Source organism: Ursus arctos, unplaced genomic scaffold (genome assembly GCF_023065955.2).
Source record: "Ursus arctos isolate Adak ecotype North America unplaced genomic scaffold, UrsArc2.0 scaffold_21, whole genome shotgun sequence".
Classification (NCBI taxonomy): domain Eukaryota; kingdom Metazoa; phylum Chordata; class Mammalia; order Carnivora; family Ursidae; genus Ursus; species Ursus arctos.
Genome location: NW_026622886.1, coordinates 3,033,834 through 3,146,243, shown reverse-complemented (window position 1 = coordinate 3,146,243; position 112,410 = coordinate 3,033,834). Strand labels below are relative to the sequence as shown.

Sequence of the window (112,410 nt, the reverse complement as noted above, 5' to 3'; positions counted from 1 at the left end):
CGCGCTCGCGGCGTGCCCGCTGCGCGCAGTGCCGGGCGCGGCAGACAGGTGGACGCGGCGCGAGTCCGTCGGTCCGTCTGTCCGCGCGCTCGCCGCTCTGGGCGTCCTCTGCGGGCTGTGAGCTGCGGCTGCTTCGGCTTCTCTTTGCAACGAGGCTGGAGGGTGGGCCTTTTTTTTCCCCCTGTTTGCGCGTGTGTGTATGTGTGTGTGCGCAAAATATCTCTATCTCGGGAATGAAAGATGGGCGCTGGCGGCCAGAGGGGAGTCCTCAGGGAGGTAGCGGGGGAGGCTGCGGGCGCGCGGGGAGACAGGCGGGCTGCTCCCGGCGGCAGGAGGAGAAGTTGCCACCCTTTCAGCTGTTCCGGCCTTTATAAAGGAGAAGGGAGAGCGCTAGAGGTGGGTGGAGACTGCCTTTCCTCTTCTGGCCGAGAGTCAGCACCGGGAAGGGGGGGGGGAGCTCCGGGAGGGCCTGAGGCGGGGGCGGGGCGCTCAGGGGTCTCTGAGAGCCTGGCAGCCCCTCTGCCCAGGATCTGGCCCTTGGGAAGGGAGAACTAGGGGCGACTGAGCGCCCCGCCCCTTAGCACAGTGACCGTGGCCTGATTTCTAGCCCACGTGGTTGGGGAGTTGTCTCCACGGCCACCGCCAGGAGTCCAAACCCGCAGCCCCGAGGGCGGCACTCGCACCCTGACACGGGCGTAGCGGTGAAGGACTCACGCTTTGCAGCTTCTTCGCATCCTGCCTGGCTGCTGAGGAGCTGGGTCACCTTGGGCAAGTCACTTCCTTTCTGTGCACTTGCATCTAGCCTCCGAGTGGGATAGAGTTCTTGGGAGGACCTAGGGCCAGAAAGGGCACCCAGCCCCGAACCGGCCACAAGGTGATCGCACAGACCCCACAGCCAGTACCATTCAGCAGAAAGCTGGGTCCGTGTCTCCGCCTTCTCGCTGGTTGCCTGGCACATGACAGGCGCTGCCAATTTGTTGAACTGCAAAGTCGCACAAACCCCCACAGCCCTGCAGCATCCTCACAGGGACGCCATCACAATCCCACAGTCACCCTGATGTTTACTACCTCCCTCAGCCCCCAGGTTTGGAGGCCCGCCCCCCCCCCCCACGCCAGCATTCACACAGTTAACGCCTTCCGCCCCCAGCGCGGAGAGCTGCGGTGGCCCTGCCTTCAGCTGTCACACGGTCCCAGTCACAGAGTCACACGCACGCCCGCTGAGCCCAGCACCCACCACGGGACCCGCAGGCTCACTGCATCGCCGGGCTCCTGGCTGTAGGACACCTTTATCTGGTCCCCTCGCACTGTCTCCACCGTCTGCCCTTGGTACCCAGACATCCCTTTGGGGTGCCAACCTGCTCCTCACGCCTCTGTCGCCGAAACAGGCACACCCGCTGTCTCTTCCTAAGCCATCTTCTTGGACGTGAGCGAGGGGGGCACAGAGGAGGGAGGACTCTGCCAGGCGGGCCTCTTTACACAAGAACCCACCCTCTTCTCATGACTACCTAGGCAGCACGGCGCAGTGGCCGAGAGGCAGGCTGGGGACAGGTCACCTTGGTTCAAATCCTGGTGTGGCCACCTGAGCTGGTCACAGTGTCTCTGGGAAGCTTTACCTCTCCGTGCCTCGGTTTCCTCCCCTATAAGCTAGAAATAAATCTAGAATTGGCGGGAGAGAAGGATTCAGAGAGGCCTGGGGAAATTGCAGGGGTGGGGGGGCTGTGTGTCGGCTTTGCTGGGAATGATGAGTTCCCGGGTTCATGCCTATATCAAAACCGATCTGTGCATTTTATGGTACCTCAATGCGGTTGTAGAATTCGGAGCTACCTCCTAACGTGGTCTGGAGGCTCAGATGAGATCGTCCATCTGGAAGGACTGAGCATGATGCTGGCCCCCGGAGTGCATCATTCGTTCAACGCAGGATTTGAGTGTTCCCCGGTGGCCGGGCACTATTCCAGGCGCTGGGGAGACAGCACAGGGCTCATACAGGCTCCTGCCCTGGAGGGTCCCCATCCAGAAGGACAGACAGATGCATAAACAGATAAATTAGGAGACAGGGTGACAAGGGAGATTGGGGGTGGGAGGGGTGGGAAGATAATCCCCAAACACAAGCTTTGAAGTCTAAAGACTTAGAGATAAAACCATAGGACACTAGGTGATGTTGACCTTGACCTTCTGGATCCTTATCCATTAAAGAGATGAGAACAGCTACCATTATTATCACGGGGACTGTGTAAGAGGTAGTGTTCTTCTTACTTGGCATGTAGCCTCTCTGTGCTCCTGTGAGGTATGTGGCTCCTATCTTACAAATGGGGCAATTGAAGCACAGAGAGGTTAAGCAACTTGTTCAAGGTCACACAGCCAGTAAGTGGTAGAGACTAGACTCGAACCCAAGCATTCCAGCTGTGGAGCCCACACCCTTAAGCCACCATGCTATGCTGCCTCTTGGCAGGTGATGATTGATGGTGATAATTGACACATTTTACACTTCTGTGAACATCAAACACACGAATATATGTGCAAGTGCTTTGCCAGCTGAAAGTGCTGACTTACAAAGCTGTAGGAGCGCAAAGGAGGGAGCACACGGTTCAGCCTCAGGGGAGGGATGCAAAGGGGGGAGGCTACTGGGAGCAGCATCATTGAGCACCTGCTGTCTGCAGGCCCCATGAGGAAATGTAATAAAGGAGACCCAGAGCCGGGACTCTGGGACCTACCAGGCTCTTGAGTGAGATAGACACAGATGATTACAGTCCAGATGTCTTTTCGCACAGGTTAGAAGGGGCAGGACAGAGACAGCAGAGGCAGCTGGAACCACAGGGCACCGGGCCTGAATGCCGTACTAAGGAGAACCCCTTTCCTGTACCGTCTTATTGCAGACACCATGCCAATGTGGGGGTCTTTCCACACAAGCAATCCTCTAAAGAACACCTCCTCCTCTTCCTCCTGTGAGACTTGACTTAGCACCTCCTCCAGGAAGCCCCCTGGGCTTGGTACTTGCTCTGGGTTCCCACAGCATGTGCCCCATGATATTGTCATTGGCCATTTATCAATCTAGCACTAGGCTGAGATCCAGGTGAGCAAGGGCCTCATTCCAGCTCCCACGATACAGCAGTTGCTCAATAAATGTCTACTAAAAGAATGAATAAATGAGTAAATATCTTGCCTATTTCTTCCTCTGAGTCCTGGCCTTTTGGTGCAAAGATGCCAGGCCCTACCTGAGGGGTGCAAGGGGTCGGGGAGGGGGCTTATAACGTGAGCCTCTACACCATAATGCACAAGGGCACCTCACAGACCTGGAAAGACCCTGGCCCATCTTTGGCACTGGGGCCCTGAGGAATCAGGCTTTCCAATAGTCTGTGAGCTGGTTCTGTGGGCTGGGGGCCACACCCCCTAACTCTCACCCTCCACCCCCTTGATAAGTCTGAGTCCAGCAGAAAACCAAGTGGTCACAGCCCTCAGCTAATTGCCAAGGGGCCCGTCCAAGGCCAGGGCTTTTTAGACTGTGTCCAGAGCAGTCTAAGCTTTCCTCCATCAAAAACGTCTCATACCCTGGGAGTGGGGGCTCAGGGCCAAAGAAGGAGCTGGCTTCCATCCCGGGGGCAGACTTGGGCCCTCAAGTCCAGAATGGGTATCCCCGCTCTCCTGAGAGAACCCTAACAACGCCCGTGCCAGGCACGTTTGCTTTTCCCAGCTTGATGGCTGGAGGAAGTCCGGCTCCAAATTGGGGACAGTCCAAGGCCAAGCCACAAATGGCCTGAGGCCCCAGCCCCAGGCTGTATGATGGCAAAGGACGCATCTACCCCCATGTAGCTGCAGTCAGCTGGCCCAGAGCCCCTCGTGGCCCTGCCCGCCCCCCCGGCTGCAAGGCCTGGGCCCACTTCACCCTCACCCAGGAAGAGAGCTATCGCAGCGTTGGTGCTCCTTTCGCAGCTGAGGAACCGGAGGCTTGCGTGGAACCGGGGACGAGGCTTCCCAGCAAAGACTGCCTGGGTTCAAAGCCTGCTCTGCCATTTACTAGCTCGTGACCTTGACCTTCACCTTTCTGAGCCTCGGGTTTTCTCATCTATAAAACATGGATAACAATAGTGATCGCCTCATGGAGCTAACACATCCTCGGTGTTGAAAGCCTGGCGGGAGCGCTCCATGCATGTCGGTGGCTGGGCTGATCGTTGTTACCACTCCAGCCCCAGGCATATGCGCACGCGCGCACACACCCACCTGTGAGCTCTGGAGACAGGGCCAGGGGAGGAGCCCAAGGCTGGGCAGGCTACAGGCACATCACCTGGAAGGGGGGTGGTCCTCACACAGAGCCCCCCACCACTTCTGTGGGAGACACCCCCACGCTGGTGAGGCTCTGACACTGTGGCTGTGAGTCACGGGGAGGCAGGAGAGACCCCAGGAAGGCAGACAGACAGACAGACAGACCGGCAGACCCCCAGGCCTAGGGCAGCCTGGGGGAGCCCACCGGCATTGCCTCTGCAGCCTCGGGCCTTGTGTCCTGTATACAAAGGCAAGGGAAGCTCAGTGTTTGTTTTCCTGGGGCTGAGCAATGCATTTTTAGCTCCTCTAGTCTCCAGACAAGGAAGAGGATGTTTGGACGGGAAGGCTCAGATCTACCTGTCCTGGAAGCTGGCTGGAAATGGAGCAGAGCCCCCCCCAAACTGGCTGAGAGATGACCCCACCCCGGAGCTGGTGCTGGTCGGCTTTGCCCAGAGAAAGTTGTTCCTCATGGCCCCGCTGGCTGCTCCCGGGCTGGGCCTCGGGAACACTGACACCTCCCGCACAGAGCACGCGCCCTGGGCCAAGCGCTCTGCCTGAGGAAAGTACAGCAATTGTCACCATTCTACCAGCAAAGGAGCCGGGCTCTTATCTTGTTCATACCTGGGGGAGGGGGCACTGAGGCTCTGAGACGGATCCTCGCTTGCCTGGCATCACCCAGCAAGGAAGCAGCAGTGGCGAGATTTGAATCCAGAGCGGTGACACCAAAGCCCACACTTTTGCCATCTCCTTGTGACATGATGCCTCCCTGTGTGGCCTGTGTCGGAGCTGCTCAGCGTTTCATGTCACTTTCTGTGCAGAAAATTAAACAAGTGAGCCAAGTGGAGGAGGCTGGGCAGGGCTGGAGGCAGCGGGCCCCCAGGACCTGCCCTCCACCTCGGGGCGGGGAGCCATGTGTGGCCCCGCAGAGGGGCTGGCTGGCTCTTTCCAAATCAGGATGTCCTTGCCGCCCAGGCTCTGAAATTGGACTGGGATAGGGTAGGCAGGAGAGAGGGGCGGGCAGGTATCAGGCAGCCCCTCTTGGTGGGGGTACAGCTGCACACAGACCCTCCCCAGCTCTCTGAAGGAAGATATTCGTAACTGCAGGACACATGATGGGCCTGTCAAAAGGATGGGAAGTTAATCCCAGTAATAAGGTCACAGATTCATCCTCAATATTCCTGAGAGCAAATGAGCCCAGGTATATTCACCCAGTTAAGCCTCACAACCTGCCGATGAGAGAGGAGCTATGTCACCCCCATTTTACAGATGGGGAAGCCGAGATCTGGAGCAGCTTCGGCAGGGTCAAGGATGAGCGAGGGCAGAGCTGGAACTTGAACCTGGGCAGCCTGGTGCCGGCATCACCCTCCGGACGTCTGCCCCTGCCCGCCAGGCCGGTCAAAGATGAAACATAGCTGCCCAGACCACCTGGGCTCCGCCCTCCCTCACCCACTGGTTCTGGCTTCGCTCCACCCCTACCTGCGGAGGGCCCTCTGGTGGGCACTGGGCTGGACTCCCGGCTGAAGGAGCCTCCTCTCTGCCATGAGTGGTGCCCCACCATGGCCGGCTGACACTGGACAGGGGAGGTTGCTAGAATTAGACCGAGATGGCGGGTAACGGATGGTCATTGCCCCCCTCACTCCCTTTCCTCGGCTTGCCACCGGAGTCCCCATCTCCTCTCACCACCATTAGGAAGCCCTCGTTTGGGAGAAAGTCTGACACAGCATCGGTGTTCAAGCTCCTGTCCCTGCCGTATAGGCCAAGTCTGTTCGGAGGGGACCACTGAGGTTCAGAGATGTCATGTGACTTCCCCACGATCACACAGTGAGTCAGAGACAGGAGTGAGCAACAGGTCTGCTAACGGCAGGGACCCCCAGCCCTCTCCTGCGGTGGGGGGGGGGGGGGGAGGGCAAGGACCCTAGGGCGGTGACTCTGGAATTATGGTCAGTAGGAAAGGGAGGGAAGCAGATGGGTATGAGAGAAGGTTCTGGGTGAAGCTGGAGTTCACAAGGAAGAGTGGGTGGCTAATTTTTACCCCAGACCACACTTTTACTTGTAACAACCCCCATCCCAGTGCAGCCTTCACTCTCCTTCATAACCGCATCTCTCCCACTTCCTCACCCGTCCTGCCTGCCCGCTGGGGAGCTTTCCCTGGAGTGAGTTTCCAGAAGTAGCAAGTTGTCCCTTCTCACCACTGCCTAGAGGCCACTTGAGGATGCTTCCATGTCCTGGATGTGTCTTAGATCCCCCCTGAGGCTTGCGAGCTTCTCAAGGGCAGGGATTGTGAGCCCGCGCAGGGGTTTGGATCCGCGGACAAGCACCCTGGAGGGTAAGCCCCGCAGGCCTGGCTTTGAGACCGTGCTGTGCGAGTTACTGGCTGTGTGTCCTTGGGCAGGACACTGACCTCTCTGAGCCTGTTTCTTCTGCTGCGAACCGGGATCATGACATTCACCTTGTGTGGTTGTGTGAGGACCAGATGTGAGAACGGCTGCCGGTGCAGCACGGTTGCTCAGCACTGCTCAGCCACTGCCCTTTCATCGTCTAGATCCACACCATTGCTCCTCAATGTGTGGTCCGCCGACCAGCACCTGGGGGCTTGTCAGCAGTCCCGGTGCCAGGCCCACCCCAGACCTGCCTGGTCAGCATCTGCGTTTTAAGAAGACTCCCAGTGGCCCACGGGCACAGCAGTTTGAGAAGCGCTGACCTACAGGGTAGGTCACAAACGGTCAAGCTCCGTGATTTCACATGGACCGAACTAATGCATCAACTCCCTTGAGCCGCCCAACAATCCTGGGAGAACAAAGTATGTTATCCCCATTTTACAGACAAGAAAACTGAGTCCTGGGGAGATCACATGACCTCCCTGATTCACATGATCAGGGGGTCGCCAAACCAGATTTTTTTTTTAATGATTTTTTATTATATTATGTTAGTCACCATACAGTACATCCCCGGTTTCCGATGTAAAGCTCGATGATTCATTAGTTGCGTATAACACCCAGTGCACCATGCAATACGTGCCCTCCCTACTACCCATCACTGGTCCATCCATTCCCCCACCCCAAACCAGATTTGAACCAGTGCCATGGGCTTCGGAGCTACAACTCCTGGAGTGGCCGTCCTGGGCCTGTCTGGTGTTGAGCTGGGAGGAGCAAAATCCAGGACCCCAGTGTCCTCATCTGTAGAATGGGGTCCCAACACGATCTGATTGTGGGGGGTGTGTGCAGACATGCCCTGCCCGGTACCCCAGACTTGTCCTCACAAAGAATTGGGTGTTACATTGCCAGCTCACCTCTCTGGAGCCCCCTACCCTTGAGGGGCATACAGGCTGAGGCAGGCAAGTGGCAGACAGACAGAAAGACGGAGAACTATACAAACACCTCCCGGCGGTGCTTACATAAGTCAATAAGCAAACAGGACAGCCCAGTGGGAGTGACTAATCGTCTTAATGGGAACCACCAGCACAGTGGGCACGAGGCTCGTTGCGCACGGATGCACCCCCTGGCCACCAGGGCACATCCCTGCTGATGATGGGGCATTGTCATCGGTGGTCCCAGGCGGGAGCACGAGGCCAGAGAGGCGAGATCTCCCTCTTCCGCCTCCTGCTCCCCTTCCTCCTCCTCCTCCCCTTTCTTGGGGCTCTGACGGCACCTCCTTCATTCTTCCTTGGGTGCCAACAGTGCAGAGGAGCCCAGGGTTCAAAACCAACCTCCACCACACCCCAGCTGTGTAACCCTGGTGAGTCCCTGCCCTCTGGGCCGTAGAAGAGGCTCATTCTGTAACTAGCACATTGGGTGACGGGATTAATCCAGGGACTGATCGTAGATGCTTAGCAGAGAGAGCTCTCAGGAAAGGGGAGCTGTAGTTCCAATTCCCCTCGCTGGGACAAGGCCGTTCCCACCGTTGGCCCCGAGGGAAGCAGCACGGCAATGACCGTACCCGTATTACAGAAGAGAAACTGAGGCTCCAGAGAGGAAACGTGACTTTAAGGTCATCCTGCTGGTCATTGTTGGAGCAAAGTCAGAGGTGAACTGAAGTTTTAGGACTCCCAGAACAGTGCTCAAGGGGAGGGAGAAACAAATGAGTCAGAAAGGCAGACCTCCCAAGTGCCACCCACCCAGAGTGAGACCTTTTCTCTTGTGGGATCTGGTGGGGGCCCGTGGGGGTGAGCGAGTGTGTCTGTGTGATGTGCGTATGAGAGGGACGGGGGGGCGGGGAGCAGAAGGAGAGACACGGGTCTGTGTGCACGTGGGCATCTGTGTGTGTCCACGAACGTACACAGGCCCGGGAGGGAGGGGATGAAAACGTCCCTGGGCGGCCAGGGAGGCCCACGGCGGGGACACACAGGGCCAGCTGAGGGCCGGTGGGCCCTGCGTGCAGGTGCCCCGGGCCTCCCCTCCCTGAAGACCACCACAGGGTGGAGGGTGCGTCTCAGCCCCCACCCTTTATCTTCCCATCCCCCCCCCACCTCCCCCAGCTCCTTCCTGTTTTGATGGAAGGAAAAAATTTCAGCTTTTTCCTTCTTTATTTTTCCAGACGGGTGACTCGCTCGGGAAAGGAACTCCCCCCTCCCCAAACCATCATAAAACCTATATATCAAAGCCGTAGATACAGGCCCACCCTGTTGTGCTGGGGTAGTCACAGTTATTTTTGGGTGCTTTACGGGGGTGGTACCCCAGGGGAGGTGATCTGGGGGGTGCTCAGCTGCCTTCTCCCAGTCCACATCCCCCCCTCCCAGATTCCTCCCCACCCCCTCCCAGTCCTCCCTGCCTGAGTGCTGGGAGGAGGGAAGGAAGCCTGCTAAGCCAGGGTATAAATAACTCAGGTGGTTACTCAGCTCCTGAGAACATGATAACATGAGTCATGATGTGAAATCAAGAGGAGCAGTGAACAGCCTTGGGCCACCGCCCGGGGCAGGGCAGTGGGGCTCCAGGGAGAAGGGGCTCTGGAGCCCGGGGACTGGCAGCGGGCAGGGCCCAGGAGGACAGGGCTGCCCCGTGTATGGTGTGAGACGAGCCTCATCCAGGCTCAGGCGCTCAGGTTGCTCACCTGGAACTGTGGGCGGCTGGGGGGGCGGCTAGGCTGGGCTTCATTCCCAAGGCCCTCCCTGAGCGGGGAAGAGGAAGAGGGTAGGGCCCACGGTGAGCATCCTTGGTCCTGTCCCTGTGCCTGTCACAGGTCAGTGGGAAGATCAGGTCCCTAGGAACTTCTCGTCCCCTCCCCCATTTCCAAGGCAGGTGGCCTGAGAAGTTCCCTGGGCCTCAGTGGGACTTACAGGAAGGACTCGCAGCCTGCAAGGTGGGGGAAAACGTTCCTTCTCCGTCCAGGGAGAAGGCCTCGAATCGAGGACAATCCCCACCCTCTTTTGGCTGCCTGGCCGCAGCGTGGGCATGAGGGGTGTGGGTGCAGAAACAGGACACCGTCAGGGAGCACTGGCCTAGCACGGGTCGTGTGAGGAGCCCAGGCAGCTAGGCAGGGCCTCTGGCCCAGTCCTGGGCTCCCGCAGGCAAGGGTCAGAAGCCAGCTCCAGCCCCTGCCCGCTCACCCAGGGAAATCCTCCGCATCAGGCTTGCTTCCAGAGCAGGGCAGGCTTGGACCCTGGGTTGCCATGGCAACGGGGTCTGGAGCCTGCGCAGGCCGAGCCACCCTCCTCCCGTGTCAGCACCCCCCCCCCCCCCCGCAGCTGCCTGGCCTTGCAGGGAGAGGGCTACACCAGGGTGCGGGCCCTTAGCACCTGTCTTGGTCGGGAGGGCAGCGGGCTCAGGCGCGACTGACGGGCGCAGACCCAGGCCGGGAATCAGGACACAGGGCAGCGGTGCGCCCCGCGGCAGCTCGTTTCCTGGGTCTGAGCCTCAGGCTCCTGGCCTGTAAAATGGTAGAATAGGGAGGGGGCCTAACAGCTGACCTGGCCATCGTGAGGGTCACACAGCTGAGTTCTCACCCAGAGCCCCATTCCTGTCTCTGAGGCATCCTCCTTCCCACCTTGGGCCTTAATCCCAAGGGCAGCAGCCCCAGAGCCTGCACCCACCCCAACTGGCCTTGCCCCTAGGACCCTTGGCCTGGCTTCTCCCCCACCCCCCACCCCCCACCTCTGCTTGCGCAGACAGCTTGGCATGGCTCAGACCCAGCCATTCAACGGACAGCCTGCCCTCTGGCCCCTCACAAACAATGGGGACTCCAGGAATATTGTCCCGCCTGAGCTGAATCAAACGCTCTAAATTTAGCCCATCTGATGCGTCCTCTGCTTCCTGCCCCTGCTGCCCTCCTTTCAAGGCGATGAGGTCACCCCGGAACTGCCTGCCCCAGCAGCCAGACCCAGGGGGTTTCCAGGTCCAGGGCTGCTCTCCTGCTCTTGGGGAGTGGGCGGCCAGGGGATCGGGGTCATGGGTCTTCCCACCCTGCCTGCCCTGCCCCTCGGGCTGCTCGGCCCGAAGCTGAGTCCCCAGGAACCTAAGCCCAAGCCTGGGTGGGGGAGAAGCCGCAGAGGCAGGGGCAGGGGGAGCTTCCAGGGATAGAAACACATGGTGAGGAACCAGGGGCCTGGGGCATGTAGAGAGACGCACGAGGTCTCTGGCCAAGCGGTCTGCGTGCCGGGCCCAGCGCTGCGGAAAGAGCGGACCTGCCCTCCTGGGGCGGACAGCACAGAGGAAGAGAGACAATCAGCAAGTGAACAGTCAATGACCAAGATCGTTTTCGTTTTGACACATGTTATGAAGGAAATAAATCAGAGAGATACGATCACGAAACGGGGGTGGGGTGGCTGGCCCTGATGTGGAGAGAGGGTCAGGGGAGGCCTCTCAGAGAGGTGACATTTGAGCTGAGACTTGGATGGCCAGAAAGAACTATTGGAAGAGCTGGGTGGGGCTGAGCCCTCCAGGCCTGAGGAGGGGCAAGGGCAGACCCAAGGAGAGAAGAAACGGGTCTGGTTTGGGGCAGTCTGGAGGCCAGGAGCCCACTCCCAGGAGAGAGAGGGGCAGGAATGCGGTCAGGAGGCAGCAGGGGCCAGATGGGGAAGAAGCCAGGGTAGCACATTGAGCAAGAGGAGATGCCCTCGCCGGGGTGAGGAGCGGGGGAGCCACAGCCTCCCGCAGATTTAAGAGGGTCTGTTGGCTGTGGACAGAGGGGATCAGCAGGGAGCCCGGGGAGGAGACTAAAGTCACAGCACCTAGGGATAATAAACGCTGCTTGCTGGAGGGCACCTTCAAGATTTTCCGGCTTCGGCCCTCTCATGAGTCTCTGAGGCCCAGAGAGAGCATGTGTCTGCCCAAGGTCACACAGCAAGTGGGAACTCGGCCTGGAAAACCTTTTAGAGAAGGTGGGAAGAGGAACTTTGCCACCTGAAAAGGACGTGTCTTTTCAAGAAAGCCGTGTCTGAGACGCTGCCCCCTGCCCAGGCTCCTGTTGGGGGGTGGGTGAGCAAGCCAGAGGCACACAGTCCCTGGGGGGGCACGGGGTCTGCCCCGGCTCTGGCCTGTTTCCTCTCACATCCTGTGGACAGGTGTTCTGACTCCGGCTCCTCCCACAATCCTCCCCAACTGCGGCCGTCCCCCGCCCCCCCCCCAGCCCTGCCAAGAATCCGAGGTTGGCAGGGAGTTGTGGGGGGCCTCTGGAATGTCGCTTTCCGGAGCCAGCACCAGTGTGCCAACCTCGGCAGAGGCCTCGGGGGCGGACGGGGGATCACCGGATCTCGTCTGGAATGGGGAGGCTGGCAGCCATGAGCCAGCGGGGAAGGGCAGCGCCCCGGCGGTCCCCTCTCAGGTGGGGGGCATCCTGCACTGGAGCGCATGGGGGCTGCCTGAACTGCTGGCCTGCGGTAGCAACTTCCCATCTCTGGGGGGGGCTGGTTCCCTGGCAACCATCCCCCCATCACACTCTTCCCTCCAGCTACCCACATGCTCAGTGCTTCTTGGTTTATACTTGAACCCTCTCTGGTTGGGGGGGCTAGTGCTCTGTGTTGGAGATTCCTATTTACCCTTCAGACACTGAATGTGAGGAAAAGTGCTTTGGGCTGAGGCTGATCGGGGTTCAAATCCCATCTCGACAGTGACTGCCTCTCTGGGCCTCAGTTTCCTAATCTACAAAATGATGATTCCCCCCTGCAAGGGCTTGGTGTAAGAACTGAGTAAGGTAACACCAAGCCCGGCCCCGCCCCAGGCCCTGGCACACTCCAGGGCTCCTCATCTGCGGTTGCCTCCCTCCCTGACCCCCTGGGCGAAGTAGACTGCATGTCGCCTCTGCGGGCCAGGAAGAGGGCCTGGGGGGAGGTGGAGCGCTGGAGTAGCAAGGGACACTGGGGCACCTGGCTAGGACCCTGACTCAGGAGTCAGACAGACCTGGGTTTGAGCCCTGACTCCTCCACTGCTCAGCTGTGTGGCCTTGGGCAAGTTAATAAACCTCTCTGAACCTCAATTTTCTTATTTGCTTAATGGTAATCACAGTGCCTTCCCCACCGGGGCTGCTGGGACACGGTTATTATTGTCGGTATTATCAGCTGGTGGAGGAGAGAGGGTGCTAGGGGGAGACTTGTGTCTCCCCAGTGGCCCCAGGTTGTTGGAAGCTTCTGGTGAGGGTGATGGGCAGCCCTGAGTGGCCGGAGTGAGGACAGGACAGCCAGTACCCAGGGACCCTCTGCCTGCATCTCGTCGTAGAAGCTGAGGTGCTGGCTATTCTCTGTGGACCCCCCACACTCCCAACTATGCTGGTGGTGGTGGAGCTGGGTGAGGCCTCCTTTTCCAGCCAGATGCCCTTCAGGCCTGGGGCAGGGCCACCCCCTCCTCCCCTCTGCCAGCAGGGCCCAGGCCAAGATGCCTTTATTTTTAAACCTGCGAACAATGCCTGGCCAGGCACAGCCTCCTACAGCGGACGGAGAGAGCGACGATGGGCTGCGAGCCACACTTCCTGGGCCGACACTCCTCATCCCCAGACAGGTACCCTGCCTGCTTAAGTTTCCCTCATCCCTGGCCTTGACCCTGCTCTCCCTGGGGTGGTGGGGGGCGGATCCGGATTCTAGGGTCCCTGTCGTCTGTCTGGGACAAGCCGCCCCCATCAAACAGGAGTGGATGAAGTACACCTGCTGTGCTCAGCCCCCTGCAGGGCCAGTCCCAGAACCCGGGACAGCAGGCCCCCCAGACTCCCCCTCTGTCCCCATAACCCCCCTACCAAACTAGGCTGGATATCCTGCCTCGGGAAGCTTCCCTATCCCGCCCAGTGATGCACTATTGCCTCCTCACACCTCCCCTTGCCCACGGCTCTCCAGAAAATTCCTGAGTCTATGCAGCAAGAGCACAGTGCCCAGCAGCTTAACATCCCGGAGGGCAGGGCAAGATCGAGAGACCAGGAGTCAGGGATACAGGGTCTAGTCCTGGTCCTGCCATAACCCCTGTGTGACCTTGAGCGAGACCCATGACTGTCGCGTCTCAGGACGGGGGAGGGCTTGGTGAACTCTGAACTGGTGTGCACGCATGGGGCACGGGGCCTCCCGAGGAGCCGGAGACCCTGAAAACAGGTGTCCTCAACACCTGGTGATCTCCATGGAGAGCCACAAACACCAGACCCCAGAGCCAGACGGCCTGGCCGCAGGTCCGGGCTCTCCACGGTCAGCTGCAGATCTGGGGCAAGGTAACGACCCCTTTAGCACCTCCGTGTCCCCATCTGTGAAACACGGTCATGGTCGTGCCTGCCTTGTGGGGCTGGTGGGAAGATAGAGACAGAACACGGGGAGAGTAAGCGCTCAGCGAGCACCGCACTTAACCACGTGCGCAGCAGAGCCAAGATGTCCGCGTGCGCGTGCGCACCCACCTGCATTTGCGCTGCGAGTGTGCCCCCAGAGAGTGTGGGAGCCATCGAACGGGACTGCAAGAGAACAGGCACCGAAGTCGCGGTGTGGATTTACACGCAGGCTAGAGCCCCGTGTTCAAGTGTGCGCACTGATGTCCAAGGAGAATGCATGTGCCCGAGCCTGGGGAGTGTGTATACCGAGGGCGTGCTCACAAGGACTGGAAATGGCTTTTGTCCCCTCGTCCTGCCACTGAGGTGGGAGCACAGGGGCACATGTCTCTTCCCGCTGTCCTCTCCTGGTGAGACAGGAAGCACTGGCCATCAAGCCCCCCTCTCCCAGAGCCTGGCCCCACCTGGGCTGCTGGGGAGCAGTCTCAAAGGGAGACCTCTGGGAGGGGGCAGTGGAGAGGGGACAGGTGGCCAAAGTCCTCGACATAAGCTGGGTCCCTCCTGGTTCCTCGGCTGCCTTGATTCTCCCCCGGCATCGCTGCTCGTTATATATCCTGTAGTTATAATTCGTCTGCCCCCGAACGCCCCCCCGCCGATGAAGACGGGGATCTGGTCTGCTCTGCCCACCGCTCTGTGCCCCAGTGCCGAGAACGGTGCCAGACACACCGCAGGTGCTCGACAAGCTCTCGAATAGATGAGGAACGCGGGAAGCTTTTGTGGTTGTCAGCTTAGTAAGGTGTAAAAGTCAGCAGGTGTCAAACCGCAAACATACCCAGTCGTGTAACCCCCACCTCAGTCAGGACATAGGATATGTTCTTCACCCTGAAAGTTCCTTCATGCCCCTTGCCCTGGCCCTGGCAGTCACTGACCTGACTTCTAGCCCTACAATGCCGCCTTTCTAGAATTCCATGCCTGCATCTGGAATGGTTCTGGGGCCACACGGGCCCTGGAGAGGAGACCCGAGGAGGATCGAGGGACCCAGCAGGGTGGAGGTGACCATGACAGGCCTGGCCCGAGGAGGGTCAAGGGGGGCCACCCTGATAACTGGCTTTGAGGGGAATTCTCAGGACCAGGTGAGCGTCCAGCTATGGCAGACCAGGCAAGGTTTCCCGCTGGAGCAGCTGGCTGGAGGCTGAGATGCCCCCACAGCAGGGCTGGGAGAGGGACGGGCTCACAAGCACTGAGGACGTGGGTGTGCACCACGAGCACGCCCATACACATGCACGTGCACGGGCACCACACCGGGAGGGCAGCCCAGGCCCGGGCAGATGGCTCAGGGTCGACAGACGCCACGAGGCCCAGCCGCTCGGTGTCTTGCATCCGGCTTCTCCGTGGCAGGGAACCTCCCCAGGCTGCACAGGAGCAAATGTGGTTGGCGAGACGTGGGCAGGGGAAGCTCACGTTCACGGAGCCCATCCGTGGGAGAGGCGTGGCCCGCGTGGAATTCCAACCTTGGAATGTCGCCGGTCCCTGCTCCCCCTTACAAATGAGGAAGCGGAGGCGTGAAGAGGCTGAGCAATTTGGTCACGTCACCCAGTGACAGCACCCGGATTCTGCTTTTTCAGTCTGTGACAGGTTGCATTTTCCAGAGAGAGCCACAGCAGTATCTCCCATCCCACACACTCTTAACGGCAGGCTGCCGATGCTCCCCCTGTGTTCCTCTTCTTAAAGCTGGATAGACTTGGATTTGCAAAAGCAATGCTCTGGGGCTTCCGAGGTAGGTCAGAAAATGCAATGTGGCTTCTGCTGGGTTTGCTTGGGCCTCTCCCCTCGGGCTCTGGGCCGCCATGCTGTGAGGAAGCCCAACGAGGCCACACAGCCCAAAGGGAGAGCCCGTGGCTGGACTGAAGGAGGGGAAAGACGCCCAGGCAGCCCCCGCAGCCCCCGCCCTGCCATCCCAGCTCCAGCCACTGCCTGCAGCCGCACGCGAGACCCCAAGCCAGCCCGCCGGGCAGGGCCCATCCCCAAATCCTGAGCTGCAGAAACCACGAGAAATAATGAAGTGATTCTGATTGTTTGAAGCTGCTTTGGGATTTGTTTGTTGGACAGCAGAAGCTCATTGGAACATAACCCATTGCAAATCCTGTTGGGTCCATGTTCAGAATAATCCAGGATTGCTTCTCACATCTGCATGCGCCATCCTGATCCAGGCGGCCATGATCTCTTACCTGGATGCCTGCAGCGGCCTCCTGACCCATCACCCTCCTTCTGCCCTCAAGCCCGTGGTTCTTCTCTGCACAACAGCCAGAGTGAGCCTGTGGAACAGAGACACCTCTGCTCCAAGCCCTCCAGTGGCTCCTGTCTCCCCCAAGTCTTGACAGTGACCCACAGGCCCTATGCGATCTGCCCCAGAGCTCTCTGCGCTCCGCTCCCCCCGCTCTGCCCTCACCCGCTCTGCCCTCACCCGCTGCCTCTAGCTGGTCCCCACTTACTTCCAGCACTTACCATTGCTGATGCTGTTCCTTCTGCCTCAGGTTTCTTTTCCCTGCACACCTGCCTAGCTCACTCTCACACCCCTCGGCTTCCAGCTCAAATGTCACTGATTCAGGGAGTCCCCCCTGACACTGTACCCCCCTGACTCCCCATTCTCTCCCTGCTTTATTTTTCTCCACTGTTTCTCTCGTCTCCTGATGATCTCCTTCCAATGATGACCCGTTGTATCTCAATGTTCCGTGGGCTGCCTTCTTCCATTGTCAGGCGAGCTTCCTGCCAACAGCGACTCTATTTTTGACTGCTCTGTCCTCAGGGCCTGACACAGGGCCCGGCATGTAGTAGAGCTTCAGGTGTCTCTTGAATGAATGAATGAATGAATGAACGAACGAGTGAGTGAATGAGTGAATGAATGAACGATTTCAGTATCCTTCCACTCAAATAAAACCCCTGATGGGTGAGACAAGGGGCCTCTCAAAATGGGCTGCCCTCCTGCCCATTCAGGGTACATCCTCATGCTCCAAATGGGGGGAAACTGAGGCCCAGAGAAGATAAGTCATTTGTCATTCATGTATTCAACAGATGTAAAAGCTTTATAGCAGTCTTTTAACTTGAAGCCCCAGCACCCCTCACGTGCATAGCCGTTCCAAGGTACATATAAAATCCTTATTTTTTATTTCTTTTTTTTTTTTTTTTTTTTTTTTTTAAAGATTTTATTTATTTATTTGACAGAGATAGAGACAGCCAGCGAGAGAGGGAACACAAGCAGGGGGAGTGGGAGAGGAAGAAACAGGCTCATAGCAGAAGAGCCTGACGTGGGGCTCGATCCCATAACGCCGGGACCACGCCCTGAGCCAAAGGCAGCCGCTTAACCGCTGTGCCACCCAGGCGCCCCCTTATTTTTTATTTCTAATCATGACCGATTTTCCTTAAAGGTCCCAAGATTCATTCAGCGTCAGGCCTCACCAACCCAGGATTAGCCCTTGCCCACAGGGCTTTCAGAATTAAATAAGTTACTGCCCATAGGGTGGTACCTAGTACATGGTGAGTACTCAGTGCCATGGTGTTGGGGGCCCACTGGGTGCCAGGCACTGTCCCCAAGAGCTGGGGATTCAGTGATGAACCAGATCGACCAAGCCCCTGTCCTCCTGAGCTTATGTCCTGAGACGGGGAACAGACAGTGAACAAGCGAGCAAGTGGCATGAAATGGCTCACAGAGATGGGCAGTAACAAACTACGAGTGGTGCTGGGGGAGGCAAGGTGGATGGGGAGGGGGCAGAGTGGTTTAGAAGCCTCATTTAGAAGCTTTCTCTGGGGGGTGTCATTTAAAGAGGTAAATGATTAAGAGAGCCATATCAGGCAGCAGGAACAGCAGGTGCAAAGGCCCTGTGGCAGGAACGAACTGGCTGCTTTGGAGAAAAGACAAGGCCAGTAGGGAAGCGAGTGAGGAAGAGAGCAGGGAGATGTGGTCAGAGAACCTCAGAGGCTAGGTCAGCTTCCCTCTCGCCCTTCCCGCCTCTGAGGGACTAGCACTTTGCAGAGCCGTGGCCTGGGGTGCTGCTCTGTCACCGCCCCTCCTGCCTCATGACCTCAGCCCCACCCAGCCCAGCCCCAACCCCCACTTCCTCTTCCAGTTGTGACCCAGGAAGTCAGGAGCCACATCCTTTCCTTAACTGGATCTCCCCTCCCAGTGGGTGGGCCTCAGACTCCCAGCCTGGCCTCTCTGTCAGTGGCTGACCCACTTTGGACTCCCTCACCACCGTCCCCCCTCACCCACCCACTGGCCCCGCAGTGTCAGACCCTAGCAGCCTTCTCTCCTTCCCCTTTGCCAACCTCCCAGAAGCCATGGGGTTTCCCCAAATGCATCAGCCGTTCCCCAGGCGCAGAACACCCTGTCTTCCCTCCTCCCTCTGACCAAATCTCAGCTGTCACCTCCTTCTGGAAGTCCCTGGGTTATGAGCAGCAGATGGGTCTTGCTCATCGCCATCCCCCAGGGCCAGGCATAGGGCTTGGCACCGGGAAGGATCTCAGCCGATGGACGAATGAATGGAGAGTTATTTGGGTCCAATCAGCCCATTACCCATTAGCCTGTGTGGCAAACACCACGCTGGGCCCATAAGCCGGGGATGACAGACCCACTCGCATTCCTGTGCAAAGACCTCTTACTCCAAGTCCAGGGGTCTGGAGCAGGTCTGGGCTCTGCACTAACTTGCTGTGTGACCTTGGGAAGCCACTGACCTGTGCTGAGCTTCTCATTTGGCAAAGCAGCAGCTGGAAGAGGCTGCGTGATCTCGAAGCATCACGGTCACAAGTGTGGACTCAGGCCAGACAGCCTGGGCTCAAATCCCGGCCCTGCCCCCTTGCCGACTGAGTGACCTTGGGCGAGATTTTTAACCTCTCTGAGCCTCCGACCCCCATCTTCAGTGGTGGAGAACGTCAGGGCCCATCTCACGGAATGGTTGCAAAGGTTCACTTCGATGACTCCATGGAAAGCGAGCCTGGGGGACGCGGCAGACACGCCGGATCGGAATGGCTAATGAGATCATAGTGAGGTCTGCGGTCCTATGACGGGTTCATGGGAACACAGCCACTCTGTGTCAGAGCGGAAGGCCGGGAATATCCAGGGCTGAGGTTCTGACGGTCCTTGTGGCACCAGGACAGGGTGGCTGTCACCCCCGGGCTGGGAGTGTGGTGCGGGCCGCATGTGCTCGGGTGCCCTGCCTGGTTACACACTGCCTGCCCGGAAGCAGCCCCACCCTGCCCTGCACTGCCGGACCCTCTAAAGGAGTCAAATGCGACAGAGAACGTTGAGGGAAACTGAGGACAATCCCATGACGGCAGACTGAGCTACCAGAGACCAGCTGGGAAATGTCCTTCCAACCCTCCCCCAACTCCCCTGGGAAATGAAGACAAGACATGAGGTCACAAGTCACCCATGGGAGCTTTTGGGGACCCTGGGCTATAAAGGGCTCCCTCTGGGACTCCAGGGTCCCTGCTTCTTCTTCTTTTTTTTTTTTTTTCAGGGTCCCTGCTTCTAAGGTCTGGGTTCAACAGAGAGAGGTTAGGAATTGTAGCACTCTCTGTGTCCAGAGCCCATGGCATAGGGGAAGCTGAGGCCAGGAAGGCTGAGTGACTCGCCCAAGGTCACACAGCTGTAGGGGAAGAGCTGGGACCAGATCTTAGGCCTCTAACCCCCAGTCATGCTTCTCCTCTACTTGGTAATACATTTCTGGAAATCACCCCAGTTCTACTTTCCAAAGTGAGTCAGGAACATCTGTACCTCTGGGGGCTGAAAACATTCCCAGGGGCTCCCTGGCAGGAATGCTGACATCTTTCGGAGGTGTCCTAAAGCAGAACTGGCCTTCCCAGGAACTGATAAGAATGGTACCATTTCTGTTCATTCAGTGAGAATTCCTGAAGGCCTTCCAGGGCCGCGTTCGTGTCCTGTTCTCGCTCCCCCCCTGTGAAAGAGGGGACCCGGCCCCATTTGACAAGGAACACCACTGAGGTGCTGAAGGGCAGAGACATTTGCCCAGGGTCACACCGGCGGTCCTGGTTCTGACGCTTGGGGTGCCAGCTCCAAGCCCAGAAACTTCCCTGATGCCCAGCAGGCCAGTTTGACCTTCCCTGTCAGAGACCTGGGCGGATCTTACACAGCGTCAGCTCCCACCCCCGAGCTCTAATTCTTTCTCGTTTTTAATGCCCTGACTATGAGCGCAACAATACACGCTCACTTACGAAAATCTGAAAAATGCAGAAAAGTCAAAATAAGGAAGAAAAATCACCACCCACGGCCCCGCCACCCAGAGACAATCATTGTTAAGGTTTGATGTATTTCCTTCCATAGTTTTTTGTTTGGGAACTTTTTTTAAACGTGGCTGAGATCATACCGTATATTAGAAGAAAAAAAACAAAACGGTAGTATCCTGCTTTTTGGACCTGCCATTAGAGCGTGGGCACTCCCCTGGCTAGTTTCTCTCTCACCTCCTTTCTGTTCCCTCCCGTAGGATCCTCATTTTTATTGGCCGCCTAATAGCTTGTCCAGTGGAAGTTCCATAGTTTATTTAACATGCCCTTATTGTTGGACATCTATGTGATTTCCAGTGTTTCAACAGCATCAATCATATATCTCGGTACATCTTTGCACAGGAAGCTTTTCTTTTTTCCGTATTTAGAGATATCTCCTTGGCCGGAATGGAATTACTGGGTCAGTGAGTCATACACGTTTCTGGCACAGTTGGTCGAATTGCTTTCCAAAGGACCCGAGCTGCGCCCACTCTCCAGAGGAACAAAGAGAGGCCCCAAGAAGTGGCGTTGCACTGTGCGTGGTCGCTGAGCCAGGCGGCGACGCCGCAGTCCTTCCTCCGTACCTCATCTGCCTCCATCATTACGGGCCCCTCTAATCATCCCCTCCTGCAGTCAACAGATAAGGGGCCCCTAGGTGCAGGCCGAGGCCCTGGAGATCCTTTAATGAACAAAACGGATAAAACCCACTCCCTCAAGACAACTCTGCACTGGGTTATATGCAAATCAAGGTGCTCATTTGCATACCCGGGTCTTGGGCCCGTGAGAAGGCAGAGAGGGGTGATGTCTGGCAGCCCCTCCAGTGTTTTCCTGGACCCCCAATCATTTTCTAGAATTTGGCCTTCCCTTAAAATTTGGGAGATTTCACAAACGTGGATTTCTGGCATCTCCTGAACACTCTGCAGACCCGGCCAATTCCCAGATGGCCCCGGGGGGGAGGGAGGGGCCCGCTGCTCAGGCTAGCCACCCCCCAACCACCACCCAGACCCCACCTGGCCAGCCCGCCCCCACACTATGCTCAGCCGCTTGGTTGCCCGTCCCATACACATTCAGTCCACCAGCCTTGTGTGATGTGAGCCTGGCTGGAAGGATTCAGCAGTTAAGACCAAAGACAGTAGTAACACTGAGACAAGTAACAGGAAGTCACTTGGGCCAGGTGACAGAGCCTCAAGGGACAGAGGCAGGATCTGAGCGGGGTGGTCAGGCTCCTGAGTCCAGGTCCTTAGCCGCACGTGGCTGACAGTCCAGTGGGGAAGACAGGTACCAGAAGGCCCCGGCAGCTGAATAGAGAGCCCAGCCAGAGGAAATTCAGAGGGGCCCCCAGGACAGCACAGGCCCAAGCAGCCCTGAGCAAATGCACCTGAAAGCTGGAAGTGAAAAGTCAGGCGCTAGAGATTTTCCAATTCTTCGTGGGGTTTTGTTTTGTTTTGTTTTTTTAAGTAGGCTCCGTGCCCAATGTGGAGCCCAATGCAGGGCTTGAGCTCACGACCCGAGATCAAGACCTGGGCTAAGATCAAGAGTCGGATGCTTAACTAACTGAACCACCCAGGAGCCCCTATGCTTCTTTGGACCTGGGGTTTCTCCTGACCAGGATGCCTCCTCCCCCTCCCTTTACCTGCCTAACACTTACTCCTGCTCCCCTGAGATGCCGCCTTTTTCCAAGAAGCCCTCCCTAACCCAGTGGAGGGTTTGCAGCTGGCTCTGGAGCCCTTGTCCAGACGGGGAGGCGGGGAGAGACTACAGCTCCAGCAACACCCATGTTCTCAATTCCCACAAGAAGACCCTCACTCCCCAACCTCCAATCCCTGATCCAGCCCCACCCTCTGCGGCTGGGCAGGGGGCAGAGAAAGGGAGAGGGAGCCCTGATCCAGGCCAGCGGGTGTGGCTGGTGGTCTCCACGGCCCAGCAGTCTGATTCCCAGGCATATACCCCAGCTTCAGCTCGCTGGCTGGTGACCTTGGGCATTTCTTAACCTCTCTGTGCCTCAGCGTCCTCACCTCCAAAACACACCGTAAGGGAGTGTCTCACGGCTGTCAGGAGCAGACCTGGCGTGGATGCGCCCCCCGCCCCCCCCCCCCACCGTGAGCTTTCACTGCGTCTTTGTGGATGAACAGGGGAGTGCGCGCACCGAATCCCGGGGGCTTAGAGAGCCCCTGCCCCACTCTCTCACTTCACAGCAAAGAAAACCGAGCCCAGAGAGGGAGGGGGCCAGACCTTAACCAAGAGCCCCTTATCCCCACCCCAGTTGCGGACACCAGCCACCCTTGGCCCTGGGTCCACTCCCATCCCCCAGAAAGGGTTTCTGATAAGAAAACCCTGGCGTGCAGTTCCACCCCAGCGCCTCCCTTAAAGGACCAGCTTGTGCCTTCTGGCCTGGGCCCAGCCAGGGCCTGCTCCCTGGGCATTCACCTCTCTGGGAAGGAACTTTCCCCCCAAAGACCGCCTCTCCTGGCCATCAAGGGAGGGGTTGGCTTCCTGGCCTGAACAATGGGGCCGGGATGTCCCTCGGTCTCTGACATGCAGGGGTGCGGGGACATCTGACGAGGATGCCATTCCCATTCTGGGAGCCCAGCGAATGTGGACATGAGGGCAGGAGAGGGGAGCTGGGGGCCGCTCCCCAGCAGGAGGCAGCCACATCGTGGGGGTACACTCTCCAGCCTTGTCCTTCTGACCTCAGGCAAGGACCTCCACCTCACTGGGCCTCAGTTTCCCCGCCTGTTAGATGGAGAATGACAAGAACAGCTAGTCCATAGGGTAGTTATGAAGTTTTCTGCGTAAAGGGCCTAACACTGACGACGTGGGGTGAGCATTTACACATAGGGTGAAGCCCGGCAGGGAGGGCAGGGGCTACACACGTGCGCAGTCACCACCTGCCCGACCCATCCAGCTGTGTGGCCTTGGGCAAGTTATTTAACCTCTCTGTGCCTTAGTTTCTTCATCTAAAATGGGAGCAGTAATAGTCCCTCTGCAGAGGGGTGTCTGAAGATTCGCTGAGTTGACATATGTAAAGCACTTAAAGAATGCTGCCATGCCCTTTCTGAGAGTTCCTCAGGGGTGGCAACCATCACTGCGACCCCCTTACCGGCTGCGCGAGTCTCCCGTGGCCGCTGGAACAAATGACGACAAGCGTGGACACTTAAAACAACACGATTCTTTTTTACTTTCCACTTTTGGAGACCCAGCTGGGGGCAGGGTTGTGTCCCTCTGGAGGCTCTAGGGGAGAGTCCCTGTCCTCGCCTCTTTCAGATTCTAGAGGCATCTGCATTCCTCGGCTTGCGGCCCCTTCCTCCGTCTTCAGAGACGGCAACGCAGCGTCTTCCGACCTCCTTCTGATCTCCGTTCCTATCATCACGTCTCTCTGACTTTGGCCCTCTCCCCTCCCACCATTTTTTAACCTTTTTATGCAGAACTCATTTTAGGCTTCTAGAAGTTACAAAGTTAATTCTGAGAGCTCCCACGTGCTCTCCACCCAGATTCCCCCAATGTTAACCTGCAACATCACTGGGCTGCATCCATCAGAATGAAGGAGTTAGGCGGGGCGCCTGGGTGGCACAGCGGTTAAGCGTCTGCCTTCGGCTCAGGGCGTGATCCCGGCGTTATGGGATCGAGCCCCACATCAGGCTCCTCTGCTGGGAGCCTGCTTCTTCCTCTCCCACTCCCCCTGCTTGTGTTCCCTTTCTCGCTGGCTGTCTCTATCTCTGTCAAATAAATAAATAAAAATCCTTAAAAAAAAAAAAGAAGAAGAAGAATGAAGGCCTTAGAAGGGATACAGCAGACTTTCTTCTTTTTTATTTTTTAAGATTTTATTTATTTATTTGAGAGAGAGAGAGAGGGAGAGCATGAGCAGGGGTGAAGAGGGAGAAGGAGAAGCAGACTCCCCTCGGAGCAGGGAGCCCGATGCAGGGCTCGATCCCAGGACCCTGAGATCATGACCTGAGCTGAAGGCAGACGCTTCACCGACTGAGCCACCCACGTGCCCCCAAACCACAGACTTTACTCAAATGTCACCAGTTTTGTCACCCATGTCCTTTCCCTGTTGCAGAACCCATCTAGGATCCCACGTGGCATTTGGCCTTCGGGTCACCTTCGTCTCTCCCGTACGCGATGGCCTTCAGTCTTTCCTGACGTTGACGCTTGAAAAACACCGCGTGTATGGTCTGGAGAATGACTCCCATTTGGTTTTGTTGAACAGCTTTATGGAGACTCGATTCACATGTCATTGAAAGTGTTTAAGTCACTGACATGGGGTTTATCACATTATGAATTTTCTCGAATTGTAATAAAGCACATCTAACGTAACTTGTCGTTTTCACTAGTTTTAAGTGTACAGATCAGTGCGTCTCCCTCTTCCAAAGCCCCTGTGACAACCTGGGCTTCACCTGGAAGATCCAGGCTAACCTCCCAGCTCCAGATCCTTCACTTAATCACACCTACAAAGGCCCTCTTGCCCTGTAGGTGACATGGTCACCAGATCCGGGGCCCAGGACACGGCCAGCCTGGGGGGGGGGGGGGGTGCTGTTTCTCCATGTGCCACGCCAGAGGCCGGCGGTCCCCTGTCTTCCACAGGACGTGGGCTCCGGAGTGCTGGCCTGGCCAGCCCTGCTCACTGCCGTGTCCCCAGTGCCTAGCAAGAGGCTTGGGAAACCCGAATTCCTCCATTCGTCTGCGCTCACTGCGGCCGAGAATGTGAAATGGCCATTTTTGCCAAAGACGGACAAATAGCAGCACTTTGGCCCTCATTGGCACTGGGAGGGTGAAGGACCTTGCTTCCACCTCACCTCTCTGGGCAGAAAGAGCCACTCCCAGACCATTTTCCGGACAAGAACTCCAGGTGCCTCTGCCCCCAGGGCCCCTCATCACCACCCAGCCGTCTGGGAGGCACCAGGACTTACAGGTTGCTAAAATCCAGAAATACACCCAAATCAACATTCTAGCCTCTGCTCCAGGCCTCCAAACGCCCCCCACCTGCCCGAACGCTCCCTGAAGACCCCCTGACCTCCGCCTGACTAATAACTAGTGTGCACCCCGTGTTCCAGAAGGGGATTCTTGGTCCTGCCTCCCCCAAGTCACCTGATTGGCCAGTGCCTGGGCCACACTGGGTGTGAACTACTTTAACTCCCCCCTCCCCGCCCCCCGCTCCGGCATATGGCAGGTGCTCAGTGAGTATGCGGTGAATGAGTGAAGAGGGAGGCTGAAAACCCTCCAGGCCCCCCTGGCTCCCTGCCTGGTGCTCAGTGCACTCAGCCTCACTTCTTCCCCCCCTCCCATGGCCTCAGGGCTGCATTGGTGCCTCCCCACTTTCCCGGGGGGGCCGGTGGGTGTGAGGGGGCAGAACAAGAGGGCTTTGAGGCAGCCCTATCTCCGGAGGGAAGTGAAGGAGATAACACAGCTTCTCACTTTCCCAGCCTGTCCCAGACCAGAGATAACCCAGGGCAGACGGGGTGCCGGAGCCCTCCTAGCAGCAGGGCCACCCACCTGCCCCCCGGGTCTCCCACGATCCCACTATCACAAACTCCAGGCTGAAATCTGAGGAGCCGCTCGGAAGAGCCGCCTGAGACAGGCCGATGATAAGCAGGCCAGAGCTGGGGTCGGGGGGGGGGCTGGTCTCCAGTGTTCCCTGGAAAATGACCCAAAGGCTGCAGCCACCCTTCCCCGAGCCCAGCTCTACCCACACCTCGCCAGGGAGCCCACCCTGACCCAGCCCAGGCTCTCCGGAGCTGCCCTAAGACAGAGCCCCTTCAAGAGCACCCAGCCCAGCCCTCTTGCTGACCAAGGAAGAACCTGGAATGGGAGAAGTTGGGGGCCTTGCCCAAGTCACAGTGAGGGCTTAAACCTGGATCTCCTGCAGCACACCGGACGGCCGTCTCAAACCCTGGTCAGAGACCGTGAGGTAGGGGGCAGGGGGGGCAAAGCACCAGGTCGGAGTACTAGAGGGTGGGGTGGGGAAAAGAGGAAGGGGCTGCAGGGTGAGAAGGGGACCCAGAGCTGGGAGCGGAACCCCAGGTTTCTGCTCCCAGCTCTGCAACTAACTCGCTGGGGCCCTTTGACCCAGTCCCCTCCTCGTCTCCTAGCCTCAGTTCCCCCATCTATAAGCAGAGGGGATGGTGGTTTTGCCGGAAGCGTGCTGCACGGTGAATTAAATGACTTTATGTGTTCGAGCGCCTTAGGGCAGCACCTGGCCCCTGGCAAACACCCTAGGGAACGGCTGTGATTCTGCATTGGCTTCTCTGTCTGTCCTGCTCCACCAGAGCTCCGTGGCGCAGGGCCTGGGGTGTGCCGCGCGCAGCACGGGTCCCAGGCTTGCGGGGTCCATCCCCTCAGCAAGTCTCCTGAGATGAGGACCGTACTGTGCTCAGCATTTCCATCTAGAAGGCACCGTGGAGGACGGGCACGCAGGGCTGGACAAGCCACTGGGGAGAGAGGGAGGGAGGGAGTCAATCCGCTCAGTTTCTTCCTCCCCAGCTTGACCCACCTCTTCTCGCCTTCCAGCTTCCGGCCTCACGCCCGCCCCCAGGTGGGAGCAGCAGGTGAACAGTGGGGAGGAGCACTCAGCCAAGAGACAAATGTGCCGCTTCCCACAGACTAGCAGCCCAGGCTCTGACCACCTGCTCTCCGCTCACCACCAGCCTGAGGTCTTCCCTGCAGACCCAGACCTCCCAGCATTCGGAGCCCAAGAGCAAGGGCTGGCCGAGACCTGGATCAGAGGCCCCTGAGGACAGCCAGCTCCGGCAGGCCGGGGATTGGAGGTGAGCCACCTGAGGGTTGGAACCACCAAGCCCCTCATCTTACTTTCACTGTATTCACCTGTAGCACCGAACCTGGTTCTCACAGCAGAATCAATGTTAGATAGGGAAACTGAGGCTCAGAGCAGGCGGTGTCTTGTCCAAAGTCACAGAATGAAACAGAGGCAGAGAGAAATAGAACTCAGGGCTCAGTTCTTTGTTCCTGCAGCCCCGGGTGGGGGGTTCCTAATACTGCCTTAACCCCCACCATCAGCTAGGGCCTCCACTCTGATGATTTTGTAATGCGTGAGGTCCCTCTTCCCCAGACTCAGTGCCCAGCATGGTGGCCAAGAGCTTGCCAGCCCTGTCCCCACCATCTCTCATGAGCTCTTCTTCTTCTTTTTTTTTTTTAAGATTTTATTTTATTTATTTGACACAGAGAGAGAGAGAGAGACAGCCAGCAAGAGAAGGAAAAAAAGCAGGGGGAGAGGGAGAGGAAGAAGCAGGCTCCCAGCGGAGCAGGGAGCCCAATGAGGGGCTCGATCCCAGGACCCTGGGATCATGACCTAAGCCAAAGGCAGACGCTTAACGACTGAGCCACCCAGGCGCCCCATCTCAGGAGCTCTTCTGAATCACAAACGTCGTCATGTCATTGTGAGGGTTAAATGAGATCCTGCCATTTGGATAGACATTTCGCCAAAAAATATGTATGGAAGACGATTACCATGATTCATGGTTGGGGAAATGAAAATCAAAACCCGGGGGCGCCTGGGTGGCCCAGTCCGTTGAGCATCCGATTCTTAATCTCGGCTCAGGTCTTGGTCTCAGTGCTGTGGGTTCGGGCCCCGTGCTGGGCTCTGCGCTGGACGTGGAGCCTACTTAAAAAAAAAAAAAATCAACACCACAATGAGGTACCACTTCACACCTACTAGGATGACTGTCATCAGGACAGACTCGAACAAGCGTGGCTGAGGGTGCAGAGAAACGGGAGTCGTCATGCACTGGCTGGTGGAAATGTAAAATGATTCAGCGGCTTTGGAACATGATTTGACAGTTCCTCAAAATGTTAAACACAGTTACCATCGGAGCCAGCAGCTCTCTGCCTAGGCATACACCCAAGAGAAATGAAAACATATGTCCACACAGAGACTCGTGCGGGAATGCTCATAGAAGCATTCGTCATAATAGCCAAAAGGAGGGGAACAGCCCGAGTGTCCACCACGGAGGAATGGATAAGTCAGATGTGGTGAATCCACGCAATGAAATATTGTTTAGCCAGAAAAAAAAGAAGGAAGTGTTGATCCTTACCCCGTGATGGTCAGTGACAGAAGCCAGTTGAGAAAGACCACGGATACTGTGTGGTGTCATTGATGCGAAAAGTCCAGAAGAGCCACATCCACAGAGTAGCAGGTGGCTCCCCGGGCTGGGGGAAGGGCAATGGGGCGTGGCTGCGGGGCGGGATTGGGTTTCTTTCAGGGATGATCTAAAATTAGATTATGATGCTGGTTGTATGATTCTGTAAAGGTCCTATAAACCATTGAATCACACACTTTAAATGAGGGACTTTTATGGGGTGCAAGTTAGGGCTTAATAAAGCTGTTTTCACCAATGAGCTGCAGCAGCGTCTCGTTGGAGCTGGGAGAGGGGTGCTGCTGGGATTAGTATCCCCGTTATTTATTTCTGCTAGCATCCCTTTTGCTGCTCGCAACAGCCCTGGGAGGTGGGCATTTGGCAGAACCCGCCCAGTGAGGCTTGGAGAAATGGGGTGTCCGACATAGGAAGCAGTGAAGCCCCATTATTTCCCTGGCCTTCTGGACAAACGAGAGCAAGGCGGAGGGGGACTGTCAGGGGATAAGGGCTGGGGCACCACACGCGGCATTTTTGAGTGCCAGGCTCTGGTGCAGACTGGGGATTAGGGGGAACTGTGAGGGTCCCCAGGGTCTGACCCTCCCACGGTCCCTCACCCCAGGTCCCTGCTTTCCATTTGTCAAAAGGCTCCATCAGTGGTTTTCAAACTGTGTTTCAAGGCACCCTGGGGCCAAGAAGAGATTTCAACTGCCCTGGACAAAGGATGCCACTGAGGTCCCCCTGGGAGCCCACCCACGTCCTGCCTCCCCTTTCCCCTCTCGGCCTGGCCCAACCTACAGGATGTGGCTGCCAAACGTAGGTGGGGAAGAGGAAGGCGTGGGGGGTGGCGTACAGGAATCCGCATCCTGGGGACCAGGAGATGGGAACTCCAGGTGTCTGCAGCCTAGCTTCCGGCTCCAGCCTCGGGAAGAAGACTTAGCCACTGCCTCTTGGGACACAGCTGCCTGGCTCGGAGCCCGGAGCCCTTCCCAGACACGGTGCCAGCACTTCCGCTTCCCTTCTGGAAGGGGAGACGCTCTGGAGCCTCCTGCTTGGGGCCTGGGTCCCTAGGTCTACACGAGCTGTGGCTCCAGCTACCGAGTCCCAGACACTCTAGAGGATGACGCTGGGCTTGTGCGGGGTGCTGGCGACCCTGACCTTGGGGAGCTCACAAAGGCGCCATTATGCTTGCTCCACTCTAACACCAACAGCCAAAGCCACACCTCCGCCGTGGAGGAGGCTGACAAGGTCAGGCAGGAGGGAATGGAAGGGGGCAATGGGGCGTGGTGGGGCCTGCGGCCAAGCAGAGCACCCCTGCCCCATCCAAAGCACTTGAGCCCCCTATTGCCAGGCTTGAATTTTCAAAAGCCAGGACTTTAGTGTAAAATCTCCAGATTTTGGAAAACTTGGGGGAGCAAAACACCTCCACGAGCAGGGTACAGCCAATGGGCCATCAGTTAGCAAATTATCTCAGTGCTGGATACAACCCCCATCTCACAGGTGAGAAAATGAGGCCAAAAGAGGAGAAGCAAGTCACCAGACGCCCCCACACCCCCGCCCATGTGGTGTGTGGCGGGGTCCACACTCAAACCCGGGGCCCCCATGGCAGACGTGTGAGGAAGGACGCTTCCCTTAAGGCTTTCCCTTACTTTCCTAAATAAATAAATAAATCACACTTCCGTCCACAGTCTCGTGGAAGAAGTGATGGGCCGCCTTCCACCTCAGCCGCGGAGAAGGACGAGGAAGCCCTGTGTGTATCGGTGTGGGCCGCTCTCCGAGGTGCAAGGAAGACTCTGCCCTTTAGGGATAATGGCTTAAGGTGGAGAACAAAAAGATCATCTATATTCGAGAGTCTCTGCATAGGTGTCTCTGGGAGAAGCCTCCAGCAGGGGACTGAGGGGGTGGACGGGAGGGGGCCGTTTCATTGCACACCCTTTGATGTATTTTGATTGTTGGACATGCGTGAGCCTGTTAGCAGGTCTGTAAGGTGTTTGTTTGTTTTAATTGTCCCCTCTTCCCCCCTTTGTGTCATTCTCTAAGCCTGGGACCCGGGAGGCATTTGCAGGTGTCCTGGAGTCTGGGAGGCAGAGAGGATGGGGGAGGAGAGGTGCCCCAGACGAGGCCCCCTGTGCGCCAGGCCCCTGTGCGCATGATCCACTCAGTCCCCACAACAAGTCTCCGAGGCGAGGTCGTTATAACCGCATTTTATAGATGAGGAAACCGAGTCGCGCACTAGAAGTTGGGGGGGCCGGCTCAGAGCTCAGGGGCCAGGCCGGAGAGTCCTTCCTCCTCCTCTAAGTCCTCCCCTTTCTCAGCTGAGGAGCCACAGCCTGGGGTGTGTCATGGTCCCACCCACGCCCCGGGCCAGAGGCTCCTTCTCCAGGTTCCTTCCTGAGTTAGTGGGCCAGCTCCCGGTCCCGCAGCCTTCCCCTCACGCTCCCGTCCATCCAGCTGGGCTCAGAGCAGCTGGATTCCTTCCGGGAATGGCTCAACCCCAGGTCCAGGGACCATCTGGGTTCCAGCCAGAAGCATTTTCATCCCTGAACCTCCGGTCCAGCTGGGGGCTGCACAGCCCCCAAGAGAGCCCATGTCTGGGGATCCCCCAGGACATCCTGCCCAAGGTGGGATTTGCAGGATACCTCAAGAATTCACCGTGTCCCCTGGCACCACACACAGCGTCACCGGGAGGAGGTTAGTGCCGCGTTGAGCCCTCTGGTGAGGAAACCAGAGAGGTCAGGCCATTAGCCTAAAGTCACACAGTTAAATGAGGACTTTGGGCCAGTCCCATTGCTTGGCTTCCTCCCCTGTAGAGGAGGATAAAACGACACCTCCCCCCAGGCTATGATGGAGAAGGATCGAGGGACCACAACGTGAACACGGAGATGAAGAAGACATGCTTCCCTCTTGAGAGTGAGGGGCTCCAACGGAGGGAGCCGGAAGCTCAGAAGACGCCCCGGAACAGCCTGGGGCTCATCGAGGACTTCCCGAGGAGGGGGGTGTATGGGGGTTCCCGGGGCAGTCCAGCTAAACCGGGAAGCACCCTGGTGCAGGGTGGGCATCCGCCCTGTGAATGCTAAGGGGTATGACCAGACCAGCGCAGGAAGCCCCCCGGGGGCCTCTGAGAGGGGCTTTCTGGGTGGAAGTGGAGGCGGTGTTCCTCAAGATGGAGAATGAGGTCAGGGCTTGGCAGACACCAGCAGGTGATTCCTCCTGGCCCGTTCCAGCCTTGCCCAGGGAGGAGAGCCCACCCCCGGGCCTGCCCTGCGGCCAGCCAGTGGTCAGGTCTGGGCTGCCCGATGCCCCCTGTGCTGACTCATGTCCGTCCGCTGGCCCTGGCCAGAGCGAGGGGGCGGACCCCACGCCACGCTTGACCTTATCAGGCCTTGCTTGAGTCCAGCCGCCTGGCCAGGGGCAGGGCCTCCACACCTCCCCACCCCCCCGCCTCCCTGCCCTGGCTGAGCAAGGCCTGCATGAGCTCATGGGAGCCCGGGGCAGGGACAGGCAAGGAGGACAGTGGCCCGAGAAGGGAGGGCAACCGCCTAAGGTGCCCGCTGGGGCTGCCCGTTGGCCCCCTGCCTGCTGGGACAGAGCTGGACACGGGCTATTTTTAGTTCTCAAATGAGGAATGGTGGGACCTGGATGTAGCAGCTGCTACGACGAGAGGCTTTTCACGGCAGCAGCCCGGCCCTGGAAGCATGCTCGCAGGCGCGCGCACACACACACACGCACACGCACACCCATGCACACGGCTCTCATGCAAATCCATGAATGCATGCGAATGAACACGTTCTCCCGCAGAGGCAGGGGCGCAGGGGCACTCCACGCACAGAGGCGTGGCCGCATCCACCTACAGACACGCAGACAGGTATTCACACGCGCACGGACACGCACACACGCACAGCACACGGGCCAGCCCAAACACACAGCGGCCGTACCCCAGACCCACCCAGTGCACACCCCGGCTGCATTCAACTACAGAAGCACCCCAGAGCCCCCACCCGTGTGCATACAGACCTCGCCCTTACTGTGGACACTTCAACCACTTGCTGGCCCTTCTAATGATGCCCTTGAGGGGCTCCCAGCCTGGCAGCTATACACAGGCCGTGGCCACTCGGGGGAACCCACACCGTGGCAGGGGTGGAACGGGGGGCTGTAGCTGCATGGAGGAGGTGGCAGCTCAACCTGGGGTGATCAGGGAAGGCTTCCTGGAGGGGGAGGCCCCTGAAGGAAGAAGCAGTGAAGGATCTACCTGTTTTAATAAAGCCTGGTGCCCACAAAAATAACAGTAGCAGCCGAGAGTCCTAACAGCTACCACTCACCTTGTGCTCACGCCGGGTCGGGCCGCTCCCTGCGTCACCCCATTTCACCCTCTCAGGGCCCTATGGGGCAAGAACTAGTACAATCACTATTCGCAGAGAGAGGTCTTAGCACATAGCTTGTGGGTCTGACCCCAGAGCCTATTCTCAGGCATTGGTGGTGACTCTCTTGGTCCTGGGGGTGTCCAGTTCTCTATCACTAGATAACAAATGACTCCAAACTTCAGTGGCTTTAACAAGAGCAAGCATCTATTTCTCTCACCTCGCTGCAAATAAGCAGAGCTCGGCAGGGACGTCCCACCCCCGCTCTGAGTGGCTTCGGCTGGGCAGCTCGGCTGGGACCTGGGTGCCCCGTTAGCTCCATTGGGCTGAGAGCTGGGGCCTCTGCTCCTCTCCACATGGCCTTTCCATGGAGCGGCTGGGCTTCCTTACAGCATGGCGGCTGAGTTCCAAGAGCAAGCGTCCCAAGAGATACGTCGTGGAAGCTGCCATGTCACGCGAGCTGGGTCGAGGCTCTGACGTAGCATCACTTCCTCCATATTGTGCAAGCATCCACGGGACTCGGATTCAAGGGAAGGGGACCTAGGCCCCTACCTCTCAATAAAAGCAGGATCAAATCACTGAGGGGAGCCGGGATGGCATGACGGCCAGAGTGAGGTCGGAGGTGGCCTGAGGCAGGCCGCCAGTCTAGCCCAGAGCCCCCTGCCCTGGCCCAGACCCCAGACCTCCAGCTGGGGCTAGCAGATCAGCCTTAGAAACGGGTGGCCCCCACCTCCCCCACCTCCCTCCTGCCCTTTCCATGCTCATCTTTTGAGCTGCACACAGAGGGGCCATTGAGTGGGGCTCCAGAGGCCCAACTGGGCCTGGTACCTCAGCTAGAAAGGGGCAGCCTGAATGGGGCAGAGGGGCTGGGTGCCCAGGCTGTGGAGGCACTTAACTCCACGTCAAGCTCCCCCAGCATCCCCCAGGGGCTCAGGGCCCCAGTCCTGTCCCCTCTGCTTTCTCCTGCTCATCCCAGAGGGACAGAGACCCACAGAGAGTTTGGGAGAAGTTACGCAAGGCTCCCTCGGAGTGAGACCCCGGCACGGATGTCCTTTCCAGGGCCCCTCTCCCAATGCCTTCGCGTCTCCTGATTCTGGGGTTGGGAGTATCCAACATTATAAAATCCAAAAGTATACGTCCATGCTTCTCTCCTTCTCAGGAGTCTATGTTTCTAATACATGTTGACCCCATCTGACAAAACCAATCAAATTCTAAACGAGCTTATGCTTTGACCTAGTAACTCCCCTTCTAAGGAAACTTCTATGCTCCAGGAACTGCCATGCAGGCGCCAAGGGGGACCGGGCTAAGACAGTCGTCGTGGCGTTGTGTCTGATGGAAAAGAGCTGGGAAGGACCCGCGTGCCCATCAGCCAGGCTTCTTGAAGGAGGGATGACAGAGTCACTCGTGGACTCATAGAAAGGACAGAGTCAGCTGGAGGGGAAGAACCTGGACGCTCTCCCAGGTACGCCTGGGCGGGTGGGGGAGAGCCGTTTGTCGAACATCCGTGGAACGTGTGCCTATTCGAGTTTTAAGGGCACAGTCTCTGTCTACACGATATGGTCATGGGTGGGGAGCAGAGAGAAGCCCCGAGGGACAGACTGCAGACTGTGAGGGACCCAGGGACCCGGGTCTGTACCCTGCGGCTGCCGTAAGAAATCACCACAAACTGGGAGACCCAAGTCAACACTAAAGGTTGACTCTCAGTCCCGGAGGCCCGACGTCTGAAACGAAGGCGTCATCAGGGCCACGCTCCCTCCCAAGGCCCCGGGGGAGGATCCTTTCTGCCTCTTCTGGCTTCTGGTGGCTCTGGCCCATGTGGTTTGTCACCTGGTCCTCCTAGTCCCTGCCTCTGTCTCAAGTGGCTCCTTCGCTCCCGTGACACTCTTGGTGGGTTTAGGACCCACCCAATTCTGTTATCATTTTATTTTGAAATCCTTATTCTAAGTACAACTGCAAAAAAACTGTATTCAAAATAATGTCACATTTGGAGGTTCTGGGTGGACATGAATTTTGGGGGGACTCGATTGAACCCCAACAGGGGGAAGGCCAATATGCCTTCCTACGATGAGAGTGTGCTTCTGGATTTATGGATTACTTGTGTCATTTCCTTTTAATTTCCCAAAAATTCTAAAACCCCAGAAGACAGCGCGTCTTCAAAGACCCCTGGCCTCCCGGGGTCAGTGTCTCAGGTTCTCTGGGAGGCCAAGCCCCTCAGAAATGAGATAAGTATGGTCACCATGGGCAGGGCTGACATTTCTCCCATGTGCCTTGGTGGACCTGGCTGGAAGTCACCTGGGGTCCTTAGACCTCTAGATAATGGGCTGTCCCCGTGTCCGTGGAGGGATGACCTGCTGACATTCACAGCCCAGCACCTCCTAGGGGGGTAAGCTGAGCAGCCCGGGGCGTGGTGGGGATAGGGAGGGAAAGGGGAGAGTGGTGGGCGGGGACCGCTTCATGACGCCAAGGACCCACTCACCCATTAGCGGTCCCCCTGAGGTCCTGAGCATTCACTGATCCCAGCCCCTCGTCCCCCAGATGAGGAAACAGAGGCTCAAAGAGAAGAAAGGATTTGGCCAAGGTCACTTTCTGAATTTGGAGTCCTGTGCCCTGTCCTACTGCTTCTCAGCAAGAGCCCTGCCCCCAAATCCCCTCCACAGCCCCCATCTGCAGCCCCCAGCGTTTCCACTAGAGAATCATTCTGCTCTGTTCATCCCGGGAGGCAAGCAGGACAGTCAGGCAAATGAGGGAAACTGAGGCTCAAGCTGATGAAGGGGGAGAGGGGTCAGAACCCACACTGGGCCTGTCTCGTCCGGTCAGCAGACACCTGCCGGGCTCAGATGGTCCTTGGTGCCACCGCAGTGCTGGACACCAAGGGCACAAAGATTCGGGAAGCTCCCAGTGTGCCCAGTGGAGTTCCAACAGAGCCCGTGTAACCAAGGCCGGGAGGAGGCCTCAGCAGCCCTCCTCACCCTGCCTGGCCTCTCGGGTTGTCTTCCTTCCTCTGGCAGCCCTGGCCCTGCCTCCTGCCCTGTCCCCTGCCATCTGCAGGCCGTGCTTCGGCCAGGGCCCGGGACAGAGCAGGGTTTGCCCGCAGCAGGAACAGTGTTGCCCTATCTGCGTCTGCGAGTCCGGCGGGCCTCACCTGTGCGTCTGTCTGCCCACACTGTGGTTGGGGGACAGGGGGCTGGGTAGAGGGCGCCCTGGTCACAGGCAGCAGGTGCATTCAACCGAGCCCCTGTGGGTTTTGGTAATTAATTAATCATCAGGCTGTTTAAAGATTAACAACAGCAGAATGTTGGGGAGAAGACTTAACCCGTGATGGGGGCACAGAGGAGGAGCTCACCCCTTCCCCGGCGACCCCTGGACCCTGTGACACAGGTTGGGGTGTGAAGGGATCTGGATCTGCCCCTCCCTGCCTCTGCACCTCCCAGCCTCCCCTGGTCTCTAAGAAAGATGGGGCTGAACTCACAGTGGGGGGCTGAGGGCGTAAGATGGGATAAGAAAGTTCCTCCAAAAACAAAATTCCCAGGCTTGGGTCAGATCTCCGGCTATAGGCACTTCCCCCGGCAATGGGACCTAAAGTGAGTGACTCTCCGCACTGAGCCTCTGTCTCCTTCTCTGCAAACCGAGGGTATGTGCTGACAGGTTGGTGTAAGCCTTCTCTAAGATGATGTCTGCCAAGTGGATGCCATGAGCCTGGCACTTAGTCGGTGCTTGGCGTCTTCCTCCAGGGACCTGACACCCTAAGTGCTCGCATTGTGTCTCCCCCCCATCCCACTCCACCCAGTGTCAGAGTCACTCTCTTCTGCAAGTAACAGTCAAGTTCGATTCCAACCCCCAGGGAAGGGAAAGTGTCCCTTTCTCCAGGGCCAGGTGGGAAGGTGAGTCAGCTTCCTCACCTGGGCTGATTCACACCTGTGTTGGGGGCGAAGCAGGGAAGAAATGTTCCTCCCTTCGCTCTGCTGCGGCCGCATTCACAGCCCCAAGCCGGTCAGTTCTCCCAGGCCCAAGCGGGAATGGGGGGGGACTTAGATGCACCCCCCAGAGGGGGTGATGTTGTTTCTGAGGCCAGAGAGGGGCCGAGGTGCCCTCTCATAGGGCACACCAGAGGCAACACCACTGTCTGCCTCCCCTCCCCTCCCCCTGCACCGTTAGGTAACAGAGACCTGCCCTGCCGCCCCCCCCCACAAAGGTGCCCAAGGGGTCAACGAGTGAGTGGTGGTGACTCAGGAGTGGGAAAGGCCCATGAAGTCATCCAGTGGCCACCTCGGGAGTTCGGGAGCCTGTCTGGGCCCTGGGCTCACCGGCCGGTCGGGGAGTTCCCCAGGGAGGGGCCGTCTGCTTGCCGGGCTGCAGGACAGAGACGGCTGCTGACAGATGGAGACTGTTGGAGGCTCCCAGACCTCCACTTCACCTGCCCTGTGGCTGGCCTTGGCGCAGCCGTCCCCTGGCCCACCCAGCCACCGGTCCCCACAGCCCCACCCCGGGGAGGAGTGGGGGAGCGCCTGCGATATGCCCCTGGCCCAGAGCCCGGCCCCGCTGGCCGGAGTGAGCTGGAGAACAGGACTGACTGCTCTTCTTGCCTGCTGGGCCTGCCACCCGAGCATCCCAAGCTTTTAACACTGCGACCATCAGGAAAGCTGAATATAAGGGTTGCCCAGGACCCAAGGCCCCGGACGGCAGAGTAACAGACCGGGGCTTCCAATTCTGACACCCCCCCGGCTGCAAGGCTTGGAGCCATTCACAGCACCTCTCTGGGCCTCCGTTTTTGCCTCTGTAAAATGGGGATCATGAAAGCCATCAGACTGCTGGCCCAGTGGCTGGGAGGATGCAATGAACACACGTGGCAGCATCCTGGCCAGAACAGATAGGAGGGGCTGTAGAAGGAGAGAGCTTTGGGGAACCTGGGTGGTTCAGTCGGTGAAGCATCTGCCTTCAGATCAGGTCATGACCCCGGGGTCCTGGGAATGAGCCCCACATTTGGCTCCCTGCTCAGCAGGGAGCCTGCTTCTCCCTCTGTCTGCCGCTCCCCTTGCTTGTGCACTCTCTCTGGAACAAATAAATTTTTTTTTTAAATCTTAAAAAAAAAAAAAAAGAAGAAGAGAGCTTGGAAAAGGGGCCACTCTGAGCTGGACAGAGGAGCGTCCCCAGAGCGGAGGGATAAGGAGGGGCTGAGGGAAGAGCAAGTGAGAGGGGTAGCAGGAAGGAAAGCCACGTATACAGGAGCTCCAGAGGGGAGGGGGGGTGGGGGGGCCTGGCTGGACCAAGGAGGAGAACAGGGGAGAGACGCCCCTCTTCTCTCATCCCACAGCCCCATCTGCCAGTGCCTCCCCTTGCCTGAACCCACTAGAAGCTGCTGGGAGGGAAGCCTGCTGTCCTGAAAATCCCCAGAACAGGGCAACAGACAGGCAGGATGAGAAGCGTAGAGAAAGGACCAGGGGGGCAAGCAGAAAATGATCCGAATGGTAATGAAAAGGACTTCATTCAGCAAATGTTTACTGAGCGGAGCCATGGCCACGCTTTGTTCTGGGCCAAGGGACAGCGTGGTTGACCCAGACAGACCAAGTCCCCACTCCATGGAGGGCAAGGGAGGCAGAGAGAGGGAGGTGATCGGGACACGAGAGATGTTTTAACGCAAGGAAGTCCCTACAGGGCCATCAGAGACCATTCATACACATGGGGAAACTGAGGCCTCAAAGGAGGCAGAGACTTGCCCAAGGCCACCCAGAGAGCCAACGGCATGGGGAAGCTCCATGCACCCGCCCCCATCATTCTTCCAAGGCCCAGGGGGTTGCTCAGGCTTGCAGGGAGCGGGAACCCAGGAATTCCCGGTCTGCCCGTGCCTTCCTTGGCCATTCCGGGCTCGGCCGAACCCCGTGTGGCAGGGTGGGCACGAGGCCACTGTGGGGGAGCAGGCCACGAGGGAAGTGATGTGCTCACATTCCCAGACAGGCCAGCACATTCCTGCTGGGGTGCCACCGTGCCACCCACGCCGCCCCACCCTGCTCCCCCGCACACAGTGCCCATTGTCTGCCCCAGACACTTTGAGCTGCCGCTGCCCCTGGCCTCCGACACGGCCCCACAGCCTCCTGTTACCAGGTGGGGCTCCCCAAGCCCCTGTCCCAGGCCCCAGCCCCTCGGAGGGCAGCCACGCCAGCTGTCTTGGAGCCAAGCGATGATCAGAGAGGGAAGGCCAGCTGCCCCAAGTCACCCAGGTCAAAATCCAAATCCCTGGACACCTCCTCCTGTGAATTTCTCTTCCCTAAAAACTCCCCTCCCAAACCCCTTTACCCAGGGAGCCACCGGACACGCCAGCTCACAGCTCCCCGCACGGGCCGGACCTGTGCTGGCCCTTGGCGACCCCTGCCTTCACGTCACCCTGCTTGGGTGTGAATATCCCCATTTTACAGTCCAGGAAGCCAACTCAGGAAGGAAGGCGCTTGCCAAGGCCACCCAGCGAGGAGCAACTGAGATGAGATCTAGCCCAGGTCGTGAGTCCCAGCCCACGCCCTCCACCTCCTGCAGGGAACAGCTTGGAACAGAGCAGGCCTGGTGGGCGGCATGGAGAGAACATCCAGGGGGAAAGTGGTGTCCAAACAAATCTCCGTAGTGAGGGCGTGTTCTGGTGCACAGAGGCAGGGCCCTCTGTCAAAGATCATTCACTCGTCCGTCACGCGGGTACCCATCCCACAATCCAGGCCAGGCAGCCGGGAGCTGGGGTGCAGGGCGAGGGCTGCCCTCGGGCGGGGAGAGGCGAGCATGTTCCAGGGAGAACAGTAGACGCAGGTTGGGGAGATGGTAAGGGCTCTGTCGGCAATTAAACCAGGGGCTACACTACCTAAAATATCAGCCCCTAAGTATTTCAACTTTCCTTATCCACCCCTAAAATGACAACTTCCAATCCCCATTTTCTGCTTTCTATTTCTCCTGAGCCCTCACGGTGATCTCTTCTAACCCACAACAGCACCAATCTGTCTAACTGTCTCAGTTCCCTCCTGAGGGCCTTGGCACGCGCCGTCCCTGCCGGGGACACCTCGCAGGAACCCTGAGGCTCCTTCCCTCCATCGCGCGAGGGCTCGCCTCCCTGGCTGTGTCCTTTTGCTTCCTCCTATCCCTAATCTCCGATTTACAACATATTTACCTCTTTTCCTTGTTTGGCAGCTGCCCACCCCCCCCACATCCCTGCCCCCTATAGACGGGAAGGTGTGCGCCAGCTGGGATTTTTGTCTCCTGCTATACAATATAGACAAGAGAAGAGAAGAATCAAAACTGATGATCAGATGTTTTAATTCAACATACCTGTACGGGCTCCAAGATCAAAAGCCAGATCACTTCTGGCCCCCAGAAGCTCCCTTCTTCTCTTTCTGGTCAGCACCCACCCACCCGACTGCCAGGAGGACCGTCCGACTGCCAAGGAGGATCATCCTCCTGCCCCGCCCCTCCTTGACCTGCACGCAGCCTCAGCGGCGGCCTGGGCTCCTTTGCGTGCGTGATGTTTTGCTCCCGATGGGAGATGTGTCCGTGTTGTTGTGGGCAGCAAGGAGGACCGTGGGTTTCTAGCTTAAGAAACTAGGTGAGCAGTGGTGCCATTTACTGAGCCAGGGATGGCCAGGGAGGAGCAGTTTGGGGGGGGGTCCGGTGTTCTGGGGGCCACGGAAGAGGCAGCTGAGCCCAGGCTGGCGATGAAGCCAACATCAGCGTGTCGGCGCCATTAAAGCAGGAGAGTAGGGGCGTGTTGGAATTATCCAGACAACTGAGGGAGTTCTCTCCCGGCCACAGACCCAGGGCCACCTGCTCTGGGTCACGCCCCCCACCCACTCTCCGCTGGGACACCAAACGGACCTGTATTTCAGGAGAGGAGTTGAAACCCAGCAAGAGAGAGTGACTTGCCCGAGGGCACAGAGTGGGTTAGGATTGAGCCACAACTCCCTGCCCTGCCCTCTGGCTGTGCCAGATCGGCTTGGAGAGACCTGACTCGTGTCCAGATGAGGGCCGAGCCCATGCTGAGGGTCCACGTGAGCTGGGAGGTGTTCAGAGTGGCAGAGTAAGCCGTGAAGGCTCCCCATGGGAGGCAGGCCTGGCGATAGGCCAGAGGAGCCTGGGGCAGGGTAACCCCCACCTGAGGTCACTGTCTCCCCAGCAGTGACATCACTGCTCTGGGCTGCACAGCTGGAGGACCAGGCAAGCCGAGGCGGGGCCAGGTAGGCAGCTAGAAGTATGTCACCAACCCCGGGGCTACCCCCATCAGCAGGCAAAGACCGCTGGAGGATGACCGGCCCTCATGTGTCTTGGAAACAGGACTGAGAGGCCATTGGGGTGGGGAAGGTGCCCATCTGGTCCCAGGGCCTCGTCTTACAGATAGGGACACTGAGCAGCGCCTCTCCCAAGGTTACCTAGCAGGAGAAGGGCAAATCCTGGAAGGAACCCAGCACAGTGCTCTGCCCTCAATGTTCCCTGGGACACTGTACCCAGTCAAGGGCCATGGTCCCCAGCACCCTACTGGGTGAGGACCAGAGAAGCATGAGCAGTGGGAGACGGCTGTGCCCAGGAGAGACCCCTGTCCCCAGGAACTCACAGGAGCACAACTCAGATGGGGTCCGTGTTGATCGGCTGTCGTTGCACAGAATGTAAGCCCCATGCGGATGTCATTTGTCTCTGCCCCACTCAGGGCTGTGTCCCCAGCACCTAGCGTAATGCCTGGCACACGTAGCTGCTCAGTAAACATTTGAATCAGCAGACAAATCTATATAAGGGCAGAGAAGGACACCAAAGCTGTCATCGCCGGCGCACATGATGGGACCACAGACAAGGTTGGAGGACGTGGTCAGAGCTCACCCACATCCTGACTCTCCCCTCCACCTGCCTGTCCTACTTTGGGTGTCCACAGGCCAAGGCTCCCTCCCAACCCCCCACTCAGTCCCAACTTCCAGTATGTTCCCTGCCCCTTCCCACAGCTCCTCCTTCCCCGGGGGCTTGTTGGGAGCCAGCGGGAGGAATTCCTGGCCCCTCGTCAGGGGAGGTGCCCCGGCAGGCGGGATGCAGCACACACACACGCCAGGGACTGCTCCGAATTCCAGCTCCCACGAGCCTGCTGGGAGGACGCCAAAGTGCGCCGGGAGCGGCGGGGAGCCCCTTCACAGAAGCCAGGGGGGCCCAGGGGGAGCCTGGGGAAGGGCTGGTGTTGGGGGTGGGGTGCCGAAGAAGCACACTGGACCGTCAGAGTGGACATGGGCTGGGCCCAAGGGCGGGGAGCTCACCACCTCCCGCACTCAGATGGGAAGACTGAGGCCCCCTGGTGTCAAACTCCGAGCTCCCGACTCTTGGCAGGCCAAAGATCTGGGATGGCCGGTGTTCTAGGGGCGTGAGGTGGGGGCTCAGCCTGTGAGCAGACACCATACATCCAGGGAAGAAGAGAGATGTTTGAGGGGCTGATCAGCCTGAGACCCTGTAGAAAGAGCCCTGGACCTGCAGCGGGAGGTGAGGGGTGTCTCAGGCTGCCCCTGCCCTCGGTGGGACTGGGAAAGCCCCTCCCACCCTCCCTGTGTCTGGAGTCTCCCCTCATTCCATGAGGGGCTGCCCTAGGTGGGCTCGGCACCCTTGGCCCCTGGGAGTTCAGTTGCAACAGGAGGGGGGCCCATGGAGGGAAGGAGGTGGCGGAGCTTGTGGAAGGTTCTCAGCTTGACTTCTTCTGGGTCCCCCTCCCATCCCATCCCCTGCTGGTCCTGAGTCAAGTCCAGGTGCCATGAGCTCAGGCAGTGACCCCTGCCCAGCTGTCAGCACAGGGGCTGCCACCACCGTCCACACTGGGACACCTGGCCTGCCACTGCGCCGCCTGCCACTGCCCCCTCTCCAGTCCCTCCTCCCGCCCCCCCAGCTCCCGTGGCACCCTCAACCCCCGATGTGGCGTTGGGACTATGGACAACTGGATCCAGACTTCCGGAACCACAGAGCCTTTGAACTAGAAAATTCTAGCACCACAGTTTCTTACAACCAGAAAATTCCAAGACCATCGAATATTGGAACGTTTTCCGTTCCAGGCCCGAGGTTCTTATAACCAAATAATTTCAGAAATGCAGCGTCTTGCAACCAAAGATCATAACCATGGAAATGGATTTAGGAATAGTGGGAGCGGGCTCTGAGTAGCTGCAAATTCCCAAACAAAAATCCCATTGTCCCAGAGGACTCCAGCCCGCAATCTTCCCACCGGCCAGACCAACAGACATCCCGTAGGGGGATGAGCCAGGCCCTGGTGGGGGTCCTTCCACAGGGCCCCTGCCTCAGAGCTGTGTTTCAGCCTGACTAGCAAAGGCGGGAAAGGAGAGGGGGAAGAGAGAGGGCGCTTCTGAGCAAACAAAAAGAGCTGAGGGCCTCTCCTCTGGGCCCCGGGCAAGTACCTTTGCCAAGAGAGAAGGAGAAGAGAAAGAAAGCCGTTGATGCCACAGGTTTGGGCGGCGGGTATGTGGTCACAGGGGGTGGTGGCAGGATCTACCCCCTCCCCGGCTGCTGGAGCTTGGAATTTTCTCCTGGCAGGAAGGGCCCACCCTCCTAGGAATGGAAAACAATCCTTGGCATCTGGCCCCTGAGGCGTGCAAAGTCCTTGACAATCAAGCATTATTATCCTCCCTACCTCGCCCTGTGCAGAGGGGAAACCGAGGCAGGTGGGGGTCTCTTTCTAAACCAAGAACCCGAATTGGCCCCCGGCAGATTCCAGCAGTCCTCACCTTTGATGGAGGAATGTCAGAACCGAGAGAGCCGCTGGGGAGGAGCCTGGGTCAGCCCTGGCAGGGCAAATGGGAGCGGAGACCAGAGAGGGCAGTGGTTTGCCCAAAGCCACCCAGCACACCACAGCAGAGTCTCTTATTGCCTCCACAAAGATCCACTTCCAGGGCCTCCTCCTCTAGGAAGGCTTTACAGATCCCGCTCCCCTGGGCCCCTATGTCCCTTAAGGCTTTACCGCTCCATACCCGAGGAGGGCGCTCTAACTACTGTGTTGTTTTTACAGGTTATGTTTTCTAGGTATTCTGTGGGGAAATGTTCCAGACTGTGCTACGGTGGTTTCCGCCTATCGGTCTGGAACCAGAAGCCTTGTGTTGAAGCTTCCTTGCCCCTGCTCAAACACCTACCATGGCTCCCTGCTGCCCCGGACAAATGCAGGCAGGCACTTCCGGGATGGGGTCCCCTGGTGGCCACACTGCAGCCTCATTCCTTGATCCCGCGGGGCATAGATCTCACCAAGTTCCTGGCAGCTGCCACCAAGCCATCTCTGTCCCTCACTCCCTGCTCCCTGTAGCCCCTTGCCCTCCGCCCTCCTCCCTCCCTCCCCCTCCCCCCCCCAAACCGTCGTCAGCCCCTGGCAGCAGCTGAGACCACCTGCTGGGAACAGGCGCCTCCTCCTGACCACCCGCTCCTCGGCAGGTGGTGACCGCCCCCTGGGTGCCTGCTCTCTGCGGCTGGGCTCCGGCTCACCCAGGCCAGATCTGAGACCAATAGCAACTGTGCCGATTTAACCGAGGTCCCACTGCTGGCTTCAGCCCCTCACGTGCTTGCGGTCATCGAACCCCGCAACAACACGAGGAAGTGGGTTCTTGTCCAGTCATCCCCATTTTTCAGATTCTGAGATTCGGGCAGTGGGGCTAAAGGGCTTCCTCAAGCTGCCACAGTTCATCAGCGGCAGAGCTGAGACCCGGACCCTGAGAGCCTGGCTCCCGAGCCCACAGGCTCTTTCACCAGGTCGCACCCCCCAGGGAGGGCGAGGGCGGAGCACGGAGCCCCACAGTGCCCGGGAGTCTTGGGGTATCCAGGAGCCCCTAGCTCAACGCCCTGAGGCCCCAAGAGGGCAAGTCCCTTCTCCCAGCAGCCCCACAGACACTCTCCACACGCAGAGACACACGCCGCTTCTCCTTGTCCCTCTCTCACGCCCTCGCACACACGCGCATGCGGACACATACGCACGGCACACCCATGCACACATGCAGCACACACACGCACGCAGACATGCACACACAGCTCACGCATGTGCGCGCACACAGACGCAGGTATGCGGGCAGACACGCGTGCACGTACATACACACGCGTGCACGTACATACGCACGCACGCGCACTGCCACGCACACAGATGCACACGCACACCCGCGTGTCCCTGGCCCCTGGGACCGGCTGCAGGAAGCCCTCAGCTGCCCAAGCCTTTTTCACTTCAGCTTTTCCTAAATTTGCTTTGAGGAAGTTGCGGCGCCTCTGGGTTCTCCCTCTCTCTCACGCGCTCCAGACCACATCCCTTCCCTCCCCAGCTTCTCTGGAACCTGGAGAACAATGACCAAAATAAGGGAACAGGGAACACAGTCAACGTGATGAGTAAGGTCCTTCTCCCTAAGGTGGCAAGCGACAGTGTCGTGGAAAAGAGAAGAGGTGGGCACAGGGGGACGTCGGGAGAGAGGGCTGCAGTTTTCACTAGGGTGGGCAGGAGAGGCCGGGCTGGGAAAGCGGCATTTCAGCCAACTTCTAGAGAAGAAGCATTCCAGGACAAGGGGAGAGCTGGTGCAAAGGCCCTGAGGCAGCAGTGCGCCTGCCACGAGAGAGGAACAGAGAGGAGGCCAGTGTGGCACGGACGAGTGTGGGGAGAGGGGGAGGTGAGGTCGGGGACTGGGCACGGGGGCAACTCGGGCTGGCACTCTGCATCCGACGGGAGCTCTGCAGGGTTTGGAGCCGAAAAGGGAGACACCTTGTTTGATTACTATGGTAAAAGCCACATCACATAAAATTTACCATTTTATGGATTTTTAAGTGTACACTTTGGCGGAATTAAATTCATTCACATGGTGCAGCTGACATCCCACAGCCCTTTCCGTCTTCGAAAGGGGAGACCCTGCACGGAGGGGTGCGGTTCGACGGGGGCTTTAACAGGATCCCTCTAGCTGCTGAGTGCAGAATGGACATGAGCCTCCAGAATGGAAGCAGGGAAGCCAAACGGAGGGCAAGGACCCCCCGGGTTCCACCAGGGCCATGTGGCCCTGACCGTCAGGGTGACCCTGGCAAAATCGCTTCATTCTTCAATTCGCATGTTCATTCTCGCCTTTGGTGAGCTGGTTATTCAACAGGTGTTTATTGTATTGAACACCTACTATGTGCTCGGCACTTGCTGGGTACACAGGGCACAAGAAGAGCAGAACAGATACAGACGCAGCCCCTGACTCAAGGAGGTTGCTGTCTGGCTGGGAGGTTGAACACGGAGCCAAAAGCAGCAGCAAGAATTGATAACGTGATGGCCATCGTGAGAGGTGGGGAGAGAGAAGCTGAGACAGCAGGAAGAGCCGACATTAGGGCACTCTGGTCGGCGGGCGGGGGTGGGGGTCTGGGGAGGCTTCCAGGAGGAGGCGACATTGGATCCCAGCCCAGAAGGGCAAGTTGGGACTGTCCACTACAGAAAAGAGGGAAAAGCATTCCTGGCAGGGGAACAGCCTAGGCAGAAGCCACCAGGTTCTATGAAAGGCTTCCTCCCCATTTGATCCTCCAGGTAAAGGGGCCCAGAGCAGCCTGTGGGTCAAGCCCAAGTTCCTCTTCTGTGAAATGGGGTCCTCTTAGTGCCTGTCTCCCGTAGATGGGAGGAGCAAAGGAGCCAATGCTTGGCAAGTGCCAGATGTGGTGCCTGGCCCCCAGTGCACGGATGGACCATGGGGGTCAACTTCCCCACCCCCACCCACCCCATCGTGGTCTGGAGAACTGGGATCCCCTGGTACAATGGAGGGTCACAGGGAAGACCTCCCAAAACCCCCTCTAAATCTCTCCCCAACTTGCTTCTTGCTGTGCCTGACATTTCTCTATTCGAAGCTCATTCCTTTGAATTATGCTTTCGCACCCTTCCAGAACCATCCATTCCATTCAGGTTAGCTGTGGGCAGGGTATTGCTCTGCCTTCGCCGCTCATCTCAAGCCTCCCTCTTTCGGAAAGCCTTCCCTGATTGCTACAGCCCGTGAAGTCTCTCTCCTCACTCTGCGCTGGCCTTTACAAATTTTCCTGGTAGAAATACTTCCAAGCGGGTGGAGACGGACACACAGAGGAATGAGTGGCGGCATGTGTCCTAGTGGGCCCCGGCGTTGTCACGCCAGTGTGGTCACGGGCCCTGGCCTTGATGGAAATGGTGTGGTTGCGTCAGTGTCGAGGTGTGCCCGTGGTTCAAATGGGGGTGACGATAGCACCCCTGCCTCCTGTCGAGGGGATTGTCTGAGCCGCAAGAGGCACATCCCTGCCCGGCCGGGCGCCCCTGCCTGGAGAGTCTTCCCAAGGTGACCATTGCCTGGGTCCCTGTGTCGTGCCCCCAGATGGGCAACCGGGCTCTGAGGAGTGGGCTGCCACGGGGCGGGGGCCTGCTAGGAGCCAGCGGGGCCGAGGTGGTGGCCAGCGAGGATGGGGAAGTGGTGAGCCGACTATCTTTAGTGTCTTCTCTCATAGCCCTTTTCCTCTGCGTGCTGCTGGGCTCGGGCGGCAGCCAGCGGGGACGGACACTTCTCCATAGTCATATGAAGCCTGGGGGCCCGGAGGCCAGCTGTGGGGCCAGGGCCCCCACCTGTCTGTCGCAGCCGTGCAGCAGCGTCCCCTGCACTCCCATCTGTCAAGGCCCGTGCTGGAAGTCTTGGGGGGTGGGGGCAAAGGGACAGTGGTGCTGCAGGGGCTGCTGGGAAACGCTGCCCCGCCCCTTCCTCACCTGCAGACTCTAGCCACCTACTCCCGGGGGCAGCGAGGTGCAGGGGTGGGCGCTCCTTTTCTGGAGTCTGGATTCGAATCCCTGCTTCGGCACTCCGGAGAGTCCCACGCGAGGGGCCATGACCCAGCTTGTGTTTTCTCATTGTGAAAACAGAAGTGATAACAGGAGCGCCGGCTCCCGGGGCTGTGACGATCCCGCAGGGAGACAGCACGTCAGATGCCCGGCAGAGCACAGTCCAGCTCTGTGACCTCGCAGGAGTCCCCGAATCTCTCTGGACCCCCAGTTTCCCATCTGTACAATGGGAATGATGGTTGTGAGGGCTGCCGTAGCTCTGAGAGGGGCGAGCACAAGGCTTGGCACGCGGTAGGTGCTCAAAGAAGGAGTCCTCCGCTCCTTCTGCTCCTAAAGCCAAATGTCTGGCAGGCCCTGGTAGCGCGGGGTCAGGGCGAAGAGATGCCAGGCCTCAACTCCCAGCCCTCTCGGTTATCCACTGTGTGTCCTTGGGCAAGCCGCCCATCCTCTCTGCGCCTCGGTTTCTCCTCTGCAAAATGCGGTGGGAAGAGAAGCCGCTGCAGGGCTGATCCTGGAGACTGAGTCTCTGTGTGTGAAGTGCGCAGGGCGGTGCCTGGGAGGGTAAGGTATTCATGGCTGGTACCACCTGCCCCACCGAGCAGTGCCCTCTAGAGGCAACGTCCGTGGGAGCACTGCTCACTGTGGGCCCGGGGCTGCGGAGCTTGGGCCCTGGGCAGCACTGTGTCGCAGGTCCAGGGGACTGACGGAGGAGACACGGTCAGGATTCTGCATTTTCATAGTTCTGATGTGTTCATAGGCCCTAGAAGTTTCCTGGAGGCCGCCTTTGTCACTTACAAGCCCAGGGCTGTTATTTCCTGCCTCCTATGGTGTCTGGGTCCAGCCCCAGCCCTAGCCCCAGCCCGGGCTTCTGAGCCTACTGCTGAGAGGGCAGGGAAAGCTCCCTGGGCTCCTGGGAACAGGCCAGGAGTCTGGCCCTGGGGGAGGGGACGTGATGCTGGAGAGGTTGGCAAGCCTGGAGTACCAGCCTATGCGGTGCGACACCGCATGGAGGGCGGGCAGGGACCCACGGGAGCTTCAGACAAGTAGCTGCGTGCTGAGGGCGGATGGGAGGAGGGCGAGGCCACTGGGAGTGCAGGGGTGGGCTCTGGGGGCTGGGGTCGGGGCTCGAGGACGAGAGGACAGAGGGCCCAGCAGCTGCTGGCAAGCCTGCCCGTGAAGATCCGGGGAGAGGGGGCAGAGTACCTTGGGGTGAGCCCAGGAGGTGCAACCAGCTCCCCACCCCTCCACCCTCCAAGACCATCCCCAGGTGAGCTCAGCGAAGTCACTGGCTCTGTCGTGCCTTTTAAGGCAATGGTGGCTCCTGCCACCGCCACCTCCCTGTTCCCACTTGCTCAGAAATTCCCAGCAGGTATTTTCTTTTCTTTCTTTCTCTCTCTCTCTTTTTTTTTTCCAGGAGGAATGGAATGAGGCTCCTTGTTCTGTCACCACAGGATTCCAGCGAGGCCTGTCTGAGGGTTCTGGTGACAGGAAGCTCACAGCCGACAGGCCCTCAGAGAAGCACCCTCAGTGACATGTGCCAGCGCAGATTGCAGGAGACAGAGATGGCTGCCCCACCCACTGCGGGCCCGCAGCAATGCCTAGAGACCCCTGGCTGGGGCACCCAGACATACACACGAGCACAGACGGGTCCCCAAGACACAGGGAATATTTACTGAGCACCTACTATATGCTAAGCCCTGGGTAGGTAGGCAGGGAGATCCAGTTTCACCTTCACAGATCTGCCTCCCTTGGGAGCTCAAATCGAGCATGGAAGCCTTCCCTACCTCAGGGCCTTTGCACCCGCTATTCTCCTCGGGGCTGTCCTCTCTGTAGGGCTCACTCGGGCTGGATCCTTTACATGCTGTCTCAGAGCGGACCCCCCCCCATCACTCTGTAGCCCACTGGCCTGTTTTATTTCCTCATGGTATCCATTGCTTTTTTCTTTTTTTAAGATTTTGAGAGAGAGAGAGAGAGAGAGAGCTCAAGCAGAGGGGAGAAGCAGAGCCTGACACAGGGCTCGATCCCAGGGTCCCAGGATCATGACCCGAGCAGAAGGCAGACCCTTGACCGACCGAGCCACCCAGGCGCCCCACATCCGTCACTGCTAAAACGGTCTTGTTTACTCGTGTTTACTGTCTGCGTACCCACCTAGATCAGCTTCTGGAGAGAAGGGCCGTTGCGTCCCCCACTGCTCCGCCAGCGGCTGGAGGACTGCTGTGTCCGTGGCAGGTGCTCAGGATTTGAGTGAGGGCAGCTGACCCCACACACGTATGGTTGGCCATTCCCGCCGCCCCCCGGGAAACCCTATGATCCGTCCTAACAACCCCAGCTGTTCTGCGCCCCCACTGGGGCCGTCTTGCTCATCTGGTCCCACTAACCCTGCCGAGGAGGTGAGTCACCGCCCGATGAGGCTGAGGCTTGGAACTGCTCAAGGTCACTCACTGGCCGGGGCAGGCAGAAACAGAGGATGGGAATGGGAGGGTATGGTCAACAGCCAAGGGCTGTCCCTATCAAGCAAGACTGCCCCTGAAAAGGGCTGTGTCCATGTCCATGTGTGGGCACAGAGATGGGTGTGGTGACCCCGTCACCGGGACGTGTATCTGTGGTGTGCATGTCCTCAGCCTGGGGGCACACAGAAGACTCTTTTCCGCCCTTAGAAAAGAGCCTTTGTTCCCTGGACCCCACATCCCATCATTCTGGCCATGCCAACAACGGAGCAGAGCCCTGGACAGGGAGCGAGGCCCAGCCAGCACATCTCCAACCACCAAAACGCCTCCTACCCGGGCTGGGGCGGGGGCGGGGCAGCTGAGCTCCAGAGCAGGTCTAAGGGTAGTGGGGAGGCCCCCAGGCTGAGGCCAAGGGGATGAGGCGGGGCTCCTGCCCAGCTCAGTGTCCTCTCCAGAACATGACTGGGTGGGGAGACTGACAAGAGAATCCGAGGCCGAGCCCAGGCCCCGTGGCCGGCTCTGCCAGGTGTCTGGTGGCCTTGGACCAGGTCCTGACCCTTTCTGACTGTGGGCTTGATCCCCAAGATGGTGGAGAATGCTGGTGAAGAGACCCTGGTAGGAGGGGGAAGGCGTCACTGCCCTCTCCAAAGCCTAGAATGAAGCTCCAGGGCGCTCCGGCAGGATGCTGCCCACTCACCCCCTGGCGGCCGGGCCCCGAAATGCAGCTCCAGCCACTCGGGCTTCAGGACCTGGAGACCCAAGGTGGGGAGGCACCACGCCAGCCAACAGGGGTCTTCTGCATTAGCCCAAAGCGGGCTTTGAGGCCCACTCCCCCAGAGCTCAGAAGGGGCTCCAGAAAGGCTGGTCAGAAGACATCACAGGAGGATCCCAGGCTTGGGACTCCTGTGCATTTCAGACCTCACCCTGCCTGTCCTGGAACCCTTGTCTATCATTTTAGCAACCTGTCCTGGGCCTCCAACCTGGGCATTTTAGGACCCTCACCCCACTCACTCCGGGCACCATGCTAACTGGGAACCAGAGGGACAACTTGTACCACCTCGAATGTCCTTGGCCTAGCAGCACGTCCACAGCACCAGCCGACCCCCAGTGAGCACCACGGCACGGTGCACCAGAAGCAGGACAGCTGCTGGACGGCTGGGCTGGGAAGTCCAGCAGCAGTCTCAAGGAGTCAGAGGCCAAACACGCTACATAAGCAGACTGTGTGAAGCAGCCCTGGCCCGGGATGGGCTTAGCAGGGAGCCTACAAGAGCATCGGGACACCCGAAGGCCAGGACTGAGGCCCAGTCTCCTGAATGAACGCCAGCGGGCTCAGTCCAGAATCAGAGGCCGGGGTGTTCAGAGCCTAGAGCAGCCAGGCTGCTCAGCAGCATTTCGGGTCCCCAAGCCCAGATGAGATGCCCAATACGCTGGTCAACAAAGCACAGGGTGGAGGATAACCATTCCATCCCAGAACGGAGAAAGGGCCCAATGGCTTCACCAGCTGGCCAAATCTCACCTGTGTGCGCTCATGTCCCCAACCTGTGTGACAAGCTGGGGGAGCTCCACACCAGCACCTCCAGGTTCCTAGCAGGCCCAGGTGCTTCTGCCTGGCAAGCCCGCCCTCTCCCCCAGTGTCGTAACATAGCTGCAGGTCACGAAGAACCCCAACAAGCCATCACTGGAACCCAATCCCACGTGGATTAGTGACTAAAGTACTTCTTACACTCAGCAGAACAGAGCTGGCCCTGCCATGCCCATTAGCAACTCTAAAAACACAGGGAACATGAAATCCTCTCGGCCTCTTTCCTGCTGAGCCGCCACCCATGCTGTGCAAACACACCGAGCTCTACAGCAGAGCCGGCCCTCACCCGGGGAACATGCATTTGCACAAAGCCTGCTGCTCTGGGCCGGCTTCAACAGTCCAGGGGCAGACTGGGGTGCAGCTCTGAGCTCCCCTTACACCCCATCTGCTCTGAAGTGGTAGGGGACAAAGAAGACCCTCAGCGAAGCCCAGAGGCCAAGGGCAACCTCTCTCAGAGAACGCGAGGCCCCTGTGGCAACAGCCAGGACAGGGAAGCAAAAAACCAGAAGCAGAGCTCGCTGGAAAATCATTTTTATTGAGACCCCACCAGCTGCACAATCTGCCCCTGACATTAAGCTCCTTCTTCCTTTGCAATTCGGTCTTTCTTAAGTGGTCCCTGTGGAGAGAGGGCAGCAGGCAAGGTCAGAGGACGGAAAGCAGCTGGGCACGAGCAATACCCCACCCACATCCCAGCGCGAGGAGAGATGCTACGTGGGCTCCCGGCGCAGATACAAGCTCAGGACCCCCAGGAGCCAGCCCAGCTGCCGCCTCCTGCACCAGCAGCAGATGGGCAGGCTGGCAGGGGACATGGACTGGGAGCCATCCCAACCCCAGCCCGAGGGCGGCAAGCTAGGGGTGCTCACCATGAATGCTTTCTTCTCCTCCACCGTCTGGAACCGGCCGTGGCCAAATTTGGAGGTGGTGTCGATGAACTTAAGGTCAATCTTCTCCAGGGCCCGCCGTTTGGTCTGCACCAGCAAGGACTATGTATGGGCCAAGAGGGAGGGTTAGTTACGAACAGCCGGGCCCTCCGCTGCCCCATTGTGTTTCACAGAGGACCACCACCAGCCCCTCCGGCGACACCACCAGGCCAGCGGGTTTACCCAAGGAGCTCGCCCTGCCGCCAGACTGAGCAAACACGAGCGCAGAGGCAAACAGCTGGGCCGCGCCAGACTGGGAATTTCCTCCTCCCGGGACTTCAAAGCTGCTGCTGAGGAGTGGCAACCCCCCCTTTTCCTCTGAACTCCCTCCACAAAGTGCGGGCACTGTGTTCCACCGCTACCCATCACTCCCCCCTCCACTCGGAGGGCCAAGCTCCTGCCTACCCGCCCCCCCCCCCGACTGCCGGGAAGGGCCCCAGCCTCACCTTGCGGAGAGTAAGCACTCGCTTCTTGGTTCCCACCACACAGCCTTTCAGCATGACAAAGTCATTGGTCACTTCACCATAGTGGACAAAGCCACCCTGGAAACACCAAGGCATCAGGTCAGACCAAGCACAGGACTAGGAACCGCGCAGACGACATGACACGCGCGGCCGCTTCAGGCTCAGGTGGGCCCTGCCGGCTGCCGACCGCCGGGCTGTTCTCAGAAGGAAGGCAGCAAGGAATGCTTCCGCAGTCTCACTCGGGCGCTGTGCCCAGCGCGCATTCCAGAGCCTCATCACCGAACAGCTGGCTGAGACCCCACTTCGCACCAGCCAGGCCCAACCAGATGACTGAAGACACAGCATGTGCAAGGAACAGACAGCTGGATGCGGTCTGTGCAGGGGACAGTTAACGGGCTCTGGAGACACGGCCTCCGTGCGTCAGCCAGGACCCAAGAGCACTAGGGTCCCACCCCGCAGGTGAGGCCTGGCGCAGATTCACACGGAACGAGGTGGGGGGGATCCCTGCCAAAGCCAAGACCTTAGAGGCTTTGGAAGACAGCTCTCGTTACTCACCAGAGGGTTGATGCTCTTGTCAGACAGGTCATAATCAGTGGAAGCGTTGTTCTTGATCAGTTTGCCATCCTTGATGAGGTAGCCCTGGCCGATCTTGTAGATCTAGGTAAAGAAATAAATGAGCATTTTCACACTCCAGGGGGACAGACTCACGTGTCCCTGACAGCAGGCTGGCTGCGGGAAGGCCAGCCAACAGGGACACGTAACTCGGGACACCTAACTCTCAACTCAGCAGTGGGGTAATAACCAGCAAAGGACTCTGGAAAGCAGCGATCAGTTCTAGTGACGGGGCACCCCAGGCCGGGGGCAGAAAGAAAAGCCGGTTGGGCCTAAAAATACTGCCGCTTGACAGAAACAACAATGCACGGAGGCCTTCCCCAAACCCTCCAAGGCAAAGGGACGGACAAAGCTCTCATCCTGGCGTCACTCCAAGAGTCCGCGGTACCAGAACCACCTTCGATGGCACCTTCCAAATCACACCCAAGCACCAAAACCATGCCCATCAGACAAGGGGAGCACCTCAAGGCCACATGCATTCCAGAAGCTCCCCCACCATAGCAGCACTAACAGGAACAGGAAACCGCGCTCCCAACACGGGACTTGTCTTTCCCTTCCTGGCGTTCCGTCTCCACCGAAAGCCCCTTGGCAGCTCACCTTCTTGTTGATCTCAGTGCGGTGATGGTAGCCTTTCTGCCCAGCCCGAGCCACGGAGAAGGCCACTCGGGCAGGATGCCACGCCCCAATACAGGCAACCTTGCGCAGGCCCCGGTGGGTTTTGCGGGGTAGCTTCTTGGTGTGCCAGCGGCTGGTGACCCCTGGAAGAGACGCCAGCTTGTCACCGGGGCGTCTGGCACTCATGCCATCAGCCCTTCCTGCCGAATGCCCAACGGGAGTTCGCTCCTCGTATTTCCTCAGGCTGATCACCAGCCTAGACATAAACCTGCTCTCAACCTGTAAGAAAAGGCGCTGGACGATCAGCCCTGAACTGGCATGCGACCATGTGCGCGTCACAGCATCCACCGAGTTCCTCACTGGCAGAGGCCCAGCCAATCTCCCGGTCCTCTGCTTTCTGCGGTGGGCTGCACAGGGTCAGGGTTCAGATGGATGGTGAGGGCTCTCCCCCAGCCCTCCATACTTCCCTCCCACCTGAGCGCACGGCTATTCTCGGAAGACAGGCACTGAGACAAGTTTCTGTCATCTTACTCAGGCCATGTGCCCAGCACTCATTCCAGAGCCTCATCAAAGATCTGGGCCTGAAGCTTGAGTTTTACCACAACTGGGGCCACCGCAAAGCTCACCTTTGTAGCCTTTGCCCTTGGTGACACCAATGACATCGATCATCTCATCCTGCCCGAACACCTGGTTCACAGGGACCTGCTGCTCCAGCCTCTCGCGGGCCCAGTCCAGCTTCTCCGCCACTGTGCCTCCGTTCACCTGGATCTCCATGAGGTGGGCCTTCTTCTGGCGCAGAGGAAGCAGGCGCATCTAGGAGGGAATCGATACGGCTCAGACCCCCGAGCTTCCAGCTCTCCACAGCAAAGGAACTCAGGGTGGGCAGAACCGTGTGGCAACCTTGAACCTCATGTCTCCCTAGTGGCAAAGTGAAGACTCCTTCCTGTGTTCTAACTTCCCACTGGGTGCCCAAGTTCACCATGACGAGCGGATCCTTAACATACAAGGGCCACGTCAACCCAAGCAGACCTGGAACAAGACCCTAGGACCACTAGCTGCATGTTCCTGGTCATCAGGCTTTTAGCCCGTCCCTTTGGGGCACTGCCCTGGTTTACCCTGGCCATCTATCTCGGTCTCTCAGGAAGGCATTTACATTGCCCGACAGTGGAACAGCACCTCAGTCAAGGGCACAGCTGCAAAGATTAGGGGGGAAAAAGAATTCAAGTCTAAAACTTCATCAAGAGTGGCCCAGTGCTGTTCCACAGAACTTTCTTCAGTAATGGACACTACCACAAACTTGAACCGCTATTGTCACTGCTAACCATAGGGAAACTGAATACCTAAGAACGGGGTATAAACCTAGGACAGCAGCTCAGACCAACTGTATGTGAGATCACCATTATGACCAAGTCAGGCAAAGGATCATGCAGTTCGTAGCAAGTCAGATTTGAGCGCAAATGGCCGATATGCTATCGTAATTTTTCAGCTACACCTTTTACAACATTAAGGAGTCACCAGTTCCTTCAACCACTTTCCCTAAAATGGGGCATGGGTTCCCTAATACAAAACCCATGGAGAGACAGCGCCCTCTGCTGGCAACAGAAAAACCAACCCACCAGCCTGGAGGCACCACTGGCTGCTTTCTCAGACCAACAATGGCCTTAGCCTGGCCCCAGAAATTAAGGGCAGGGCTGGTGCCCCGGGCTGCTCCCTGGCCCATCCATCCAGACAAGTTTAAGGAACTGGAACTGGTCTTACCATCACTCTAAAATCCTGAGACTTGGCACAAAGTCAGTTTGAGCTGAGGATCAACTCAGCAGATAACTCGGTGGCACCCGCTACTTGAAGCAGTGGGGCAGTCACCCTACCTTTGTGCCCCTTGAGTGCTCACCTGGGTGTGGGCGATGACCCGGATCACCTGGCAGTACTTCTTCATGCTGTTGAAGTCCTTCTCCAGCTGCTTTTTGCCATCATCATCCTGCCACTTCTTGCAGTATTTGGTGAAGGCCTTCTTCTTAGACTTATGCCTTCAGGGGCAGAGCAGAGTTGGGGAGGGGGCCGGGTGCGGGCCTTCATCACCCCTCCAGGGGGTGAGCGGAAGGCACACTGGCACCACGTGGGGATGGGGCTCATTGCCGGCTTCTAAGGAGCCTTTTCCACCGGCAAGCGGAGCCTGGATGGAGCTCATCGGGCGGAGCCGAGCGGAGCTGAGCAGAGGTCCACAAAATTAACGGAAGTCACAAGCATTCAAATACACACTATTCTTGCTCCAGCTTAGCCACTAACCCAACCACACTCCCGGGCAGGACCGGGGGAGTTACACTGCTCTCAGCTTCTAACCGGACTCTCAATACTTCCCAGCAACTAAGAGAACACTGAGTACGGAGTCCTCAGCCAACCCCTGCCAGGGTGAACATGAAGGTCCAGAGGGGCTGCTCAAGGTCTGTCCTCAGAACTGTTCTGTTCAGGAGGCAACTAAACCGGACACCAGAGCAGCTCTCTCCCTGCTACAGAGAAGCCCAGCACAGGGTACTCTCTCCTCTCCTAATCCCAGCCCAGGGTCTCCTCGTCCCTTACCAGTTCTTATAGAAGCGCCTTTTGCATTCATCACTGATGTGCTCAGCAAAGATGGTCTTAAAGGTTCGGAGGCCTCGAGGGGTTTCCACGTAGCCCACGATGCCCACAACCACCATGGGTGGTGTCTCCACAATGGTCACAGCCTCCACAACTTCCTTCTTATTCACCTCTGCCGAAAATAGAGTGGTCAGACTTGAGTGGGTTGGCTAGAATGGGATCACGGTATTTTGCAGGAGTGTGAAAAGCCCATTTAGGTCAAGAGGGGAACCTGATTTGGGTAACAGGCCACTTTGCAGAAATGGGGCCTTACTTAGCAGTCTGGACTCCCAGGCCTGTCCTTACCACATACATTGTAATTCTAACTCAAAAAAATATCAGGACCCTAAGACAAATTGTATAGCTTCAATTCTCATCTATCACAAACCTCTAAAAGCAAATTCCTTATTACCTAAATAATACAGGAGTACTAAGTATAACGGGATGTGGTAATAGGTCTGAGCTCAGGGCAGATGTTCAATGCCAGCATTAGTAGATAGCATGTGATTCAGTAACCAGTGCTGTTTGACTTAATGCATTTTTCTATTTGCACTTCATAACCCAGGGACATGGACAGCATTCAGGCTCTCAGGTTAGGGCTCACAGGTACAATGTCCCTAATTAGCATACTCCTCTATGCTGTGGCTCTTGAAAAATTTGCTCACGATAACACGGACTTCAATACATTCCCCCCACCTAAAGCAGTAATGCCAGCCACCCGTAGCCCTTAGCAGTAATCAATCCTAATGGAGATTTCCATCCTGTCAAAGGAGGGTCTGCCCTCTTCTGACTGCAGCCCAGTCTATCCCCACCCTCCACTACCAACCCCAACCAGTGTGAAGGATACTACTTGTACTCACTGGATCCTGGCCTGTCCACCTCCCGCACAATGTGAGTCATGCCGGCCTTGTAGCCCAGGAAGGCTGTGAGGTGGACGGGCTTGGAAGAGTCATCCTTGGGGAAGCTCTTCACCTTCCCACGGTGCCGGCTGCTTCGTTTCCGAGGCAAGAAGCCCAGGGACCCATGCCTGGGAGCGGAGAATTTCCTGTGAGACTGGGAGAAAAGATCTACGCTAGCACTCAAACTTGTCTTAAGTAGCGCTCTTCTAATGCCCGGCTTGCCTCAGTGGTGGAAGGATCCGCCGCAAGTCTGAGTCCACACCACAGACACAGCAGCCCAGCTAATAAACATGCTTACATGCTGGGCTGGGTTCACTTTGAGAAGGATCACACACAGCCCAGATGACTTGACTCTTTGCCTCAAAACCTCATTTTGTAATGTTAAGAAAATGTACCCTCCCCTTTCTTCTGAGTAGGACAAAAGCACACCAGGTGATGTCCTTAATATCACTTCACAGGTGGCTTTCCGGTCAAGTCAGCACAAAACGGCTTCTGGGACCCAAGAGCTGGGTAGCAGATGACCCCACAGGCTCCCCCCGGCTAGACTGACACCCGAAGGCCACTAGAACTCGACAGAGCCAAATCAGAACGTGACAATCAGCACAGAGTGTCTGTCCGCCCGTCAGTAAGTTCATCATCTGTGGTTCCTGGGAACTCCAGAAGCCTTAAGGGTGGTACCAACGTGCACCCAGGTCAGCCTGAGGCCTCAGCAACCCCAGCCTAGGCTCCCCTCCCACGTGCTACCCTAATTTCGGCACCTCCCCGGGTCAGCACGAATAGGGCCCAGCGCCCCCACTCAAGGTCCTCCTGGCCAATGTGCTCACGGACTCTGATCTAGATTAACACGAAACTGGTGAGCTCGAGACGCAGAAATTATCTGTGACTTGAAAATTTCCGGACTCGGGGGCCTCCAAACCGGAGCCCGCCCCACCGGTTTTCGCCAGCCGCCCGGCGGGCCCCAGGCCAACCACAGGCCTCCGGTGTTTTCAGAAAATAGGCCTCACTGTGGGTCTCACTAAGTCCCCCGTGCTCCTCGAGCAGGCCCCCGGCGCCCGCCGAGTTGAGATGACGGCGATGCGCCACGGATTGAGCCGCACCGCCGCGCCAACGAGGAGGAAAGCGCCATAGCGACACGTACCATTCCGCCGCCGAACGCTGCCGGTAGAGGTCGGACGAAGCGCGACGAGCCATTTATAAAGCCCAGCCTGGTCCCGCCCCTTCCGGGGCGCGCGCGCGCCCGCGGTGGACGCCGGGTCTTGGGGCGGATACGGGCCGCCATTTCTACGCATGCTCGTCCTCGCCTCGCGTTCGTTCTGAGCTGGACGCCACCTTCGGGGGCGGGGATTAGAGACTTTACGGCGAGCGACTGGGTTCTAATTTTGTGAAGAGCCGCGGAAACTGTGGCCGAGAATTGGAATGCCGCGACCGTAGGGCTTTAGGTAGCTGCCAAAGTTGCTGAAAGACGCCGTTACGCTGAAGCTAAAGAGCTGCGTCTTTTTTCACGTGAAATGCAGTCACCTCCAGGATTGAATAACCCAGCTGTGGGTTTCATGTCCAAAGCGTCTTCGCACGTGGTATCCCATTTCCATCCGACGCTATAAATCTGCGGTGGTGCCATTTAGCGGGCACGCTGAGTTGGGACGAATTGCCCCGCTGCCACCTGCTCAAAGTTGGAGAGAAAAGACTGAAAGCCTGGCTTTCTGGCTCCCAACCCAGAGCCGCTTCCACGACACCAACTTGCCTTTAATGCGTTCTGTTTTCGGACATCCCGTCCCTGAAGCCTCATCCCAGCCACTACTCCCGGTGTCCAGCTGCTGTGGCCCTGCTTCTTAGGGTCAATGAGGCGGCAAAACGCCCTCAGGACCTGCGGTGACGGGTCCAGCAGCCCAACCTCGGAGCCTGGCTCTTCAGCCTCAGGGACCCTTGCTGATCTCTGCTTGCACCCCAACCTCCCAACCCCGTGACCCAGGAGGCTCCTAAGTGCTCTTCCTATCTCCGGCTTGCCTCTCCAAATCGTTTTAAGAATCAAATGTCATCTTGTTACTTCCCATGGAAGTAACCCCCTCACTGGAAAGACCTCCGGGGTCCCAAGTCATTCACTCAGAAATTCTTACTGAGGGCCTGCTGTGTGCTGGGTACTGTTTCTCGTTGGGATTAGGCATTAACTCCTGAAGGAGGCTGCCACCCAAGGCTCTGTTGTAACCGGCTACTCCTCCACCCTTTTCCCTGTGTGAGAGCCCGCACACTGTCTCCCGTATATCGCCTGCTCCTCCATCTCACCCAGTCCTGTTATTTGATTCTGGGGCTGGCAATTGCTTGCATCCTTGCTAAAAAAAAAAAAAAAAAAAAAAAAAAAAAAAAAAAAAATCTAATCTTCACACCTTCCCTTGAGGGGCAGTGCTGATGGGTCCTCAGTCTTTTATTGGAAATCTTTGGGGCCAGATGTGTTTCCAAACTCAGCATTTTTCATGTTTTAAATAAATCATGCAATATGGTGCATGCACTTATGTAATCCTCCTCAAACTCTTTAATGAAACACATTAATTCTGTCAAAAAAAAGAATATTCTCATGGAGTGGGATAAATATAAATGTCTTCACATCGGTTCAAGGCTGATTTTGCTGCCTAAAAAGTTCAGATCAGTTTGGTTTTTGTTATCAAATGATTTAAGTTTTCAATTTCAGAATTGCAAACAAAGGTTTATGACCCATATTGTCTGTCCCCTCTTACAGACAAAACTAAGTCTCAGGCCAAGAGGAAATAATTTGACAAAAGTCACGCAATCAGTGAAGGACAGAGCTGACTCCAGCTTGGGTTTTCACATCAGACTTGGTGTTCAGTAACCCCCTCACTGGAAAGACCTCTGGGGTCCCAAGTCACTCACTCAGTAAGAAATTCTTACTGAAGGCCTGCTGTGTGCTGGGGACTGTGCCAGACTGCGGGAGTACAGAGCAGAACAAGACAGCCACCATCACACACCAAATAAGACTATTTAAAACTGTAAAGAGAGTTTAAAAAGGTTTGACAGGGGCGCCTGGGTGGCACAGCGGTTAAGCGTCTGCCTTCAGCTCAGGGCGTGATCCCGGCATTATGGGATCAAGCCCCACATCAGGCTCCTCTGCTATGAGCCTGCTTCTTCCTCTCCCACTCCCCCTGCTTGTGTTCCCTCTCTCGCTGGCTGTCTCTATCTGTGTTAAATAAATAAATAAAATCTTTAAAAAAAAAAAAAGGTTTGACAATGTCCCTGGAGGTGTTAGACAACCTATCCTCCCTAAAAGAAACTCCCTCTTTACCATCCAGAAAAAAGAGAGCAGGGCTGCCTGGGTGACTCAGTCGGTTAAGCATCTGACTTAGGCTCAGGTCATGATCTCAGGGTGCTGTGATCGAGCCCCACGACAAGCTCCACAGTCGGCAGGAGTCTGCTTGAGATTTTCTTCTCCTCTCCCTCTGCCCCATCCCAGCTTGCACACGTGCATTCTCTTTCTCTCTAAAATAAATAAATAAAATCTTTAAAAAAACAAAAAAATAAAACGGAATTTCTGGTAAGGAGCAGAAAAGCGTCCCAGGCTTTGCTCAAATACTTAAAGAGCAGACGTTCTCTACAGCCAGGTAAAACCCAAGATGTGGAAGGGTAGGAGGATCTGAGGAGGAGCTGAATGGGGACTACATGAGGATGTTTTAACGTTCGTCTCTCTTACTAGAGTGGAAGCTTCCTGTAGGCAGAGACCATGTGCTCAGCACCCAGTGCAGGGCTGAGCACAGAGGTCTGGGTCACATTTGTCAGATGAGGGCATGAACACAGGGGACCCAAACTAGAACATCACAGTTTTACTTTCAAAGGCTGCCTCTCTTGTCCCTTTGAAGCAATAATGCCCCCTCTTTGACATAAGCTCACATGTTGGTCTTTTGTGCTGTCATTGATTGTTGCAAAATCACCTGGCCCAAATGACAGAGTATTTGGGCCACAGGTTCAATTAATGTGAGCTTGTGGCAGGAGGCAGCCCAATGCCCTCTGGGCAGGAGCCTGGGTCATGAAAGCCTCCCATCCCTGCTCCTCCACCACCAGCTGCCAGGACGATGCCCCACAGAATGGGAGCCGACTGGCCAGGGGTGCATGGCAGCTCCTACTCCTGCTCCTGTGTGGCCCTGGCCTGGTGAAATTCTCTGCCCCTCTGCTGGGGCTGCAGGCAGCCATAACAAATATGGCCTCCTGCTGCCCTTCAGTGTACATACTGGGCCTCTGTATCCCATGGTGCAGCAGCCAGCAGGTAGGCAGGGGGCTCACCCTCATCCTGGCCAGGAAGCTGTGCATAGACATGCTGCTGCCCATCCAGCGGGCCTTGTGGCAGCCACGGACCATCACGTGGGGCTGGGGCCTTCGGCAGCTCACCACCCTGATGCATGGAGCCCACTACTGCATCCTGCAGCACTTGAAGTGGGAGGCAAGCCTAGTCCTGCTCTCCATGGCCCAGCGGGCCTCCTACAGCCTGGCCAACTTCCACCACGAGAACAGCAAGGCCGTGGAGCTGCTGCTGCGAGCCATCCTGCAGCAGGTGGCTGTCCCCCTGCTGCTCTGCTGCCTGGATAGGCTGTGGGTGGCCATGCGATGGGCAGCCTGGGCCATGCAGGGCAGTGGCCTACAACCCCTGGAGTGGGCCAAGCTGTGCTGGGCAGACTCCAAAGACCTGGATGCAGTCACCACCATCCTTCCAGCCACCACCACCCCTTTTAGCCAGTGCTTCCCTGGACCTAACTCAGCCACCCTGAGCGGGGTCACAGTGGCCTCCATCAGCCTGTGCCTCATGGTTGGGGACAAGGGTGCCAGCAAGCAGGAAGGAGGCTGCAGCTTTGGGGCCACAGAGGTGCCCATTAGCACCAGGTTCCTGAGCAGCAGGACAAGCAAGATGGCCTTCAGGTGTTCATCCAAGCAGGCCCTCGCCCAGCAAATCAAGGCCACCTGTGTTCTCATCATTCTTCTCTATGTCTATGCCACGTCTCTCTTCGTGCAGATCTTAAGATAAATGATCAAGTGGCAGCCAGCCTCTGGTATGTCCCCAGCTTTGCTGTGTCCGTGAGAGATTGAATGGTACCAAGTCCGTTCACCTAGGCCTTTGCTGTGCTGGGGGCAAGGGTCGGTGGGAAGCCACAGGCATACCCGGGGCTAGGCTGGGGGACCTGGTCTCAGCTCTGTCACCACTATGTGTCCCTGGGGAGGTTCTTTTATCTTTCTTAGCTTCAGTTTCCTTTTTTGTGAAATGTAGATAATAGCACTCCAGGGAGAGGGGATATATACAATTGTGCCATCTGTAAATTGTTGAGTGCTCTTCCTTCTGTAATTACCCTAACAGCGTGTATAAGACCTCCTTGGAGAACACGTTTGTATTCTATTAAGGGACATAAAAAGAAGACCCGAATAAATGGAGGGACATAGTCAATTCATGGATTGACTGGCCTAATGTCCTAAAACTGTCAATTGTCTCCAAACTAATCTATAAAGTCATTAGGATTCCAACCAAAATCCCAAGGGATTGAGGCAAGGCATAGTGGGAACCTGATTCTAAGGCATATGGAGAGAGTCAAGGTCCTTGAAAATTTAAGGCAATTTTGTAAAAATGGAACCAAGATGGGAACTTACTCTACCAGATATTAAGACCTATGCACTACAAAAGCACAGCAGTAAAAACAATGTGGTAGTGGCAGGACAAACAGGCAGATGAATGTCTGTAGAACCCCAGACAGAGGCTGGCTACAAATGGAAACTAAATACAGGAGAAAAGGGACATCCCAAACCGTGTGAGAGCACGGACTCGTTAGCAGATGGGGTTGGAGAAATTGGTTCACAATATGAGAAAATAAATACCTATGGATCTTCCGGTGGATTGAAGTTGTTCCCTAAAGATATGTCCACCCAGAACCTGTAAGTGTGGCCTTATTTGGGAAACAGTCCTTTGCAAAGGTTTCTTTGAACCAAGGGTCTTCAGATTAGATCATCCTGAATTAGGATGGGCTCTAAACCCAATGACAAGTGTCTTTATAAGAGAAACGAAGGGGAGGAGAAACACAGAGAAGAAGGCCATGTGAAGAGGGACACCGATTAGCCAAGGAAAGCCAAGGATGGCCAGCAGCCCCCGGAAGCTGGGAGAGAAGCATGAAGAGTTTCCTCCTCAGAGCCTCCAGAAGGAACCAGCCCTGTAACACCCTGATTTCAGACCTCTCCAGCACCGTGAGAGAGAACATTTCTGCTGTTTGAAGCCACCAAGCTTTTGGTAATTTGCTGCAGGGGCCGCAAGGAACAAATACAGATCCTTACTTTGTGCCTCTACTCCAGAGTGAAGGTCCAAAAACATTTGAAGTACTATACCAATGCAGGTTGGTATTATTTATATTATGACGATGATTTGTATGTGCCCAACGCATTTATTATTCTTTGGGAAGTAATGTTAGCTGCCCGTTATTGAGGGCAGAACAACCTTTCACTTCATTCGATCATCCAATCAACCCTTTGAGGAAAGCACTCTCTTATCAGCTCCGTTCTATAGCTAAAGAAATTGTCTCAAAATAATTTAGTAGTTGGGGCGCCTGGGTGGCACAGCGGTTAAGCGTCTGCCTTCGGCTCAGGGCGTGATCCCGGCGTTATGGGATTGAGCCCCACATCAGGCTCTTCAGCTATGAGCCTGCTTCTTCCTCTCCCGCTCCCCTTGCTTGTGTTCCCTCTCTCGCTGGCTGTCTCTATCTCTGTCAAATAAATAAATAAAATCTTTTTTAAAAAAATAATTTAGTAGCTTCACACAGCAGAATACATGCCTTCAACCCCCAGCCCTCATGTTCCTGCTCAGAATGAGCTTTTTCCAGGGTTTACCTCTTTCCCTGCCTCCACTAGCATGGAGGTGGCGGGAAGACAGGCTCTACTGGATTCTCTGCTGTGTCTCCAGGCCAAGAGCATACATAGATCCTAAGAATGACATCAGATGCCAGAGTTCCCTTTTAGACTTTTGCCTGCACTCTCCCCATTTGTTTGCTGTCTACAGAGACTGCTTTCCTCCTCAGTTGTCAACCCACAAATCAAGGCAGCAGTCCCCTCCTGCCCGGATTGCTGCACCAGCCTCCAGAAGCATCCTTTTGTCCCCGTCCTGCCCCTGAGATCCCTTCTCTGCCTGGCAGCTGCGTAAGATCTCACACCATGAATCAGACCAAGTCATTCCACTGATCAAGACCCTTCAGTGGCTTCCCATAGTATGAGACCTGGGGGGGACTGCGACCATGGTCCCAGCACATCCCTGGGTCCCCAAGGGGGCCCCCCACGAAGACCTCTCCCATTCCACACACAGCCCTCCCTGTGGCAGAGCCTTTGCACCTGCTTCTCTCCCTGCCCGGAACACGGGTTGACTTCTACTTATTCTTGTTAAAGCATAAATATGAAGAGATGATAAGATCACAACTCTTGTACGGATATAAAATGAACATATGTCAAAGATTTTATTTAGCTCATTAATTAACGAGAGAACTAGACAGATGCCACAGCTGGTTCAAAGGAAAAGATGCAGAACCACACATTTATATGGAACAAAGAAATGTCAGAATGAATTTACAAATAGATGTAAAACTGGAATTTTCCATTGGGGGGATGTGTCCTTCCAACAGAGACGACTTATTTGTGTATGGACAGATTAGGGCTATTTGCATAGCTACACTTTATCTACAATCCACAGAGCTGTGAAACAGTTTGAGGGCAAGGAAGAATCTTCTAAAACTACACCCAACTAGATAATCCTCAAGGCTCCGGCATGTCAGCAAAAGGACAATCAGAGAGCTCTTTTCCTTCTTCCAAAATCTTCACGTTTTTCCTCCACTCCTCGGATTGTATCTTATACGTTACCTCTTGGGAAGCCTTCCCCAATCAGCTGATAGTACAAACTGGTCTCCCTCCCCTCCTCAGACCTTACCCGCCCCATTGTAGATTTTATGTATGTATGTAAGCTTTACTCCCAACAGGAGAACTCACGACCTGGAGACCAAGAGTCATCAAAAGTCACATGCTCTACCGACTGAGTCAGCCAGGCATGCACCCCCCCCCCCCCGCCCAACTGTGGATTTTAAATTGTCAATGTCAGTTGCTTTAAAGAAGGGGCATCTCCGTTTGGCACGGCACCAAACACATAGGCAGGTTTCATAAATATTTGTGGATGAAGGTAAGGGTGAGCCTGTTTGTTCTGGGGATATGTAAATACTGTCAATGGAGCCTCAGGTTTGGACCTCCTGGGTCCCTCTAACCAACATGTGTTTCCCTTCCCTGGGGGAATATGAAGATTAGAAACCCCTCCGCCCAGAACCAAAGGTGTGATTCTGTGTCCTGGACTTCACATCTCTGGGAACCTTCTCCTCTTGCCATCCCTGCAAACACCATGCCCAGAACCCCCAGCATTTTCCTAGTTTGACCAACTGACCTAATAGCCACCAGAGCCTTTGTTTCCTTAGGAGTAGAGTAACAATCACATCTGAATCAAGGGGCGGGGGTCTTTCGTTCATTCATTCATTCATCCATTCATTCATTCAGTGAATGTGTAGGATTGCCTGTTACACCCAGATTCTGTTATGTTGATGCAAATCGAACAAACCTTTTTAAAATCTCTAAGAGTAAGAATTTTATTTGAGCCCAAGTTAGGACAGCTACTGGGGAAACAGGCTCTTCACAGGGAGGAAAATGTTTCAGAGAATGAACAATTTTTACGGGTTATATACTTTTTTACATCTTGTAAAAGCTCAGAAGATTATAGGTTAGCAAGTCATCAGGAATCAAGAGTTCTATCAGAAAGGAATGCAGGGAGTAGGAACATTGATCGATATCTCAAGGACAAGATGGTTTTCCTTCGGGCTACTCTTTCACAATGCAGGTGTACGATGGATGTGTGGCGGGCCATAAATCAGGATTTGGGTTTGAACAGAGTTTATATACAGTCATGTTGGCTTAGAAGGAAATCTAGAATGGCTTCCCTCGTATCTCAGACCTTCAGAGAGTTTTTCTCTCATCAGTTATAGTCATGACATATAATTTATTTTGTGATTATAATATCCATTATCTCAGTTAATCCTCAAACAAATCACCAGGCAGCATGTTAGAATGTGGGTTCAGATCCCTGAAGACTGGATCGCCTCCTGCTCCACGGAACACCCTTTAAACAGCAAGGCCTTAAATACATCTTATTAACTACCCATTATGTAGCCCAGATGACTGAGGCTCTGAGAGATTGAGGGGCCCGAAGCCAGCAGACATTGAGAGGGGTTTCAGGGACAAGGTAAAGTAGAAGGTCTTCAGCGTTGGCTGTGCATTGGAATAACCCCAGGGAGATTTCAGAGATTCTGACTCCCAGGCTTAATCTCAGAACCGTTAAAAAGAAAACCACAGGTCCAAAATGACATCCTTAGGCCAAGTCACCAAACTGGGCTTGATACTTAACCTAATGCAGTTTCACCTCCCCCAGAAATGCAGTCTTCATGAGTCTGAGATTTTCTGATCAGCACCAATGAGGAATATATCACACGGGCCCCCTCCATTCCCCAAAGAAAGATGAGGTCATCCACCTAAGAAGACCTCTGCCCTTCCCACTAAGGGAAGGTGACCTTGCTTGGAACAATCCTTCTGTTTCTTTTGCTAGTAACTTCCTTGCCTCACCCTCCTTCCTATAAAAAAGCTACCACTTTGTACAGCTTCTTGGAGCTCCCCTCTGCTTGCTAGGTGGGTTGCTGCCTGTTTCATGAATTGTTTAATAAAACCAATTAGATCTTCAATTTTACTCTGTTGAATTTCTGTTTTTTAACACAACAAATTGCAATTTCTGGAGGTGAAATCCAGACAGCGGGCGGTTTGGAACGTTCTCCAGAGAACTCTAAAATGTAGCCAAAATTGAGAGCTACAAGACTAAAGAATTCTGTATGAGGGTTGAGTTCGTAGGTTTCAATGTTCACCCACCCAACCAACCTCTTCTAGGCTTATAATGTGTGCCAGGTTCTGCCCTGGGGGTTGGGGATTTGGAGATGAATCCATTTGGTGTTCACTCAAGATACCTGGAAGGGTGGGAGAGGGCTGGAGATGGAAGAGGAGGTGAGGTGTGTCTTCTAGAAGGAGGCAGCTCTCCTCTGAGGTGAGAAGGTTTCTGTGACCTGTCCTATAGTCTCCTTGGCTGGGTGACTTCTGCCGGGTTCTCTCAGGACCTAGGGTGACCCTGGTGTGATTCTTGGGCACAGGATCCCCTGAAAAATAGTAAATGCCTATTAATCATTACTCACCTTCTCTGACGTTAAAACATGCCACAGTCATTCATTCACTATACACTTATTGTGCCCCTGTTGTTTGCCAGACACTGTTCTAGGCATTTGGGATACCTCAGTGAATAAAACAACGTTCCCTGCCCACTGGGAGCTTATATTCTAGCTTTAGTGATAGAAACAGCGTGGGAGAGGCCGGCAGAGACCAAGGAAATAAAGAAAGAGCACAGAAGCAGATTTCTGTACACATCAGGACCTGATCCATGATTGAAGAGCCACAAGGCTGTGGGGCAGTTGGGTTGATGAGTGATGTATACAGTGTGGGAAGAACCAACTTATTCTGGGGGGAAAATTGCATCTTCTACATACACCATATAGAAAGGCAGATTCTAGGTATATTAAAACAATTTAAGACTATAAAGATAATATAAAAATATGAGAGAAAAATCTGTGACCTACAGATGCTGAAAGTCTTAAAATAAGGCCCCAGAAACACAAACCATGAGGGGAAAATAATTGTCATAAGCCATATCAAAATTAGGGTTTGCTTTTCAGTAAAAGATGGTATCATTACTTAATACTCACGGAGTACTCACTACGTGCCTGACACTGTTCTACGTGTTTGCAAATGGTAACCCTGTAATCAAACCATTCTACGAGCTTGGTCCCATCTGTGTCCTCCCTTCAGTACATGGGAAAACAGAGCCACAGAAAAAGGTACACTTGAAAGTGGTGAGAACTGATTCAAGCTCAAGCAGTCAGGGACTAAAGTCCAAGCTCTTAGCCAGGGGTCCACAAATGCTTTCTGCTTTCTGTGAAGGGCCAGAGAGTACATTTTTTTTGGCTCTGTGGACCAAACAGTTGTAGGGATCCAAAGTTCACTTCCGTGGCATTGGGATTATTTTAAGCTAAAAACACCTGAACAGACATCAGTCACAAGAAAGAAAAAACTTGCCTAAATTTCTCTGCTGCCTTACAAAGGACTTCCTGAAAGATACAGCCACCATAAATCCTCAGTCTGGGTGACTCACAGCCAGAAAGGAGACTAACCATTGTAACTGAACTAACCACTGTAACCTGAATAATTGCTTAAACAAATTTTATCTGAATGTCACAACTCCTATCTGCTCTTCCATAGGAGCCCTTTCTCCCTGCTCCCTATCCCCTTATCAGGTGGGTATGGAAACACTTATCTTCCCTTTCCTTTAATTCAGTGGTTCTTGAAGCAAATGAGAACAGTGGAAATAGAGCAGGAGTTGGAGACAGCTCTGGTGTCCACCACCCCCGGGATGGGTAATAAGATGTGGGCATGTGCACGATGAGACACTGGGCACCACTGGGAATAAACAAGTCAGAAGTTCCTACTGTAACATGGATACGTTTTAACACCGTAATGTTGAGTCGAGAAAGGGAAGAAACAGCAATATTTACAGCCCAATGCCATCCATGCTATTTAAAAACACAAATGGGGCACCTGGCTGGAGTGCTCCCTCTCTCTCAAATAAATAAATAAATAAATAAATAAATAAATAAAATCTATATATATTTTAGATTTAGATAAATACACCCATTTATATATATCACCATAATAATTGTTTTTCCTTCTATCGGCCCCTCTAGGTTCTCAGCTGGATCTCTATAAGAAATGACAAATTCACAGGAAAAAAAACAAACAGAAGTCTGTTAACAATGTATATTTCATATATACATGGGAGAAATCCGGGGATGAGTAGCTCAAAGGGGTGGCTAAAACTTGGGCTTATTCGGCATATTCAGCAAAGAACAACACATTTGTAGAGAACAACAGGGCAAAGGAAACCATTTTAGACTTCCAAGGCTGGCAAACTGTGGGAAAGTAAATGTATGGGGGGAAACGAACAGAATGCCATTTGTTTTCAGATTCCTCTGGTGCTGCCACTGGGTTCATAAGAGTCTAGAGTGGTTTCCAGTAAAGGAAAATTTAAACCCTAGAAAGGGAGAAGGGAAAGAGAGCTTTTCCTGTATTTGCTACTTTTTAATTGCCTTCAGCTCAAAATAATTCTTATGTCAAAGAAGCATATTTTGGGGTGTCATATTCTGGTTTCCTTCAATGATATTTCTGTACAGTGAAATAGTTTGCAGTCTGTTAACCAGAATTAGGTAGGTCTATATATAGCGACATGAAAAGACTTTCAAGACACATCATCAAGTAAAAAAAAGCAAGTCATGGAACAACACAAATGCTATAATCCTATTTATTTAAAAATTAGATACATGTCCACGCATGCAAAATGAGTAAATTCATAGACAGCCGACCAGGAGGTGGCTTAAACTGGGGATACTTGTGAGGAGTGCAGTGGGCATGAGGGGTGGGTGTGAAGGCGGCTTTCCCAGATGGTTCTGTATAGCCTGCTGTGTTCTTCACAAGAATGTACTCATCGTTAATTACTTGAACAATTTTTAAAAATAAAAATCAAAGTGAACTTCTGAGAAGAAACAAAACAGGAATCATCTGGACTTTTTCAAAATATAGATACCACCCTGGGACCTGCTGAATCAGAAGCTGGGGGAAGGGGAAGCACAACTAGGCCGGAAAAGAACCCCAGATAATTCTGATGGGCACATCCCCTTAAGCACCACTCAGCCAGGGAAGGTTTGGGCAAATCATTTGAACTTGAAATCCAAGTAATTGTAAAAGTCTTTTTTGTGTACCAGAAAGCTCTTCTGGGACATTATAAAGCTCATGTTGGAAGACTCTGAGCAAATCCCTTTCCATCTCTGGGTCTGAGTCCCTTTTTTTGGAAAATGAGGAGGTTGGACCAGAATGTCTTTAATGGATGGTCCCAGGTCCCATCCACTTACCTTTTAGGATTCTAGGTGGGCTATGTTGCTAATCCAACCAAGACCTACTACTATCTTGTTAAAAACAAAACACCAGATAACTGTCCTGCTAATGAATACAGAATAAAAGTAGAATATCACCCCTTTGTCATCCCTAATTGAGTCAGGCAAGGATCTCCAACAGATGTTAAAAAACACTGGGTGTGGGGCCCCTGGGTGGCTCAGTCAGTTAAGCATCAGCCTTCAGCTCAGGTCATGACCTCAGGGTCCTGGGATCAAGCCACACATCAGGCTCCCTGCTCAACAAGGAGTCTACTTCTCTCTCTCCCTCTGCCCCCCTCACTGCTCATCATACACACTCTTGTGCATGCTAGCTCTATATCTCTCAAATAAATAAAATCTTTGAAAAAAAAAAAGCATTGGGTGGCTCAATCAGTTGAGCATCTGTTTGGGCTCAGGTCATGATCCCAGAGTCCTGGGATTGAGCCCCGCATCAGGCTCCCTGCTCAGCAGGAGCCTGCTTCTCCCTCTCCCTCTGCAGCTCCCCCTGCTTGTGCTCTCTTGCTCTCTCTCTTTGTCAAAGAAATATATAAATAAATCCTTTAAAAAAAAAAGAAAGGAAAGGAAAAGAAAAGGAAAAGAAAGGAAAGGAAAGACAAGAAAAAGACCAATCAAGCCATTCTGGCCCCCACTATCACCTTGTCCCTCTTCCAACTGTCCCTTTTTTCACCTCTTGATTTGTTGCAATTCCCACAGCTGGGGTTTCTGGCGTATACAGAGATGATACATGTAACTACAACATAAAGCAGGAAGGTGCAGGGAGATTTCATTTTCCACTGTGTTAGTCAGGGTTCTTCAGAGAAACAGAGCCAGCAGAACCAATCCTGTGCGTGTGTGTGTGTATACACACATATATATGATTTATTTCAAGGAATTAATTCATGTGATTGTGGGAGTTGGCAAGTCTGAAATCCGTAGGGCACGCCAGCAAGTTTGAAACTCAGGCAAGAGTTGATGTTGCAGTCTTGGGTCCAAAATCTGCAGGGCAGACCGACAGACTGGAAACTCAGAAAGGAGTTGATGTTGGAGTCTGGAGTCCAAATTCTCTCCATTCTGGGAAGACTCTCTTTTCCGTCTTAAGGCCTTCAACTGATCGGGTGAGGCCCACCCACGTTCTTGTGGGTCAATGCCTTTATTTAGTAATCTTGATCGCTTCTACAAAGTGCTTTCACTAGTGTTTGATGGAACAACTGGGCACCACACCCATTGGTAAACTCTACCAAGGCATTTATTCACTCTAATTGCCTACCTCACTAATTCATTTTTTAGCTGTATCCATGCTCCTATTTTCTCCATCTTTATTTCCACATTCATATTTTTCATTTCTTTTTTTAAAATTTTTTAAAAGATTTTATTTATTTGTCAGAGAAAGAGCACAAGCAGGGGGTGCAGCAGGCAGAAGGAGAAACAGGCTCCCCCACTAGCAAGTAGCTCAATGAGGGACTCGATCCCAGGACCCTGGATTCATGACCTGAGCCAAAGGCAGACGCTCAACCGACTGAGCCACCCAGGCGTCCCCATATTTTTCATTTCTAATATTCTTCTGCTTGATTCATTTTCCTTATTTCTTTTTCTTCTTTGACATTGCTAAATTGTCCCCATCTCCACATCATACTTGTTTCAAATTCTTGATTTGTTTGTCCTATAATACCTCTGCTTCAAATGGCGTATGTCAGGCCGTTTATTGACTTTATTTTCAGGGAGTTGTACTACTCAGGTATCGAGTTGTTTTAGCCCCTGAGTTCCTTTCCCCTCCGCACAAGGATCTCAATTGTTGTGTGTATTGAGAGAAGGAAAAGGCCAGTTCCTTGTTTGTGTTAATCCCAAGAAATCTGAGGAGAGGGGAGGATGTGCCCTGGGAATGGTAGGGAGCAGAAAGCTTCAGGGTCCACCAGACAGCTCAAAGCAGTCCCCCTGGTTGCTACTGCCTCCAGCTAATCATGGTTTCACCTTAAACCAGCTTTAGCAGTCTCCTCGTTGGCATACTGGGTTCGGCAAATGTGAGGAGGGGGGTGGGTGAATGAATCCTGAGCGCAACTGTCTTCAACTTCCAGCCAGCACATGGAATTCATTTGTGTGAATGGTGTGAGGTAGGAACCCAACCTCATTTCTTTCGCCATATGGATAGTCAATGTTCCCAGCACTGCTCACTTACTAAATGGCCCATCCTTCCATTTGCAATGTCACTTCTGTATATCACATTTCCAAATGTTCTTCGTTCTAATTCTGGGCTCTGCATTCTGTTCCTTTGTTCTTTTGGTCTATCGTCTGATTTACTACAGCTTTATAATAAACCTTTACATCTGCTGTGTCTATCTGGTGGAACTTGCTCTTCGTCCTCAAAATTGGATTGGCAATTCTTGACCCTTTTCTTTTCCATAGAATTTTAGAATCAGCTTCTAAGCGAAATAAGTCAGTCAGAGAAAGACAAATACCCTATGATTTCATGCACATGTGGAACTTAAGAAATAAAACAAAAGAACGTAGGGGGGAAGAAAGAGAAGAAAACCAAGAAACACTCTTAACTATCGAGAACAAACTGATGGTTACCGGAGGAGGAGAGGTGGGTGGGGGATGGGTGAAATGGGTGATAGGGATTAAGGAAGCACTTGTCCAGATGAGCGCTGGGTGCTGTATGGAAGTGTTGAGTCACTGCATTCTCACCTGAAACTATTACACTGTATGTTAATGAACTGGAATTTAAATTAAAACTTTAAAAAATAATAATAAATACGTAAATGTTTTGTTTTGTTTTAAACGGCCTAGAGAATTTATTTTTTTTAAGATTTTATGTATTTATTTGAGCGAGAGAGTGAGCACGAGCACGGGGGAGGGAGGAGGGACAGAGGCAGAGGGAGAAGCAGACTCCCCACTAAGCAGAGAACCCAATGTAGGACTGGATCCCAGAACCCCGGGATCATGACCTGAGCTGAAGGCAGATACTTAACCGACTGAGCCACCCAGGCGCCCCTAAGTAAATATTTATTAAAAAAAAAAAAAAAGAGGTTTGGAATCAGCTTATCAAGTTCCACTGAAAATCTTTTGCTATTTGGTATATATTTGATATTTGATATATATATTGCACTGGCTCTACACATCAACATGGGAAGAATAGAGATCTTCACACACAGTTATCTCGACTATCTCTCCACTTCTTTAGGTCTTTGTTGCCTTTAATTTTAGAGTTTTCTTTCTAAAGATCTGTCTATCCCCCTCCTTTAAAAGTTTCATTTATTTATTTACTTAAGTAATCTCTACACCCAAGGTGGGGCTCAAACTCACGACCCCAAGATCAAGAGTCACGTGCACTTCCGACTGAGCCAGCCAGGCACCCCTCCCTGCTTTTATATTATTCCTAGTTGCTTTTTAAAAAATAAATTATAAATGGCACCCTTTTTAAAGTTATATTTTCTTTTTTTTTTTTTTTTTTAAGATTTTATTTATTTATGTGACAGAGAGACAGCCAGCAAGAGAGGGAACACAGCAGGCGAGTGAGAGAGGAAGAAGCAGGCTCCTAGCGGAGGAGCGCGATGTGGGACTCGATCGGGAACGCCGGGATCACGCCCTGAGCCGGAGGCAGACGCTTTAACGACTGCGCCACCCAGGCGCCCCTAAAGTTACATTTTCTAACTACTGGCTATGGGAATATAAAAATACAATTGCTTTTGGCATCTCGATATTCTGATCAGCGAACTTACAAAACTCTTATCGAGTCTGATAATTTGTGCATTCTTTAGAGTTTCTATGTGGAACAATTATATCAGGTGAAAATAATAAATATTTGTGTCTTCCTTTCCAATCTTCATACCTTATGTAACTTTTTTGTCTTGTCTCACTGTGCCAGCTGGGACCCCCCTGGAGCAGTGTCGAATGTAGTGATGATGGCTGGCATTCTTCTTTATTCTCCAATTTTTTAAAGGAACGCTCCTTTTTTTGTGCTTTTTTTTTTTTTTAAGTAGGCTTCATGCCCAACATGGGGCTTGAACTCATGACCCTGAGATCCAGAGTCTCATGCTCTGCGACTGAGCCAGCCAGGAGCCTCTAAAATGAATGCTTTTACTGTTTCATCTGTGAAATTTACCCATCCTGTACGATTTTTGTAGATAATCTTTATTAAATTAAGGACATTCTATTTTTAATTTGGTAAGAGATTTTCTATTGAATGGGTGTTGGTTTTACTGACGAGTTTTCTTGCGTCTGTGGAGACGATCCTGTGGTTTTTACCTTTTAATCTGTTAATAGGAGAAATCACACTTCTCCATTTTCTAATAAGCCAAGTCTGCATTCCTAGGATAAACCCAACTTGTTTGTGACATATTACCTTGTGAATTGCAAGATTAAGTTTGCTAGTATTTTCTCAGCACTGTTTGCAACGATATTCATGAGTGCGGTTGGCTGAAACTTTTCCTTCCTTATAAGTATCTTTGTCTGATTTTGATGTTGAATCAGTTTTAGTATATTTTTCTATAAATATGTGGGGAGTTGTCCATTTTTGTCTATTTTCAAGGCTATTGGCATAAAGTTGTTCACAATATCCTCTTGCTTTTTTTCATAATAATTATTATTTAAAATCTCTGCTGTACCTGTAGATAGAGGCTTTTTTCACCCCTAATATTGTTTATTCCGGTCTTATTGATCAGTCTTGCAAAAAATATGTCAGGTTTGGTCTTTTTAAAGAACTGACTTTTAGCTTCATGGATTATCTTTATTATAATGGCTTTTATAATAATGGCTCCTGGGTGGCTCAGTGGGTTAAGCGTCTGCTTTTGGCTCAGGTCACGATCCCGGGGTCCCCGGATCAAGCCCTGCTTCAGGCTCTCTGCTCAGTGGGGAGTCTGCTTTTCCCTCTGCTCCTCACCCTGCTCTCTCTCTCTTGCTCACTCTCTCTCTCTCAAATAAATAAAAAAAAATCTTTTTAAAAAATTAAGCATTTAAAAATTTAAAAAATTTCCTCTTGCACACTATTTATCTGCAGGCTCCCAGATTTTCACTTTAATTACTTTGCACTCCTAAATATTTTCTAATTTTCATTATAATTTTTTTCCTTGGTCCATGGGTTATTTAGTAGTGTGTTTTAAAAATCTAATATATTAGGTTTTAAGTAGTTTTTGTTGTTGTTAATTATTTCTTGGGTTTTTTTCTGTTTTGCTTTGTTTTTAAGATTTTATTTATTCATTTGACAGAGAGAGAGCACGAGCAAGGGGAGCAGCAGGCAGAGGGAGAGGGAGAAGCCGGCCTCCCCCTGAGCAGAGAGCCTATGTGGGGCTCAGTCCCAGGACCCTGAGTTCACCCCCCAAGCCGAAGGCAGACCCTTCACTGACTGAGCCACCCAGGCACCCATCGCAGTAGCAAATTTTTAAGATTATAATTCTGCTGTGGTTCATCCACTCAAATTCAATGAACACATTGCCCCTCTGCCCAGGCAGCCCCGCGCTCTCACAGAAAACAGATCTCAAGGGGGAAGGAGAGGAGGAGCAATGGCGAGTCACAGCTCGGCCTGGACTGGGAACTCAGATTACCGTGCAGAACATGGCAAGATTGGGCAGCTCTGGGTTTGCAAAATCTTGACCTACAAAGGACAGCCTGACTTCCTCCTTTGGCCCTGCCGTTAACAGGGAACACGTAAACACCAACGGTAAGAGAGAAGGACGTTTCTATAACTGGCAATGCTGCTAGGTATGAACTAGAGGCTCATGGGGGACCCTGGAAACCTACCCATCGTTTGTAACTTTGTGCTTCTAAGAAAATGCCTACACACCTGTTGTACGTACCTACCCTGAAAACCAACTGGGACGGGAAGGCCAACCATGTTTACTGAGCTCCTTCTTTGTATCAAGCACTATTCTAAGTACATTTTGTGCATTCTCTCATTTAATCCTGACAATAATCCTCAGGGTTTGTTTTTCTTAAGGTTTTATTTATTTATTTTTTTGAGAGAGAGAGAGTGAGGGGAGGGGCCGAGGGAGAGGGGCCTGAACCAAAGGCAGACACTCAACAGACTGAGCCACCCAGGCACCCCCTCAGGTTTATTTATAATAAAGTACTATGCTAATTTCTATTTTTCATATGAGGAAACAGGCCCAGAGAGGTGAAGCCATTTGCCCGAGGTGACTCAGTGGCTGTCAGAGGGAACCAGGACTTCCACCCAAGAATATCTCCATCTGGAGCTCAAGTTACTGAACACCACTCTTTCTGAGATTTAAATTCATGGGTGTGATCAAATCTTAATGCTGGAAGGGTTAGAAACAGTCTTTAAATTCTTCACCCCGAATGCCCCCGTGCCTAGCACAAAGCCTTCGGTAAGGTGGGCTTCAAATAAAGATTTATTGATGGTGGCTCAGTCGGGCGTCTGCCTTCAGCTCAAGTCATAATCCCAGCGTCCTGGGATCAGCCCAAGTTGGGCTCCCCGCTCAGCGGGAAGCCTGCTTCTCCCTCTCCCCCCGCCCCTCCCCACGCTGCTCATGCGCTCTCTCTCCATCTCTAATAAATAAATAAAATCTTTAAAAAAAATTTTTTAAATAAAGATTTAGTGAATGAATATGTGAATATTACTTACTCATTCAGCCCATCACACTCACACAGATTTCTTTACCATATAAAAAATGTGTATAATTTACATATAGTGAAAATCGCCCTTTTTATGGACCAACATGTATTGCCAATTGTATAACCATCACCACAAACAAGATAGAAAAGGATTCCATCATCCCCCAAATTTTCCCATGCTCCTTACTAGTAAATCCTCTAACGTGCCCTCCAACCACATTTCCAGTCCCCAGCAACCATAGTATCTGTTTTCTGTCCCTATAGTTTTGCTTTCGCAAGAAGGACCCATAAAAGGAAACATGCCGTCTGTGGTCTTTTGAACCAGGCCTCTTTTACTTACTGTAACACTGAGCGTATCAATCATTCGTTCCCTTTTATTCCTGAGTAGTATCCCATTGCACGCAGCGTCCCACAGTTTGTTTATACATTCTTCAGTTGAGGGACATTGGGGTTATTTCCAAGTTTGGGCTATTACACATAAAGCTGCTATATACATTCTTTTTTTTTTTTTTAAGATTTTATTTATTTATTTGACAGAGAGAGAGACAGCCAGCGAGAGAGGGAACACAAGCAGGGGGAGTGGGAGAGGAAGAAGCAGGCTCCCAGCAGAGGAGCCTGACGTGGGGCTCGATCCCAGGCTCGATCCCAGAATGCCAGGATCACGCCCTGAGCCGAAGGCGGGCGCTTAACGACTGAGCCACCCAGGTGCCCCTGCTATGTACATTCTTGTACAAGGGTTTAGCGAACATAACTTTGAATTTCTCTAGGGTAAATACTTAGGAGGGGATTACAGGGTCCTATGGTAAACGTCTAAGCTACCTTTATAAGAAACTGCTAACCTGTTTTCCTAAGTGGCTGTACCATTTCATATTTTCACCAGCAAGGTACAAGAGTTCCAGTTGTTCTAAATCCTCTTGAGCACTCGATTTTGTCAAATTAAATTTTTTAACCATTTTAATAGGTATGTGGAAGTGTCTCGTCCTGGTTTTAATGTGCATTTCCCTAGTGACTGGTGATGTCGGGCATATTTTCATGTGCTTAGTTGCCATCTATGTATCTTTTTTGGTGAAATGTATCTGTTCAAGTCTTTCTCCCATTTTCTAAAAAACAGGTTATTTTCTTACTATTGACTTTGCAGGGTTCTTTATATATTTGGGATGCAGATTCTTTTTTTAAAAAAGATTTATGTATTTATTTTAGAGAGAGAGTACAAGCATGGGGAGTTGCAGAGGGAGAGGGAGAGAAAAACTTAAGCAGACTCCTCCCTGAGCTCGGAGCCCAACTCGGAGCTTGATTTCAGGACCCTGACTGAGATCATGACCTGAGTCAAAATCAAGATTGTGACACTCAACCGTGCCCCCCAGGGGCCCTTGGGATGCAAATTCTTTATCATGTATGCTTTGTAAGGATTTTCTCCCAGATTGTGGTTTGCCTTCTTTCGTTCCTGTAAGAGTGACTTTTGAGGAGCAGTTCTTAATTTTGATGAAGTTCCACTGATCGGTTGCTTTCTCTTAGGGATCATGCTCTTCGCGTTATATCTAAGAATTTGCCCAACTCAAAGTCACAACAATTTCTCTTGTGTTTTCTTCTAGAAGTTTTATATAATCATAGCAGCTACCTTATGAGGTTGCTGGATTGCATGGGGGTAATGTATGTAAAGCCCTTAGCACAGAGCTTGGCACAGAATTAACCCTCAGTGAACAGAGCCTAAGATGGACATTTACCTAGGTGATATTTATAAGACGTGCCCGCACACCCACCACACGTTTCCTCTGCACAGACCTGTGTCCTGTCATCACAGAATGACAAGACACAGCAGCAAAGCATATCTTCATCCAACCTGATCCTGGAACGAGTGGAGGTACCTGAGCCCTCGAGAGAAGCCATAAGGACTGCAGGTCATTTCAAGAGCCAGAGCTGGAAGGTGTTCTTGCTACTGCAGCCAGTTAGCACTCCTCCACCCTGCCTGTTTCCATGAAACCTGGAGGTCTAACCCAAATTTTGACGCGGTTCTGGGGAGTAGGGTCTATTTATTGAACACCTACTGTGTGCCAGGCCATTGGCTCCAGCAGCGAAAGAGATAGAACCCACACACTAGCAGAAGAGAACAATGAACAAATAATTATGTAATTAATTGCTGACTTAAGGAAAAGGATAGTGTGTGTATGGGGGGAGGTGTTACGTCCAATAAAAAAATTTATCGCCTTTCCTCAGGTTCCGCTTCTGTACCAGGTGTCGGGGCCCCTCCAGGCTGGGCGTGTGGGGTGCGCAGACACGGGCCCACTTGATGTCAGCCTAAAGGCAAAGTGGAAAGGTCTTCGGGGAGGTGGGGGCTGTGCTTCGGAGGGCTCTGAGAGAGGGGTTATTCATTCGTGGTCCATTCATCCATTTGCGAAATCTTCACACCGCACCTACTGTGCAGGAAGACAAACGCGGCCCCTGCCCTACTATGTTGGGGGGCAGACAGCGACAGGAAACGAATAACGAACAGGGTTTCAGCCAGAGCCTTAGGCACCGCGGGACTGTGATGGGGACAGGACGGCCGGGTAGAGCGGCCGCCCGGGGGCGGGGACGTCCTGTATTTGCGGCAGCCCCCGCCTCCCCCGGCTCGGGCTCCGCAAAGAGGTCACGACGCTAGCGACGAGCGCGCCCTCCGCCCGGTCCGCAGCACGCGCGCCCCCGCGAACGAGCGCGCGCGGCCCACTGCCCGCCCGCGCCCCGGGGCCCTCCGCGCACGACGCCCCCTGGCGGGAGCCCTCGACCACGCCGGCCGCGCGAGCCGGGGAGGGGGCGGGGGCGCCGCGCACGCGCAGGGCCGGCGGCGCGCGCCGAGCGGGGGGCACCGCGCGGGTGCAGCCACGATGGAAGGGGGTGCGTACGGAGCGGGCAAAGCCGGGGGCGCCTTCGACCCCCACACCCTGGTCCGGCAGCCGCACACCATTCTGCGCGTCGTGTCTTGGGTAAGGACGGCTGGGTGGCCCGGCCGCGCTGGGGGTGGCGTGTCGTGGGGGCTCGAGCAAGGGCGGCGCGCCCGGACGGACGCCAACCCCGCCGGACCCCGGGCAAAGGTGCCGCAACCGGCGGGGAGCTTTCCGGCGGGGTGCCGGCGTTCGCCGCTCCCTCCCTCCCGGGCCCCCGGCGGGGGTCTCAGCGCTGGCGAGGGGCTCCCGCTTCTGCCGACGGCGCCCTTGCGTCCCGGCGCCCCCATTCGCTTGCGGCCCCCCATCGCCGTGACCTCCAGGCCGCAGCTATGCAGCTGGCGGCTCGGGGTGCGCGCTGCCGCACGGGCGGATCAGCGGCGGTGGGGACTGAGCCCGGGTTTCAGGTGGCCTTTTTGGTGGGGTGGATCAGGGCGTGGATCATCTCACGGGGTGCACGCCGCGCCTGCCGCGGACGTTCAAGGAGGTGAGGGCCGGAAACCAGGTTTGATGGCTTAGCCCGGAAGGTATGGAGAGATTCGTTGGGAAGCCGGATACCTGGCTTCCACCCGGGAACTGCCTCTCCTTCGCTGCGTGACCTTGGGCTGGGAACCACCCAAGAAATGTTTATGGGAAACGAGGAGTTACACACTGAGGTGGGGAGAGGCAACTCCTCTCTCATGCCTCAGTTTCCCGATTTGTAGAGACGTGGGAGGAGCCACTTTGGGCTCTGATATTTCCTGAATCCAGACCGCCCCCCGCCCAAGTACACCTGGATGCTTGTGGGGGGGATAAGGAAGAGGTCCTCTACCCACAGGGAAGAGCAGAGAGGCCTGTTCTGGACCTCCGGCCTGGTGGGGGTCAGAATCCCCCAGCAGTAGGGGGTCCCTGCTCAGACCCGGGACTGTGGGGGAGGAGGATGGGACAGAGACCGTGAGCACAGAGGGAGGGGTTCAAATGGTCTGGGCAGTACCCCAGGAGAAGAAGGCCCGTTACAGGAGGGAGTGCCTGGGGCCCCCTAGGGTTTGCTGGCCATTGCCCAGATACCCTCACTAGAGGGTCATGCCTCTGCAGGCCTGGGGCCTATTCTTGTGGGCCCATACCTGAAGGGCTAGGATTGGGGACACTGGGCAGGGTCACTATCAGCGACCCCAAGGGGCTACACCTAAGGCCAGTTGTGGCCTCAGGGTGCTCAAGCTCCCTCACTTGCTAGGTTTTCGGGGCAATATTAGGGTCTGATGGGTGGGACAGTTTGGGTGTTTATCTCTGGCCTCCCAGAGAGAAAGGAAGCTAACTGTCCTTTGTCTGAAAACGTTAAAACCTCCTCGTGGTGCTGCAAGAAGCATAGCCAAGTGTAAACCCCTTTCTTCTCAAGTACCCACCAGATGGGGAGCTCGGGGAGGGCAGGGAAGCCCCCGTGGCAGCACAGGGCCTGGCAGCGGGCCTGGCACCCTGGGCACATCCAGAACATTCATCTGTGCCAGTCTCCAGCTCCCCAGAGACCCCGACTGGCCCTCGGCAGAGATGGAGCTCTGGGGTGGCACCTGCCTGATCCGAGGGGCCAGCTGTGTGCTCTGCTCCCCTTTGCCAGCCCCTGGACCACGGGCCTGGGAGGGCGAAGCCATTGGCTTTGTGAGGGAGGTGTGGGCAGTTTGCCTGCTTGGGGCACTTCTGCCTGTGATGGCTTCATTTAGCAAAGCTTCATCAAGTCCGCTCGGCCCCTAGGGAAGGCGGCATGACTCAGACGCAGCCTTTAGCGCTCGGGGATGGCACAGTCCCACTGGGAAGGAAGCCAGGTACCCCCCGGGCAGAGGCCGTGAGAACCAGCAGAGGGGTCTCCCGGCCGTGGGAATCAGAGAGGCTTCGTGGAGAAGGTGTTATCAAATTGGGCCTTGAAGGATGAGCAGGGCTTTCCTCTGTTCACGTCCGGGTGCGGGGAGGCATTCCAAGCAGGAGGAAGGAGGAGTAACTGATGGAGAGCCCACTGTGTGCAGGGGGGCGCACGTGGTCACCCAGCTCATCCCGCTACGGCCTGCATCACCCGAGGAAGCAGGCTCAGAGAGACCCAAGGTTCCTGAGCACATAAGCGGCAGACAGAGGATCCGAACCCAAATCTTGGAGTCTCCAGAGCACATTGGTTGCTTCCCCGGGAGCTGGGAGAGGTCAGAATGCCGGCTTTCGGGATTGGGCAGGATAAAGGTCATCTGGGCCAACCACCATCTAATGCCCAAATCCCCCCACCGCCTCCTAGCTCTGCTCACTACCTTCGTGTGAGCACAGGTGGCTGATACTGGCTGACTGACACCTTTAAAACATATATAGTATTTTTTTCTGATCACGAAAGTAAATGCTTGCTGATGTCTGGAAAGTATAAACATCATTTGCAGTGGTCACCCAACAATATAAACGTACTGGACTTAATACCACCGTACAGCTAGCAATGAGGACATTTTATATCCTGTGTGTTTTACCACGGTAAAAACAATCAGGAAAAAAAATCATGCATGATCCCACCGCTCAGGGCGGCCCAGTGCTTCCTTCCAGGCTTTTTCGAAAATGTGTGGTGGGCCAACATGTTTTAACACGTTGACGAGCATGGAGAAGATGCGGTTGGAGACCTGTCCTTCGCCCTGGTGTTCCCTTGGGGCCGCACGGGGTCAGGGAGGCACCAGGCTTCACCTTCAAGCTAACGAAGCCTGAGCTCCGGGGCTAGGGTGACCGGTTCATCCCGGTTTGCTGGACCTTTCCCAGCTTTAGCGCTGCAAGTCCTGTGTCCTGGGAGCCCCATCAGTCCCACACAAACCCGGACGCCTGGTCCCTCTAACAGGACCACTCCCGTGGAGCGGCCCTAGCCCCGTGGGCTCGTGGGCTGGTGATTTTGTGCAATTTGTAAAAAACAGATCTGATTTCTGAAAGAGGGACCCCCATACCATATAAGCTTCGGGGCCTCTGCAATCCTGGATCTGCCCTAGAACCTGAGCCACCGGGGCAGACACAGATCCCCCAGCACCTCCTCTTTGGCTTCTGTAGCTCCTCTCTGCCCCCCCTTCCCCACCCACTGGCCCCCAGGCCTGGTAGTGTGATTTTGCACAGCAGGCACTGAGCGCTTTGGTTAAGTGGGCAGGGAGCTGGCAGCCCTCTGGCTCAGCTGACTGGGACCTTTCCTGCCTGGGGTGAGGAGGGCATGGCTGAGGTGGGGCCCCGACGATGAGGGCACGCTCAGAGCTGCTGCCTCTGACCTGGCTGGAGGGCTGGAGGGAGACAGGGCCGTTCCGGCTGGCGGCCAGGAGAAGGTGCCTTTAGGTTTCCCCTCGCCGAACCAGCTGTGACCACCGCTGTGCCTCAGTCTCCCCAGCTTAGTGAGGAGGACGAGCTAGGTCAGAGGTGCTCGCAGACCGTCAGTGGACACCTTTCTGTGTTCCAGAGCCGGGGAAGGGGGGGGCACGGAGCTCTGGCAGGGAGCTAGCTGATTTCATATAAAGGACCCCCTTCTCTGGCCTTTGCAATCTTACTTTTAGAGGGTCCAACTGACCTGCAGGGAAGGAATTTTGGCGCCGGTAGAGGAGAGGGTAGTTGGTGTTTTAATGTTCAGTTTGAGAACATTAAACTGGAATGTTTAATTCCATCTGGAATGCTAGAACGTTTGAAATTTCGGCCTTTTCAGGGTTGATTTCTGAAGGGCCTTGGCAGTAACATCCCAGGATTCTGTGAGTGGGGTGGGTATCACGCCCCCCCCCCACGACAGAATAAGGCACAACTTGGAGGTCTGCGGGGTCCACATTCAGTATACCCTCTTGGCCTCCCTGTCTAGGTTGCCGTGGCACCAAGGGGGGCCTGACGGGGTCTCATTGTCACCGGCACCCTCAATCATCCCAGTGAACGCTGGCTATAAAAGCTGAGTTTGCTTTGGAAACCCAGCAGCTTCGAGATGAGACCCCTTGTCCCCTCTCCTGTCCAGATCACCATTCCCTAGCCATCCTGCATCAAAATCCTGGAGCTGTGGGGTGGGGAAAGGGGGTCCGGGGTGGAGATAGAACCTCTGGCTGGCTCTGGCATTCAGTCATTCATTCCACAAATGCCAAGTCCCTGCTCTGCACCGGCCTGTGTGTCCCACCAGAGACACCCTCAGTCCAGTGACACGTACTCTTTCAGGCTTGAGACACTACAAGAAGAAAATCCAGTAGGGAGTCGCTACCACTGCCAGGGGCGTATGGAGGACTTCCAGGGGGAGGTGACTTCTGAGTTGGTTCTGATAAAGAAGTGCGGCGGGAACATTCCAGGTGGAGGGAACAGCATGTGCAAATATCCGGAGGCGTGAGGTCCGAGCGGGCTTTAGAAACGATGGTGAGCTCTTGGGGGTCCCGGGTGTGTGAGTGAGAGTGACGTCACACCCCGAGTGCGCTCAAGAGGGGCGGGCAGGGGGCGGCTCACAAAAGACCTCGGGTGACAGGTGCACACACTGGACTTCATCTGAGGGCCGTGGGCAGCCGCAGAGAGGGGTTTCAAACAGAGAAGCGCTCCCTGTGGCTGCTGTGTGAAGTGCGGCTTGAGAGGGTTCTGCGGGCACGTGTCCTGACAGGAAAGGGGTGGCCTCATCCAGCCTGTCCGCTCCCAGCACCTGGCACGGCCCGTCACTGACTCAGAGAACTACGTCCATGGAGGTCGATCACATGCTCCTTTGGCGGTTATCACTAACAGTCTTGGAATCTTCTTATCTTTTCATCCGCTGGTGGCTGACCTTTGGCTGGTCCATCTGTCTTAGGTCTGGAATGGAGTCAGTGGCAAGGAGGTCTTCAGATGTTGGCTGGTCGGATCCTGCCTTGTGTCTTGGGCATTTCCTCGTGCACAGGGGCAGTGTGGGAGCTTGGGAGCCTGGGGGAGCCTGGGATTTCATGTGGGGAGCTGGATCGCCTGAGCAGGACCTTGGAAAGTCCTGGCCTCTCCAAGCCTCATCTGTGACCTGCGATTGGAATGCTAGGTTTGGGGCAGACTCGAAGCTTTGTGAAGACGGGTGTCGAAAGGGCCTGTTATACATCCACTCCACCCAGGCCTGTGGCGTCCCGGTCGAGTGGGTTCTGTTACCCCACTTGAGGTGAGAAGCTGAGGCCCAGAGAGGTTAAGTGGAGCGGCTGGAATCCCAGCAGGCAGCTTCCGCTTCAGGGAGACCCAGCCACATGGGGAGAGCCCCAAGACCTGCTCCTGCAGGGATCTGCGCCTGCTCCTGGGAAGCTCTGAGGCAAGCCCGAGCCTGGGGAGAAAGAACAAAGGCTGGGGGAGGAGGGGCGGAGAGGAGGAAGAACCAGGAGGAAAGGAAGGGCAGATGGCAGAGCTGGCGAGGGAGCTGCACTTGGCACCGAAACCGGGAGAACCAGCTGGCAGCTGGGAGGAGAGGCAGGACAGGCCATTGGGAAGTGTCTGGGGCCTGGAGGCCTGAGGCCACGTTCTGCACCCCCTCTGACCCTGACTGGTGGTATGACTTGAGCAAGATGCCATGTGCTCTGGGCCTCAGTTTCCCCACCTGTCAAATGGGAAAAGGAGAGTCAGATTGGGCTCGTGGTTCCCAACCTTTCTATCCTCAAAGAACCCCCACTCTTGCTCCTAGCGGACTCCAGGTTGGGGGACTTTTGGACCTGTCAGTCTTTGAAGAAGTGATATCAAGAACCACACCCCCACAATGCTTTCGGGGGGGCCCACAGCAGGGGGGCCTGGGCCCCAGGTCCGTGTATGTGAGCAGAGTGTCGGTTGGATCCTGGCACGGTGGCTCATACCCCTGTGTTTCTGGAGGACACTTCCCTTCCAGGGATGGAATTATGCTCAACTCCCCTTGGTGGGGGGGAATGAGGGGGACCGTGAGGAGGGGGTGGCTGTTTGGCTGGGACAGCCCTAGGCTGCCAGGCCCAGACTCTTTAGATCCCCAACAAGCCGGGGCTCTCAGCTCACGGTCCAGGGGCGAGAGAACATGGCCTGGGTCCCTGAGTCTTCAGCCCCACTCGGAACATTCCTAATTATAAATCACACTGTAACTTGGCCTCCCCCCACAACCCCACTCCCCTGGCAGCCTTCTTTTTTTTTTTTTTTTTAAGATTTTATTTATTTATTCAACAGAGATAGAGACAGCCAGTGAGAGAGGGAACACAAGCAGGGGGAGTGGGAGAGGAAGAAGCAGGCTCATAGCAGAAGAGCCTGATGTGGGGCTCGATCCCATAACGCTAGGATCACGCCCTGAGCCGAAGGCAGATGCTTAACCACTGTGCCACCCAGGCGCCCCCCCTGGCAGCCTTCTTAAGGGGGCTCTTCTTTCCCTCATACCCTCCCTCTGCCGAGCCTGGAGGTGGGACAGGGTCCACCTGGCTCCCGAGGCTGCCTCCAGACCATTCTCCCCCAGCTTTGACTTCCCTGTTGGCCCCGGCATCCCCTTCTCTTAGGCCAGCCGCAGGTCACTCCCCTATTCCTTGAAGGTGCCTACGACTTGGCACTTGCTCTCTCTAGCCCTGCCACTGCCTTCATTCCTGGGGACTGTACCACCCGCCTCAGTGATCCTACTCCCTCCTCCGCCTCGCCTCGTCCCACAGTCCTCTCCTCAGGGGGCCATAGCCCCTCTGGCCAGGTGTACTAGAGGCCTGGCCCACCTTTCCAGCAGCTGCCTGCACTTCCCCTCTCCTGTGTCTCCAACTCTCTCTCACCTCTTGATCCCAGCGTCCCTGGGCCTGGGACCTCTGAGCCACTGACCCTTGGGCTGTGCCCTTTCCCCATCCTCCCTGTCCCCCTCTGGCTGGGCTCCTCGGAGGTCTCACCAACCCATGCCCAGCCCCAGCCTCCTGCATCCGGTGCTCACCCTGCCCCCAGGCTCTCTTATGTCTGTGGCCCCGGCGGGCCTCCCTGTAGCCACTTGGCCGGGCCTTCAGAAGACCTGTGTGGTCACAGTCTCCAAGGGTTCTCCCTCAGTTTCTCACCCTGCTCAGGCTTTCTTCCCCTCCTCTCCACCATCTGTGACCTTCTCCTTGCCAGACCCAGGTCGTTTGTCATGAACGGCTCTCTCAGCCCAACCTGGTCAGCAGGGAGAGGCTTATCCATCCTCCCCACCAGCCACAGGACACATGCACCCTGTCGTCTTCCGTGTACTACACACGGGAGTGTGTGCGGGGGGCCTGCTCTTTGCCGGGCGCTCACAGTCTGGTGGAGGGAAATGTGGTGATGAAACCAGTAAAAACACAGATGAGCACACAGCCCGAGGAGGAGGCAGTCGGGGCAGGGACAGGGGGGCGACAGTACAGTGGAGATGAGAAGGATGGGGCCAGCCAGGCGGAGAAGCGGGGAGGAGGACTTCCAGGCAGAAGGAACATCTTGGTAAAGACCGAGAAGTGCAGCAGAGCAGTGAAGAGGCTGCCACCCCCATGGATGTAAGCTGGGGGGGGGAGGGGGGCGGAGACTGCGTCTGTTACGTAACTGCCGTATCCCCGGTGCTGGATGGTGCGTGGTGTCCCGTAAGGGCTCTGTATGTGGGTGAGCGAGGTGGGGGACTGCACTGCTCTGCCTTCCCCTTTCCACCCTCCGTCCCTGTTTAGGGTCTCCCACCCAGCCTTTGAGGCCCAACTCAGATATCGCCTCCTCCTTGAAGTCTTCCAGGATCCCCCCGCCCAAGCTTGCTGTCTCCTTGCTTCCTTTGTGCTCTAGATGAATGGCTGTAAGAACTCTCAAAGCAGAAGGCATTTCCCCCTTTGTGTCTTTCTTCTTCTCTAGAAAGTGAGGCAGCCCCTGGGACCAGGTAAGACCTGGAATTTCCGCAGAGGGAAGGAAACAGTGGACAGTGTCAGGCTTGTAGGAACCAGCAGAGCAGAGTCCAGGCATCGAGGTGAGGAAGAGCTCACAGACCGGTTCTTCTTACCCGCAGAGACTGCATAGAGCCTTGATTTCCCCGTCCGCAAAATGGGGAGAGCAGTGCCTGCCCCAGGGGGCCGTTGGGGCATAGATGAGGTCCTGCCTAGGAAGGGCTCAGGTGGTGCTTGGCTGGTGTTCACAATGCTTTTCCAGGGGTGGCATTGCTCCCCTTCCCTACCTCCAGAAGTTCCGGCGTGCCCAGACATGGGTGAGGAAGGACCTGGGCTATGGCGGGGGGGCGGGGGTGTGGGTACTCCTGCCCCCACACAGCAGCCCGGGGCCCATCAAGCAGCTTGTCTCTGGGTCTCGTTGCCCCCTGCCCCCTGTGGTTACACAGGCACAGGAGGGTGAAGTACGGACAGTGCGGAGAGGAGGGGGAGCCTTCGGATCACCCGGCTGAGGCTCTCAGTACCTTGGGGACCAGGGTCTGCTTGCTCAGGCCCCTGCCCCACAGAGCCCCCTCCCCCACCGCTGAGAATGTGAGGGACAGCTTGCAGGAAGATTACGGCCTAATCCCCTGCAGGTCACACCTAAGGCTTCTGAACAGGGTGCCCGGCAGCGGAGGAGAGAAGGGACCCTGGGAGCCCCCCGACCTGACCCTGCCTCAGCCCTGCGGCTCCGCACGAGGCTTTCCAGGAAGCAGAGTGGCTGCCTGGTGCCCGTCATGTGCCCCTGTGTTGGCTTCTGCCATTTTCCTCATATGACCCCGTGGGAGGCAGGGCCCCATTCCCATGAAGGGGGGCCCCTTGGCAGCCTGACTCATCCCTCAAAAGCATAGCCACTTCTTTCCTCACAGCCTTTCCCTGGGGCCCAGGAGGCAGGATCAGAGACTTTGGTAGGGACACTGGCAGGAAGGCAGGTTCAGCTCGGGGTGATGGAGAGGACTTTTTAGGGAGTGAGCTCCCTGTGGTCAGAGGTGTGCAAGCAGAGGCCCAAGCTAAGGATACTGAGGAGCAAATACTGCCTTCTGATTCCCATGCTGCTTCTGCCCATGTCAGGTTTGCCGTTTGCTCCCCTCTAAGCCTTGCCTGACCTGCCCTCTGGGTCCAAGGAGGGAGATGTTCACCCACAAAGGAACCAATAACTAGGGACATTTGTGTATAATGATGTTATCAAGAAAATAAGGTGGATTATTGAAAAAATATTATAGATCTGGGAGTCGGGTCTGGACGGTTTCTCTGAGTAGTTGTCTTGCCCTGAGAGTTGAATGTTGAGAAGGAACCAGCAGGAGCCAGCCTGGGAGATCTGGGGAACCCTGGGTATTCCAGGTAGAGGGAACAGCCACGTGCAAAGGCCCTGAGGCAGGAATGAGCTTTGGGGAGAGCTAGAGGAGAGTGACGAGAAAGGAGTCTGTGAGGAGGGCTGGAGGCCTGGGGTTGCGATGGGACGGGGGATTCACAGTGGGGGTGGAGGTGGGTAGGACGGAGCAGGGGACTGACTTGTTCAAAGGGATCTGTTGCTGTAAAGGGGATGGTGCTGGAGTGGGAGTGGATGCACCAAGACTGGGAAGCTGCTGTCATCGCCTAGCAAGAGGTGGTCGTGGCCCTGGCCAGCATGGAGGACATGGGGTAACTTGAGTGACTTGGGGCAGGATGAAGCAGTGGGCCTGGCGCCACCCTGGGTGGCATTTGAGAATGAGCTCAGTTTGGGGTTCGAGCTCCTGGGTGGGAGCCAGTGTGTGGATGGATGAGGGGCGCTGGGGGTCACTGGGGCTGGAGAGGTCAGATGGGAGACCAGCGGCTCAAATAGGGGGACCTCAGAGCCTGCCTAGGGGCTAGACTGTACCCCCAGCCTTGGGAGGGACTAGTAAGAGTTGGGATGGGTGAGCACCCTCTGGCTGTCACTGGAGGAGGCCGGAGAGGAGGCTGTCCTGGGTCAGGCAACGTTGTAGCCTGGAGGTGGGCAGCAGCTGGGACCGTGGAGCCGAGGGCTACGGAGCAGATCAGCTGGCTGCCTGCAGTGTGTGGGGCAGGGGCCGGCGACTCCTCCAGCCATCTGGCTTAGGAACATGTCCCAGTAGAGGGTGAGACGGACAGTGCCATTCGGAGCTGGCAGGACCCAAGAGCTCCCCTCTCTACCGTTTATCTGGAGGGAAACCCAGCATGTGCCTAAAGATAGTTAAAGCCCACCTCTGGGGAGCTCCCAGCAAACAGCAGCGACCTCTGCCCCTCATGCTGGCCTGGCCCAGCTCTCCCGGGAGCTGGGTCAGCCTGATGCCTGCAGTGGCCCAGACACGGCCTGCTGCTCTGGGATGTGGAGGAATGGGGGCCCCGCCTCTCCTGCCCAATGGGGTGGTGACACAGCTCGGCAAGGCAGGTGTCCCTCCTGGCACTCATGTTTTCCTAGAGTTTGGGATCTGGAATTCACTCCTGGGGAGGCGGCTGAAGGTAGAGAATTGGCTTACATCCTGGAATGGGGTTGGAGGGGGGCAGGCCTGGGCTAGAAGCAGGCACCCTGCTTACCTGCTGTGGGCCAGCCTGTTACGGGCAGGCTAGAGTCCAGGCCTCTCTGAGCCTCAGCTTCCTCCTCTGTGAAATGGGCTAAGTGAGCCTGATTTGTGGAGAAGTTTTTAGGTTTTTTTTTTTTAAAGTTTTTAAAGATACTTTATTTTTATTAGAAAAAGAGAGGGAGGGGGGCGCCATTCGGAGCTGCACAGCGGTTAGCGTCTGCCTTCAGCTCAGGGCATGATCCCGGCATTATGGGATCGAGCCCCACATCAGGCTCTTCCGCTATGAGCCTGCTTCTTCCTCTCCCACTCCCCCTGCTTGTGTTCCCTCTCTCGATGGCTGTTTCTATCTCTGTCGAATAAATAAATAAAATCTTTAAAAAAAAAGAAAAAGAAAAAGAGAGGGAGGGAGGGGCAGAGGGAGAAGGAGAGAGAGAATCTTAAGCAGGCTCCGCAGCCATTGCAGAGTCCGACTCGGGGCTCGATCCCACTCCTGTGAGCTCCCGACCGGAGCCAAAACCCGGGCGCCTTAGACGTTTCAGTGAGGATGAAGTGACGTGATTTTTGGCAGGCACTCCCAGTCGATGCAGAGTCCCTGCAGAGGCTGTGGGGTTAGCTCGGGGTCTCCTGGGGGAGACAGACCCAGGAATGAGTTCCAACCAGGAGCGTGCCCAGGGGCAGGGTGGAGGAGAGCTTTGAAGGGTGAGGAGTTCGGTCCTATTTGAAAGATGGAAAAGGTGAGGAAGGGCATTCTGGGAGTGGGGACAGCAGGTGCAGGCTTACCAAACAGCCTGCGGCTGTGCCAACCCTGGCCCTCTGGGATGGGGGAGTCGAGTGGGGGAGGGGCAGAGGTGAGGCTGGGGCGGGGGTGGTGTCTGGCTGCTCTGGAGTCTCCGTCTCTGAATCCAGTACCCCAAGATCCTAAAATTCTGAGGTACCCCTGATTTGCTTTTCTGAGTTCACCATAGCTCTGTTCCAACTGCCATCTGGAATCCATTTTTTAAAAATCCATTTTTAAAAAGACCCAGGATTGGATTATAAAGACGGTGAAAAAACAGCCTCGGCCCATTTACATTGGTGTCTTTAAAAAAAAAAAATTTTTTTTATAGCGTTTTCTTTAGTTCAAGGAAAAGGGGTGTTTTTCTCTGTGCCTTCCCGTGACCAGCAGCCTCTCTGGGACCCCCCCCCCCCCGCCCCAGGCCTCCGTGTCCTGTTTCCAGGGCGCTGGTTTGCCGTCACGGACCTGTGGCCTGGGCCTCCAGCAGACGCGCTTGTCAGGAAGAGTTCGGCCACAGCAGCATAGAATTTCATTCTGGTTTAATTTCCATGCGTTGCCTGCTGCAGATCCGGCCTTAGCAAGTCCCCTGGAGGCCGCCTGCGCTGACGCGGAGCCTGGCACGGGGCGCAGAGACATGGGTTTGCGTCCGCAGCCACCCTGACCAGCCGCGGCCCTGGGCAGGTCCCCGAGTGAGGAGGACACGTTTCAGTCACCTAGCAGACCCTGAGGGAGCCCCCCCCTCCTCCCAGCGGGATGGGAGCTCTGGGGGACGGAAATCTGAGGCCCATGCCCGCTCTTGGGGGGCTCCCTCCCACTAGGGTGGAGGGACGGCCGCTAAATGGAGAAGTTAACCCGGGCCTTGCAGGGTCCTGGAGGGAGCTTGGGGACTGCAAGGGACCGGTTGTGTATCCTTGGCAACACCTCTCCCTGTGTAGCCTCTCGGGCCGGGTCTCGGTGAGGCTCCCTGCCCTGGGCCAGCTCTGCAGGTGCCGGGCACGCGGCATGCGCACCTGTGTCCCTGGTGGTCATCAAGCCACCCCCAGCCCCCGTTGCTCTTCCTCTCATCCCCCTCCGCCAACATGTCAGCAGATGCTGCTGGCTTTCCCTTGCACACGTGTTCAGCGCCCACCCTGTCCCACCGCCACCACTGCCCACACCTGCCTAGCCCCCAGGGGGTCTCTCAGCTTTCACCTACCCAGGGGGGCTCTTCTCAGACCTAAGTCACATCAAGTCACCCACCCGCTCCTAGGCCTGAAGTGGCTCCGAACTCTCCTGCCCCTGGAGGCTTTGGGGGTCAGGCTCTGCTGACCTGGGTGGTAGCTGGATCCGTCTCCACGGAACATAACCCACGCAGGTAGAACCTGGGTTCAGAGAGGAAATGGGGGAGGGGGGAGGTGAGCAGTGGAGGGAGGTGAGGCTCAAGGGCCTTGACAGCTAGCCCGGGAAGCTCGGATTGTGTCCGCCAGGCGGTGGGGAACAGCTTTAGGGACCTTCATGCTGCAGGCTGGGGATGGCGATCCACGGGTCTGGTCACCCCCCTGTGACACCGTGGTTCATCTGGCCTTGTGTTTCTCCCCCCACCACTCCCTCCCCGACCTAGGTGCCTCTCCAGCCCCTCCTCGGTCACTTCCTCCCACCTTCGGCCTCTGCCCTTTCTGTTCTGCCCAAAACACGCTTCCCCTCATCTTGGCACGGCTGGCTGGCTGCTTTCTCATCTGTGCTCAGAAATCGCCGCCTCGGCTCCCTTTCCTGACCCCTGCTGCCCTCCCCCCGCCCCCGTGTTGGTCAGCGGCAGTCTGGCGTCGGGGACGCTGCCTCCCCAGCACGTGCAGGTCCTCACGTGCATGACCTCATCACTTCCCAGCAGCACGCCAGTGGTTCGAGTGCTGTGGTTGCCGCGCTTACGGATGAGGGGACTGAGGCTCAGAGAGGGCGAGTCACTTGCCCAAGGTGACTCCGAGCTGCGAGGAGAGCCGTGGGCTGGAGAGAAGGACCAGAGCTGGCACAGAGCCTCCTCTCTCTGCCCCGCCCTTGGGCCCCACCGGTTCCTTGGAGGATGTTATGATCTTGTGCCTTACCCTCCTGGGGACACGCTGCCTCCAGCACGTGCCTCCCGGCCTCTCCAGGGACTCCCCGCTTCTCTCCCCCAAGAGGGCCCTGTCTTAATGGTTCCTTCTCTGCTGTCCCCAAAGCCCCAACTTCCGCCCACCTGTTTCCCTCCAACGTCCTCTTGGCCTGCTTTTGGCCGGGGGTCCACCCTTGTCCCCACCCCTGGTGGAGCATGTCTGGCAGGAAGTGCTGCCCAAGACTGCCTTCCCGGTGCTCTTCCTTCTTTCCTGGGGCCTCTGAAGAAGGGAGTTAATCCTTGCTAAGCCCGTCCGTCCCGTGCACTGCTCTGCTCAGGGCACTTGCCTGTAATTCTCCCATTAGCCCTAAAGGGAAGGTGAACTTTTGCAGAGGACCAATCTGAGGCTCAGAGAGGTTGTCATTTCCTGAGGCCACCCAGCATAGCAGCAGGCCTGGGATTTGACTCCAGCAACCCTGTGTGACTCGTCAGTGTCTGGAGTGCCCTCTAATGGAGAGGCTTTTCCATTCTGCTGGATTGGGGATGTCAGGTGACCTCCGGAGCCGGGCCTCAGATTCCTGACCCCAACAGGTTCCTGGTAGGGACCTTGGACTTCTCTTGGCGCACTGGTCCAAGGGGCTGCGTGAATGGCAGTCCCGGAGGTGTGCTGTGCATGGCTCTGGCCACCAGCCATCAGAGACTGTCTTCGTTTCCCGGTATCCAGCATCTGCCTGGCTTGTCCAGACTGTCAGTGTCCCGGGAGTCCCTTAGACAATTGCTGTGAAGTCCGGACTTCCTGCCTCTCCCCTCCCATGCCCCCGAGCACCAGACTTGGCACTCAGTCACACGGCGGGAGAGACCACCCCTCCTTCAGGGCCACCCCCAGAGGCTGAGAGTCGGCTTGGTCAGGTGGGGAAGAGCACAGGGCTGAGAATCAGAGACACTTGGGGTCAGGATCAGCCTGTCCTGTTGACAGCAGTGCCCCCTGCTGTTTCTGAGGCTCAGTTTTCCTATGCCGCTAATTGGGAGCAGGGCGAATTGCCCTCTGCGCTGCGTGGGGTGATCGTGAGGACGCAGAACGTGTGACAGGGCCACGCCGAGAGCCAGCCTTCCCGCACGGGGCTGGACCGTGGCCTTGTATACACTCTCAAGTCTGAAGTGGCAAATGTGTGGCTCACAGGCCACCACGGCCCACCTGTGTGCTCATGGTTGAACCAGGACACAGCCCCACAATCTTGTCTTTCTTTTTTTAATTGCAGAAAAACTCACGCAGTGAGCGCGCAGTAACCAATTTTAAAGCACACGGTTCAGTGGCATTTATGTTGTGCAATGAATACCTCTGTCCAGTTTCAAAACTTTTCATCACCCCATAAAAAACACCCCGAGCTCATTAAGTAATCACTCCCCATCCTCCCCTCCCGCAGCCCTGGTCGCCTCCGGTCTGCTGCTTGTCAGTTTTGCCTGTTAAGGATACAGTACATAAACAAAGGCATGTAACATTGACCTTCTGTGTGTGACTTCCTTCACCTCTTTTTCCACTCGTTTTAAGGTTCATCCGGTTGTAGCACGTGTCAGAACTGTTTTGTTGTTTGTTTTCATGACGGAACACTATTCCATTATGTGGATATGCCTCAACCTGTTTTCTCCATTCATCCATCGATGGACATTTGGGTTAGAATTTTTCTTTTTTTTTTTTTAAAGATTTTATTTATTTATTTGACAGAGATAGAGACAGCCAGCGAGAGAGGGAACACAAGCAGGGGGAGTGGGAGAGGAAGAAGCAGGCTCATAGCGGAGGAGCCAGATGTGGGGCTCGATCCGAGAACGCCGGGATCACGCCCTGAGCCGAAGGCAGACGCTTAACCGCTGTGCCACCCAGGCGCCCCTGGGTTAGAATTTTTCTTAACACACAGTGCCATGAACCAGTGATCTCCAGACTTTTGGTCATGCCCTCCTTTAGGAAAAAAAACTTTTGAATCAATCCTCCCAGTAAATGTAGATTTATCTGTTCTATATACATTTCTACTACACAGATCCAGTACATTACAAAACCCATGTAAACTATGGACATTTTAGGGGTACCCGGGTGGCTCAGATTAAGCATCTGCCTTGGGCTCAGGTCATGCTCCCGGGGTCTGGGATCAAGCCCCATGTCGGGCTTCCTGCTCAGCGGGGAGTCTGCTTCTCCCTCTCCATCTCCCTCTGCCCCTGCTCATGTATGCTCTCTGTCTCTCTCAAATAAAGTCTTTAAAAAAAAAAAAGTATAGACATCTTAGGAAATGAGATTAAAAAAATAATAATACTTCTCCTGTGTTTTCCCACTCCTGCCACGGAGTTACTGCCCATCCTGAGTATCAGGTGAGGATGAAAACATGCCTGAAATGATAGTTTCTTATTTTAGAAAAATTGGAAAACACAAAGAAGTGGAAAACGGACAGTAAAAATCCCCTCCGGCCTCTGCGTCAGGCTCACTGAAGACCACCGCTGAGGCTCTGCCTGTTGAGTCCGGGCCCCTTCATCCTCAAACGGTTTCAGGGGAGGGAGAGGCAGGAGGATAAAGCATGAATTTTTTTTTTTTTAAGATTTTATTTATTTGAGAGAGAGAGAGAGCACCCAAGCAGGGGGAGGGGTAGAGGGAAAGAGACAAGCAGACTCCCCTGAGCGGGGAGCCTGATGCAGGGCTCAATCCCAGGACATTGAGATCATGACCTGAGCTGAAGTCAGAGGTGCCCCTGAAGCATGAACTTTAGAGTCCAGCCCTGGACTCTAAAACCTTATGGTTTTGTGACTCTGGTCACATGAATCAATACTCATACCTTAACTATCTCATCTGCAAAATGCTGGTGATACTAACGTATTAGTTAGCTATTGCTGTGTAACAAAATATCCCAAAACGAAGTGGCTTTAAACAACAGATTTGTCCTCTCCTAGTTTCTGACGTCAGGAATCTGCTTAGCCAGCTGCCGCTGCCTCAGGATCTCTCATGGGTCACATCGTGGGGTCAGCCAGGGCTGTGATCCTATCTGCAGGCTGAGGGCGGATCCATTTTCGAGCCCACTTACCTGGTACTGGCAGGACTCAATTCCTTACGGGCTGAGTTGACTGTTGGCTGGAGGCCTCCGTCAGTCCATGCCACGTGGGCCTCTCCACGGGGCGGCTCAAAACATGGCAGCTTCTTCCATTAGAGCGAGCAAGCAGGGAGTGGCAAGAGAGGGTAAGCAAGTGGAAGCCAAAGTCTTTGTGCTCTCCTGGCAGAGATGTTATCTGTTGCTTTTTGCAATATGCTGTTGGTTAGAAGTGAATCACGAGGCCGGGCCCACACTCAAGGGGGAGGAGGTTGCACAAGGCTGTGAATACCGGGAGGTGGGGTCGGGAGATGGGGGGGCCGCCTACCCAGCTACAATAGACCCATCAGAGAGGGTCGGTGGGGTAAACGAGGTACCACGTGCACTGTGCTCGGGGACGTGCAGGTTGCCCTGGCATTGGCTAGACTGTGACTGGTGTTACTCTTTTTTTTTTTTAATTAATATGTTTATTTGAGAGAGAGAGAGAGAGAGAGAACGAGCGATGGGAGGGGCAGAGGGAAAGAACCCCGTGCAGACTCCCTGCTGAGCGCAGAGCTGGCCACGGGGCTTGATCCCAGGACCCCAAGATCATGACCTGAGCCCAAACCAAGAGTCAGAGGTTTAGGGGCACCTGGGTGGCTCAGCTGGTTAAGCGTCTGCCTTCGGCTCAGGTCATGATGGGAGATGGGGCTGGGCCTGTGCCAGCATCTGGGGGAGGCAGCCTAGGGGTGGGGGCTTGGCAGGTCTACCTCCAAGAAGGGCATGAGATCACTCGTTCTGGGAGGCCAGGTCCAATTCTACAAGAATCTTGGTGTCAGGAGAAGACGGCCTCTCAGGACCTGGTGGGTACGTACCTGACGGTACGGGCAAATCTGTGGTCAGAGGGTCCTTAGAGCCCGAGGCGGAGGAAGAAAGCGATTGTGCCCTCCTGCGCCGTGTGCCCCTGAGCGCGTTGTCCTCCCTCTCTGGGCCTCCCCTCCGCAATGCCCGCTTAACAGCAGCCTTGTGGACGTTTGGGGTGAAGAGGGCTCCCTGGGGTGGGGGCACGCGGCAGGCCGAGGGGCGTAGCCTCCCTTCCCCAGGCCCGGCGCTGGGTCTCAGGCCCGGCCCGGCCCCTTCCCCACCCGACAGGTGTTCTCCATCGTGGTGTTCGGCTCCATCGTGAACGAGGGCTACCTCAACAGCAACTCGGGGGGCGAGAAGTTCTGCATCTACAACCGCAACCCCAGCGCCTGCAGCTACGGCGTGGCCGTGGGCGTGCTCGCCTTCCTCACCTGCCTGCTCTACCTGGCGCTGGACGCGTACTTCCCGCAGATCAGCAGCGTGAAGGACCGCAAGAAAGCTGTGCTGTCCGACATCGGAGTCTCGGGTGAGTCCCCCCCGGCCACGGGGGCGGGGTGAGGGGACAGACTCGGGGTCACGTGGCTGGCAACAGGGAGTGGTGGGACCAGGCCCGGGCCTGAGACCCTGGGACGGCCCTCGGCTCCACAGCAGGGAGGGGACAGGGCTTCCTGCCCTCCAGGCCTTTTCTCTATCACCTCCCTTGGTGGAGCCTCGTTGAGAAGTAAGGCAAGTAAGGCGCACAGTCCAGGCCCGGGGAGGGTGACCTGCTGTCCCTGTCCTCCAGAAACAGCCTTTGGCAGAGATGACCTGACCTCTGTCCCCACGAGTTCTGAGGCTCTGATCACTGGGTGCTTTGGTCGAGGGGCAGTGAGGCTTTGGCTGTGGTCTCAGGCCTCTGGCTGGGACTTCCCCCCCATTACTGGGCCTGGGACTCTCAGGATGAGCCTGGCTGACTGGAAGCAGTAAGGCCAGTCCCTTAAACTTGAGAGAATGAAATTAGTAGTTCTCAAACTGTATTCCACGGAGCCCCAGGGTTCCCCAGCAGTGCCTGTGGGAGATGTTGGTCTCCAGACAGCCCAGCCCTTCGACACACACACGCTTTATCGGAGCAGCTCTGGTTCTTTCTGGGTGGACTCTGGGCACCCACAGATCTCATTGCCACAAGGCTCCCACGGCTCAACTCCCCAGGCCCCTCCCTAACCTCGGGCTTTGCCAGGCTGCAGGCACAGGAGAAGTCAGTGCTCAGACCCGCGCAGCCCAGCTGCCCCCCTTGCCCAGCCTCCTCCAGCCTCTCTCTGCCCACTTCTCTGGAAGGCCACAGTGGGCCGGGGGTCAGACCAGTGCCCCTCCCAGACTGCTGCAGGGCGCTCTGCAGTCCCCAGGCAGGGATTCAGCTAGGATATCTGTGTTTGGCTGAGGTGACAGAAATGCCCGCCCAGGCTGACTGACTTTTCTCTCTCTGTCTCTCCCTCCTTCCCTCCCCTCACTGCCCCTGGCTCTCCCCGGCTCTGCTGCTGGCTGCGCGGCCCGCACGGCCGGCTCCTTTCTGTGCTCTCTCTCCCGCTCCGCATCTGACCGACCTCCCTGCTCTGGCCTCACCTTCCCTGTGCTTCCCTCTCTGGCACCCCCCTGCCCCCGCCTCTCCCTTTGGGGGTGGGGGAGTGTGGGAGCCGTGCTTCTCCCTGTTCCTCCCCACTCACCCTCTCTCGCGTGTGGCCCCTTCTGCCTGGCCCTGGTGGACCCCCCAGCCTTCTGGGCCTTCCTCTGGTTCGTGGGCTTCTGCTTCCTGGCCAACCAGTGGCAGGTGTCCAAGCCCAAGGACAACCCGATGAATGAAGGGACAGATGCTGCCCGGGCGGCCATCACCTTCTCCTTCTTCTCCATTTTCACGTGGGTGAGTACAGCCGCCCGCGCAGCGCGCACTCTCCCGGCCCAGCCAGGCCTGGGCTGCCGGCCTTGCCGCTTCGCCAGGGCCTCCTGCTTCCTGGGGCCCGAACGGCCCCCTGCGTCTCTCCTCGACGCTCACACAGGGCCGCATCCTGAGGAAGGAGGCTGTCGCCAGTGCCAGCGAGGACAGTCCCCTAGGACGGGAGACCCTCGCTTTGGCACAGAGCACCCCCCTCCAGTGATCGTGAACGCCCCTCACAACACTCTGGTAGCTGGGTCGTGGGCATTTACTCTAACCTTTTCCAAACACAAGCAGAGGCCTAGCCGGGAAGATAAGGCTCCTAGGCGTCAGGAGACCTGGGCCACATCTTGGGGCTGCCTCTAATTTTCCGGGCCTCTGTCTTCCCATCTGTAAAATCAGGAGATTGGATTTGGGGTGGGAGGGTGTCACAAACCCAGACGCCCATGGGGCAGGCAGCACGTGAGAAATGATGAGTGGGCCGGTGGCAGGTGCATGGCCCAAAATGGGCACCCTCGGCCCCTGTTCCAAAGCAGAAATGGGGATCCACACTGGCCAGGTCTTCCTGTTTTCCAGGGAAGCCAGAAATCTGAATTTCTGTGTGAAATCTGATCTTTTATGTGTTAGCGATTTATTCAGGTTAAAAAAATACCATGTGGATCAAAGAAAGCACGTCTCTGGGCCCGACTGGCCAGCGGCCCCCTCGGCAAGCTCCAGACCCGGGCTGGGCCTTCTTTCCCACCGGTTCCGGGGTGCCTTGATGTACTTTTTCTCCCCTCATCTCCCTCCTGCAGATGTCTGGGGTCACGTGGGCTCCAGGCTCCCGTCCCAAGGGTTCTCCCACCCCTGCGTGCACCCCCTTCCCCTCCAGGCCTTCCGGCTGACCTGAGCCCAGCCTTTTGCAAGAGCCCCTGGGGCTGGATGTGGACTGCCTTCGCCCCTTCTGCAAAGCGTGCTGCAGCCAGCCCTCCCTGTCCCTCTACCCTCCTGGGCTTGTCCTGGAGTGACTTCCTGCTCCTTACGATGGCCCCTGAATATCCATTTTTCTCTTGGGACCCCCCCCCCGCCAGCGATGGAACATGAGGAACTAGAGTTTAGAGAACACCTGTGGTTCAGGCCCCAGCTCCCCAGCTGTGGTCACACCAGCCGTCCAGGTCCTCAAGGTTGAGCAGGAAGAATCAGGTGATCCCAGGGCATCTCAGACCAGAGAAGGTGCCCCATGTGTGGGGATGACCCAGCGCCGCCCCCCCAGCCCTACAGGGAGGTATTTGGAACAGTGAGCCCTGAGATGGGGGAGGGGTTCATGGAGGAGGAGTGGGTGATTGGACAGCAGGACTTCCAGGGGCAGATCCAAAAGCCTGACTGACAGGTGCCCACTGGCCCACTGAAGCCAGCCTCCCTGCTGGCACTTCTGCCTTTCCCAGCTCTTCCCCACTGGCCTCACCCCTGCTCTCTCCTGGCAGAGCCTGACCGCAGCCCTGGCCGTGCGGAGATTCAAGGACCTTACCTTCCAGGAGGAATACAGCACACTGTTTCCCGCCTCGGCACAGCCGTAGGCCTGCCCAGCTTCCAGAGGCAGGGGTGCCCCGTGTCATGCGCAGTTGTGGGGGGCGGCCTGCTGCCTGGAGTGGCCAGGATACCAGGGCACGCAGGGCAGGGGAAGGCTGGCTGGCGAGGCCAGTTCAGTCCTGCCACTTATTCACTTGTTGCCTCCTTTATGTTTCGTTTGTCCATTCATTCAGTAAACATTTATTGAGCTGTGTTGTGCCTAGTGATGAATCAGACGGGGTCCCTGGCCCCCGGAGCCCACGGGCTGGGGAGGGGAAGACAAATGCAGTTCCCCCCAAACAGACTGCCAGGGACTATCAGAGGGTTGGAGGTGGGTCGTACACGGGCTGCCAGGGTGCTGACTCTGGGCATTGGGAGAGCCTGGCCCTCGCTGCAGCACGAAGGCTGACCTTACAGTCCCCGTGGAGGCTGGCTGCTGGGGGGGCCTGGCCGAGGACGTCAGCGGACTCCTCGCCTGGCTCTGCTCTCGTATGCTGTGTGACCCTGGGCAGAGCCCTGCACCTCTCTGAGCCTCTGTCCACTACCCAGTGGACCAACCTCTCAGGGCTGTTGTGCAGACGAAAGAAAGGCTGGCACAGGGCTTGGCACAGAGATGCTCAATAAATGTAGGTCTTTTGTTCTTTCATACATTCATTCATTCATTCTCTCCCAGGAGTCAGAGACACCTCCATAATCCCTGCTTTGGGGGCAATTCTCATGGGGTGAGTCCTTGTTCTTCCAAAAGGCTCTGGCCTCCAGTTCTACGCGGCCTCCAGTTACCTGGGCAGGATCCACCTATCCCTCCACTGTCTGCAGGAGCTGAGGGAGTCTTAGAGCAAATAGGCCCCCAGAGCAAAGCACAAAGAGAGTGAGCTTCCTAACTCTAGAGGCATACAAGTGCAGTCGGCCACAGACAGTGTACCCACTCTGATGAAGCAGGGCCAGGCGCGCCACCAGGTCGCTGGGCTCTGAGCAGAACCCCCAGCCTCCCCTTTGCACCCCAGTCCAGCAGGGTCCCTGTCCTGCTCCCCCTCCCCCCCCAGGCTCTTGTGTTGTGGCCTCGAACTGGCTGGCAAAGGGAGGCCTGAGTTCCTCAGCTCAACTCCTGTACGCCTGGTCCGCCTTTCTCAGGCTCCCGTACTGCTTTAAACAGCCACCATGCAGAAGGACTGCCCCTCAGAGCTTTTACCAGTGACACAAATCATCAGTGCCTAGTCACTGGGCTTCTGGAATTTTCTAGAATAAAATGCCAAGCACACTTCACCCCCTACCTCTCACCAGATGGCCCTTTGGGGTTCCTTGTTGGTTTCTTGCCTTGTCAGGGGGCTGATGAAAGGGAAGGAGATGGGGAGGGCCCCGGCCAGGGAAGAGGCAGGACCTCTGTGTCCAGGTCTGGGTTCTGGCACTAACTCTGCCATGACGTCTCCCTTAACCAAGCCTCAGTCTTCCCAGCCCAAAAGCGGGTATGTAGAGCATTAGCATCTTTCCATCGGTGTTTCCGGGTAGTCTGCTAGAAAAATCTCGGGCGGAGGCTTTCCATGTAAACCTAAAAGCTATTTTTTAAAATTTATTCCCTAGCTTGGTGTGGTCAATGTCATTGTCCTTAATAACAATGCAATTGTTTTTGCTGAAAAAGAATTTCCCACCTACGTACATGTGCTGTAGACCAGGCTTTCCCAACTAGGTCCTGTGGGAAAGGGCTTTGCTGGTCAGATAAGGTTGGCAAATGCTGCTTGCCATAGTTTTCCCCTGGGGGATCCCAGCATACATGAGTCAAGGCTCTGACAAGTCCTGTGGCTTATTTTACTCTGTTCCCAAACTTGTTTGACCATATGTTTTAGTTAGAATGAGGTTCAGCAGCGCGTGATATTATAAATCACAGTGGTTTAAATGAAGCCCAAGTCTGAGAGGACAGTCCAGGGCTGGCATAGTGGCTCCAGAGGTCTTTCGTGACCCAGGCCTTTCCCATCCCTCCAATTTGGCTCATGGACCTCGTGGTCCTGCGTGGCAGCTAGGGCTCTAGCTACCACATCCGCATTCCAGGCGTCAGGTCCAAGGGTGGGACAGAGGACTTGGGGCAGTGTGCTGGCCGGGACTTAGTCACGCGCTTACACCTAGCTGCAAGAGAGACGGGACGGCTTTTAGGAGATGCCAGCTGTTCTCTAGCCCCCCAAAAATCTGTGTTCCCCATTCCGCATAACACCCCTGAGAACACAGTTTGAGAATGGTGTTGTGGCCTTTGGGCCATTTTAACACTCCAGAGCGGAGGACATTTGCTGACCCATCAGGACCTCTGGGATTGGGGGACAGGGGACGGGTGACTTCTGAAGGTCTTTCTGGCCGGATGGACAGTGTGGCTCTGCATGTCTCAAGGGCTGGCCGCCAGGACAGACTCCCCCTCAGTCAGGCTTGGTCTCGTCTCCCGTGCTTTGAGGATATTTAACCCCTACTGCCTGTGTCCTGTGAACTAACTGCCACTAACCCGCTGTTCTTGTCTGTCTCTCCTCTAACCATCCCCTCCCGCCTGTCCTTGTCCCCGCCGGCCCCCATCCCAGGCGGGTCAGGCCGTGCTGGCCTTCCAGCGGTACCAGATTGGCGCCGACTCGGCCCTCTTCTCCCAGGACTACATGGACCCCAGCCAGGACTCCAGCATGCCTTACGCCCCCTACGTGGAGCCCAGCGCCGGGCCAGACCCCGCCGGCATGGGCGGTACCTACCAGCAGCCCGCCAACACCTTTGACACCGAGCCCCAGGGCTACCAGTCGCAGGGCTACTGAGCTGCAGTGACCACCTGCCCCTCGCCTGTCCCCGCCCCGTCCCCAGCTGCCCCCCGCCCTTTCCCCCTGCCCACACCCAGACCCCTGCTCCCTCTCAGGCTGCCCTGCCCAGCGCCTTGGCAGCCTCTGGGTTGTTCCCCTGAGGTCCAGGGCAGCTCAGGGTGGGCTGGGGCTGCAAGGGGCTGGAGGTTCGTCTCCACATGTGTGCAAGTCTGTCCAGCAGGGGCTGGGGGCGTTCGCGTTCGTGCATTGTGTCACCGAGCGTTCATCGAGTGCCTGCTGTGTGTCAGGTATGTGCTTGACACCGGTGGTGAGAGACCAGTGCTCCCGGGAAGAGGGAAGACGAGGCACAGAGAAGCCCCGCTGGTCCCGGAAGTGGAAATCGGTGTGAAAGATAGACCGGACGGTGCTGGGAAGGTTTGGCTCCAGGGTGGGTGGGAACACCTGCAGGACATCGGGGCCTGGAGAGGTCAAGGTCCCTTGCCCAGGGTCACTCAGGCAGCCAGTGATAGAGTTGGGGCCAAGCCCGGGCCACCTGACCAGAGAGCCCCTGCTGTCCCCAGTCCTCCCTGCCTTCCCCGTCCCCGAGCCTGGGGCTCCACCACTCAGTACTCCCGTCACTCTGGGAGGCCTCGGGGACCTCAGCCCGTGAGATAACCCTGATTCTGCTGCAGGTCAGGGGCTTGTTCTGCCAGGCTGCTCCCCACAGTGGGACAGCCCTGCCTCTAGGCCCCTCTCCCCACATCCCCACCGGCCCCTCCCCTGGCCTCCCATCAGGGTGGGAGGGCCAAAGGGTTCGCCTCACTTGCTTGTTTCCCCATGTACTGCTCCATGCTGTGCGTGCCCCACCGGGAGCTCCAGCACCCTCTGTGTGGCCTCCCAAAGGATTGACCATCATCCCTGCCCAGGGCTGGGTGGACAAGGAGGCCCAGAATGGGGAGCGACCGGCCCAAGGTCACAGTGAATAAGTGGCAGAGCTGGGCTTGCTGCCTGGGTTTCTTGGCCCCAGCCACCCAGCAGGTGCCCGATTCCCTGTCCTGCCCTTGTGACCTCCCAGGAAACAGAACTGATCTGGGACACTGTGTCATATTTCCCTCAGCCGGGGTTAGCCAGGGGCTCAGGGGCCGGAACAGCCAAGGACATGGAGGGTCCTTCCACTGGCCTTCCAGAAGGCCTGTTGAGAGGACAGTCACCCTGTGGGAGTCCGAGTAGGGGGCAGGGGGCTCTGGAGCCAGCAAGGCCAGCCTTCGAGCTGCTGCCATGGGACAGACTGCTCCCAGCATGAACGCTGAGAGCCCCTGGTGCGTGGTGGGCTGGGGGAGGCTGGGGGCTGCAGTGCAGACGGTAGCAAGTGTCTCCAAAGGCACAAGGAGGGTTGGGGAGGGACTCTCGCACAGGCGGATTCTTCACTGAATCTTAAAGGACAGGGAGGCCTTAAAGGAGAGAGAGAGAGAAGTGTGGGGAGACGTGGGGCCCCGGGTCCACTGGCCAGTGCCCCGCGGAGCAGGGCCAGGGGATTGTGACTTGGCTCCATGCTGGATGTTCCCCCGCCAGCACCCCATGCCCCCACGAGAACCCTCAGAGACAGGTGATACTCACTCGCTTGCCCATTGACTCCGTGGCTGTCCTGTGCCAGGGATTCAGAAGGTGTGCGAGCTGGCCATCCAGAGATGAGCACCAAGCCAGCCACCGTACCCAGGGTCCACGAGAGGGCAGGGTGCTATCTGCACGCTTGCCAAGGGACGCGGCGCCCCTAGGAGGGGCCGGGAGGACGGGCAGCAGTTAGCCATGAGGGAAGGAGAAGGAATTTCCTAGGTAGAGAGGTAGCATCGTTGTCCCCACTTAACAGAAGGGGAAACTGAGGCTCAGAGTGTAAACGAGTTAGCAGTGGAGCGTGGATCTGAACGTAAGCCTGTTCAAGTCCTCATAAGGGGCAGCAATGACAGGAGAGAACCCCAGACAGCTGAGCAATAGCTGGTCATCGCAGACTTCAGTTTTCCACATGGCAAGGGGCTCTGTCTCTGGTACCCCCGCCCCGCAGTGGTGCAAGTGAGGATGGGATGGGGTTGTGGCATCTACCAGGCCGAGCAGCGGAGCCTGCACCGGGGCCAGGTTTGCGAAGCAGGTAAGGGCATGGGTGCTTGTGGGGGCGCTTCTGGCAAATGCAGGGGGCTGAGACAGGTCCTTCCCCTCACCCACCCCCCACCAAACACCCCCTGCCGATGGACCCCAGGAGACCCCAGGGTGCCGCCCATCCATTCTCCCCGGCACTGACCAGTGTCTCGGGATACTGAGCCAGAGGGCAGGCTGCACTTAAGGCTTCACCGATCCCCTGGGTGTTTCTTAGAGACTCTCCCTGCCTCCCCAGACCAGGAAAGCTTACGTCAGGACCCCTGCTAGGGGGGAGGGGCATGGAATCTTGTCTTTGCATTCCTCATTCCACCTGGGGTACAACCCAGACATGATCCCACCATAAGGCTGGGTGTTGGCAGGGGCCAACTGGTGGAAGTGAGAAGCAGGGAGAGGACGGGATTCAGCTGGGACCCAGGGCTCCTGACTCCCCTTCTGGGAGGTTGGTAGGGATGCCCTGCTGCTTCCACTGGCTGAGGACAGCCCCCTGGAGGCCCCAAACTTTGAGCCTGTGCTCACAGGCCAATGGTATCCTCTTTTCCCTCCCTCTGCCTCTCCCTTGCTTCCAACTCTTTCTTTGGAGAAGTCCGCCCCTGCAGCCTGACCTTGCTGAGTTTGGGCTCCCTCCTTCCACCAAACACAAGAGAGGGCCCAGGAAAACTGGGTTCCACACAAGTTCAGAGCTGCAAGGACCCTTAGAGATGGTAGAGTTGGCCGGTAAGACAGTCACTTGTCCAAAGGTACGCCCAGAGTCAGAGGTTGAGGACCTAGGTCTCCTGCTGCCGAGTTAACACTCATCCTGCACAGCCATGGGCCATCTGCCTGGGTATGGCTTCTGGTACCTGGGGGTGTGACAATCAAGGGACTAATTCCCCAGGGACTGGCATCCGCTCCCCTACTCCAACCTCCCCTGTGATTTTTGATCTTCAAAGACTCTTGGGGGTCCCAGGCTTCCCCCATGTAACCAAGAGCTCCCACTCGTTACCCCTTGAGGGCCCCCCAACCTTGGCCCAAGACCCCTTTGATTCTCTAAGGAGCAGGAAGGGGGAATACCCCTCCCAAGAGTTTGTGGGAGGATGGGCTGGTCCAGCCATCTCCCAGCGCTGCCCCTTGATGTGACACTCCCCGTCCCCTGGTGCCCACAGCCCTTGTCTGGGTGTCCTGGCCCTCCCGCAGCATAACTGCCTGTGTATAGTATAAATATATATATTTTCTATATATAAGATGTATAATATAAGGCTCCACAAATCTATCTCTGTGTGTGTGCGTGTGTGCAGTGAATGGCGGTCCCCATCCTGGGCCCCCACTCTGGATTCCCCCCACCACCTGGTCAAGTCTCAAGAGTGAATCCAGTGGCCCCGTGGCACCCTCTGTTATGACATCTGTCCATTTGTGGTGAACCAAGTGAAGGTGGTGACTTCTGGTGACATACTAATAAAGTGAGGACAAACCCACCCGCTGACTGCAGCGTGTCACGATGATTTTGTTCTGAGTGTGGTTTCCCTGACCTGGCACGTGCTTTATTTATTCTTATTGTTCACTACAAGTAAGATCATTACAGTTGAAGCCAGTGCCCCCCACTTTACATGCGTGCATGTAGGCGCACAGACACACACACACACCCCCGTCACCGTTCCTCTCCTGGCCCCTTTCCCAATCCCCAGAGGCACCCAAGCCTCCATCCAGGCCTACACATATGTTTGCAGGACACTATTTAAAGTTAGTGGCCCTGAGCTGACAAAATATTCATCCGGACACCGCGCTGGGCAGCACTAGAAGTCAACACGGAGCAAAGTAGACAGCCCTTGTCCCTGCAGACGTGGTCTTCCAGCAGGAGGCGTGGATGTTAAACCAACATGCAAACAAAAATGTAAGTTGTGACAAGTGCAGAGAGAACGTCAGAAGATGCGTTTAGACCTGGGCTCAGATACAGATGCTCTGAGGAGGTGACCATTCACCTGAGCTCTCTCCAGTGAGCAGGTGTTCAGTGGCTAGGGGGTGGGCTGCTGAGCCATCTGAAGAGAAGAACTGAAACGCGGAGGTCCCCGGCCGGGGAAAAGCTTGGGAGCGACGGAAGGCAGGCAAGGCGGACACAGAGGAGAGGGAGGAGGGACAGGTCACAGGGTACTCAGGGGTCCCACCGCGCAGGGCCTCCAGGCTTCCGTAGGAGGTCTGGTTCCTGCTGAGTGATGTGGAGCCCACTGAGGGGCTGATGACCATCCTGGTTTGTGTTAGAAAAAGACCACTGCTTGTGGTCGGATGGCAGCCAAGATGTTGGTTCCCCCTGTTCAGACCGTAAGGTCACCATGGACATAGGAAGATTGGAGGAAATCTAGATATATTTGAGGAAAGAGCAGATCGGTAAGCGATGGCATGAGTAAGGAGGACTGAGGTGGGTGTGAGAACCACTCCGCATCAGAAGCAGGAGTTCAGGTAGTCGGGGAGGAGCAGGTGAGTTCCGGCCTCTGTATCGGCCTGTCTGTCACAGTGCTGGCTACGCCCACACCATGGCGGTCCACAAGTCCCGCCTTAGTCCAGCCGCGGGGCCTCTGACTGGACAGAGGTGAGCACCTGATCCACGAGGCGCCCCTTCATAGGCTGATGGGTCGCAGGACCTAGGTGCCAAGGCAGCACTAAAAGGCACCGCCCTCCCGATGACTAAGCCAATCAGATTGCTTCCCTCCATGATGGGGCGGAAGGATTGGTCGATCAAGAGTGGGAGGAAGCTGGAGGAGACCCCGGAAGAGGCGCCGTTGCTAGAGAACGTGCAGAGCGCAAGTTCAAGTCCTCCTCTTGCTTTAAAGGAGGCCTGGGGGCTGCAACTGTTTGCAATCACAAGGGCTTGACTACCCCTGGAAGGCTTCCTCACCTATAACAACCCTTCCCCGCTAGTCCCCTTCCCCGCCAGGCTTCAAGAAGACTAAGGGAATTGCGAGCCAACCAGACAGAGCTCATGTGCAGAGTCACTGTTAACAAGACTTATCACATCATTATTATTGTTACTGAATAGTCACACACCCCCATTTGCATTTTCCTTTTTTGTCATCATTTTTCGCCTATTTCCTGCACTCTGGAGTTACCACGGTATTTGTCACATACCTTACCTGCCAAAGGACTTCAAAAATTAAAATCTGAATACAAAGGACTCGGATCTGCTGTGAGGAGTGGGGGTTGGGGGGGGGGGACTACTCAGAAGAATGAGCCTTAGCTGGAGAAGATGCTCCCAGATTGAGATGAGGAGGATATCGCAGTGGTCATCTCCACCCTCGAAGATGACCGACCCTTCATGCTGTGATGTGGGTTTCAAACCGTGGTAACATGATGGCCGTTCCTTAGACTTGACAGAAATCAGTAAAACCCTGAAAGGGCTTTAACACAGTCAGAATAATTTGGAGAAATATGAAAATCCTCTCAAAGAAATACTAGTTTTCAGAATCAGGGCCCCTACATAATTTCCGGGGCCTCTTATTCAAAAAGTGGTAAAAAGGGGCACCTGGGTGGCTCAGCTGGTTAAGCATCCAACTCTTGATCTCAGCTCAGATCTTGATCTCAGATTCCCACACACACTGGGTATGGAGCGTACTTACACCAACACACACAGCAGTTTAAAAAAAAAAAAGTGCAGTTAAAGTACTAAAATAGGGGCGCCTGGGTGGCAGAGCGGTTAAGCGTCTGCCTTCGGCTCAGGGTGTGATCCCAGCGTTCTGGGTTCGAGCCCCACATTAGGCTCCTCCGCTATGAGCCTGCTTCTTCCTCTCCCACTCCCCCCGCTTGTGTTCCCTCTCTCGCTGGCTGTCTCTATCTCTGTTAAATAAATAAATAAAATCTTAAAAAAAAAAAGTGCAGTTAAAAGTACTAAAATAGGGGCGCCTGGGTGGCACAGCGGTTAAGCGTCTGCCTTCGGCTCAGGGCATGATCCCGGCGTAATGGGATCGAGCCCCCACATCAGGCTCTTCCACTATGAGCCTGCTTCTTCCTCTCCCACTCCCCCTGCTTGTGTTCCCTCTCTCGCTGGCTGTCTCTATCTCTGTCGAATAAATAAATAAAATCTTAAAAAAAAAAAGTTTAAAAAAAGTACTAAAATATAATTTTTTTCCTTTCAAAATATTTGATTACTTATAAAATGAAATAGGGGTTATGTGAGTGACATCACAAACAAAATTGCAAAAAAATATATTTTATTATATTAGTACATTTAGAGCTGATGATTCTTGTGGAACAATTTGTCAAAAGATTTAAGTCTTCGAAAAATCAATTTCACATATGCCTGAATTTAATTTTATATGTAAGTTTATACGGTGACATTTTAATATTTCCTCTAACATTTTCTGTACCTTGTGTAGTTATACAAAAAACTGAAAGTTAGGGGCGCCTGGGTGGCTCAGTCGGTTAGGCATCTGCCTTCGGCTTGGGCCCTGATCCCGGGGTTCTGGGATCGAGCCCCACATTGGGCTCCCTGCTTAGTGGGGAGTGGGCTTTTCCCTCTCCCTCTGCCCCTCCCCTTAGTGCGTGTTCTCTTTCTCACTCTCTCTCAAATAAATAAATGAAATCTTAAAAAAAAAAAAAAAGAAAAAGAAAAGAAACTGAAAGTGATACTGACCCGGCAGGGGAGATGCTAAGTGATCCCCAAGGTGGTTCTTGCAGGGTGGGGCTCATACACCACACTTAGGAAATGTGGGAAACTCCGCTATGCAATTCCCAGCCGTGCGGGCCTGCAGTCGTGGTCTCCTCAGGGGGAAAAAAAAACCAAACTGAAAGCGACTTCATAATTTGTCTAGAATTTTCATAACCTACGTAGGCACCTGATTGCCATATCTTTGATGACAAGAACAATTAATTTTAAAGTTACCTTTCTCATTAGTAATGAAGCGTCACATGAAAATAGAATTATTTTCTATAAAATGTGACCTTTAAATTTGAGTTCCAGTCCTAAGCCTCTGAATATCTGCTTTGCAATGTTACGGCGGTCTTCAAAACCAGGGAGGCTAAACTCGGAGGAACTGACGACTCCCTGATATGCTTTATTGCAACGTCCATGCACAGGCTTTGGTTTTGTAATAATTTACCGGCAGTCGACTGCCCACGTGCTCGCAGTTCCTGTCCCAGACTTCGGCTGCAGACGTTCCGTCTGTGTAGCTCTACCGGATGGGCTCTTCCACGGGGGGGGGGGGGGGGGGGGGTCCCTCCTCTCACCCTGGCTTGGGTGGACTGCAGCCATATTCTGCTGCTGCCAGTCCGGGCACAGATCCCAGACTGCGCGGCCATGTGGGTGCACAGTGGGTGGCCAGACCAACTGCTCGGCACCCATGCTGCCCACCGCCTGCTGTACTTGCTGGCCAGGGCCTGCTCCCTACCACCTGGTGTATCTTCACACACATGCTTCACTGTCCCGTTGGACTTCCTGTACGAAGCACAGGTTCAAGGAGAAAGTTATCACGAATTTCAAGATGGCGAGAGCAGAGTGTTAAACCAAGAGCTGGGTCCATTCTGAGCTGGGAGGCCTCTATAACTCCACAGGTCACACGCCTGTGAGTTCAGCCCTGCCCAGAATACTGATTCCAGGCCCCTCTCCACTGCTCCTTCATTTTTTTTTTCTAAGACTTCATTTATTTGAGAGAGAGAGAGCATGAGAAGTGGGGAGAGGGAGAAGCAGGGTCTCCGCTGAGCAGGGAGCCCGATGTGGGGCTCGATCCCAGAACCCTGGGATCAAGACCTGAGCCGAAGGCAGACCCTTAACCAACTGAGCCACCCAGGGCCCCCTCCTTCATTCTATTCTGAACCATTTTTTCTCCTTTCAGTCTCCTTGTCAATTAGATAGCAGCACTTAATTGTGGGCTTGTCATATTGGCTATAATTATAATAAATTCGATCACCCAGTTCTAGTTCCTGGCACAGAGCTGCTAAAATCCTTGGAATGTCTGAATGATAGGATTAAGAGGTTCACCTTGTGTTGTTCATAGCAAGCCCCTTACAGTCACACCTGCGTGTATATTGATGAGGTAACTTTTAGAAAACCCCTAAGGATGGGAGAGGGAGGTTGCCCGGGAAACCAGCCATGGGATTGAAGGGCTGGAAATTTCAGCCCCACCCCCTGACCTCTGGGTAGAGGAGAGAGGCTGGAGATGAGTTCAATCACCAATGGCCGATGATTGACTCAAGCATGCCTCCCTAATGGAGCCTCCATAAAAACCCTAACCAAAGAGCTTCAGAGAGCTTCTAGGTTGGTGAACACATCGAGGTGCTGGGAGGGTGGTGCACCCAGAGAGAGGATGGAAGCTCTGCACGCGCGCGTGCACACACACCCCCGCCCCCCAGGTACCTTGCCCTTCATCTCTTTCATCTGGCTGTTCCTGAGTCGTAGCCTTTGATAATAAATAGGTAATAGAAAGTAAAGCATTTCCCTGAGTTCTGTGAGCCATTCTAGCAAATCACTGACTTATTCAGGAGGGAGTCATGGGAATCCCTGATTTCTGTAGCCAGCAGCTCAGAAGTAGAGGTGGCTGGGACTTTCCATTAACATCTAAAGGGAGGGCCTTCTTGGGACTGAGCCCTTAATGTGTGGGATCTGACACTAACTCTAGGTGGCTCATGTCAGAACTGAACCGAAATACAGGACACCCAGCTGGTGTCAGAGAGTGGGTCAATGTGAGAAAAAACCCACATGTTCGGTATCAGAAGTGTGGGCGCTGGTGATAGTAGAGAAGAAAGAAGTGTGTGTGCCTGTGTTTAGGGACAGAGCTGTGCTGAGCACTTTGGTAGCATATCAATTTCACTTCTTCCAATGCCCGTGACAGAGCCACTGCGC

The 112,410-nt window shown here is 55.5% G+C and overlaps 2 protein-coding genes, 2 long non-coding RNA genes and 4 other non-coding genes across 12 annotated transcripts; 2 read left to right on the top strand and 6 right to left on the bottom strand.

Annotated features, from left to right (window-relative positions):
* Nucleotides 1–12,781: 12,781 nt before the first annotated feature.
* Nucleotides 12,782–24,510, top strand: LOC130544452 (uncharacterized). The gene is made up of 2 exons (XR_008960740.1): nucleotides 12,782–13,181; nucleotides 24,257–24,510. It is a non-coding gene; the product is annotated as an uncharacterized LOC130544452 (long non-coding RNA).
* Nucleotides 23,992–28,369, bottom strand: LOC130544453 (uncharacterized). Its single transcript, XR_008960741.1, has 2 exons — nucleotides 28,245–28,369; nucleotides 23,992–26,624 (listed from the first exon to the last, which is right to left on the bottom strand). It is a non-coding gene; the product is annotated as an uncharacterized LOC130544453 (long non-coding RNA).
* Nucleotides 28,370–51,955: 23,586 nt separating this feature from the next.
* RPL3 (ribosomal protein L3) lies at nucleotides 51,956–58,821 on the bottom strand. Of its 2 annotated transcripts, XM_026479602.4 has the most exons (10): nucleotides 58,702–58,821; nucleotides 57,525–57,717; nucleotides 56,629–56,797; nucleotides 55,943–56,078; nucleotides 54,678–54,864; nucleotides 54,034–54,194; nucleotides 53,380–53,481; nucleotides 52,807–52,902; nucleotides 52,304–52,423; nucleotides 51,956–52,056 (listed from the first exon to the last, which is right to left on the bottom strand). In XM_026479602.4, the coding sequence occupies exons 1-10, from the start codon at nucleotides 58,702–58,704 to the stop codon at nucleotides 52,012–52,014; spliced, it is 1,212 nt and encodes a 403-aa protein (XP_026335387.1). In that variant the 5' UTR covers nucleotides 58,705–58,821; the 3' UTR covers nucleotides 51,956–52,011. The 2 variants fall into 2 exon arrangements, with proteins under 2 accessions (XP_026335387.1, XP_057172399.1); XM_057316416.1 differs by having other exon boundaries at nucleotides 51,956–52,423.
* LOC113241818 (small nucleolar RNA U83B) lies at nucleotides 53,018–53,111 on the bottom strand. The gene has a single exon (XR_003311722.1). It is a non-coding gene; the product is annotated as a small nucleolar RNA U83B (small nucleolar RNA).
* LOC113241819 (small nucleolar RNA U83B) lies at nucleotides 54,537–54,630 on the bottom strand. The gene has a single exon (XR_003311723.1). It is a non-coding gene; the product is annotated as a small nucleolar RNA U83B (small nucleolar RNA).
* On the bottom strand, nucleotides 56,079–56,133 carry LOC113241820 (small nucleolar RNA U82P). The gene has a single exon (XR_003311724.1). It is a non-coding gene; the product is annotated as a small nucleolar RNA U82P (small nucleolar RNA).
* LOC113241817 (small nucleolar RNA SNORD43) lies at nucleotides 58,143–58,206 on the bottom strand. Its single transcript, XR_003311721.1, has one exon. It is a non-coding gene; the product is annotated as a small nucleolar RNA SNORD43 (small nucleolar RNA).
* Nucleotides 58,822–80,065: 21,244 nt separating the features above from the next.
* Nucleotides 80,066–107,059, top strand: SYNGR1 (synaptogyrin 1). 4 transcript variants are annotated; one of them, XM_048217945.2, is made up of 4 exons: nucleotides 80,066–80,211; nucleotides 97,533–97,770; nucleotides 98,993–99,138; nucleotides 100,614–100,911. In XM_048217945.2, the coding sequence occupies exons 1-4, from the start codon at nucleotides 80,113–80,115 to the stop codon at nucleotides 100,704–100,706; spliced, it is 576 nt and encodes a 191-aa protein (XP_048073902.1). In that variant the 5' UTR covers nucleotides 80,066–80,112; the 3' UTR covers nucleotides 100,707–100,911. The 4 variants fall into 4 exon arrangements, with proteins under 4 accessions (XP_048073902.1, XP_057172321.1, XP_057172323.1 ...); XM_057316340.1 differs by lacking the exon at nucleotides 100,614–100,911 and adding an exon at nucleotides 103,320–107,059 and having other exon boundaries at nucleotides 80,069–80,211; XM_026479265.4 differs by lacking the exon at nucleotides 100,614–100,911 and adding an exon at nucleotides 103,254–107,059 and having other exon boundaries at nucleotides 80,072–80,211.
* The last annotated feature ends 5,351 nt before the right edge of the window (nucleotides 107,060–112,410 follow it).

Excerpts from the sequence above, each read along its gene's own strand:
- RPL3 (XM_057316416.1), bottom strand. Across the intron at positions 54,195-54,677 it reads CAAGGGCAAAGGCTACAAAG|GGGTCACCAGCCGCTGGCAC; the intron begins GTGAGCTTTGCG and ends CGTCTCTTCCAG. Across the intron at positions 52,903-53,379 it reads ACAAGAGCATCAACCCTCTG|GGTGGCTTTGTCCACTATGG; the intron begins GTGAGTAACGAG and ends TGGTGTTTCCAG.
- SYNGR1 (XM_057316338.1), top strand. The coding sequence starts at position 80,113 with ATGGAAGGGGGTGCGTACGGAGCGGGCAAAGCCGGGGGCGCCTTCGAC. Across the intron at positions 80,212-97,532 it reads TTCTGCGCGTCGTGTCTTGG|GTGTTCTCCATCGTGGTGTT; the intron begins GTAAGGACGGCT and ends CCCACCCGACAG. Across the intron at positions 97,771-98,992 it reads GTCCGACATCGGAGTCTCGG|CCTTCTGGGCCTTCCTCTGG; the intron begins GTGAGTCCCCCC and ends TGGACCCCCCAG.